The following is a 142,363-nucleotide window of genomic DNA, read 5'->3' as shown; positions in this document are numbered from 1 at the left end:
ATTCAAAATCTCCATACAATCTCTACGAGTAGTCCTTGCAAGGATAGCTGCAGTTCCCTTCACTGTACATTCAGGTGGCATGTAGCCCTTTTTGTTCACATTTCAGGTTCCATAAGTGAGTCCTTATTTGCCCCCAAAGCAATAACCATAGAGATGTATTGATTTGGAGACAGCTTCACAAATTGTTCCATTTTTTTTTTAGAGGCAAACGTCATATTAGACCCCCGTTTTGCTGACTCAGTCTCTGCTGCTGTGTCAGAAGTTCTTCCTAAGCACGTTTCCCGAAGCTGTCTCCATGCTTAGTACACATAGGGGATGATCCTGTACGGCACCCTCTTGCAGTATGTGTCCCAGGCCAGGCCGTACTTTGCCCTGCACTGCCTCTCGTCCCGATCCTCCCGGTGGATGAGCAGAATGGAGAAGTAGATTACGTAGAAGTACGGTACGATGTGTGAGAATCCTGAGGGGCAGAAAAAGACAACATATTTTAAGTTATTTTTAGTTGTTACGTCAAGGAAGAGAGGCCAGACATTAAAACAATATTTTGACAAAATATCTTTTGGCTTTGTAGAACATATGAAAAATCAATGCTATAGTACACAGAAAACTCCTCCAGCTAAATCAGGTTATCTCACTGACATGAACATTGCGAACATCTTTAGTGATGACATACTCGTTTTAAGTCACTCTCACATGGGATAAAATGGAAATCTAAAACTCACCGCAAGGCAAAGACCACGCCAAGGCCATTAGAATGTCACCAAGGTAGTTTGGATGGCGGACGAAGCCCCACCAGCCTGAAACCAACAGCCGTTTCCCTGTTGCCGTGGGGATGGTCTCCAAGTCTAGAAGAATTCACAGGACACATTTCCATTCTGTTCATAGTTACTCAAGGCATTGTAGTGCACGTTGTCATGAAAACATGAACACACATCACATGCATGGTGTGCCTGGAAGTGGAACACAAGAAAATAAATGGATTGATAGAAATTGGGAAAACAATTTGTAACTCACTGGCCACAGATGAATGGTTTGGGTCACGTCTGAACTGATTCTTTTGGGAATTTGATCGTCTAAAGATGTAATAGCCAAGCCCTGGTGTGGACAACACAAATGAGCAGTTAAGACACCTCATCTGTTCAACGTAATGTTCAATATTCATTTTATTATGTGTAATCTAAAAAACCTTCAAAATTTAGCTGAAAATGTAACTTTTTATTAAACCGCAAATATCTGTCTGTAATCAAAAGCAACGTTTAACAGTATTTAAAAAAAAATGCAAGACCAAATTCTTTTACAGTACCATTTAGTAGGATTATTCCAGCTGCTCCCAGTGGGCTCAATGTCTGTGGGTGTGCCACCAGGAAAATGGCCTGCAGCCCGTACGTGAAAGGCACCCAGGCCAAGTCCCCGAAGGCCAGCATGAAGCCAAAGCCATCATGCACTATGTCCATGGTTGTCAGGATGGCTTCCTGCAAGTGGCACAAGATAAGCAAAAAACGAGTACATTTTGGGAAAACTATTTTGGGTAACACAAGAGGGAGAACAAAATGTTGCTGTAGAAATGACAATGTACAGCAATTGCTCAATAGAAATAATTGAATAGATTTTATCCACATGATGAAAAACACCATAACTTGGAACAATATTAAATTAGAAATAGATAGTCCACAGTGTTGTGCTTACTATACAACAGCAGAAATAATACATGAATGTGTGAGGTGTTAAAGGCTACGTAACATAATGGATTAAAATAGAGATACTCCTCATTGAGATAGATCTCCTTACCTCGTTCCATAGAGCGTCAGTGACATAGAGCAGCTGGAAGCAGTTAACCAGTAGCATGGCAACCGATGGAGATCCCCTCAACTCCACCTCTTTCATCAGCATGCCTAGATTCAGAACCAGCTGCACACACACACAGACAGACACACACACAAAATCAATGGAGTCACCACATTTCTGGGTCAGGTCTGCCGTTACCACAGTTAGCCACTCAATCTTCATCGCACTGAGAAACACCTGCTCTGCAATACCAAGACATCTTGGAACTTGGTCATTTGAAGAAATCCAGGACCTTCTTACTAGGCCTCACATCAGTCTTTTTTTTATTTTTATAACCACCGCACATCAGAGGAAAACAATGTTTCCTGGCATAGTGAGCTAGTGACCCTGAGCTTATGCAAACAAGGCCGCCATACTTATCTCATCTTTATCATCATTACAAAACGGATCCAAATCCACTTATGTGTTATCTAACCTGCCGTAACAAACAGCGTATCTCTTCTCTATCAACTTGCCTGATTAATCACACACCCCTATAATTGGCGACACAACGGCAACACAATCATAAAAAATAACTATGTCTGAGTTGTTTTGCAAATATGAAACTAAACAGACTTAACTGCAGCTTGCCCTTGGAGTTTGAAACACATATTAATCATTCCAATATTTAACTGTGGAATTGGATTAGGAGTGGATTTCAATTTAAGTGGAAAATTTGAGTATTTTTATGACCTAGATATGATCTTGACCTAGCTATTCCGTTATATAATGGCACTATCCATTCAGAAATGGCAACCTGACAAACAAATCTGAGAATGCCATGTGTAGGAGCCATTTTATTCTCACCTATAGGTAGGTTTTAGCGTAGTTTTAGATTTAGCCACTTGGGGGAGCACTTCACTGTTATGGTAGCTCACTTAGTCACAGGTAGAAATACAGGTGCCCATGATTAGGGGCTAATGACGGCTTGGACTGGGGAACACACGGTTCTTACCGTTGCCGTGTGCCAGCCGAATGTGATATATCTATTTTAATACAGCACAGCACAACAGCACAGAGGTGATCTAGTTTTTATATTAAATTAAAGTTTTGCAATAAACGGGGAACAACCCCAAAGGGATTTTTTGGCTGGACATTCCAAGTTTGCTGCGCGTTGAGAACACCTGCAGTCCAGGCCTAGGCTTACAGGGTAGCCTCCACAAAGTAAGAACCATCCCCAATTTCAATGGAGTGGAACTGTTGAGAACAAAGGATTATCGACATAAAGGAAATAAACACTGGAAACAGGACAAACAAAGGATATTTTACTGAAAACGCTGTGGACATCAAGAGGATTCCAGCTATTGGAAAAGTTTGGATTATCCGCGCCTCCAACAAACTTGCACAGATTGGACGTGAGTAACCGTAATTGGAAAACGGCTTGCTTACCTGTGTGGTGCCCTGGGCATTGATGGACTGCCGTGAGTGAAATTCCTGTATGCTGTGCTGCTGAAATCTTAATCTGTTTTGTTACTGTTCAATGTGGACTTTTTACAAGGAAAAAAGACAACAAACAAAGAAAAACTTTGATTTAAGTGCTGTGCCGTGCTGCTGTTTTAAATACCCATGTGTGTCACCTCCACAAAGGGTCTTGAAGTTTAATTGGCTACACTGACTGTAGGCCTACTATCGATTGTTGCTGCATTATTTTTGAAGTGTGATTTTTATCCAGTGGTGCTTGTGCGCAACATGAGTGAAGAAAAAGAAAAGTCGGGCGAGGCTACGGCGCGCTCACAACAGAGTGTACCGACGGGCCCAAGCAATTCACTGAAGATGAAACAGAAAAACGTGTAAAGAAATTAACACCAAAAGGGTTTTTAATGGGTGTGTGACAACCTGCAAAAAAATCGTAAGTCAAAACTCACACATTGCTGGAAAAGCAAAACGAAGGATAAATGAGCTCTTGTCTGTAAAGGTGACAATTCATACAATCAGTGACATAAAGAAATATTTAAATGAATTTTCTGTTTTGTGCAAAGAGGTAATTGAAACCCAAAATACACTAATGGAGATGCCAATGCCAGAGCCTGAGTTTCAAACACAGCAAAAATGGCTTGTGGAAAAAACAAAGGAAATCAGTAAATTTGAAGATCATGTGCGCCTGTGGCTGGCTGGTGCTGTTTCTGAGGATCAGTCCCACCTTCCTAATGCCCATGAATTGCCTGAAGTAAATCCTGATGACAGCATTTCTAATGTCTCAAGTAAAAGGTTCAGACATAAAGGCCAATCATCTGTATGTTCAAAGTCTTCCAGTATTGCTTCTTTTTGTCTAAAGGCTAAAGCTGATAGGGCTGCTTTGTTAAAATCTGCTGCTGCTTTAAAGAAGATGCACGACATGGAAACAGAGGAAGAAGCTCTTCAAATGCAGAGTGCAAAGCTGAAAAGAAGGAAAGAACAGCTGGAAATGGAGACAAAATTGGAAGCTGCTACAGCTAAGTTGTCTGTCCTTGAAAATGAAGATGATGTTTATGAGGATGATGATGATGATGATGATGATGATGATGATGGGAATGGGGAGGATGCAATGAATGCTTATCTTCATGCAGAATTGAGGCGGTCTGACCATTCTGTCCCATCTAAATCTGTTTTGTTTAAGCAGGACAATGCAGTACCACCGGTTGTGCAGCCTAAAGACAACCATCTGCCTCAAGCCCATTCTTCTTCCGGGCCTAGTGACCCTTTTCCTCCAGTGTCACAGATACCATCAGGTAGACCTGGAGCATCAGTGAGCATCCATGGGCTGCAGAACACCAACCCTGCTCCAGTGCAACATCAGCTGTCCTCAACACACAGGAAGGCACCCCCTCTGACACAGGCAAGCCATGCTGTGTCCTCTGGTAGGCCTAAACCTCCACCTACTGTGTATGACCTTATGCAACGCCAGAATGACATCACGGCCCAGCTAGTTAAAAATCAAGCTTTAGCCTCTCTCTCCCACCTTAGAGTGATTGCTGAGTATGATGGAGACCCTTTGAAATATGCTGCATTCATAAGAGCATTTGAGCAAGCCATCGAAAAGAGGACTAATGACAAAGAAGAATGTCTTTATTACCTTGACCAATACACTAGAGGGCAGCCAAGAGAATTGGTTAGGAGCTGCTTTAACATGGCTCACGGGCAAGGCTACTATAGGGCTAAAAAATCTTTTAAAGGAACATTTTGGTAATGAAATGAGAATTGCTGCGGCGTATATTGACAAGGCGATGCAATGGCCAGTGATGAAAACTGACGATGTTACTGCCCTACAATCTTTTTCCATCTTTCTAAGAGACTGCTGTAATGTGATGGAGGATTTACAGCACCTGGAGGAGATGAACGTCCCGTCTAATCTTCGACTGATGATGACAAAGTTGCCATACAAGATGAGGGAAAAGTGGAGGACAAGCGCATGGGAACTCCAGGAGAGGCGTGGTTCCAGGGCTAGGTTCTCCGACTTTGTGATCTTCATCGAACGCCAGGTGAAGATTCTGTCTGACCCTCTCTTTGGAGACTTGCAGGGTACACCACCACCACCACCCTTTAAGTCCAAGGCTGGGCCACCAGGAAGCAGACATGTCACTGTTGCCGCAGTCGATGCTGTCCGACCGCCAAATCCATCAGCACCCCAACATCAACATGGAGGGCCATCTGCACAGATGTACCACTGTGAAACATGCTTTGTGTGTAAAGGTCAGCACTCAATAGTGAACTGCTCTGCTCTTGAGAAAATGACACATAGAGAAAAACTTGATGCTTTGAAAGAAAATAGACTCTGCTTCCGCTGCCTCATGCCAGGTCACATAAGTACCTTCTGTGATGGTCCTCTGGCCTGTGATATATGCAAGAAAAGCCATCCAACAGTGCTGCATGTTGAACCTAAAGCTCCAAATGTTTCCATCACTAATGCACTTGTGTCGTTGTAGACGTGTGGCCATACTGGGGCCGGGGAAGATGAGCAGATCATGTCCATTGTTCCTGTACAGGTGAAGTCTGGGAGTCGCGTGATCACACATAACGCTTTCCTTGACCCTGGGAGCTGAGCCTCTTTCTGTACTGAACATCTTTTGAGAGAGCTGAATGCTTCAGGTGCCAAAACAGACTTTCTTCTTCGCCCACTTGGCCAGGAAAAAGCAGTCACTTCTTTCTCAATCAATGGCCACCAAATTCCTAGTATGACAGGAGACGAATTTATGGATTTGCCTGAAGTTTTTACACAGAAAACAATGCCTGTGGGAAGAAGCAACTTTCTCACTGAAAAGGTGTTGAAGAAATGGCCATATCTGAAAGGCATCAACATTCCCAGTCTTGATGCAGGGGTGGAATTGCTCATAGGGACCAATGCCCCAAAGCTCATGGAACCATGGGAAATAATTAATAGTCAAGGTGAAGGACCTTGGGCATACAGGACCCTAGTGGGGTGGGTCGTGGGTGGTCTACTGAGAGGCAATGAAGGTAAAGGCAGGTGTGGTTCTCCTGCCCACACAGCCAATAGGATCTCAGTCTCTAAGCCACAGAAACTGGTAGTTGCAAAACCCAAGCCAATTGTCAAGAATGCCCATCACCATGAAAATCATAACTGTTCTGACTTACCTTTTAGAACTGCAGATGTGACCCTTGCAGGCAATCCTGTCCGAGCAGAGGAGATTCCAGGAAAGGAACTGCAGCCTGACCTCCATCCACAGGAATCAGTCTTCCAGACAGGCATGAATGTTTTAAAGAATACTGCTGATAACCCATGTCTATCTATTGTTACCAGTGAATCCACAAAGGTTGTACAGGGCGGAGTGACTGACGCAAAGCTGAACCGGCCAGAGGGGATGTCCAGAGTGAAGGAGGAAGAAGAGGGTCCTACTACCATCATGGCTCAGCCTCTGATCTCTGCGAACCCTGAAGTGGAAAGAGAACCACAGCCGAATGCGTTCATTCCTCACAACCCAATGCAGGCAACACAATTGTCTTTTAATTACTTTTCTGATTTTAAAGAATTAAAGATACGTTTTGAATTGAATGTCAGATTAAGAGACCTGGTTTTAAGTGTGTTACAGAAGAGAAAGTTCATTAACCCTCCTGAGCTGTGGAAAGAGAAATTAAAGGTTGGTGACCAAGAGGACCAGGCTGCGGCTGACCAGAAGGGACCAACACGAATGAGACCTGGAGGAAGTTTCCCATTGATGACGTCCCCGGAATGGATCCAGGCGCTACAGGAGGCTCGTGGCAGAAGGGACGGAGGGCAAGCATCTCAAGACGAGGGGACATGTGCATCCAGTCCAGTGAAGAGTAAGAACTGGCCAACCACCCAGTCATGCCTCTTCATAGAAGCTGAAGACCAAAGTCCCAAGACCCGAGATGACCAGACGACTACATGACCAGATGACGATGACCTGGCTGCATCAAGAAGATTTAGTATAAGAAATGTGTCACTTAAGATTAGCTCTGCACAAATGGCTCCTTAGTTTTAATTGGGTAATTATGGTTTAGTATTCACTCATAATTAGGGGCCGGGGTGTAGGAGCCATTTTATTCTCACCTATAGGTAGGTTTTAGCGTAGTTTTAGATTTAGCCACTTGGGGGAGCACTTCACTGTTATGGTAGCTCACTTAGTCACAGGTAGAAATACAGGTGCCCATGATTAGGGGCTAATGACGGCTTGGACTGGGGAACACACGGTTCTTACCGTTGCCGTGTGCCAGCCGAATGTGATATATCTATTTTAATACAGCACAGCACAACAGCACAGAGGTGATCTAGTTTTTATATTAAATTAAAGTTTTGCAATAAACGGGGAACAACCCCAAAGGGATTTTTTTGGCTGGACATTCCATGTTTGCTGCGCGTTGAGAACACCTGCAGTCCAGGCCGAGGCTTACAGGGTAGCCTCCACAATGTGTGCCGTCCAATTGATCGAACACCTCTAACTGAATTATAAAAATATCAATGGAGCCGCCCCACTGACATTATGCACAATTATTTGTCCGGTTCAGCTCATTTATACATTTATGGCCGACTGTTCTGTGCACAGACAAAGGTCGCTGTCGAGGCTGAGGTGCAGGGATGACCTCGCTGTACAAACAACTCACCCAGCCAATCAAGCCAGGCCTCAGCTCACAGAAGTACTTGAGGTCGAAGCCAGCAATGCGGGGGTTCAGCTCGCGTCCCATGAAGAAATCATACAGGGGATTGCCTGGATGGAAATGTAGAGACCATTGTATTGTACATCATGTATACTTGCATTCCGACGTAATTCAACCCAGTTCTTACAGACTGGTACTGATCGTCCCAGTTAGTAAGATTAATTGAATAGTTTCTGGTCTGTGTTATTATGATACATTATAGTAGTTCAGATACACCGCACTCTTCCGTGTGGTGCGTCTCCAGTTGAATAACTTAGAAGGTGAGAAAGTGGATCGCACTCGGGTTCTTATTTTCTTCTTTTTATTTTTTTATTTTTTACATAGCAGCAGTGCTACACTTCTGCTGCTATGTAAAATAAAAAGAAGAAAAGAAGAACCCGATTATGATACATTATCAAAGTATCACAAGTGTAATTACTGTGTAATATACATTTTACCAACTCTTTCCAACTTATTATAGAATATTATGTCACTCAAGTGTATATGTGGGCACATTTCTTTTGCTAATTATTACTTAATTCAAAACAATTGTGTCAGTTAAGACAATACAGGGAAATACATCTAACTTAACGTAACCAATATTTCTTCATTCACATTATCTTACCTGAGTTCCCACCCAATGCCAGCGCGTGAGCAGGTGCCCAGAAGGAGCGGATGTAGAGGTAGATGGCGAGGAGGTATGACAGTGCGATGGCGGCCACGGCCAGAGGGATGATGAGCTCAAAGAGAAACGCCAGCGGCATGCCCAACCACAGGCCCAGACCAACTAGAACTGCACTGCAGCACAGCGCAGAAAAACCTGCAAGGACATCACAATCGGGAAAAACATATGAGGCTAAGAAAAACACAGCAATAAGCAACTTAAGAGCTAAATGTAATTGCTGTGTCATACCATTAACAGGATACTTCAGCCTTGAACCATCTCTAAGCACTAACCCCTCAGATACCTGCCGAAACAAACAAGCAATACACCACACATCATCAGACCAATAGTCAGGTTTTATATAAAAGCAGTAGGCACACACAACCATTCCATTGCTTTACTTTAATACCCTAGTGGGCGGAGACAACAAAGGGAAATGTATGGAAAAAGTCAGCTGTTCTAAATGTCAGAACTCATTTTACTGTACCGTTCCAATAGGTAGAAGGTAGAGGAAGCTTTGCAGGAGCATCCAGCCGAGCACAATAGCCAGGGCCACAGGCTCCCAGAGGAAGGAGGCATGGGGCAGAGGAGGGGGCCACTGCAGCACACTGGCTGAGGGGGACCGACACACGCTCAGCAGGTAGAGCACAGTCAGGGGCAGGAAGACGGGGATACAGGTGGCACCTACAGGAGTGACCAAAGAGGTGAGAATTAAAGGTAGACAATTGAGGATGGAGTACACTCAGGAGAGACATCTCACTGTGTATCACAACTCTTGATGATTAAGGGTCTCTGTGTGTAGTCTCTGTTTTAGTCGTGCCCCCAGTCTCTAAATGGAATAGGCTACTCTTGCACATACAATGTAGCTGTTCACAGACATAATAGACACAGAGCAGCTGATTTTACGCTTCATTCTTACCAAGAACTCCACCGAATTCCCTCTCCGTCGTCCGGTGAGGTTTTTGTTTTCCTGAGCTCATGCTGATCGTCTGCAATATAGGACACCAGGTAACCCAAGCAGAGAGGAGCAGCCGTGTTACATACAAGTGATGAGGAAATGGGCAACGGAGAACTTTGACTCCCGGAGTTTACCTAACTTGATGTTATAACTATTATACAACCAATTGGCTAAATACCAGCGCCATCATTACAGACAATACAGAAATTAGACTGTAAATGTTACCATGGCATTTCTGGTGGACTACAACTATATTTATTTTAGGTAAACAGGACAACACAACCTGCCCCAGTGATGCGGCAGACGGGCTATGCCACTGCATTAAAGATAATTCATATTATCTAAGCATTTTGCATTATTCTGTAAAATGCATTGGTATGTGTACGGTTCAACACTGACAAAATTTTACAAAATATGATGTGCAATTAGCAACTTACCGTCTCCCCAAATACTACAACTGTAGTTGAACAACAATAAAGATGCGAAAGATTATGGGCGAGAGCGAGACAAGCGTGCGTCAAGGACCTCCCCAAACACTCCTCTTCTGAAGACTCGCGTCTAAACCAATGACATTAAAGTAAGGTTATCTGAAGAGAGTGGAGAGCGGATTAGCAGACCAATTGGTGCTTCACACTGGAAAAGGACCGTCCTTCAGTTCGGGAAGGCCAATGGCAGGCCAGTTCTATTTCCGTATGCGTCAACACACGCTATCGGGTATTGGTCGGTGGGAAGGTCTGTATTTCCATATTTATTTCATAATTTCTAACATTACAAACCTATATGCTTAACTTATGTTCCATTGATAAGGACCGTGCTTATTTTATTGAGACACGTCATGTTAGTTATGAATAACGCCGTCAGTCAACGGAATAAAATACTGCATTATGCGTTATTTTACGTTTTACGCATGTGAACCCAAGACTTATTCAAAGGCTACATTTGTTTTCTTTTCAGGAAAGGGTTATTTCAGTTTAACTAATGCGTCATGCAACATACCTTAACCTGCCAGGTCCTCATTTTGCTCGCAGTTTCACGTACAGCTGTCGTCCAAGACTACTTCCCCACCACACATATTGTTTGTAAACAAACAGCCAGATACTTGAAAAGGCAACACTCCAAAATTCCACCGACAATTCCGGCCCAGGACTTTTCAGTCTACAAATCCACTGTCTGTACCAGACTATATTCAAGCGTTCATGGCCTGAAATAAATATTTTCTGTTTAACACACACTCTGACACACCATCCTGGGGGCAGCGAAGACCACTAGGATGAGGAGCTATTCCTGAAGTCCACCACTCCCAACCACCCCAGGTTTAAAGTAGCACCTATAGGTAGCACTCAGGGAACTTGAGTAACAACCATGAGAGTGCCTGCATCTAATTAGAAATATTTAGAATAATAAAAAAGTATGAAAAAAATATATATTTCTTATTTGACTTATACCTTTTCTGTTCATGGATGGAGAGAGACCCTCTTGCATGACATGTTGGTTAAGTATAATAGACTGCCGATACATATCATCAGCCCTAGGCCATCTCATTCTTAACAAGAACTTCTTGCTCTTTAAGATATAGAAAAACAAAATGTTTGATTCATGTTACAGTGAAGAACACAAGAGTGAGTGACACATTATCAGTTTTATTTTATCCATCACATACATACATACATACATACATACATACATACATACATACATACATACACACATACATACATACATACATACATACATACAACAAATCAAGCCATCTTACACATTAATAGGAATCATAATAATGACCTGTACTTCATCTTCCTTCACAAGTAAAATGCTCAGTCACAAAGTTCATTCCAGTGGTCAGAGAGAAAATGGATGTAGCGTTTTTTACTCAGCAGCTGGTGAATTACAGTCTCTCAGTCGATTACCACACATCCATAAAGTTAAAACAGCTGCAGGCAGGTGAAGTCGGCATCTCAAGCAGACAACGATGACCAGCACACAGACAAGGTCCACCACGGCCCTTCCTCAGTTAACATCTCAGGCTGACAGAGATTGTATTAAACAAAGCCGAAAAAAAGTAAATAAAACCGACAGACAAGGGACAAACATTTCGGATCTAGCCCATCATCAGAAACGTTTGTCCCCTGTCTGTCGGTTTTATTTACTTTTTTCGGCTTTGTTTAATACAGTTTTTAATTCTGCATTCAGCTCCAGTGTGCGACTCCTTTCTTCCTTTTCATTATACTGCGCTTGGAATTACGCACCGAGCGATACGCTCAGGATAAGACATTTGCGCGGACGCCACCCCCCCATAACTATTCAGGCCGACAGAGAACCATGTCAGTGCAAGATTCCCGCTCCCGCACTTTATCTTGAAGCGACTTCTATAAGTGTTGTGAGTGACTGTTGGGGAATCAGAAAGTTGGTACACGCTGAGAACTGGAAAATACTTGTTTGTTTTTTTCTCTGTGAACGGTGACGACAACATAGATGTCAGAAAGTGCCTCGGGGTAACAAGTGGTCACCAGCAGTTCAGTACACAGACCAGTATACACTTTGGTTCTGAATGCTAACGGTGCGAGAATGGGCCCCAGCACTGCTCTAGTTGCTCTGAAAACAGCATGAGTGTGCAGGGTCATCGTTGCCTGGATTAAAGTCTGTCCTGACCTCTAGCCTCTCTCGCAGATGACCTCGATGACGCTCTGCTCCATGGGCGCGGGGTCCAGGCAGCGGTGGGCCGCGCTGCCCACAATCTCGTCCAGCAGGAAGTGCACCAGGTTCTCGTCCGAGACGAAGCGCCAGAGGTACATCTGCAGGTAGTGGCAGTCCACCTGGATCTGCTGCAGGCCGTAGCGGCCGAAGGTGCGCAGACGCACACACTCCAGGAAGGTCTTCAGGCTGATCTTGATGATGCCCGTCAGGACCGACACCTGAGCGAGGGGAAATCACAAGACATAAGGAAGGAAGCGCAACATTGACAGCAATTATTGCAATTAGCTGAAGAATTCAACTGTTGTATTGAAATGTACTGAAATGAAATTGAAATGTTTTAATGTTGTTTTTTTTCGACTCTTTCTCTAATCTTTAGCACATTGAATGACAATTATGTTTGATAATGTGCTATAAAAAATTAGAATCTCATGACACTACTACTACTGTAAGTTACAAGAGTGACGCTACCGCCAGTAATACACATGTCACTTTTCAAGATTCAAGATTCAAGATTAGTTTATTACGTCTTATTATAGGTTTGAAGCCTATAAAGAGTAAAAATTGTTGTGTTTTTCTTGTGTCCTCAAAAAGATTTAAAAAATAAAAATAAAAAAGAGGGGGCGGGGGGAAGTGCAAAGAAAGTGCCTTGTTGTCTTCAGCATGAATTCAGTAATCTTATTGCTTGGTGGAAGAAACTACTTTGGAGTCTGGTAGTATGAGATTTCAGGCTTCTGTACCGTTTCCCAGATGGTAACATAGTAAACAGTCCATGGTTGGGGTGACTAGGATCAGCCAAGATTTTCTTTGCCTTCCTGATGCTCCTTCCCTCAAATAGCTCCAGTATGGATGGTAAGTCACAGCCGCATATATTCTGAGCTGTACGCACAACCCTCTGTAGAGCTCTCCTGTTGGCTTGAGAGCAGTTCCCATACCATGCAGTAATGGTCCCCGTCAGAATGCTCTCGATGGTGCCTCTGTAAAACGACCTCAGGATCTTGGGTCTCATCCTAAACTTCCTCAATCGTCTGAGGTGGTACAGACGTTGCTGGCTTTTTTTAACAATGCGCTGTGTGTGACTGTCCCAGGTGAGGTCCTCTGAGATGGTAACGCCAAGGAATTTAAAGTCTCTCACCCTCTCCACTGTCTCACCGTTGATGTTAATGGTTTCAAACTGGTGTTCTTTCCTCCTGAAGTCGATTGTGTTCTTTGAAGTTCTTTGATGCACTTCAAGTTTTACGTTCTTTTATGCATTTAATTTGGTTAATCATGATGCAAGGTAATAATAATGTCTCTCCATAAACAAAGCAAGCTTGTTTACACTACATGATCCTGGGCTGTAGCCCTTTATCACGTTTCTCTTTACCTTATTGAACTCCACTGGACTGAAGATGTCGATCCTTTCAGAGAAAAGCTTGTGGATGTTACTCAAGAGGTTGGTGTCCATGGGAGCACTGGAAACACAAGAAGAACACAGTGTCAAACAGCTGACCACTCAAAGCAACTCGGAATTCAAATCCTTAGTGCTTTATCTGATTTGAGTTGCATCATGTCCACTACGTCAGAGTGGGTATGTCTGGGTCAGACGTCATTAAAAAAGGTAGTTCTAGTGTGATGCATACGATAAATACTCTTTAGTGCAGGGGGTTCCCAAACTTAACCCTGACTTGACCCCCCATATACCGTTAATACCTTCTTACATGGGTCGTGCAACATCATTTTTTCTAAGCATACAATACATACATACATACAATAATAACAACAGTAGTACCGTAGTAATGTTCAGAGATGCAGTATGCCGATTATAATAATTCAGTTCTTAACTAAAGGGAATATCGTTCATCTTATTTTTGGTTCATTTTGGTGTACTTAGTTATTCCAATTACTTATTGTTTTTTCCTGCCAACCTGCTGTGGCCCACCTAATATGCCCTGTGGCCCACCTAATACCCCCCGGTGGTCCCCAACTGCTTTAGTTTAGATCACCTTGGAGTGTAGCTGGGTGCGTAGCGGACTTGCTGTCTTGAGCTGCTGTAGACAGAGAAGGTCCTCTTACTGGAGTCGCTGCTGTGGGCTTTCCTCACCCCTTCTTCATAAAGAAGGCCCACCTAGAAAAAAAGAGACAAGCAACATATGTTTTATTTATACAGTAAAACTGGTAGGTCAAACACACATTCCACCTCTATGGAACAACACAATGTGACATGTCATAAAATAGAATAGGCAATTTAGGTGTGACCATTTGACTTTAAACGTTAAACGCTATTTACCTGGACGTCTATGGATGTGGTGTCTTCCACAACTCTCTTCATTACAGCTCGCACGTTCCTGGGCTCGATAGTGTTGACCCAGTCTCTGGTCTCCACACTCTTCCTCAACATCTGGGAGATGATCAATCCCTGGACCTGACACACGCACAGCACAACATTGACACAAGATTATTGAGCAGAGGCCATCTTAAAGACTGAAAAACAAAAATGTATTCTATTGCATTACAATGAATGTTTGTGACAGGATTCTTGTTTAATATAGTTAGTACTACATTTACAGAGAGTTTATTCTCACAATACCCAAAACGAGAAGACTTTTTCCATCATAAAGGTAAAGGATTGTTTCTCGGCCTTTTCAGTCTGCTGTGTGTATCGTTGAACAGTACAATACAAGACAATACAATTTGTATTTATTATTAGTATTTCATTAAGCTTTCATATAGCGCAGCATCACAACTATGAAGATGACTCAAAGTACCTCCAAAATACACATACATACTCATTTCCACATTCACACACCAGCTCTGGAGGCTGCTATACGGCGCAAATTGTCCAGGGTTCACGTGGGAAGTGCGCACACATACGCGCAGACACACACACGCAAACGTAATAAAAAAGATGACTGGAAGCAATGGTAATACCTTCACGTAGTGATTCAGAAGTTTCTGGGCTGCCTCTCTGGCTTCAGCACACAGAGCCGTCACTGCAGTCACAGGGGAGTGGTGCTGGAGGAGGAAGCATTAGCATTTCATCAATACTCAAAAACTCATTACTGAACAATATGAAATACACCTTAGCACAGGCTCTCAAAGTGGGCTCAGGGGGACCCCTGCGCCTTGTCAGGTGGTCTGTTAAAGTTTGCTTCAATGCAGCTACAGCATTAGATGTGTGACGGAAGTGTTCCTGCACAGTCCGTCCCCCTCTGGGACGCGAACCTGTCACCTCATCAACTACAATGGTCCGTAAATGGGACCAGTCCTCCAGTCCAGCGGCATCGACACTGTATGAGGTTTTTCGGGAAGGAGATTTACTAACGTTCCACGCTAACTCTGCTAGTTAACCTCCGTTATAGATGCACATTTCACAAAAAAACTTATGAGGCGGTATTATGAGGGGGTCCTTGGAAAATGTTATCCTCACATTTTATTAGGGGTTTGGAGAACCCCTGGCTTAGCAGATAAAATGCATCGTACATACGGCATGCATATTGTTGCATTCATATTGCAAAAATTGCTTTCATCTACGGTTTTCTAGTCTTAGCTTATCTCTCATTGACCGAGGACAGGAAATGAAAATTCATTGACGGAGAAATGGAAATGAAAAGTCAGGCTATCTCACCTGCACCAGGAATTGCTCGTCCGTCAGCGTGAGTATGTATGAGATGGTGGAGGTCTCGTAGTCCAGGCAGAGGCGCGAGAGCAGCAGGAGCAGGGCGGGCGGAGTGGAGCCTCCTCGCTCCCCAGTGCTCTCGCAGAACTGACGAGACGACTGGCACACAAACTTAATGAAGTTCACCACCAGGCTCTCACGCACGCCCTGACTGCAGAACTCCCCCTGAGACACACACACGCACACACAGACACACACACACACACAGACAGACACAAAATAATAACAGATTTAGTTACATTTGGCCGTCTATTTGTGTACATTTTTGTTTGGTAGTCCATTTGAGAAACATCAGATCTCCTATAAAACACTGAAAACTGAAATGTTTTCCATTCATCCAAGACAGCTTCATAAAAGTCATTTTATTAATGGCACTGCACTAAATTACTATTGGTATTATTTTTAGTACTTAGTATTTGTTGGGTATTGATGCCAAGGTCAGAAAACAACAAAAAAAAAGTCTTTAACTGATCATTCAACGAGATATTATAAGCCAGTTCCGTGCACTGCACTGACCTTGAAGTAAGGCTTGTTGGAGAAGGTGATGTCCTTGGCGGTGAACAGATGCACGGAGGCCAGCACCGTCTTGATCTGATTCAATATGGAGGCCGAGAACGAAGCCAGGAGGTCGGGCAGGTTAGGAGGGGCGTCCTTCCCACCGCCTCCCCCTCCACCACCACCACCACCACCACCAGCACCACCGGAGAGGCGCGGCGCGGCCAGGGCCTGCCTCACGTCGGTCAGGCTGTCCATGTAAAAGCTCTGCAGGGCCGAGAGGTACTGCTTGATCCTCTCCCGGGCCGCCCGCACCACTATCTCCGTGCCCTGGCTGGGCACCGCCGACCCGGGCAGCAGCTTGGACACGGCCTGCAGGCGCCGGTGGAAGCGGTCCAGGGCCCGCACCAGCAGCGAGTTGTCCCCGACACCCTTCTCCTCCTGCGGTATGATACGATATGATGATAACACTTGTAAGCAGGGCTATAAATTAACTTTTTTATCACCAGCCAAAATGTCTAGTAGATGCTAATTCTACTAGCCAAACTTACACTCACTAATGGGTCAAAGTGTCAAGAAAGTTGGTCTTTTCTACCAGCCAAACTGAAATGTCACCAGCATTTAGCCAGTTGGCTGGTGTTAATTTAGAGCCCTCCTTGTAAGGTCAGATTACACTGAATGTTTTGCATCCTGAGCAGACTCACATATGTACTGTACATGTAGACACATAGCACCCCAAACACCATTGGCCACATACAGTACAATAAATCCAAAGCTAAAGTCTCCTTTGGTAGACATGGAGCTCAAGGGCACAACTACACAGACAGACAAACTCAAAGCCACCACAATATTACAAACAACAGAGGACATAAAATGCTTGCAAATACTGTACCTGGATCCTCCTCTCCACCAGGGAGAAGTACCGAGCGGCCAGCGCGTCCACAAAGGCGTGCAGCTTCCTGCTGGCCATCTCGGGGATGTTCTTGGAGGCCAGCTCCCCCTCCTGCGGGCGGTTGGTGAAGAGCTCCTGGTACGAGGCGATGACCAGACAGAGGCTGCTGACAAACTCATTACAGCCCCGGTCTATGAACTCCAGGATGTCGCTCTTGGAGGCGGTGGAGAGGAAGGGGTTGGGGGACGCCGGCGGAGGCATCATGGAGGCGTCGCTGGGGGAGCCGGCCCCTGATGACACGGAGGAGGCTGCCTTCTTTACAGCCGCAGCGGCTGTGTCTGTTGTTGTTGTTGTTGTTGTTGTTGTTGGTCCTCCAGCAGGGGAGACGGGTGCGTCGCGCAGCTCTGCCTCCAGGCTCTGCAGGTCTGCCTCCAGGCGGGACTGGGCGTGGCTGAGGAACTTGTCGCAGAGCTCCTCCGCCGGCTCGTCCAGCTGCAGCAGCAGCTCCACGCACTCGGACAGGTCCTTCGCGTTGGAGCCGCCGTCCCTGAGAAATGAAACAAACGCATATTCTTTTTTTGTGATTGTCTTTTTATTATATTTTTTCAAAAATTATACATCAAAGAAGTAACAAAGAGGTACCTTATGGATAAGAGTACAAAAACAAACGCATATTTTTGAGAGGACACAAAAAGCGTAGAGGTCTCAGGAAACTGTGCGATCAATGTTACTCAGGTGCTCATCTGTACCGGGTGAAGGCAAAGTCCAAAAAGGGAGGAAAGAGCAATCTGAGCAATTTGAATCTAAAAAGTCTTTAATATAATATCTAATATAATATAATAATAACAAATCTGTTTAACAAAATCTTGTTTACAAATGCATGGGTCTACACGTTGCAGCCATATTGACCTTCATCAGGGCCCATTTTTATGCATTATAGAAAAAATCCCATAACATACGCTGTGATGTGAACTTCTCTGTGCGCGCACATAGAGAAAAATTGGGAAATGAAGGGTGGTAAGTTGAATTTAGGAATCTTTTGGTGTTGGGAGCTTCGTTCTCATCCACTCAGCAACACTGGTGTTTGCTCCACTTAGCACAGATTTTTCTTTTTTTTTAGGGGCTTTTATGCCTTTATTTGACAGGACAGTCGAAGATGGTGACAGGAAGCAAATGGGACAGAGAGGCAGGGGAGGATCGGGAAATGACCCCGGCCGGACTCGAACCGGGGTCCCCGTGGGTGGGCATGCAAGCCCAAATGTGGGGACTTAGCGCACTGCGCCACAGCGGCTCCCAGCACAGATTTTTTTTTTCATGTGCATAATAAACATGAAACATCATAAAATAAGACAAAAAAACCTGCGAGGGTAAGTATGAGATTATAGCTGGTCCTCAAATCATTTGGCACATACAGACATAAATGGTAAGGTGCATCAACGTTCCCAGTCACTGCGACCAGACACTGACCTGAACTTCTGGCGAAGCTGCTGTGCCAGCTGCTCCATGATGGTGTTGCAGTCGTCCTGGATGCCCCTGAAGGAGGGCATGTGGCTGTACTGCTGCAGCACGCAGCGCGCGCGCCGGTGGGAGCTGACCGCCTGGGCGTAGGCCTGCAGCTCCAGACACTTGTTCAGCCGGGCCGGCAGCTCGAAGAGGAACTGCAGCTTACGCAACAGCGTGTGGACCCCTGCGGCACAAAGGCAAGACATCAGGGATACTACAGCCTATACAGCAGTGTGTGGACAACTACCGCACAAATGCAAGGCATGAGTGATACTACAACCTATACAACAGTGTGTGGACCCCTGCGGCACAAAGGCAAGACATCAGGGATACTACAGCCTATACAGCAGTGTGTGGACACCTGTGTTATAAATGCAAGGCATCAGGGATACTTCAACTCAGGTCCCTAAATTAACTTTTTTCATCACCAGCTAAAATGGCTAGTAGATGACAATCTCAAACACACACTCACTAATGGGTCAAAGTGGCTATTTTTCTACCAGCCAAACTGACTTTTCACCAGCATTTGGCCGGTTGGCAGGTGCTAATTTAGAGCCCTGCTACAACCTATACAGCAGTGTGTGGACACCTACAAAGTCAAAGTCAAAGCTTTATTTAGCCTGATCCATCTGCCCATTTCTAGTTTCTGCAGTGAAATGAAACTGAGTAGAGGCACTAGGTGGAGGCACTCATGTACTAGTACATACCAAGGAAGTGACATTACGCAACTTGCATACAAGAGAAAGACATAAGGATGCTAGTATGTACTGGAGAAGCAAAGGATAGAGAGCAGCTTTTGAGAACAATAAAATGGTGCGATGCAGGATTGCTTCTAAAAACAAATGGCTCTCTGTTCTCCTACAATGTACAGCATCCCACCATATCCGACCCACACACAGGTGGTCATCAATTTGATAATCGTTGTTATGGGCATGGTGTGTCAAATGAAACTACCTGCAGTATATCACACAAATACAGCCGTCTCCAAAAGAGGGGGGTTAATTGTCACCAGCTAAGTTTTACCCATTTTTAGCCGGTTGGCTGGTGCCAATGTCAAGCCCTGGAGCAAATATGCAGCTAGTCACTTCATATTTTTGATTTGGTATTTACAAGGATAGCCCTTTGAGATGAACCTTCTCATTTCTGGGGGGGCGCTCTACCAGTTTACTTGATTGCATGTCAAGGCAATCCCCAGCTTGTTTACCAGAGAGCTTGGTGATCTGTGCGTGTTGGTCCTGCAGAGTCCCGCTGATCTTGGCGCTGAACTCGGTGATGGCCGACATGTTGGCCGAGAGGCAGTCCATCTCGTCCTCCATCTTCTTGAAATCATTCTTCATCTTCCGAATGGTGTCTATCAGGAGAGCAAAGGCATCGCATTATTACATAGTTATGGCATTAGGCATTACACGTCATGGGCAATCCATAGTTATGACACCAATCCCATACTTTGTCATTTGATTGCTATGGCAAGGTATGGGTTGGAGGTCATACTTCAAAAGTCTCAATAGGTACTCTAAGTGTAACGTATGTATACTGTCTATGTCTAATTGTCTATGTCCACACCTAGAATCTAGAGTCTATGACTGTCTGCATGGGAAAGTAAGAAACGTAATTTCAATTCTTTGTATGACCAGCGCATGTAAAGAAATTTACAATAAAACCGACTTGACTTGACTTGAAAAGTCCTGAAGCTCCAAATATTTGGGACCACCAGGACGATAAATAGATAGTGTTGCAAGACTTGGCTTTTGGTGTTTGGCTTGCGCTCTTCCAGCAGACATGTTCAGTTTGGGGCTCATATGGATCTCACTTGGGCCAGTTGGATTTCTGGTCTGCATGGGTTTACAATGGGCTCCCGTGCTGGGCCGTACATGGGCTAAACTAACTAAGCAAGGGGGTCAAAGACGTGCAAAATGGCATTGTCATTCAGTGTAACGGATGCCTTCTGCTGACTGTAACTGTAAAAAACATGACTCTTTTTATTTTATTTTTTTCCAGTGAATTCATGAAAGCCTCGGCTGTCATCCATTCACTTGAAACAATTTAGAAATCATGTTATTTTACTGTTACAGTCAGCAGAAGGTATCCGTTACACAGAATGACAATGCCATTTTGCCCATCTTTGACCCAAAGGCATTGTGTGGGCTCCAACTGGGCCGAACCAGAACAACAAATAGAGATACTATTGCACGCAGGGGCGGAGCACTGGTATTGGGACAGGGGGGGCGGGAGATGTGTCAGAGGCATTGGGACCACGAAATATCGTAGAATGGGGCCCCTAAAAGATGTTTGGCAATTGAAAGCCACTGGCAGGGGGCCCCCCCAAGTGGTGAGGCCGGGGGTTCCTGACCCCTATGCCCCCCCCCCTCTGCTCCGCCCCTGATTGCATGACGTGGGTCTTGGTGTTTGGTTTGGTTCTCTGCTACGGACTGACCTGTAGCTGAGATGAACTTGTTGTAGTTCTCATACACCAGGGTCTGCATGTCGCTGTCCAGGGAGCGGATCTGCTTTACCATGCAGCTCTCCTGGTCCATGAGCTCGCCAAGAGAACACTCTTTTCGGAGCTGAAAGGAGTATAGAACGGATAAAACAAAATGACTGCCCTGCAGCCTGCTGTGGGATGTGGTCACTCATCAGTATTGTGAAATAATTTTACTACTGAATGCACCATACTACATATGCACCTGAATAGAGACATGCGATTACAGGCATGTTAAATTATTCCACGAAATGTGCAAATGTTTACACTATTCTGTGTTGGTCATGTTATCTACCAGCAAACTGAACGTTTAGGAAATATGCACCAACAGCAAGTCAGCAGTAAAAGCTATGCTATGCTAATCAAAACAGAGAACCAGGAAGCTGTCTGAATAGCATTTAATTCATTCAATTTTGATCCAACAGCACTTCGTCAACGTAGAGACACAATGGAAACGAAAGTCACCTTGTTGAGATAAACCTCTGGATCGAAATGGGGCCCGTTTATGTCACAGGGATCCAGAGATTCGGGTTGGTTTGATGCTTTTCCTTCATCATTTAGCCCGTAGTACATCTTTAGCAATCCGTGCGCTTTGCGTTTACGCTGCGGCTCGGAGTCCGGTGGCGTAGTGGCAGTCGTAGTGTCATCGTTGGTCTCCATAATGATATTTTGTTTCAATGTAATGGCCTGTCAGGTTATTGAAGGAAAATTAACAACCCAGTTGGCCAACTCACAACATTAGCAGCCTGTATTTTTCATCGGACACGAAGACCACCTATGATTGGAGGAGCAAAATGACAAGTGAGGGTGGGACCAAAATCCGGAAATCGGATTTCAGATGACGAAGTCCTCCAAACTAAAAGCCCGTTTTGTCTGTGGTCATAAGGGCTGTGGTCATACCTCTGGTGCATCTCTGTAGGCCTATATAGATTCTTTAAGCCTTTTCTATAAGGGCTGTGATCTATCTCTAGTAGTATCTAGCTACTGTTATTGTCCTTGGTGCACACTGGGATAAAGAACCTGTACACATGGGTTTAACTGTCTGGATTTAATAAAGCAGTGATACTCTCTGTGGCTGTGCCTTTAGCTCAGTGTTTCTCAACCGGGGTGCCTCAGGCCCCCCTCAGGGTTGCCATGGAAACGTGGCTGATAAATAAATTATGTAATATATAATAAATATTTGTCTAAATTAATAAAGTATTGCTTAGTCAGTGAAATCTTTCATCTGCCATTTACGCACAATAAATTAAATGTCGGTCACCCCAGTAGGCTGCAACTTCGAACATAGGTTGTGTAACGTCTCTAAATGTGATACTTGCAAGCAGGGCTTGGCACTGGCACCAGCCAACCGGCCAAATGCTGGTAAAACTTGGCTGTGGCTGGTAGTAATTTCAGTGTCACTAGCCATTTTGTCAGGTAGCTTATTCTATGTTACATTATGACATAACAGAATAGCCTATATTCTGATATTTGCCCCTTGTGTATCAATTGTTTGTACTTAAGTTACTCAGTTTCTATTTGTTTGACTTATTTCCACGTAGAAAGCTGTGCACTCATCCTTTTGCTTTAGCACCTCATATTCTGAGGTTAGACGTACAGTATCATGATAAAAAAAAAAAATCAAATGTGTGGCTAGTAGAATAGCTGGATGGCTAGTGACTCCAGAAAACCACTAGCCACAGTGGCTGGCAAGCCAAAAAGTTAATGTCAAGCCCTGCTTGCAAGCCATTACAGAAATTGTAATCTTTCATTTTATAGTCAGGATGTTACATTAACTATTTCATTTCCTGTGCACTCTGTACTGTATCTGCAAGTCTTGTGTGCTATGATCATGCCCTCGATTGTAAGTCGCTTTGGATCAAAGTGTCCGCCAAATGTAATGTGATGTAATGCCACTACAGATTTGAAAATATTCATGAAGCATAGAAAAGTGAAAACAAAACCAAAAAAACCCTTTCTGATAAGTAACGTTAAATGATACAAATGTGAAACTTTTTTTTTTTTTTTTAAATGCAGTTAATGCTCTGGATGCCAACTGCAGATGCAACTTGCAGAGGTAGAACATTTTAAATCACTTCCAATAAATGACTTTATTTAAATTTCTGTTTAATGCATCAGAACCACATAATGGACATTATTATTTTTAAATAAACATTATACAAAATCTAGAATACATTATTAGGTAATACTTTGAAGTGTGAGACTGTTAGTACAAAATTAAAAAATGAATATGCTGCATATCAATGTATTTTGTTTTGTTTTTACAAACCTGACAGTCACTGGACTTCGATAGTGCACATTAATTATTGAATTCTATTGAGTCACAAGTGTATAAAACTAGAATATGATTGAATGAATGGAAACCGTACAAGGGAAAATGTATTAAAACGCAACACAACAACAGGCTTACGGTTCATCTGAACGGAGTTCATGGCATCAGCTGTAGTTAGTTAGGAACACAAAAGGCACTTTTTTTTTAAAAAGCATAGTCGAGTTGGGGGAGCTGTGTGGTTCCATAAAATCTCATTCAAATGTTGGCACATGCAAGTATGGCCAAGACCTGATATGATTGGATTGTTGTTCTGCAGGTAATATACAGTGTTGAAGAGGTACCACAAGAGAAGTGCAGTGTACGCGACGCCTTACATCCTTCTCAAGCCAAGTCGGAACAGTGACAAGGGGTTGAAGACATTACGGTGTGGGTGAGCGACGTGCATGCAAACCTACGAAACCTTTTTTTTCTCCTTTTGCTCCACTTAGAGGTCATGCAAAGACAAATGACAAGGTGGATTTTGGCGATTCATGCAGTTGTGGATGTAAAGATAACAAGAGTATGAGTGTTGCATCCTTCGGTTTGGAATAGGCTTAACAAAGACCTGTGCACCATGATTTTAACCTACAGTTAGCAGGAAGGAATACAGTACTTTTGACTGAGGTTTTGTTTTTTTTGTTCTACAAGAGCCATGATGACATTTAGAAAATGCAACACAGCCCATTTGAGTAACTGAATCATGATGTAGTAGGCCAAGGTCGGTATAGTTATAATGTAGACTTGCGCAAAGTCATTGTTTGCCATCTTGTATGGATATATAGAAAGATTACCATGATAAGAGGTCACCTGACTTGAGAGTGCAGCTTTAGGTAGGATGCAGCCAAGAACAGGAGGCACAGTTCACTTTGGTGCGGATGGGAGGAGGAGGTCAGAGAGGTGGAGGATAGAGATCCCGCACGCCTTGCGGCTCCATCTCTCTCTGATGTTGCATAATTCGGACTGTAACAAAACAGACGACTACATTCGTAGCGAAACGGCCATAAAAGGTCATTGTCGGTTCATTTTTGACAGCTGCTATAGAGGATATAGTATTTCAGGAAGGATGAAATCAGAGAGAGTAGGGAGAGAGAGGTTCCATTGGCCCATTGTTTCCTGGTTCTATTATGGCCCCCCTTAGGCAGACCTAGGCAGACCTAAGGACTGTTCTATCCATTGTAGGAGCATTATGACACGGCCCTTTAGGCAGACCGGAACCTGGTCGCGTTAGTTGCCCATAGAAGCCTATTATGTTGGCATATCTCTATACACTTAAAGAATCTCGGATGAAATGTCTACCGGGAAATAAGAATTATTTCACTCCACAGACAGTTGAATATCTGGCGAGTTGGACATCTGTGACTGCGATAAGTCACCCTCATCACGGATATGTTTTTCAGATGCAGTTTCACCCTGACTCATCGGCTTGTTCTGTTGAGCTGAGCTGACCTATGTAAGGCATAGTTACTTTATACAAGGATCCCTTTCAGGAAAAAAAAGTGGTGTCGTCGTGACCTACAATGAAGGAGTTAGCAGTTCAATCAATGTATGATAATTCCACGTCTTCTCCATTGAGAAGCAAACAAAAACAACGACAAGGACAGAACAAAACAAACAAACAAACAAAATATTGGTCCAGTTTAAATAGTCTTTCCAACTCCTTGTTCGTCCTCCTCTCCCCTTGGATGTTTGACGTGCAGCAGTTGTTTTGGTCGGATGGTGGCTGAGAGTGAGGCCCTCCTCCCCTGGTCCTCAGCCCTGTGGATGGTGGCTGAGTTTTGGGGGGGCCCCGGGGGGGCTCTCAGCCCTGCTCCAGACTGTCAGCTACCTGCACGGCGGCGTAGTCCTGAGGGGGGGCCTGCCGGGTGAAGAAGGAGGCAGCCCTTTTTGGTTTCAGACGCTTGATTTCTTTTCCTGAGGAGAGGAGGAGAGACGTCGTTAGGGGAGCTGAGCGAGGGATGCAAATTGAAATCAGTGGTAACACGTGAGCAACTGAATATCATTGAGGGCCATGAAAAGCTTTAAAATGCACTTAAAGAAATCTTTTATTAAATGTGTTCTATTGCGTTTCATAAAAGTAATATATGTGACCCTCTGATGAACACGGAAGTCAAAATGTGTCAGGTAAAGGAAGTAACTTTTTTATGTCCGAGTCAAATGAAAATGAATGATGGGAGTGAATATAAATTATCGTAGCTGCCATGGCGCCTAAACCTTGAAAGTCAGTTGCCTTCTATTGGAACCAAAACAATCAAAACAAAAAAAAGTCAAAATCTTGCAAAAAAAAAAGGTCTCACCGTCATCCACATAGCTGATGGTGTTGAGTGAATGCACGCGGCTGCACACCACGCTGCTCTGCCTGCGTAGCTTCCCTCTCCGGTTGCCTCTGGGCCGCTCCGTGGTGCCCGGCTGGCTAGTGGGCGCCTGGGTGGGCGACACCTCACCGTCCATACCTGTCGCCGCAGCTGCGACCGCTGCTGCTTCACCGGCCGAGCGCAGCTCCACACAGAACTCGATCAGGCCACTCATCAGCTCCGCCTAGTGGAGGGGAGGAGAACAATCCAGGAAGGAACATTAAACTAAGGCAGTGGTCCTTTTTTGTTTTTTTGTTTGTTTTTTTAATGCTACCCTTTACCTCATCACAACCCTGCAAATGCCCTCCTTAGAATTGAAAAATAAAATAAACTAAATGGCAATGACAACTACGCACTGCGCCCTCCCAGCTGTGTCCTTCTCAACGTCCCCCTAGGGCTCCCTAATGTCCCCTGGGCGGCCGTAGAGTCCCCGTTAGGGGTGTAAATCACAGTCTTCATGACGATACGATACAGTATCGATTTCCTAAATCGGGGATTCGATTTTTTTCGATACTTAAGAATTCCCCACGATACGATGCGATTCGGTTCGATTTAATTTTTCCCAATTACTTTTCCACTACCATTGTGTTATGGAGCTAGGGCATTGCACAGGGACGAGCGATTCGATTCTTTTCGATTCTTAAGAATGCCCCACGATACGATGCGATTCGGTTAAATCACCGACCGATACTTCCGATACATCGATACATTTCGATTTTATTCACATCCTAGTCCCTGTTGTATTACGTTCATTATGCCTTATTAAATCTACTCATTAGTTTCATCCTCAACGTCAGCAGATTTTAAAGCACGTCACACATCAACGTCCATGTGATGCTTTAATGAAGACGGAAATTACATCGTTGAAACATGTCAGGTAAAGAAAAAAAAACGTTAATTGCATATGGCAAAAGTGGTATCTCAATAAAAAAAACACGCACATCCAATGACTGGTTTCGGGTGCAGGTTCAAAAAAGTAAATCTATAAGTAATGAAGAAAAGCCGCACACCAATGATCTCCCATTTCAGCCATTTTTAATGTGTTAAATGCGTTTAATCGAAAAGTGGTATCTCAAGAATTAGACTTAACTAAAATGAACTGAATAATGAAAACCACTAAAATAATGAACTGATTATTTTCACAAAATGCTGAAATGTCCTTGAATTAAAGCCTTCGAGACCCCAGGGACATTTAGTACGCAATGAATCACTATCGTTAAGCCCAGCGTAGTTGACATGCAGCAGCTTGTGCGATTCAGATTCACAGTTATAAGGCTGCGAACAAATCATTAACATGAATGCATTAACGATAATGATGGCCAGTTGGATGTTCAAGGACGGTGGCTGACTTAACATGACTTAACATGACTAACATGCCTAATGTGTTATGACAACCGTATCTCACTCATTTCGTGAAGTATTCATGAAAAAAATAGATCAATTTTCGTGGTGCATTCACGTTATTGCCCGCCTTTCGTAAAGTCTTCACGAAAATAATAGATTAATTTTCACGCTGCCTATTCACTTGAATTGCCCGACTGTTGCCTAGCGACCCACTAGTTTGATGCCCTTTCGGTAGCCTACCGTCACATGGTAATCAAACATTTCAAACAAGCAATTTAGGGTTAGGTTTAGGGTCAAGGTTAGGGATAAGGTTAGGGTTAAGGTTAGGGTTAGGGGTAGGTTTAGGGTTAAGTAGGGTTAGGGTTTAGGTTTAGGTTTAGGGGACATAAGGCGTAAGTACCGAAAGGGCGTCAAATTAGTGAGTCCCGAGTGTATCAGCAGTGTTCTGTCAGCACCCCCTCCCTGCCCCTGCAGACGTTTGGATAACCATAGCAGCAGTGGGGCAATTCAAGTGAATAGGCAGCGTGAAAATTAATCTATTATTTTCGTGAAGACTTTACGAAAGGCGGGCAATAACGTGAATGCACCACGAAAATGTATATATTATTTTCGTGAAGACTTTATGAAAGGCGTGAGATAGGGCTCGTTATGATGTGCGCACGGAGACTCATGATGGCCGTGTTGGTTTACCTGCTTGGAGTAAATCTTCAGTAGTTTGTTGACAGCAGTGCCGGCCTCCTCCCCGTCGAACTCCAGCCAGAGGATGTGCGAGTCTCCCTCACCGTCGGGGTAGCTGTGGTCCCAGGACAGCTCATTAAAGCGCAGACCCAGGAGCACGTGCTGCAGGAGCAGAGGAAACGAGGGGAGGAGGGAGGGGTGCATGGGAAAGAAGAGTCATGAGGGAGTGATAAGTGAGGGAGGAAGAGAGGAGAGAGGGGAGGGGAGTGAAAGACAGATAAAAAGGGGAGAGGACGGGGGGGAGAAAGGTGGAGAGGAGGGAAGATAAAAGGAGGGAGAGAGGACGGGAGGAAAGGAGGGGGGCAGGAGCGAAGGAAGAGAGAAGTATAAAGTGGAGAAGAGAGCGGGTGGATGAGGGAGGGGGGGGGTGAGAGAGTGGTGGAGAGCGAACAAGTGAAATGAAGAGAGGGAAAGGAGGGGAGAGGAGAAATGGGGTGAGAGGAGTAGAAAGAGAAGGTAAAGGGTAAGAGAGTGGTGGAGAGCAAACGAGTGACATTGGGTGGGAAGGAGAGATGGGGGTAGAGAAGAGGGAGCACATCAGGAGAGAAGTGGAGAGAGAGAGGAGGAGGAGGTGAGAAGTGGAGAGAGAGAGGAGGAGGTGAGAGAGCGACCAGGGAGCAGAATTAATCATCTGGCTTTAAACCTTTAATCATGCCTCATGTTTATACATGACACACAACTGCAGCAAGATTCCATTCAGCACACGCATGTGATGTTGCATGAAAAAAGAACAGGAACAAGTGTGTGAAGTGTGTGTGTGTGCGCAAGTCTCTGGTCATGGAATGGAAGTGAAAGCGCTCACATCCTCTTTACAGCCACTTCAAGTTGAGACAAAGCGGAGAGAACGAGGGTGAGCGGGTGAAGCACAGGAGAAGAACCCAAGATGGCCAACACCAAGATGGCTGGTTTGAACAATCTAGTACAGTATGACTAAGCCTATTTTAGGAGCTTTTGTAATATGTTGGAGGAGTGCCTTGGACCTTTCATCTCTTTTTTTTTTTTTTTACAAGTTAAGAGCATCTTAACAAAACTTCAAGAATGACTGCAACTGTAGGCGAATCTTTGTTGACATATTTGTGCACACACGAGGGGGGGGACTAGAAAAGAGGCGTATCTTTGCAACACAAACATCAATTTTATATCGACAAATGTCGGCATAAATATACACTCTACAGCAGGGGTATTCACCAGCCAGTTTTTCTAATTCCTTCCAGTAAAGGGGCCGAACATAGAATCTGCAAAAATCGCAAGCACCACGGTGTCTGAGGTTATGGTGTGAAACAAGCGCATAGCTTTCCAGACAGAACAGATATTCGCTTCTCCATTTCTTAATAGCCTTATGATGGTCTATTTATCAGACTGTTTTGGATAAGATTTCACTCTCATGTGAATGCATAGGAAGGAAAATGATCCCCCACTTGAAGTGTTAGTGATTGCAAATTATGCACGGCCACAGATAGCAAACATATTTGTTTTTACTTTGTTCAGACCTTGTGGGGGGGCAGAACCTTAAACACGCACATCCGTCTCAAAAAGATTGGTTGCAGGACCAGCAAAAATACCATGAAAAACTGAAAGAAAAGTCTGCGACACTAAGCTCCAGTTGCTCTTTTTTTAAGTGAAGTTTCGGGCAGCATGCCCTTCATCAGACTAACGTCACATTAAAAAAAGAGCAACGGGAGCTTGGTGTCGCTGACTTTTCTTTCAGTTTTTCGGGGCAGAACCTTGCCATCCAAGGGCCCAGGGCCTCCATTTGAATAGCCCTGCTCTACAGGTAAAATGCACTGCTTCTTGCCACCCACACCATGATTGAATGTCATCTAAACAATGACATCACGAAAGATTCAACTACACCAGCGGTTCTCAACCTTTTTTTTTAACAAACTCTCCCTGGACCTCATCATAAGGCTCCCAACACCCCTTAGTATTAAAAAATGAAAAGGACCAATGCCCCTGAGCATTGGCAACTAAGCACCGCCCCCTCTCTGCACTCTCATAGCGCGTTCAGGCCGACTGAGAACCGTGCTGGACCCCGTTCCCGCACCTAATCGTGAACCGGCTGTCGTGTTCACGCCACAGATATTTGCGTTCGCGAACTGGAAAGTTGGTTCGCAATGCGAACCGCAAAAATGCGAACCGCTGCTTTTCTCCGCGAACCGTGATGACAGCGTGGCCGTCAGCAGGTTCATCCGGGTAACACAAGTCATGTGCCGAAAAAGTTCAGAGCCCGGTATGAACACGGGGGGTGCGCGGATAAGCACTTTAGTGCCGAACGTAACTGGTGCAGGCACCGGCTCCGGCTTCGTTCTGGTCGGCCTGAAAGCCCTATCAGTGCTGTAGAGCCCCCGCTGAGAAACATTAAACATCTATCTCTTGAGAATTCCCCAATAGATCCATTCAGATGAAGAAGAAGGCAGGGTGCTAGAAAGGGGAAAGTGGAGGAGAGGTACCTTTTCCTTGACATCCATGACATAGACTCCCTCCAGGCTGATGCCTACAGTGACGGCCTTGCGTCCGCTCCGGTGGAGGAGTCCCTGGGCAGGCTTATCGATCTCCGCCGAGAAGAACGCACATCTACACAAACACACAAGCACAAACATTTTACACTCTAGCTAGCACATATGAGGTCTTAAGATGCACAAAATGTTTTAACTAGGCCATGCATGCCAAGCACAATCCAACCCAAGATACGATAGACGTCAAGACCAATACTTCTGTTGTCAGGTGGAAATCAATGTTTACTGGCAAAATTAAAAAAAAAACAGCTTATTGGCCTGAGCAAGGCCACTTTCATCAATACCAAATACCTAAATAACTAAGTTGCTTTCATTGACCAGTCAGTCAGTAGTCACTTTGGATAACGTCGTCTAATCCAGCGGTTCTCAACCTTTCTTGAACAAACGCCCCATCATACCTCATCATAAGCCTCCCACACCCCCCTGACCCCCTGACCTCATCATAAGACTGCCAATGCCACCCCCCCTCCTAGTGTTAAAAACATAAATTAGGCTAATGCCCCACAATAGCAACTAAGCACTGCTACCTCTCAGCTGTCTCCTTCTCAACAACCACTCCAAGAGCTCCGGAAAGCCCCTGGGGGGGTTGTAGAGTCCCTGTTGTATTACGTTAATTAGATCTCCTTAAATCTACTCATTAGTTTCATCCTCAACATCAGCAGATTTTAAAGCTCGTCACACATCAACGTCCATGTGACCCTTTAATGAAGACGGAAATTACATTGCTGCAACATGTCAGGTAACGGGAAAAAAAAAAAGTTTGAATGTCTGAAAAGAAAGAAAAGTAAAGCCCCCGTTGAGAAACACTAGTCTGATAAGTGCAATGTACTCTGGTACCCGTAGTAAGGCAGTGTGTGGCAGGTGCTGAGGTACTGCCTCAGGTAGTGTGTGGCCTCCTGGCTGCCGCCGCCGCCGCTGCTGCTGGTGGTGTCCTGGCTGAGGCGCTGGTACTCCCTCACCAGACTCTGCTCCAGCTCGGCCTGCCGCGCACCCTTCCCCCGCAGCGTGGACAGGAAGCCGCCGCCCACCACCAGGTGGCCCGGCAGGAACCACGACAGCTTCTTCTCCCTGAGGGGGCAGAGGGGGGGTGGGGTGGGGTGGGGTGGGTTAGGACAGTGTTTCCCAACCTTTTTTGTCTTGCGTACCCCCTAAGCCTTTTTGTCATACCATGAGTACCCCCTCACTCATGCTCTATATCCCAAGGTGTCCCCAAGTACCCCCTGCAGTGTGCTTGCGTACCCCTAGTGGTACACGCACCCCTGGTTGGGAAACACTGGGTTAGGAGACGGAGGAGCAGCATGAGGAAAAGGAGTGTCAAAGGAAGGGAGTGTCCAGAATTCCAGGATTTTCTAGGCTAGTGTGAAGAATTCTACAATATTTTCTGAGCAAGCGTCAGAAGAATTCTACGATTCCCTGAGCTAGTGTCATGAATTCCAGAAATTGCAGGATTTTGTGAGGCGTCATCGAAAACTGCAGGATTTTCTGAGCTAAAACTGTGATCTGACTTGGATGGAATGATATCTATCAATACATAAATAAACACAAATGGAGCTGAGAGTTGGCCATGGCTAAAGTAAACAAGAAAATATAAACATTTCAGCCAAAGACCATAAAAAAGGGAAAAAGACATGCTGTTTTGTTTCTCTTACATCACAATTGTAACATCAAGTTTTGCAAACCTTGCGAAACCACCAGCTTGACTATAAGAAGACTGACCAAGAGTATCCAAATGCAAGGTGTCCAAAGAGTCTACTTGTAAGCAACTAGACTTCTTTGAGCTTGAATGTGTCAAGAATTATAGAGTGCTGCAGCCTCCAGCTAAACTATTCGGATAAGGTGGATGAACAAGACACTTCACAGAAAAAACAAGATGGTAATCTGTCCATTGCTGAAGTAAACAAGACAAATATAAACAATCTGCTGAACTAAGGACTTGCAATGCCTTAAAAAAGGAAAAACGGATCCGTTTGATCACTATTTCAATGTGACTGAAGTTTTGCCAACCAACAGTGTGACAATAAAAGGACCAATCAAAAAGTATCAGAAAGCAAGATGGCTGCCCACCTGACGGCTGCGAGGAGCTTCTGCTCGTCCAGTCCAGCTCCGAGCTCGATGGCACAGGACAGTGCCCCCAAGGCCAGCCAGTGCTCCGGGTCGCACGGGTAGCGGCCGTCCAGGATGTTCATGCGCGCCTCGTCATACAGGAGCCTCAACACCCCCTCGTCTTTGATCTGGTGGCACACACAGAAGATCATTGATCATTACGTCATATTTCACTTGGCTGATGCTTTCATCCAAAGAAACCGAGTTATTACCAGTGATGGATAATCCGTGTTCAATAGTTTAATTGAGTGCCACATATTCCAAATGACATGGTTTTCAGATTCAAAGTTCAAGTTTCAAAAAGCTTTCAAAAAAGTTTTAGAAATACCAAGGCACTCATCTTCTTTGTAATTAAACTGCCTTTATTTTGTTGGGCATAGCATGATTAAAATACTTCGACGCGTTTCGGCATGAAGCCTTCGTCAGGAAGCTTTTTCAAAAAGCTTTGTCGATTTACCCATCCAATTCAACTAGGTGATCATTCAACCAGGCAACCAACCCCTGGTTGTATTGGACATGTACATCCAGGTCATATGGAATATAAGGCACTGGATTGTAACTAGTGGCTCCAGGTTGCCCGTTGCTGGTTATTACAGGGAATTGGTTACAGTCCCTGGAACAGTGTGAGGTTGGGTGCCTTGGACATGCCATCTTCCTACTTGTAAGGGAAGGACTCGAACATACAACCCTCTGATTTACAAACAAGCTCCCAACCCACTAGGCCATATTCGGTGGCATTCTGCTGTGGAGCGGCAGCACCACAAAAACAACAGTAGGAATGTGCCGCGATGAAATGTGAATAAATATACACAAACACAATTACGTAACTTCTGACTCTCAGGGCTTGAGTATGTGTACAATGTAAATACATGGCCCGGAAAGTGCTTACGACGACACTGCCATGACAACGGCAATTCACAAAATGACGACAAGGAGAAATAACTTTCCCGCAGGATTACCTGAAGTTCTTTCAACTTGGGGTAGAAAACGTTTCTTCTGTACTGTAAACACGGCTCGTCTGTCAGGAGAGTGGAGGAGGAGAAGGCATCTTTTAAACACGGCATGCTAAATTAAACAGCAAAAAAAACCCCTAGAACACAAACACACACCCGTATAATACACAAAAATCCTTCCCAAACGCCACCGCCGCCTCCACAAACCTTGAGCGATGTCGTCTTCTGAAGCTTCAGTGAAGCGATACAGCAGGTCCTGCCACTGCCGGCACAGTTTATACGGCTGGTGCTTTGGTTTCAGCTGTAACTCTGAGAGGGGCAACAACAAAAGTTGGACAAAGTCACACTGCTGGTTAAGGATTTAAAAGACAGCGTTCGGCATCCAAACAACCCCATTACTAGTATTTAACATTACATTTGGCAGACACGTTTATCCAAAGCGACTTCCAATTGAAGACGGTAATCATTTGTCAGATATCGAGTGGTCTGCATACAGACAGCACAGGCGTCGTATAAATGCCGTTTTGAAAATATAGTTCGTGTGGAAGCCCATGGAATGACTGACAGCTGTCCTTCCTTCTACCGCCTTCTCAGAGATTTAATCCCTTTTGCTCATTCGCCCATCATGCACAGAGGCTTCTCAACTACTCCCACCTCCACCCCTTACTCCTCCATTTCACTAGTGGTCCCATCCCCTCTATACACACACTGAGGGTGCGAGCGGATCTCACTATCTCGGCTTAAACCATCCCAGGACTGAGGCCAGCTACCATGCCAAGCATACGTTTACTGTACACCAAGCACTAAATGGCCAACTAGTGAAATCATGATGTAGCAACGAAACGTCTAAAGACTTTTACAATGGCATCAGCTTCAGGGACTAGCTGATTTTAAAGTCTTGCTTCCCTTAACCTCTACTTCGTTCAATTTGTACACAGGTCTATCCACAGTGCAACTATGACCAAGGATAATAGTCATAATTCGTGGCAGATTTGCGATTGATTAATCGTCCAATCATACCTCAGAGGATAAAGTCAGTATGTGCCATCACAAGACTATTAAAAAGGCCACACAGTGCGGAACAGAGAGCAATGACTGGCTTTTGCTTACAGTGTCCTGAGCGCTACTTGATGCCCTTGGCAGACATTGAAAACAGACTCACAGAGAAGTCATTCTTCATATCACTAATCCTCAAAGCATCTCTAATCCTCACAAATACCCAAAAGGCAAACAGAGCCTTTTTTCAGTGGACCTCGCTGTCAGAAAGCTGAGGTCAGCACATATGCAGCTGTGCAGGAGAAGATAACCGCCCTTGGTCGAGAGTGTGGCAGAATGTAATCATTCCCAGAACAAGATAATTATGTAGAAAGAGATGCATGAATAAACAGTGCCAGCCAAGCATAACCAGCGCTTCTCGCAGAGCATTCGGTAGTCCAGGAAGTGGAGGCTTAGCCAGTATCAGGGACATGTGTCCATCATCATTGGAAAGACCATGCTGTCTACTTTCATATGAAATATTACACTAACGCGTCCCCTAATACATAGTTTGTACACTTGTAAAACAACTTTGGAGACTACATTCACAATACATGATCTTGTGTTTTCAGGGAACCTAGTCAATGTGGTGGCCTTTACTACAAAGTCAATGTTTCCTATGCACCAAGTAGCGTTGTATGGTGTGATAGACAAAAACAATTGGACAAGTGCAAGTATTAAGCCTGTACTCCCATTGACATGTAGGATGTTCATGGCTGTTGGTGCTTGGTTTTTATTTGGTGGTGCTGCACCACAGAATCATCTTAATATGGGAAACTCTGAAAGTGCTGAGGGGAAGTGCTGAGCCCTGGGAGCCCTCCAGTCCTTACCCAGCAGAGGCGAGCAGAGCCAGAAAGCGAAGGCATCGTGGGCCATGTCGGGGACGCTGAGGGCTTCTCGGACGCTGCGGCCCATTTCCTGCACGGTCACGCCGCCCACCCCCTCCACGCACAGGTGCACAGCACTGTCGGTCACCAAGTACACCAGCACATCTTGGGCTGGACGGAGAAATGCAGGGACAGCAAAAAGGGGAAAGTGATTTAGTGGAAAACCCCATTACAATTAAAAATATAGCATAAGCTTCAATAATACATGATGCACAGAGTACTTTCTAGCCTTTTAGGAGATTAAGGGATTTGTGACAAGATGGAAAGAAAATCAATATTATTTATTTGTTTATTTCTGCCAGAGAGACAGGCAGATTACATGGCTAGGGTATTGAAGCAGACTCTCCAAATTGAGGAACTATTATGCAACACACTGGTGCATTCACGTGGCGTACTGCCAGGCCGTGTCACACCAGTGACAGTTGCTGAGGAGGGAACAACATTGTTTTTGTTTGTACTAACCGCGAGTGACAGAGGAGGCAACACTACCCCTCTGCGAGTGAGAATGTTCCGATGACTCTGGGGGAAACTCGGAATCATCTCCCTCCATCTGGTAACGCTACAGCTGAAACATTGAAGGGAAATCAGGAAGAACAAGAGGCTTTCAGCAGTGACCCTGAAGGGTAGAACCAGACGGCGGGTGAAAACAAGGCGGACTACGTACATTTTGACGTTAGCTAGCTCTTTGGGGATGTCTGTCTAAAGAGTACCACCTTGCTTACACCACGTTACTCTTGCAGTATGCACATTGACAACCATCTGCCACTATTCATGTAGAGCCAGAACAATAATACTGTGTTGGGAACAAACTACCCAGCATCAGTATGTGACAGTTTTCCGAGGGTAGTTAGCTGACAGCAAGACCACCTTGCTATAAGCTAAATGCCAACGTCAAGCACAGGGAATTCAAATCAAGTAGTTGATGGCTTCCCTGAAAAGGTATTGCAACATAGTCAACAAACAGTCACGATGGTACTTACGGTACACTGATGCCAAAACCTATTTAGGGAAACATATTCACCTCTGATCATTTACTGGTAAGCTAGAGTAACCCTAGCTAAACGACAGATCAAAGTTAGCGCCCTAGCTCGGAAGTGTCATAAGTTGTGGTAGAATCCCATGGTCATCCACATCTTTCAATCGACTCCATAAACACAAAGAGTGAAGTTATTACCTGTCCGCGTTAAACTGAAAAGGCGGTAGCTTTGTTCAAAAGTCAGTCCAGAAATCAGAGTACCCTGGAAAACAACAGCAGCTGTGTTTGCCTCCTACTGGAAAACATTTGTGGTAAACGCACACACCAACGGAACACCACGCCCCGGAAGAAGACGCATGGAAAACCAAAACCCCCGAGGAAGACATGCAGTATTGGCGCCACCTGGTGGAATTTATTATGCACCACATGTCAAACGCCAGTAGCGAAAAGTGGCATGGGGTGAATAGGTCACTTATATAGCCTAGAACTATAGTAATCGTTTTCAGTGAATACAAGAAAGAATGAATAGCTATGATGCTATGCTACACTGTGAGGAACCCATGTCTACAGTAAGATTTGGTTGTCTCATTTTGCCCGTGACCACATATTTATTAGTTCATGTGAAGTACGAAAAATAGTTTGCTGCTTTTGAGCAATATTGTGCAAAGTGCAACAAAAAAAAGAGTCGGCATCCCCATTTGTCGCATGCAAAATTATTTATTTCATTAAAGTCAAAAACATTATGTGAACAGCATGTGCCCATACATACATTATTACAAAAAACACCTTCAGCATGTTTCATAGCTCACAGTAGTTAACAGGCTGTTATACTAATCAGCACACTCATACACTGACATTTCAAGTGAGTTTGATTAAGTCTGCGACTGAGTTCCTTTCTATGAGTCAGAAGAACCAATGACTGGTTAGTTAATCTGTTGAATTTCACCAACAGCTTTTTAAAATGCACACCCCTTCTGAATTTAACAATGAAACAATGGTGTGAGGCGAGTAGTGTTTCTTTCCTTGAGACACACAGCGATACACACAGTGTGTTTCAAGTTCTCTTACCTGCCGGATTGTAGGTAAGCAATGTTTTCCTGTTTTGGGGGTGGGAAGAAAAAAAGTGCAACACAGAAACATGCCAAACAAATGTCGATAGTTACATGTATAAACATGGAGTGCTTGTGGATTCCTGTCTGAAATGATAACAATTACCTTCAAAGTGAGAGCGTTTGACAAAAACAGCAGTAAATTACATAATCATTGATACAGTAACAGGTAAAATAGCCGACAAAAACTTAACTGTAAAAAAAGAAGACTACAACATAAAACTGCAAAAATGATGTTTCATCAAACCCCTGACAGTTGAATATTGCAAGTTATGACTTTTCCACACAGTTTGAACACAGGTTTGATTAGTTACGTTTTGAGAACATCTAGTTAACCTCAATATCACAAACTGAGGCCTTAAGTCAGCGGAGAGGTGATGAGAACACTCACCATGAATGAACGGCAGACATCTTATTTCACTGTTTGTTGGTTGTGTTTTCTTTAAACTGTGGACCACGGTATCAAATTCCTACACTATTACCATCGCCACATTAAATAACATGTTTTTCATTCTTTTACAAGAGAACTTTAAATGTATTAAGCGCATAGAGGAACAATGGAATGAGGAGCACCTATCCGTAAAAGAAAAGGCCTTAGGTTACAAATATAAGACACTGTGTCATAATAATAACATCACCAACAACCTTCACATCGCTCCTGTCAAAGCAGGTGTTATAACGCATGTTTTTAAGTGTAATCACAAATTCAAGTGCAAATAAATAGGGATGATCTTTTTCAGATAATGTCAGTAAGAGATACTTCAGTTTGGCTTCTTTTCATGAGAAAGTGTACCATGTGTGTTACCGTTGTGATCCTATTTGAATGTAAAGAGCGAAAGTGTGTGTGTGTCTCGTTCTCAGTTCTTTCCATCGTCTCATTATAAACCTCTAAAAGGGGACCCCTTTAGAGGTGGGGAAAGAATGTCTCTGTCTCGGTCCTTACCACGTGCACTTGAGCGCGGCCCCTTGCTTGTTTTGCATGAGTGCAAGAGTCCACGTTTCCTTCTTCAGCCCCCGGTTACGTTATAGGAAGGTACAGCAGTAAGGCTGGGGAGGGGGGCGACGGCGGTGGTGGCGTCGGCTCCGTCCTTAACAGCAGCCTCCGCCCGACTGCCGCACGGGGGTGCTCTCGATCTTCAGGTTGGGCTTGTCTCCGCCGCCGGCCGTGGCCCCGGGGCCCATGCGCTTCTTGATCTCCGCCGCCATGGTCATGAAGGCCTGCTCCACGTTGGTGGCGTTCTTGGCGCTCGTCTCCAGGAAGGGAATCGCCAGGCCGTCTGCAAACTCCTGCGAGAGAGAGAGGGGGAGAGAGAGAGAGAGAGACAGAGAGCGAGAGAGAGAGTGACAGAGAGCGAGAGAGAGAGAGAGAGAGAGAGAGAGAGAGAGAGAGAGAGAGAGAGAGAGAGAGACAGACAGACAGACAGACAGACAGACAGACAGACAGACAGAGAGAGACAGACAGAGAGAGAGAGAGAGTGACAGAGTGACAGAGAGACAGAGAGAGAGAGAGAGAGAGAGAGAGAGAGAGAGAGAGAGAAAGGCAGAATGCATTTGCATCAGACAAAGTCACGAAAAACGTAACTGAAAAGATATAACAGAAAAGGTCCACACACTGAGTCATCATGTGGCAAGATTACCACTGGCTGAAGCCTAATTTATGCTCGGTAGGCATGGCCTCTATGCACGGCAAATCTGCCTCTGCGTACAACCACAGCCCCCACGCAGAGGCTCTGCGCACGTCACTGCGCACGTCAAAAAAGATCTTATACGCAGAGCTAAAATGGCAAAACTCATTCGCAACAACATTTAAGTTACAGTGTGCTTGAGTTGTCAAAGAACCATAATTCGCCCTTAAGGGCTGGCAGGGGCAGGTACGTGGGTATGTTGACTGCGTGACTAAAAATAGTCACAGGTTGTGCTTTCCATCACGACACAGACCATTGGTGTAGGTTAAATCTTCCCCTCTCCGTAAATGGATAGGTAAATCTTACCCTTTTACCTAATTATTGGCATACTAGTATACACCAATGTTGAAGCACAAAAGCTTCACACATGCCATATTTAGATGTTGAATCTTGAGCCATCATTTGGAGATCTAAATCTGATAATCATTGGTTTCATAATTTCAACTTACCTTTGCAGTGGTGTAGTCAACCACCTTCTTGGTGGTCAGGTCACACTTGTTTCCTACGAGCAACTTGTTGACGTTCTCGTTGGCATAGCGGTCAATTTCTTGAAGCCACTGCTTGATGTTGTTGTAGGACTCCTACAGTCAAGACAGTTGAGACAGAGCAGGGGTTAACCATAGTTCTAGTGTTATTGAACACATTGTCCGCACATTCTCCTCAGATGTCTCCTGGACACTTGACATGAAGCAGAATGACCTACATTACATGTGGCAAACTATAGGCTTCTGTTTCTTTAAGAAAAAAAACGAGTCAAAGGTCACGAGCGATCCATCATTTTTTTTCCCACATGACACTCGATTTCTTAATCTGTCCTTGTCCCTATTTATGCCCATGATGTGTGACCGCTGGCCAGACCTGGTCGGTGACGTCGTAGACCACGATGATGCCGTGTGCCCCTCTGTAGTAGCTGGAGGTGATTGTGCGGAACCGCTCCTGACCAGCCGTGTCCCACTGAGGAGGGAAATATTCAACACAGCACGTCAGATACAGTGCTTTTCATTTTGTCATTAAAGGGACACTGTGCAGGAAATGGTCAAAAAAGGTACTGCAACTTTGATCTTTACATGAAAGTTTACTAAGTAATAAACAAATATTTCCTAGTATGGTCCAAGTAGAGTCGTTTTTGCAGCTAAAAATGGCTATTTTTTGAAATTCAAAATGGCGGACCATGGAGAGGATCCCCCTTTTCATGTATGAAAAGTGCAATTTTTCCAGTCATAATGAATACTTAAAATTTGATGGTGGTGGTACGTATTCTTGAGAAAGGTAACATTATTGAATGGGCAGCATGAATTTTGGAAATAAACAACTAAAATTCTCACACAGTGTCCCATTAACAACAAAACACCCAAAGAGAAAGCCCTTTTGAACCAGCCAAATGCACATTCAATGTACGTAAGGCTCAAAGACTTCTCCTTTTTTGGCTCAGACGTCAGGTGGCGCAACGGCATCTAATGACCATCAATTAATTAGTAATTGGTGGTTGATATGCTGCAATGAATATGCTTGTTAGATAGTCCACTAAAAAAAATCCCAATAGTGGCACTTGCTGTCGTTGTGCCAGCCTGACGTGTTCTACAGCTGAAACAGCACTGAACCATACAACAATTTATTTACAGGGTGGGTCAAAAATACAGAGAGCGTTTACATGCCCATGTCTCGTAAAAAAAAATGTTTAAGTATGTTTTGGGGGCTTTTTGGGTCTTTATTATGACAGGACAGGTTGAGAGGAAACAGGAAATGAAATGGAGAGAGACATGGTGTAGGGCTGAGAAATGACCCCGTCCGGACTCGAACCTCAGGTCCCCATGGGCATGCAAGCCCAAATATTTCTACTGAAGGCTGACGTAGCATTTAAAATGTGTCCGGTGTTTTCAGTAGTAAGCAGACTGAAATACTCACTATCTGCAGTTTGATGGTCTTCCCGTCCAGTTCAATGGTTCGGATCTTGAAGTCCACTCCAATTGTGCTTATGTAACTTTCTGTGTAGGTGTCATCCTGGAACAAGAACACACAAAAATCAGTATTACAGTATTCACATTCACAAATTCCCAGGCCAGCTTCTCCTGTCTTGTATGTCAGCGTAAGTCCACACATATGCCTGTTTATAGGCATTTATATCAAAACAGGTCTTTTGATTCAAGGTATACATAGCTACTGGTCCATGATATGGCCCACTGTTGTGTACATTGAAGTTCACCATCACCAGTCAACGAAATACTTACAGCAAACCGTAAAAGGAGACAGGACTTTCCGACTCCAGAATCGCCTATGAGAAGCAGCTTGAACAAATAATCACTGAGAAAGAGAAGACAAGAAAATACCCAGTTTACGTATGCCAAGTCAACGACGTTAATTAATCATGGGAGTCTCGGGTGGGTCAGTAACTCCTTTGTTTTGACAGACTAGCCTCCACCTATGAGGACGGATGCTGTCAGCTAGTTCTACAGCATCCCCATCACGAAACGGTTACCTGTTTCATTAGCTCAGGTACACAGTCGTGTATGGTCTTTCACAATATAATATTATCGCTGTATTGTGTTTTTTTCTTGAATATGTCAGCTGTCAACCTTATTGTTTAGCTCATTCGTTAGCTAAACACAACCAACTAAGCTAGCCACCAATACAATACGCAGACTAATTTGTAGTAGGCTAGCGTCACGTGATAATGTTCACAACTGCGACGTTACAATTAAAGGTTGTTACTTACTATTCAGGATTCATGGTGCAACGTTTAGTGGCCTAACTGCCCCTTTTACGTAGTCTTCTGTGTCACTGGATGGTCCTTTAGCGTTTTGGATGAGGACAAACCACAACTAGCTAATGCTAGCTGGGTAGCTAGCTACAAAAGTCAACAGCAAAACGCAAACTTCTTGGAGAAGCAAATAAATGGTGGCGCTTGAAAATATAAACAACGTAACGGGAGATAGCTCAGTATGTCCAATTCAAAAATTAGTTATTTGCTGGTCAATTGGGCCTTTACTCTTGTGCAAGGCTGCTGCCAGATAATAAACTTAGTTAAAGAGCTCTCCACTGATGGTTGCTTCTCAGCTGATGATGCGCAGAAACGGCAGTGACGCAGGGCGCAGACAGCCAAACAGCAGGTTCGATTTTTCTCTGGTCGCCTGCAACATTCATACCAAGCACTGGATAACTTCTTGTATTGTCATTTTTATATTTATTAAATCCAAACATTCTCTGTCACATTTCTTCTAAAAATGACACCAGTACCACACAACCAGATAAAAAGATACAAAGGTGAATGGCCTGCAACCTAAAACATAAATCATTATTCTGTGCTTGAACTATGTAGACACAAACTCCAGTTGGTTTGAGAAGAAAATGCATCAAGGGTATTTTCTTGATGTTTTAAAATAAATTTGACATTTAAAAAAGAAAAGAAAAAATGCACTGTGCAATTTCAAGGCAATGTTCTAAACCTACAGAACATGGATTAAAGTCTAGGCTACTGGACAAATGGCTTACTTGCAATAAAAGACTTAAGGGAATTCGTAAAAGATAAGAAATAAAATATTACATACAAAATAATTATTATAATTATATTTAGATGTAACAATAATGCCATGCCACAAATGTCTGTCACATACAATTTATATACTGTATGTGTCTTTGGTTCAACAAAGGTATGTGTCTTCAAATTAAAACAGAGAACTCAAGTCATTCCCATTTGATACCAAACAAAAATACACACACAAAAATGTTGGCCAGCCATGGAGAATACTTGCATTGTCAATGTCCACAATCCAGTGAGTACTAACGCGCACAAAACCAAAACTCCAAATTACAGTCAAATCTGTCTTCACGGAGTGCAAGGCGAGAAGTGAAGGGGATACAAACAGCTTTGGTTACACACTGAATGTCTTTAGGAGAGAGAATAACAGCAGCTTTTAAAGAATCAATGTCCTCTACAGGCGCCTTCCACATGCTGATGACATTCATCACAAAGCTTTCGCACAAATACTTTTGAGGTTGTGTCCATATATTCCTTTATGTATTTCAGGCACTTCATGGCATGTCCATAGACAAGGTATCGTAATCTCTCTGTTACCTATGCAGGCTTCAAGGCAATGCAATGTCATCATACTCAGCCCAACCCCTACCCACAATGTGTCCTGTAACATCTAATAGAAACATGAACTTGTGGTATCTGAGAAACAACCCACATTGTATTTCAGAATGATCAAACTTTCTTTTCAGTCTTTATAGGGAATTGTTGTGGGCTTTCGAAGATGTGAGAGATTATAGTCCACCAGGCATCCAAGGGATGATAACACAGAACTTTTTTCACATTCTGCTCTCCATAGTAGTCCCTTTATTGCAGCACACATTTGTCCTTGTTGTTGTATTTCTGTCGCCTCTGCTCCAGGCCTCGCTCCAAGCGCTCATCCTCCTCCACGGCCCTACACACAGAGAGAGACAGAGAGAGAGAGAGAGAGAGAGAGAGAGAGAGAGAGAGAGAGAGAGAGAGAGAGAGAGAGAGAGAGAGAGAGAGAGAGAAAGAAAGAGAGAGAGAGATATGGGTTGACCTCCAATAGTTGTTTAAGGTCTAAATGTGGAGTGTCCATGCACAGAACTGCTGAGCCTAAACTAAACCTTATCTGGTGTCAGCTGCTACCTGGCATTAAAGAATATCGACACATGGGCAATGCAGGGAGTTCTAAAGAATACTGAGGTCCATGAAATATTCTGAGAAATGGAATCAGTTCAACAATGCGATTAGTAAATATAACATTTACATAAAACATTTCCATAGAGGAGTATTGAAGCAAATACAGAGTTCCATTGCGCATGGGGTATAAAACTATAGTAATCTTCTACATGCAATCATAGCAATCTTCTCCATGTTGTCCTAGCCTGGCTCTTGCTAGACCCTTGTGAGTGCACACAAGGGTCTGGAGGATTTCGGATTTGCCAACAAAAAATGCAGTTGAAGCAATCAGGATTGCAGGATGTTCAAAGATGTGACGTAGTCAAAATTTAAACGAAGTGGAGAAGGGGAAAATAAGTGGTTTCTGCACCAATGGCTGTTCGCATGGACTCTCGCATTGATTCTGTAATTTCAACTGTATATTCGAATCTGTGAGTAGCAGCTCATTAAAAATGACAGACGAGTGTGTCCCCAATCACATTAGCCTGAGAACTCCCATACTGCCTTTAGTTCTACACAATCGTTTCGCTTGTGATTAGGTCTGGTGTTAACCAGGCAACAATCACATGGGGATTTTTAAAAATAAAACCACGTCTATGCCTTAGCTCAGTGTTTCCCAAACTTTTTCAGACCGAGGACCACTTTGTTCCCCCAGAAATGTTCAGGGACCACCTGTCAACTAAATTGACAGTTTACGGGTGCTAAATTGACACCGCAAATTTCAATGCAGATCACTTATTTTTTATTCACCTTTAGAAACCTCTCTTATTGTGGTGAAAATGAGACCTGAGCTATGTTTAGCTTTGCAATAATGTTACAAACGTAGCCTTCTGCTCGCTTGTCTTGGAAAAGCAGAAATCCCCTCGCGGACCACCTGAGCTCTGTGACGGACCACTAGTGGTCCCCGGACCACACTTTGAGAATCACTGCTTTAGCTCCACATAGATGTTTGTGGAGCAAGCCGGAAGCCATTCATCTGTTGAGTCAGGTTAATGCTGCCCACCCTACATCAGGGTTGCCAGATGAGGCTGATGATTTCCAGCCCAAAAAATGCTCAAAACCCGCCTAGAAGCACAAAAGCCCGCCCAATTGTATTGATTCCTATGGCAAAAATTGGGCGGGTTTTTCTGAGAAATGCCATTTTTACCCGCACACGGCCATCCTAAGCAGCCCAATTGGGCGGGAAACAGCCCAATCTGGCAACACTGCCCTACATCCGTTTCTATGTCTGCTCCGTGTCCCCTGTGGCCAAAGGGTTAAGGTTAGGTCTGGCCTCTGAGTTCCTTGAGATCAAGTTACTTATTTAGGAACTGAGCCTGTCCCTATCCGCGCGTGTGTGTGTGTGTGTGTGTGTGTGTGTGTGTGTGTGTGTGTGTGTGTGTGTGTGTGTGTGTGTGTGTGTGTGTGTGTGTGTGTGTGCAAGCATTCGTACATGTGTGTCTGTTACAGGCTAATAAGATCCCACAGTGCAGAAGGAGCCTTAGGGCTTCCGCACACCGGCTCTGACAAAGTGCTGAGCACTGCTGGGCAAAAGTTTGATTTCATTGTTTTCAATGGAACAACGCACACTGGCGCCGATGTCCACGGACATTCACCGATAGCAATTAGAGACGAGTTCTATTTTGTCGGCGCCGTCCATTGACTATCAAAGTGCGCCGCAGTGCTGTCGGAGCCAATGTGCAGCCGGCCTTACCCTCTCTCTTTAGCGTCCATGTCCCGTACGAGTTCGTCTCTCTGGTTCACCAGTGACACCAGCTCCTGTAGAAGCAGCTGCTCCCTGTGCTGCTGGGCCTGGGTCTTCTGCCAATCTGACATTTACAATCAAACCAATAGGTCAGTCAGTAGGTCAGTGGTGCGCACGTCCAAGACGCAGGTGCATGACAAAAGGCCAGAATACTGTAGAAACAAAGATGAATGTCCGCGCACTACTCCCGTGTTGTTTTTAAAAAAAATTTCAAGTGAGCGCTTTCGAGCTAGTCGCTCTTCATCAGACTTCTGATTGACTTCAGAAGTCTGATGAAGAGCGACTAGCTCGAAAGCGCTCACTTGAAAAAAAATGTAAAAGCAACACGGGAGCAGTGTGCGGACATTCATGTTTGTTTCTAAATTAAACCAATAGGCAATTTAACAAACACAACACATACATAACATAGCTACATACACTTACTGGAAATACATCCATACATATGCGTACGTAGGCCTATGCATACTGTACATACAATACACATGTATACATACATACATAAATACGGGATGCTGTAATAATCGTTGATAAGACCAAAGACCATAATACTAAACTACGGCATTACACAGAGTCTTCAGCAATACATTACTACTTGGTCCTTGCCCTTCTGATAACAGCATATTCATACCATGGGCCATGATTAAGGAAGGTGTACATGATGTGTACATACATACGTACATATGTACTGTACATACGTGTACATACAAACATACAGCATGCATACACACAAACACAAAGTTGTGTATTAGTCACAACCAGGGCTCTAAATTAACATCGGCCGGCCAAATGCTGGTGAAATTTCGGTTTGGCTGGATGAAAAAACAACTTACTAGCCACTCAGACCCATTAGTGAGTGCTAGGCTAGTAGGCCTACGATTAACATCTATCAACCATTTTGGCTGGTGATGAAAAAAGTTAAATGAGCCTCACCTTCCACAGCCATCATGGCTCTGAGTTCCCTGGTCAGCAGTTCAAACCGCCTCTCCAAATCCTGTTCCTCTTGCCTACAGAACACAGCAACCACAAAACAAAGCAATGGTGACACACACTACTTCCTTAAAACCTGTAGCAGTGCAGGAACTCATCCAATTTGCATTCAAGCAATGAAAAGTGGAGGGAAAAAGTGCGTTTTGACACGTACGTTTCACGTGTGTAAGTAAAATGTACTGTGTAAGTAAAATGAACAGGGTCAAGTAGTGGCATCGATACAGTATGTTTTGATTCAATGGTTAATTCAAACTTTTTCAAACGTTATTTGCTCTACAATATGCACCATGAAACACTCCTTTATGTGTGTGTGTGTGCGTGTGTGTGTGTGTGTGTGTGTGTGTGTGTGTGTGTGTGTGTGTGTGTGTGTGTCTTACAAGAGTTCCAGGTTGTCTTGTCTTCTGATCAGGGCGTTTTTCTTGTTTACAAGAATGAACCACTCCTGGATAAGTCTCTCTTCTTCGTCACGATCGCTACCTGAAAACAAAAATGAATACGCAAATTAATACATAAATAACTTACAACTTACAAAATGAATACGCAAATGAATACCTAAATAGATCAACTCAATAATTCAGTGCATACAGTACCCACATATAGGAGCTAACTGTCATATCCTTGGCATGGTAGTCAGAGCACACAGACGACTTTAGTGGCAGGTCACTCCATCACATACGCACACACACATGCGTACGTCCGCCTGCCCGCCCACACGCTCACGCCAGGGATGGAAATAAGCACCCGTCCACCTGCCAATGACGGGTACATTTCAGTGGTGACTGGTACATTTTTCAACCCACTAGTCACTTTGACTGGTAAAAACAGTGAGTGACTGGTAGATTTTGAAATCTACCTGCCACTGTGACTGGTGGGGAAAAAACTGAAGTTCCTCCCCTGACACACACTCTCTCTCTCTCTCTCTCTCTCTCTCTCTCTCTCTCTCTCTCTCACCTGTCTCCATCAGCCAGCGTAGCCTCCTCTCCACGATGGCAGCCCTGTTGTCGATGTGCCTCTGCTCACTCTCCAGGGCCCTCAGTTCACTCACCACGTACTGACTGGTGTCCTGGAGGCGCTGAACACAAGACATCACAACACACACATCAGTGTGGATACCAGCACAGCATACACACATCAATATGGATACCAGCACAACATGTACATGCAAGACAAGGTGTCTCATTATCTGCTGCTTCTTCCGGCCTCAGTCCGTCATCGCTGTCATCTCAATCTGATATATTTTTAGATTTTTATTTTGGTCTTTAGAACTTTATTGAGACAGTTTGAGAGGTGGACAGGAAGCGAATGGGGGGAGAGATGGAGAGGGGTCGGCAAAGGACTCGGGTCGGAAATCGAATCCGGGTCGGACGCATGGCAGACGGGTACCCTACCGTTTGACCGGTTGCTCTCATTTGCAAATAGGATATTTCAGGATATATTTCAGGATATTTTCAAGCCCATACCCTGCTCTCTCTGGGAAACGAGGGGCGACAAGACCGGAGGAAACCACCAGAGGAACACATTGAGAGGCAGCCAATGAAGTGTACAGTATACATAAAAAATATCAGAGAAACAGACAGCCCAAATTACAAAGGCAAATACAGTATGGAGCAGAGAGAGAGAGAGAGAGAAAGGGAATTATAACATACCAGAAGAAACACAAACATGGACAACAAGGGTGACAGGCATCGGTGGAGATGTGACATCCAGGCAGGATGACAGCCAGGTGACACACAGGTGACACACACAGGTGACAGTAGTTGGGAGGGAGAGGGAAAACACAAGAGAATGGGTGGATCAGCTCAATAGGAAGGGAAGGTATTGTGGAAAGTTTTCAATGTAAGAGAAAGAAGATGGGTAAAAAGCTGACCGGCGTCTCTTCATCCGCCTCTCTCCTGTCCTTGCTGTGCTCTGTGGAGTCTGTCGGGAAACACAATAGGAAGAAGTTTTTTTTTTAAATATTTTTGGGGGGCTTTTGTGCTTTATTTGTGACTGAGACAGGACAGTGACAGAGGGACAGGAAACGAGTGGAGACAGAGAGACGGGGAAGGACTGGCAAATGACCTAAGCCGGAATCAAACCGGGGTTGCCAGTGTAGTAAGCGAGTGCCCTATCGATAGGCCACTGTAGGGCCAGAAAGAAGTCATTTTGATACAAAAGTATAATACGTATACAACAGTATCCTCTCGTGGACTTTTGCAGAGCTGATTAAGTAATTGCAGGTAAACTAAACTAAAAATGGCTCACGTAAAATAATGCATTTATTAAAGAATCATACACAATAGCCTTTCACAAAATATGTAAAAACAAACTACTTCTGTGCATTTGCATTTGCAAAAACAAACAAAAAACTAAAAAAACATAAATATTGTGGGACGCCCTTAACGCCCCAAGATAATACTATGTGTTAACTTAATATGGTATAGATTAGGGCCCTAAAAAGGTTACTGTCAGGCCCTTGGGCGCTAGCCTATTTAGAGTCATTAATGCATTCAACTCCTACTTGTGACTACTTGCGAAAAGTAGAGAGTTGACTTCGCGAAAACATGAAAGCATTCAACAAGGCCAGCCGAACCGCGAGCTCTCAAATGCGGAAGTTACTATAATAATAATAATAATAATAATTGTATTTGTATAGCACTGTGTCATACAAGGCATGTAACTCAAAGTGCTTAACAAATGGGGAAAAAAAACATTGTTAGAGATAGATTTAAAAGGAGAGGTATAGAGGAGAGGCAGAAATAGCAGGAAGGCAGAGGAAGAAGAGATAGACAGAGATTGTAGAGTCATAAGGTCAACGTAGGTTAGGACCAGGATTCTTAGATGCGTAAGGTCCATAGTGGCTGGGCCTATCATAAATCATAGATAGTCACACAGAGATTGGGCGCTCAGGTGCGGCCCCTGGTGGCATCAGGGGTGAGGAAAAACTCCCTTTCGCTTGATTCATAGTTTGTAAGGGGGAAAAAAAAGCTCAGTGAGGTCAGTGAGGTCTGAGAAAAAAAAACCCTATAGGCCCTAACAAAATCGCTCTGGGTGCTACCCGGGGGAGTGTCTGTCCACGGCGGGTGAAGTCGGCGCGGTGTGTTTGTGGAGCAAACTGTGCCCAATCAAGCACGAGGGGAGCAGACAGACAACTGACTTAGTCGTAGTTGGGACGTCTGGTCGCATCGGCTAGGTGTGCACTCGCCTTTAGAATGCTCCTGAATTCCCCCCTGCCGGCCCGGCGCCCCTCACCCTGTGCAGTGCAGGCAGCTGCCTCAGCTCAGCTCTACGATGACTCACCTTTCCCAGCAGTGAAGCCATTTTTCCCCTCTCCAGTTGTCCCGTCTTTAGGAGCCTAAAAAGGGGCACAGTTACAGTACAGGGGGTCAGTAATGCAACCGCAACTATGTCCCCTTTTTTAATTCACTGGAGGCTTCAATATAAGGAGCCACCATAGTTAAAACACTGTCAGTGTAAAGTGAATACATACATGAGTTACGGTAACATGCATTTTCTTTTTTAAAGATTTTTTTGGGGGTCTTTTTCGACTTCATTTTGATAGGACAGTGTGAGAGGTGGACAGGAAGCGAATTGGGAGAGAGACGGGGAGAGGTCGTCAAAGGACCCGGGCCGAGAATTGAACCTGGGTCAGCCGCATGGCAGGTGAGTGCCCTGCCGGTTGGCCACGGCAGGGCCGTAACATGCATTTTCTAAAGCAAGAAAGCATCTCTGTGAATGTCTACCTCTCCTCCCTCTATGTTGTCTGTCTCATCCAGGCTGGACTCGCTCTTCATCCTACGCCGCTTCTTCATGAGGTCAGCGTCTCGCACGTGACCGAATCCCGACTTGGCAGCGGAGGCGTTTGGCCTCGGAGGGGCCACCGGCGTCTGGGCCTCCCCAGCCTTCTCACCCCCATCCCTACTACCACCCTTATCCTCCCTCGAGCTTAAGCGCTTAGTCCGTGGCGGAGCCACCAGGGCCGGCTTGGATGTCCCGTCGGTACCGTCGCCCGTCTCAACCGCCTTCCCGTTGGCGTCCGCTATGACCGCGCCGGCCTGAAGTCGCTCGGCGCAGAAGCGGGCCGTGGCGTCGGCGTCGTGCTCCTTGCCGCTCTCCGCCACGGTGTAGCTGGTCTGGCTGCTGTTCTTCTCGATCTGCAGGACGCTCAGCTCCTGGCCGGTGAAGTGGGCGCGGATCTGGCAGAGGTACGTCATGACGATCAGCCGGTCCGGAACGGCCTGGTGGACCATGTCCGAGGGTTCCAGAAGCCGGGCGATGCCGAGAGCGGCGAAGCCGTCGAAAGCCTGGATGAGGAGCAATGGGGATGTTAGTTTTCATGGTAGGCATTAAACACTAAATACACTGTATTTACTGTCATAAAGCTGTAGCACAACACTATTATTACCTGGTTCCCACACTGAGCAGCTTGGATACAAATGAAGAAACATAAAAGTTAAGTCTACTTTTGCTGCAATATTAGTGACATTTTCTTCAGCAATAATGATGACTTAACAGACCCCTACAGCGGACTGTAAAGAAATCTTGAGGAGAAGTTCTACACATGCAAAGGCAGGGAAAGACAGATTGTGCTTTACCTTCTTGTTGTTAGATTTGATCTCATAAGGGTCCAGCATTTCAAAGTTTCTGAAATATAAAACAACAGGGCAGAAGGGAGGGGAAATAATTTCAGTCATTTCAGTCCAAGTTGCAACACCATCAAACAGATGAATGAGCAGTGTCATTTAATATCAAATAAGCATTAAACTCACTGCTGCAGCTTGTGGCGGTGACGCTGCGGTTATTACGACGCCAGTCATAGAGCAGAGTCAACTTGGACAGGCCTTAATCTAAAATAATGTTTCTCAACGGGGGTGCTATAGCCCCCCAGAGGGTGTTGGGGAGCCCTAGGGGGGAGTTGAGAAGGCTGCAGCTGAGTGGGCGCGGGCTTTGTTCCCATTGGGGGGCATAAGTCTATTTCATTTTTAAAAAATTAAGGGGGGCATTGGCAGACTGATGATGAGGTCAAGGGGGTGTAAGGTCAAAAAAAGGTTGAGATCCACTGATCTGAAACTTACATTTTATCAGGGTGAAAGTGGTGGAGGATGGCACAGAAGGCCAGGCCGTTCCGCCACGAGGTGCTGAAGTTGGTGACCTTGACGCCCTTGTAGTCCTGGGTGACCTCCTGGCACCACTCCAGAAGGGACTTGCTGGAGTTCACCAAGCACGGGCTGGGCAATGGTGGAGGAATCTGACCAGAGAAAAAGGCACGTTAGTTTAAAATAATAATAAGGGAATTTCCATTGATGAAAACAAAGACATAAGAATTTAGCAGTGAGGGAAACATTATACAGTATGTAATTACAGAAGCTAACCAAATGTAACCAAAGCAAAGTTATCTTTATTTAGGTAGGGTTTTCATTGCAGTCACCGGAGAAATATAAGAATAGCTATTAGGTTCTTTACTAAAGGGCACTTCAGCCATAGTAGGATGAGGTAAGAGTGGGATTCAAACCTGCAACCCTCTGATTCAAAGTCCCTAACCATTAGGCCATGGCTGCCCCACAGAAGCCACAACAGCAAGAAGTGGAACTCGCACACCAATAGCCGATGCAATCATTTCTTCATTGCTTTGCATACATTAAAGTGACAAAAGTGCTACCCACACGTGCAAAACGTTTTCAGTCACCAGATCTTCCTCAGCGCAAACCTCAGTGCCACTCAGAAGCAAAATATCAACTGAAGACAATATCTATTTCACATATGTACTTAAAGTAACTCTGGGAACACACTGCCCACAGCTAAGTAATTGACTTTGTATATTAGACCAGGTGTGATAAGCAGCAAAAACGTCAAAGGAGTTGGATGCATCAAAAGAGTTTCGGTTAAAAATTCGATTAACAAGAACATAACAGCATGTGATAAGCTATGCCATGTTTGTTCTGTTTAGTCCAGTGGGATTCTTCAGCTTCTTTAACCCTTTTGCCACCTGCAGCCTGTTCGGGCTGTAATGGACTCACCTGCTGGGCAGAGGGTCCTGTGGTGATGCCCTCATCTGGAAGCACGACAGGCGGAGGGATGCCCTTCTTGCTGCGCCTGGGAGCCTCCTCGCTTGGCGGGGCAGCATCTGTGATGGCGGGAGTCGTATCCAGTGGAACCTGGCCATTGGTTTGTGGCTCAGCCACGGTGGGACTCGATGGTGCATCGGGGCCAGAGGCAACCTGTGGTTCAGGGGCTTCCTCTTTGATCACCTGCAGTGACCTGGGTGTGAAAAAGACAGGTGTGTGTGGTTAGCCACGCGATTCAGTATTCCCTTCAACTTCATGTATTTTGGTATTTATTGACAGACCACGAGCAGCTCCAAGCAGCACACACAGAGGGTATATTCCCCATTATTTTTAATTTCTGAATTAATACTGAATAACAGGTAGAGTAGAGTGCACAGAGTGGACAAAGATTAGAGAAGCCTTTTACAATTTTACCGGTATGTCACAGCTGTTACTGAATTTTGGTTGTTGGTCAATTTAATGCGTGCCACAGTTGGGGCAACACTGAAAGTGTTTCCATACTGTATTAGGTCATTTTTGCAAAGCCTCAAAGCAACAAACGCAAGCTTCCACACCATTCTAACACTTACAAGTCTTCCGCGATATTTGCAGCAACAGATTGACTTTCTTCCTGCTTCTCTAACTGATTTTCCTCTTCCCTCGCATCACCCACTTCAGCCCCTGACTCCTGCTCCTGCTTCTGCTTCTGCTCCTTGTCTCCCGACAAGCTCTCGCCGCTGGGACAAATCTGCACGTCTGGTTCAGAACTGGCTCTTGCCTCAGCGCCGCTGCTCATTTCTGAAGCGGCCATGGCAACAACAACATCTGCGGCCTGTTCTGAACCGAGGCCTGCTTCCGCTGTGATCTGAGGCGTTGGAGGTGGTGGAGGTGGAGTTATGTCACTGGGGGTTTTCTCCAGCGATGGCGGCTCTGGCACAGGCACCACAGCTATGGTGTTCAGCAGCAGATCTGGAGTCGAGAGAGAGGGCTCGAGGAGTTTGACTTCGGGTGGCTCCCTCTCAACTGTCACAAGCATTGTGCACTCATGCCCACCATCTTTGCTTGTCTCTTGACGAATAGTTGAATTCGACACAACTTCATCCTCTTTTCCCTCAGTGACTGTAGGTGTTGTGGGAGCAGGAGACGTGTCTGTCTCATCGTGGTCAGGCTGAGTATCCGGCTCTGGCGTCGGTGTGGGTGTCGGGCTCGGAGTGGGGGCGACGTCTGGGGCGATGTAAGCGAGACGCTTCCTGGTGCGGGCGCTGGGCTCCGGGGAGTCCTGCCCCATCTGAAGGATCTTGGCCAGCAGGACGCTCTCCTCCTCGGACAGCCTGGAGGGGGAGGTGAGCCTGGGGGAGGAGGAGGACGTGACCCTGGGGGAAGAGGCATCTCTAGAAGAGGTGTTGTCCCTACTAGCAGGTGCCTCCTCCTCTACTTCGCCTGTGGTGGGCTCGGATTCTGAGGACTGAGAGGGCGGGAGAGGCCAGGGCACGACCGAGCTCTTTGGAGGGGCATCGTTCCCTGACACAGCCTCCTCTTCCTTATCCTCTTCCTGCATGCCCTCTTGGAATGTGTGTTCTTCGTGGGCCTCTCGGGCTGTGACGAGCACGCTGGCCAAGGGCGTGGTTGCCATGGCGAGGATGGGGGATCGCCTGGCCTCTGCTTCTGTCTCCACTTGATTTACTGTTGCTGCTGCCTCGGATGTGCCGCTGCCCTTTTCACTGCTTTCTTTCTTAGTACCTTTAGTGGCTGCTTTAGTAGGCCGAATACCAGCTTCTGGCAAGATTTCTGTGTCTTGGTTTAAAGAGTCTGTTTTGCTGGGCTTTTTGCTACCCTGAGCTGGAGCTAGTTCCTCGGGTTCTTGAGCGGGCCTGCTAGCCTTTTCAGTTCTACTGCGCCCCTCCTCCTCCTGAAGAGGAACTGGAATTGGCGTTGTTTTTGCGTCATTCTGTTTATCCGCTTCAGATGAAACACTGACAGTGCTCTCTGGTTGTGACTGGGGCTTTTCTTTACTTGATATGTATGAGGAGTTTTGGGAGTTCTCTTCTGGCCTGACCGTTTTGATCTGGGAATCTGATCTGGCCATTTTCACCATTTGTGACCATTCCACATTCTGCTCAGGTGATGGTGGCTTTTGTTCTGATGAGGGGGCGGTGGGAATGGGGGAAACGGGTTCAAGTTGAGGTGCAGGGGGCTCAGGGCTTTCCTCTGGGCTGAGATGAGGAACAGAAACACGGGGATTAAACTGTGCAAAATTTTACCCAGAATTCAATGCACGTGCAGCTAATATTCAGCTAAAGCATCTTAACTCACACTCTCATGAAACATTCTTTGGTAATGTGTAAATGAAACGCACCTTTCCAAAGGACATGATAGTCATGCTGGAAAAGCTAAGGCACTAAAACATTTTTCAAAAGTCAACTAGAACAAGTTAGCAGGCTCAAGGTGACAATAAAAAGTCCTGGAAATTATGAAGATAAAATTATAAAACCATCTCCATTTTGTCAGCAAGAACAAGCTATTTACCGACAAAGCTTAATTATGATGACATTAAAAGCCAAACAATGCAAAGTATATTTTGTTGTCCAATCACATTATCTACATTTTCAAAAGTTCACAGACAGCAAACACAGCAAGCACAGTCACCAATGTGGTCATCCATGCAGAAATATGATGCAATGCATTTCAAATTATTGTCAAGATGCAATATAAAGGTTTAGAAGACATTGACAGAAGACATTTTATTTATTTCATGTACTTATTTTTAATAATCAAGTACTGCCCAATAATTGTTATGAATTTATTAGCTGTTACACATGTCTAAATGTTTACCAATCAGAAATAAATAAGAGGATGAGTACACATTTGTGTATGCCTTCAATGCCAATTAAACAATGTAAAAGAAATCCAAGCAGTGTTATGATCATGATCCATTCAGAGACACAGTCATTGTTGAGTCAGTGAACCATAGCCCGTCATGAGTGGATGCAGCGTCACGAGACTGATAATCACACAGCATCATTCCAAGGAGGGCGTTGTGTTTGCCGTGTGCTCTTACCCCCTATCCATGTACAAATCCAGCTCCCAAACTGTGCCAATGTCCTCTTGGCCTTCTGCAAACTCCACATCCTCTGTCCAGGTATCCAAGCTGTTGCTGGACGGGACACGTATAAGTTTGTCTTCCTTCTCTTTGCTTCTTCTGCTGCTGCCCATGGTATGTTTCTGGTAAGATGTTGTGTCTTTGACATCAGGGTCTGTTCCTGTCTGAGAGAGCCAAGATTCCGCCTTTGCAGAGCACGTATTGGACATTTCTGTGTCTCCTTTTGGCGTGGCAGCAGATGTCTTCTTCTCATCATCACTGAGTTCTCGACGATGCGAGCCCGTTTGGACTTTCTCTTCGTCTGAGGCAGCTTTTCGCAAGTTTTCCGCTAGCATCAGGGAGGGACGTCCAACAGTTGAAACTAGCTTGGTCTTCTGGGCACTTCGCTCCTTGACTACAGATGGCAGCACATCTGGAGGTTCTAGCCATTCATCTTCAGACAGTGCCTCCAGAGCATCACAGAACTCCTCTGGTGGGAGTAGGTCTAGCTCTGTGCTCTCGTGAATGCTTGACCCAGAGAGACTGACGCGGTCAGGCTCAGAGGGGACCTGCTGGAGTATGGAGGTCACCGTCTCATAACTAAGGCCGAAGGAGGGGACATTGAAAGGGAAACACAGAATCAAGGAGCTAATACTGATAACAGGCAGGTCACTATCCTAGATCTTGCAATATCTCAAGATACCTTATAAGTACCTTAGAAGTATTTTGTGTGTTGTCTCATTTCAAAACTATGTGTGAATGTTTTACTTTAGGGCGTTAATTGACGTAAAATACTATTTTTTAGAACTACGTATGTCTCGGCTTTCATCAGTAAATTTAACAATAATCGATAATTCATCAGTTTGAATGGTTGATGTCGGCACGCATGCAGGATTATTATCGTTGAAGACCACGGTGAAAGACTGTAGCTAGCTTCCATATCCAATCAGCCCATATCAGCCTTTTTTGAAGGGGGTAGTTTGTAGCCATGCTTTAGCAGTCATACACAGGCAGGATTCACAGTCAAGGCTCTTACCCTTTATAGAGGACGCCCACAAGGGTGCTCATGAAACTGGGGGGCAACGGAGACACATCATCTTCCCTGGCTGGGAAGTACAAGTCCTCTGATGAACCCATGTAGTTTGGCACTTCTGTGTCCAGCCCCCCTCCCATAAACTCTCCATAACTGCTTCTTCGATGGCTAGTCTCATCATTGGGTTCAAAATTAGCTTTTAAGTCTTCGGATGGAAGACCTTGCTCAGACAAGGTTTTATTGGGTTTGTCTGTGGATTCTGGCAACAGTTTGTCGACTGACAGTTCAAAGTATGAAGTTGTCTGACTAGGGCTTGGTAGAGCACTGCTAGATGGAACTTCGCTGATGTATGAAGTGGTCTGACTATTACTTGGTAGAGCACTGCTAGATGGAACTTCACTTGTCACAGGGGCTTTGGGTATATGTTTGTCTAATTCATCCAAAGGTGTTGAGATAGGACAAGACTTCTTTCTTGTCTTCATGTGATGTTCTTTGTCTTGTTCAGATGTGCTGCCATAGACACGGATAGGGAAAAAAATAAATGCAATGGCCATAGTGGACCAAAGCTTTCTGTGCATAACTCCTCAGTAAATCAAGCCATTGCACTCTTAAACTGCATCTGGTCATAAATGGTTTACAAGTCATAAGTTTGATACTGATGTACTGAAATTGTCGTTAGCAGCACGCAGTTAGCCACTCAGTTTCTCAATGGAAAAAGCTCAAAAATAAACACAGTGGTGTCCAGGTGATGATCCTGGGGTCCGTTTCTCGATTCTTGTCGTTGCTAACCGTCTTAAGACCGTCTTAAGACCGTCTTACCATTCCCTTGGATTTAGTGGTGAGCGTCGCTGTCGAGAGAGAGTTGAGTCGCTCGTACGAAGGACTTTGCTAACGATGATAGCAAAGACCCTTTCGAGAAACGGACCCCTGATCAGTATGTCACTCCATGCCATGCGATGAGGAGGTATGTCCCCTCTCCTACTCACCCCCCTCCGGCAACACTGGTATCAGAAACAATGGTAGGCTCCAGTAAGCCTGCTCCTTTCACTTCTTTGGAGCTTTCCGTGACTGTGTCTTCTAAAGCTGCCCAAAAATTAACCTCCGCCTCAATGGGAGCTTCCTCTATGTGAAGGGGCTTGAGGTCCTCAAACTCTGGCTCACTATCATCTGCTTCAACTGTATGAGGCAAATTACCACTTGCGGGTAATAGAGTACCAAATGGCAGCTTTGCTGTTTTGGGACTAGCTTTGGGAGTAAGCCGTTGTGACCCAGTAGATGGCTGATCAGATACTGGGGATATGAGATTCAGTGAACCAGACTTTGAGGGTTTGATGTCTTTCAGGTCACTGTCAACCTTTGCTGTCTTAGAACTAGCTTTGGGAGTAAGCGGTTGTGACACTGTAGATGGCTGATCAGATACTGGGGATATGAGCTTCAGTGAACCAGACTTTGGGGGTTTGATGTCTTTCAGGTCACTCTCAACCTTTGCTGTTTTAGGACTGGCTTTGGGAATAAGCCGTTGGGGCCCAGGCCCAGCAGAGGGTTGGGTATCAGATGTTGAGGATGTGATCTTCAGTGGAGCAGACTTTGAGGGTTTGAAGTCTTTCAAGTCGCTGTCAACTTTGTCCACTTCTTCCTTGAGGCCAGGCTTTTGGACAGGCTTGGATTTGATCGGTCTAAGTGGTAACAAATACATGAACAACACTGTGGTGAGAGCTGACGCACTTACCATTTTTGACATGGAACGTGTTTGTTGAAGTGTTCCAATGTTCCAATGCCAACAAGAAATCGTGACTCATTGCTCATTACGTAAGTTAATTACAGCACTCCAGGCAGGTACACAAAGCTCCATATTTTAGTGAAAACGGTAATTATGTTCCCAGAAAAAAAGACTGACAGACAAACTTTCCCAATCTTCCAAAACATTTTCCATGACACAAAATTAACACAGGCAAAACTGCAAAAACACAGCAAACATCACCTGTCCTAGTACATTCTTACCTTGTTTCTATGGATTCCAGTTCTGCCAGAGTCGAGGCCCCATCCACCCTCTCCTCTTTATCAACAACAGGCTGCACCTCAGGAACAGTCTCCCTAATTATCGATGCTGGCACAGAGTCCTTACTCTTCACTTCCAGCGCAGCCCAAAGAGGCCGTTCAGCACAGACCGCCTCATGTTTAGGGGCTAGCATGTCCAAATTGACTGCTTTTGGTTTGCCTTTCACTGAGTGTTTAGTGCTGACCTCACTCGGAGCTGGCTCTGTTTGCTGTTGTTTCTCTGGCATTGATTCTGTGGCCAGGGCTGGAATTCCCTGGAGTTTGGGTAAATTGCCAGCATCTGTGTCTCTCGTTTTGGGTTGAGTGGGCTTTTCAGTTTGGACTGCCAGTTCTGGCAGCTCTGGACTTTTTTGGGGCTTTTCCATACTTTTTCTAGCACCCTGTTTGCTTTGCACTGGAAGGGGTTTAACTGCTGCAGTCTTTTCTTTTGCGCTGTGCATGTGACAAGGACATGGGCAATTTGAAAGGACAGAAGAAGTGTATTAGCACACGTGCATCTACCCCAGAAATATATAGAACATGATATTCTTGTGGAACACATAAAGAAGAAATGCAACGTGAAATGTGATATGACGATAAATATTTTTCAGCCAATACATTTTTAGTATATAAAAAGTCAGCACACTTGATTCTACAGTACTAAAGAATCCCAATTTTTTAATCAATCTTTGACTTACCCTTTGTCAGTCACATTAACGACTGCCTTCTTCTGTTCCTCATCTTTCTTCTCCAGGCGTCCTGCCATCATGTCCAGTGTGCGGCTGTTGTCATTTGCATTTATGTGTTCGGCCACTTTTGCGTCAAACTGGGCCATGGGGAACTGAGCAAAGTGCTGGGGTCTGTGATCACTGTCTTTCTTAGGGAGTTTTCCATCGCCATCACGAGATATTTCTTCAACCCAAGGTGGCCGTGTTTCTTTTGAGATGTTTTGAGCTGTATCCTTCTGGTGGGGAGATGCTACCATAGGCACAGGAATGCTAGGCTCCTCTGTGGCGGAAAACGACGAGAGGCTTTTCATCTTTTCCTTATCCTCATCTGATCTGTTGAGATCAGGACACGTGTCTACTCTCTCAGGGATCGATTTATCTACTTTCATTCCCACAGAAATTCCAAACTGGTTGATATCGTCCTTAGTACTCTGTGACACTAATGGTAGTCCAGTCTGAACAGGGCTCTCTTTTACTTCATGATCAGCTGTCTTAAGGTCTGGTTCATGCTCAGCCAGTGGCGGCTTTTCTGCAACGAAGGGTGATTTCTGTGGGGATGATACTTTTTTCTCAGTTTCGACTGGTTTGCTTGGCTTTTCTGCAACAAAGAACGATTTCTGTGGTGGTGATGATGACACTTTCTTTTTGTCAGTGTCAATAGGTTTACTTGGTATGTCTATGATCGGCTCTTTGAAATCATCTTCTTCCTCCGCCAATGGTGGCTTTTCTGCCACAAAGACATCAGCGTGGCTTGGGACGGTCATGGGGGCCTTCTGAGACAGGGACGCGGTGGTGGTGGTGGCTGGGGGGGTCACAGTTGGTGCCGGCTCAGGGGATGAGAAAGGCCAAGGCGCTGGGGGGACGTCAGGCGGGATCGTTTTGGGTGACTGGACCTCAGCTGCCGGACAACCTCCCTGCCCAAGGCTGAGACACAAACATACTTGAGGTCAGAGTTCAACGTTTGAGGAAGACATGTGGGCGGGCGGTTGTGATCGGTTGTGGACAGGCAGGCAGGCAGGCAGACGGACAGGCAGGTGTTAGGAAGTGGGGAAAGCTTGTCAGTAGAAGCAAATGGCGGGTGACTCCATGCCAAAATAAGAGCCGTGGCTACAGTAGGCCAGAGTTAGTGATGTGAAAATAGTGCTCGGTGAGGAACAGCTGCAACAAGCGCAGTGAGTTGGAGGGATTAAGGAGCGGTGGTCACAGTGTGTTAGAGCAGTGGTTCCCAACCTTTTTCTTCAGGGACCCATATTTTTACCATTGTAAGCTATGGTGACCCAATCCCGCGAGCGGCCGCACGAGAGGGATATTTATTCAACATGGGCTATATATGGTATTAAAATGAAACCCCTTAAACTCAAGAGAGCTTCGCGACCCACTGTGGATCTTTGGCGACCCATAGATTGGGTCCCGACCCATAGGTTGGGAACCACTGTGTTAGAGGAGCAGGGCTACAGAACCACCAGTCTCACTGGTCAGCAGCACAGCCTTATTTAGTGCTTTTATACGACCCTAAAGCTTTGGTGTGCAGCCTGTTAGTCTCATGCACTCTTCTCGTCTTAATCATTTGTATACGTTATGGTCTGGCAGCTCAAATTGAATTAAATTGAATTAAATTGAATTAAAGTGGACATGTCGTCCCTCTGCAGCATGCAACATGTCACATGACCATTGTTTTTTTGTGTGTGAGCAGCACACATTTACACACACTACCACTAAAGTAAATCTTGAGACATGCTATTATCGTTCGCATGTCTTGCAAGTAACATTCATTTAAAAAACTGAAAAATAAAAGACGTGCATATAGCCACGCATGCACAGACGCGCACACTCACACGCACACACACACACACACACACACGCACGCACGCGCGCGCACACACACACACACACACACACACACACACACACAAGGCCAGGCTTCACTTACCCTTTGGTTGTGTCTATGGTGACATGTGTGGTGCTCGTGCTGGTGAAGGACGGCGGCGAGGGGGTCTGGTTGGCAGTGTCGATGCTGCCGATGGCACGGGAGGCTCGAGGAGACTCATCTCCATGTCTCAGTGTCAAAGGACCCTGGGCTCCAGAACTCTTGAAGTCTGTACATACAATCACATAGAATACAGAAAGGATCAAGATAAGACAAGTAGAAAGACTACAATGCAGCAGTGAGTGTGAAGAATATTTATGAATTAATATAATATATTAATGTGAATCCACTTTACATCATTTTACATAAAATCTCACAACCTTCCACTTTGTAACAAGCACAGGCTTACACACAATCACCCATTTACTTAACGCTTCAAACTCACCTGTAGTTGGTGAAGCTGGTTGTTCCTCTTCTGTTAATGTGCCCAGTTCCCTGTGCATGTCTGAAAGTAAAGAACATGAGAGATCACTTAAGACTTGTAGTCAAAATCAAGACCAGAGGGTGACGCGAGACCAAGACACCACAAAACCAGATAGCGCAGCACTATGGCTCTCCGTAATGTCATAGCAATGTTGTTATGATGTAGTTAAGCATTTTCAGCTTTGAATAGGGTCGCCGGCGACCCCAGCTGCAGTAAGAGGCTACTGATGAATTAGTAAAACAAAACAAAAAACGCTTATAATAAGTGCATGGCGGTTAATACGAAAATCCCATTCCCTTTCATGGAAACTGTGATAAAACACACAGAGCAGGATCAAGATTACTCCAAGATCAAGACCTGGTAGAGACACAAGACCAAGACATCACCAAGACAACACCAGTCAAGACTGTGACAAGCTTGAGACCAACAAAAGATAGTGTTAAAACTTGTAGAGAGTTACTTGTGCACAATCCCTGGTGCTGAACAAAAACTATTTTAGTGAATCTGAGGAAGACAGAGAGGTCGAAACGTCATTGCCATTGAATGAATGTATAAAAAGAAGAAAAAATAACTTAAAGAAGAAAAAAATCCAAAGGAGTGTTAAAACTTGCCTCAAGACCCAGGCTGTTCTCAAGACACCCAAGCCTAGACCACTCCATAAGCACTGGATGTCAGGCATAGCAGCACTGCTGTTGTTTCAAGCTGATATACCTGATATACAGCATAACCACTTCCTCCAGTAAATTAGATGTGCAAATCTGATACAAATGACTGTGAATTGGTAAAAAGGCAGTATTTTACCAACAAAGCTGTTCTCTGTAGGGTACAGTCTATGGGTGCAGTGCTGTCACACCCTGAGACTATAATTATCTTTGGAGATGGAGCTCAAATTTAGCCTGATTCATGTTGCAAATTTGAGAATGTACGGCTTTGTTGCTCCATTGCAATGTAACGCCACGTGTATTGTTAAACAGGCGGGAACAATTGGCTGAGGTCATTCAGGATGAAAGGGAGTTTTGCATTAATGAGTCAGGAGAGGTCAAGAGCCTTATCAACCACCTCCACCCTACAGTATTCATTCCCATGGGCAAGGTGGTTACTCGGCAACCAGCACGAGCAATATCAACTGGATTAATGGGCAATTAATAATTAATTTATAAACAGTTAAACAGCAACACAGGCATGGCCTAAAGCATACAGTAGGTCATCTAGGCCAGGCACTGTTGTGGAGAATGCCATTGGGAATGAATTGTGTTACTGTTTATTTTATGTATTCATGGTGGATTTCTGATCTGTTGACAAAATAGTTTGCCGACCTCCCCTGACATGCAAAACAAGGGTATTTTTGAGAAGGTGAAGATAATGATTGTTATTTATTGCTATACAGCTGTACCATGGTTAACCATGCTTTGTGTGAAGGAACAGTCGCCTTTCAGATATGACTCAATGCTGAATATTAGGATTAGAAGACTGTAATCTTATAATTTTGCAATCCAGACACCACAAACACGACCACACACAGAGACTGCTGTTATTTGCAGCAGTACAACTACAGATTACTCCAACTACTACTACCACTGAAAATCATCATGAACAACAACAACAACAACAACAACAACAACAACAACAACAACAACAACAACAACCTTCACAAAGGCTACAGCAGCAGCAAGAACAAATTATGCATTAATCAAATGTATACTGTATTCCGTGCAAAACAAACAAACAAACAAACAAACAAAAACGAGCACGACTGACAACCAGTTATGAAGACTTTGGAGATGAATTACCTGACAGGGCATGACTGGACTGTGAAGGGGAGATGGCAAAAGTAGCAGTAGCAGCAGTAACATAGGCAGAAGCAGAAGCAGAGGCAGTAGCAGACACAGGCTTAGAGCTAAGCGCAGCTGAAGCAGAGAGAGACAGGTCTGGAGCTGGAGCAGCAGAGGTGGAGACAGGGGCAGATGGGATGGCAGATATGGGGAAATAGGTATAGGACAAAACAGAGGGGGCGGCAGGCACACGGCTATGGAGGGCAGCGGAGGGGAGGGTGGATCCACCGGTGAGGTCTGGCAAGGGGGACATAGCGCACGGCTCAGGGGAGGACGGGAGAGGAGGGGAGAGAGAGAGAAAAGAGGAGGCAGGGGAGGTGGGAGGGGAGGGCGAGGAGGAGGAGCAAGAAGGGTCGCACAGGGCCTCCAGGTTGGGGCTGGTGAGGAGCGGGATGGGCGCTATGGAGTTGTGGGCAGGCGGGCAGAAGAAGGAAGGGGAGAGGCCAGAGGTGGAGGGAGGAGGGATGGAGGAGGAGGAGGAGGAGTCATTGCTCATCTTCCTCTGGGTTGGCTTGACGAGCGCTGAAGAGGGAGCGATGAGGATGAGGATGAGGATGAGAAGGGTGCATGGAAGACAGATAAACAAACAGATGACAGACAGACAGACAGATGACAGACCGACAGAGTAGAGGACAGAGGTAAAGAGACAGAGATGACTTAGATCGGTTGTAATGGGTTGGTATGATGTAGAAGATTATTGCATTACACATATTAAAGGGTACTGCATAGGTGCAACAATGCAGTTCCCTGATTTTTTCCTTCAGCAAATGCTTGATTAGTCCATATGAAAGCTAAATTAACATGATCAAATATACTTTGCTAAAAATGTATATTTAGAGGAAATTTTATGAATTAGGGGAACTAAATTTGTAATTTTTGAGTTACAAAGGACATTCAGAAACATTCTACCCACTACAACGTCTGACCCGATTACATAATGAAAAGCCAACTTTGTTGGTTGTTTTCACTGTGACATACAGAGCAAATATTGCAGTGCACTTAGACAATCAATTTTACATGTAATACTCTTCTCTAGTTGGTGCTATTGTGTACTAAGTGTTGAATTAACACTGCAAAATTTGTATGCGTGTGTATGTGCTATATTGAAGTTGCTGTTCGAATCCATACATCCATCCACATCTGAGTGCATACCTGGCTCCGGGTTGGTGGCCAGGATCTTCAAGAGCGTGGGGGCTTTTTCGGAGAGGGTGGTCAGGGGGATTCTGCGCTCAGAGAGGGAGCCCGAGGAGGGGGGAGTAGGAGGAGCAGGGGAGGGGGAGGAGGGGCGCTGAGGCTGAAGGTTCTGGGTCACTATCTTGGGCTGGAAGATGTTGGAGCGAGCTGGCGTACGAGTAGATACGATGGGAAGGAAAGGCGAGGAACAAGAGGGCAAAACAGAGAGAAAGAAGAGCAGGAGGAAAATGAAGGTAAAAACGTAAAAGTAGTAGAAGTTGTGGAAAGTAAGTAAGACATAACTCATAAAAGGTTACATTTCATGCACCAAAAGTGTGGTAGGCCAATTAAACACGAGACAGATAGAAGAAACACATGTGTAACTCATTTCCCCCATTTTACCTTTAGAGGCGGCAGCAGTAGGAAGCGAGGGAGGAGGTTGAGACAGTGGAAGAGAGGAAGAGGATTTAGATTTAGATTTGGATTTGGTGGCAGACGTGCCAGAGGAGGACACTGGTCTGATCTGGGGATAGTCAAGGGCCACCACAGCCGCGGCCCCGGCCGGTGCCTCGGAGTCTGCAGGGCCTGGCATCCGAGGGAAAGAGGGAGGCACTGAGAGCCAAAAGAGGAGAGAAGGAAAGCAGAGTGAGGGAGTGACCAAGCCAGAGGAGAGTTTCTCAAAAGAGAAGTTGTTAGCCTGTTAGCAACTTCGGTAGTTGCCAATGAGAAAATGCATTGAAAACAACAAAGTAGCTAATGTAGTAAGCAACTTTGGTATTGAGAAATTCACCCCAGAGGAGAGGTACAGTGCACAGTGACAGGCTGTTGACCAAGTAAACTAAACTGCTAATCTTACTAGCCCAACACACACTCACTAATGGGTCAACGGGGGTAGTAAGTCTTTTCTACCAGCCAAACTGAAATTTCACCTGCATTGGGCTAGTTGGCTGGTGCTGATTTAGAGCCCTGTTGTTGACTTATTTTAGATCGGCTCACCTCTGTCATAAGGACGAACACCATTTGCCTACTGACTATGCCTGCATACGGTACAGTGTGTAACGCTTATAAGTTGTTCATTGTCAAATTTTCTTCATGAACATTTGCCATCATGATCACATCAATTTCAAGTATTGTAATTGGTCTACATGAAGGCAGGTTCAAAGTCTGTGCACGTGCCATCTTGAACCATGTTGCGTAATCACTGATAACCACTGATCTGTACGTATCGTTTTTCACTTTGATATCATAGCGGCGAAATGAATCATATTGTCACTTCTTAGAACCTGGCAAGGTTGAACACAGGAAGGAAAGGGACGGGTCCTTTTATCGTCCTGTCACTTACACCCATGCCCTATGAGAGGGTAGCTACCGTTACAAGAGGAGGACAGGAACATTGGGCCAACCTCCATAGTCACCCTGCACCATACACAGTTCAGAATTTGTTTTCGTTTTTTTCGGTTGCTACGACCTCAAACTCAGAACACGTATGAGTAACATATTTTTACAGGTTATCTTTGTCTAGAAGTCTATCTGCCTGTCACCTAGGATAATTCATGCCCTATCAGAGAGTAGCTACCTTTGCCAGGGGAGGACTGGAAGATTTTGGGCAGTGCCGGGGGCTGTGCCTGTGCCCCAGTGGCAGCTGTGGTGGAGCGGGGGAGGTCAGGGGAGGGGCGCGGCGCGGACTGCGTTGGGGGCTGGAGAGGGCGCGGAGGTCTGAAACCGGCACCGGCACCGGCACCGGCACCGGCACGGGCGGCTGAGATGGCACGCGGGGATGGAGGGGTGGGCAGCGGAGGGCGGGGTGGCATGTCAGGGTTAGTAGTCGACTTGCCAGAGAGACGGAAAGGGCCTGCAACATGGCTGACCTTCCCTTTCTCACTGGCTGGAATATGGAGGGAAAAAAGAGGCAGGTACACAAGAGAGAGAGAGAGGAAGAGATACAGAGAGAGAGAGAGAGAGAGAGAGAGAGAGAGAGAGAGAGAGGAAGAGATACAGAGAGAGAGAGAGAGAGAGAGAGAGAGAGAGAGAGAGAGAGAGAGAGAGAGAGAGAGAGAGAGAGAGAGAGAGAGATGGAAATAATGGTATGAAGTAGATGGAATGGCAAGAAATAACAGCATGCATAAACATGAAGGAGGAAATGAGGAGTTGAACTAAAAATAGTGATTTAAATGGACAGACTAAAGGGGTGTTTATGTGAGAAAATTACATGGATGAGAAGAGGAGGTGATAGAGGAAGTTGTTGGGGGGTGGGGTGTTATGGTATCAGGTGTGATCATTTACAATTATGTAATATGGTGTTTTCTTCTTCTCAAAGGACTTGTGTCCACTCCAACCTCTCTGCATCTGACTCCGATATCATGTTATGGTGACGGCACCCATTTACACAACACGAATATACATGTATGTGCATGGCTTTTGAACGACAAAGAAGTCATATACTGTAGTATAATTATTCATGTATTTTGCATATAACATCTTGATTTGTATTAACATCGATATCAGTTGACCTTGAAATGTGTGTACGCATTATGTCATAACATGACACAGAGATCTTTCCATGACATGCCAGAGAAACGTTAATGCAACACAACGGCTTTGTGTGTCAGACAAGACAAGACAAAGCGAATACCTATTGGCAGAGGCTTGACAAAGGCAGACTTCTTTTCTTGACTGTGCACGGGGCACCCAGATAGACGACGTGCTGGAGGAGGAGGAGGAGGCAGCAAAGGTGCGCAGGAAACGGGACAGAGTGAAGGAACACCAGGCATGGAAAGGAAACGAGGGAAAAGACAGGAGCGATCAAGGGCAAGGAAAGAAAGGAAAAATAGAAAATAAAGCAGAAATGTCTGTAATATATCAGAATGTGTGCAAACCAAGGTCCTCTCGAGCAATCTTGTACCTGCAACCTCGCAGCATGGCAGACAGACGTGCTACCAAGCAAGCTAAATGCAGAGCTTCTGGCTAACCCAGTAGTGGTTTTGTCTCTGGTGGGGACGTTTGCTAATGTTCCAAGTCAAGCTGTACTAGCTGACATCCATATTCGTATGTTAGTGTGTGTGTGTGTGTGTGTGTGTGTGTGTGTGTGTGTGTGTGTGTGTGTGTGTGTGTGTGTGTGTGTGTGTGTGTGTGTGTGTGTGTGTGTGTGTGTGTGTGTGTGTGTGTGTGTGTGTGTAACAGCAGTTCTCTGTGCTGTAGCTACCTGCGCTGCCGATGGTAGCTCCTGTGCTGGACCTCCTGTCTTCCTCCTCATCGCTCTCGTTGAAGTCGTCCAGGTTGCCGATGTCCGAGGGCTTCACGCTCATCAGACTGGCCAGGCTCTGCATGTCGTCATCTCTGGAGAGGAATTAGATAAGCCATAAGTCTGTGATCAGTGTTGTAATTATGTGTCTATAGAACAAATGAGAAAACACACATCCACTTCAACCATCAACACTACAACCAACTTCAACACCTATGGGTGCTATATTTAGGTAAGTGGTATAGTCTACTTTTTTGAAGTGGGTATACTGTATATATTTATGCTATTCTAAATAATGGATCAATCAATTTTAAGTGGGTATACTGAAGCCCCTAAAATGTAGAAGTGGGTATACTCTGCGTTCTACATAGACTACTATTTAGGTAAGTGGGTGGTACTCACGTGGCCTTGCCCTCGCGGAGGAAGACGCAGGAGAGCGAGAGCTTCAGCGTGGCCTCCACCACCTTCACTGACAGAGGCTTCAGCTTCAGCGTCAGGTCCGTCTGCGTGGGGGTGGGGCTGGCAAACTTCTTCATGTTGATGTCCGCCGAGGCCAGCACCTTGCGGTGGCCCTTCGACTCCTGCCAGGAACAAAAAAGGTTCACGCAGGGTCACAGAAAGGTCATGATGTCATCTGATATAGAGTGGTTAGGGGTGGCAATCCAGCAAAGATTGAAATGAATGTATCGCTTAGCTACCAACACAAAGATGGAGACGAATTATTATCCTGAATAATCCTGAATGATGACACTGAGGTGCTGAATAAATAAGTAAATGCTTATTTAAATGTTATTAGCAACTGATACAGTATACTGGGTAACACTTTACATGATGCCGGTGTCATAAGCATGTCATTACAGTGTCATAACAGTGTCATGGCACAGTTATGCATGTGTCATAAACATTATGTCCATGTCATAAACATTTTATGACTGTTTGCCTTAAGTGACATGCGGTTATGCCAAGGTTGTCTTTGCCATAACCGAATGTCACTTAAGGCCAACAGTCATAATATGTTTATGACATGGACATAATGTTTATGACTCATCTATGACTGTCTTATGACACTGTTACGACACTGTAATGACATGCCTATGACACCGGCATCAAGTAAAGTGTTAACGTATATTGTTAAAAAGTGACGTTATACACTTAGTAAAAAAAATAAGAATGCTTTACTGAACTGATGATATGACTGTTTTACTCACATTCTCAAGGACAAAAGTCCAGTCTTTATCTTCATATTCATCTGAATGAGGGTCCTGAAGAAACACGTACATTAAAATTAAGGTCAGCATTACTCGGAGCACGCGCAAAACAATTGCCTCATACAATGACAACAACACCAAACAACACCACAGTCATCCCATGTGAAGAGCGTTTACCTTGAAGAGTGTGACGGTGATGTCCACGTTCTCGGGCACAGGCCAGACCACCATGCCTCTGTACGGGTTCTTGATGCCCGGCTGCCACCCATGAAGCTGTCAGGACAATGATAGGGGTCAGACAATACGTACTAAATTTATTGGGAGCAACGTTTCGATCGTTAGATCTTCTTAAGATCTAACGATCGAAACGTTGCTCCCAATAAATTAAGTCTTTTGCAAGCAGTGTGCAGATCCTTTCCCGCTCCTACATGTGACAGTTTTTTGATCTGGCACCTGCTGATGCTTTTTTGCTGGATGTGCGCACTTTCCACTACACTCAGACGATACGTACAACAATATCCATGAAAGTATTCATGAGTGTGCCAGTGAGTTTAGCTGTGTATCATTTTATTGTTGGTGTCTTTTAGTGTAGTCTAGTAGTGTGTTGTGGTATTGGAGGTGGAGGTATTTAGAGAGTAGAGTAGAGTAGTAGAATATAATTAAGTAATCTCAAATGAAGGTGTCCAGTAGCATACATACATAAATAAATGCAGAAAAAACACAGACATTACACACATCATTGCACATACAGTATATTCACCATACAGAACACGCTTAGTCAGAGCTCTCTCTCTCTCTCTCTCTCTCTCTCTCTCTCTCTCTCTCTCTCTCTCACACACACACACACACACACACAGCTGTGGCTGTGATGAGAAGAATAAGAGTGGTTCATCACATGTGCCACGGCTGAGTGGTGCATAGCAGAGAGCAGCCAAAAGTCCATAACTAGAGACAAGTGGTGTCAGAGAGTGCCTGATGCTATTGTGAACAAGAAGGACTTGAATTATGGGAGTTGTAGGACTGTGTAGGACTGTGTTTGGCTAGCCTGATTATCATCGACTTTCAAATCTCTTCGAGACTTGGTCTGACCAAGAGCATAACAATTAACGTTTCCCAAACGGTATGGTTGACCCACCTCCCTTAGTTTGCTAATCATTGTTTGCAGCTCCCTGACAAAGTGGGAGGAGTTCCCGTTTTTTCGGGTGCTGCTCAGAATCGTGTTTGTATTGTTCTTGGCCTGACCACTGAAGGTGTGGCGTCACTAGGAGGGCACAGCCTGGCTAGTGTTGGACTGTGCAAGCTGATAATTCTTCAGGCACACAAAGAATGAATGAATGAATGAATGAATGAATGAATGAATGAATGAATGAATGGATGGATGAATGAATGAATGGATGGATGAATGAATGAATGAATGAATGAATGAATGAATGAATGAATGAATGGATGGATGGATGAATGAATGAATGAGTACCTTGGAGCACATGCGTCGATTCCTCCTGGTCCATACCACTCTCAGCTTGTCTGGCTGCCTGAGGGTGAGAAATACAAACATGTCAACAAAAAGTAAATCAGATAAACAAATGCTGACATATTCTGTCTACCTTGAATATGATGTTACGCCCAAAATGAATGTACAGTAAAGACCTATCCTTGAGGGGTAAGACTTTAGGGTTTATATGTTAGCCATTAATGTAAGCCTAACTTTTAAGTGTCTTTTAAAGCGTGTTAAGGTACATTTCTGTATTAAAAAATGTTTTGTTTGCTGTTGCCAGTAAGACATTTGTTTTTGATACAATCATAGCAAGGACCTAGTAAGCCTTTGATTTTGCTTAACACATGTCTTGTAAGTCACTTACACAGGCAGTTATTAGGCATGTATTACTGGCTACTATGTGAACCCTGAAGTGCTACTTGCTCCTGCATCTCTTCCTACAGCACATGTGACTTCAGCAGTGGTGTGGTGGTCAGTGAAGTGGTGTCCATGACTGCAGTATGAAAATGCATGATCCCTAACCCTGTGTACAAAAACACTTCCCTTTGGTGTGGAGCAGCCTGACAGTCATTTGGCTGCATGTTAGAGAGATATTCAAATGAGTCCCAGCAGCAGGGATAGAGTTCTCATACTGTGTGTGTGTGTGTGTGTGTGTGTGTGTGTGTGTGTGTGTGTGTGTGTGTGTGTGTGTGTGTGTGTGTGTGTGTGTGTGTGTGTGTGTGTGTGTGTGTGTGTGTGTGTGTGTGTGCATGGATGCGTGTGTGTGTTTATATGTGACACTTATATGTGTGTGTGTGTGTGTGTGTGTGTGTGTGTGTGTGTGTGTGTGTGTGTGTGTGTGTGTGTGTGTGTGTGTGTGTGTGTGTGTGTGTGTGCGCGCGCGCGTGTGTGTTTGCTGCTGTAAATGCAGTCAGGGAAGAATGATGACTACCTGGCTGGCTCTCATGCAAAGCAGTGATGTAATCACTGGCTATGATGCTTTAAATTTACCATTAATAACATGACACCGCCCATCCCCAACAGCAAAGCACCCAGAGACGTAGAAGTAGAAGTTTATACACCAGATATTGCACTGTAACTAATGAGGTATGTATACTGTGGGTTTTTTTTTAATAAATGTCAGACAGGCACTTTTGATCCATCTACATAAGATTCATATAAGAATAAAAATTTAACCACAATACTGTAAGAGTACTTCTACTTTTACTCAAAGCAGTGTCCCTGTGCACAACCACTGTCCAGGTGGTAATGTGCAGTTAAAGTAATCAAAGTGAAGGATGGATAAATCACAGCACACTGGTCTTCTTTGCTGGTAGTTTATTAGGTGAACAACTCGTTTCATTGTTGCTTCATCAGGTTCAACGTGTCGTTCACCTAATAATCTACCAGTTAAGAAGACCAGTGTGCGGTGCTTAACTTCTACTTTTACTTGATACACCTCTGAAAGCACCAGACAAAAGAAAAGAGGGCTAGCATTGTCCTCAGACACAGGAGTAAGGTAAGCCAGCTTCTTAATTACATGCTATAAGAATGCAGCAGCAAAGAAAGGCTGACTCCGAAATGACCAAATAAAATGGTAACAGAAAAAGACAGTGGTGAAGAAATAAAAAAGCTAGCGCTTGCAAAGTAGGCCTAAGTTATTTGTTCAACACTGGAACATAACGAGGAGGTATTCTTGCACACAGATGTACAGTTTCTAGTCTCACATGTGAAATAGAAAGTCACTTAGTCACAAGTCACAAGTAAAAAATAAACAGAAAAAGCCTGCACGCTGAGAAAGTGACAAGAGTTTTCTGTCAGAAACAAAAACGGGGCGGGACGTAATCAGTTTTGGATTTCTATTACTGTTTTGAACACGGCTCATCCTACTAGAGTGTGGTAATATGTTGTCATTGTGTACAGTATACAAGTAGCCTAATTGCTAAGGACATGACATGTAGACATGGCCCCAAATATGGGGCAAAAATGACTGACACACAAATAAAGCATTCTCTCATTGTAAACCCTGAAAATGGCTAACCCAAAACATTGCACAATTTTCAACTTCAACTTAAGTTGCTGATGCACAATTGCATTGACCAGATTATGTAAGCGATGGATGTTCTTTCTGAGAGGAACCACATAGGAACTTCCATGCTCATATGACTACATAGTAGGCCTATGAAGTAACAGTCCTAAATGAAATAGAAGTGAGAGGAAGAGGGAGGGACAGAGAGAGGGTGAGAAGAGAAAGGGGAGAGAGAGAGAGAGAGAGAGAGAGAGAGAGAGAGAGAGAGAGAGAGAGAGAGAGAGAGAGAGAGAGAGAGAGAGAGAGAGAGAGAGAGAGAGAGAGAGATTGCCACACTTCCACCCACAGTAACATCATGACAGGTTAGTTTAGCCAAAGTGTTTGAATGACAGTGGTTTAGCTTTGCAAATAATCTGTGTCGAGGAGATATCTTTCAGGATACTGGAGTCAGGCCTTCACTTAAGAAAAGCAAACAGGCTGACAGAAAAAACACATGATCAGGTGTGATGACAAGATATTAGCCCACACAATACAAAATGATTGGCCAACTACAACTAGCCTGGTTCAGCTTATTTTTAGAATTGTCTAAAGACATTTTGAGAGAGTAAAGACGGAAAGCTGAACATGTGTAGCCTATCCTCTGACCATTTCCTTGACCATGATATTATACTGTATGCTAAGCTTTCTGTGGGTCTGATTTCTGACACCCAACCCAATTCCTTGCAACACTCCAGTATTTAACTCCATATGCAATCATCACATGCTGCAGGTCTGTCCGAATTGTAAACCGGAAGAAGTCCTTTAACAACATGGCATGTTGACACCCTAACAATCATGCTATTCTTGGTCAGCCTTGTTTTCCACATTTCTTGAGGACACAATGAGGCCTTTCCACCCAGCAGAGCTCACATCTAACCAGGGCTGTGTGTACCTACAGCAGGGTCAACCCTTCATCTCAGATGCCTGCTTAAGAATGGCAGGAAACGGAGGCAAAACCACGTGACTGTGCCTTGCTTTGCTGCTTGAGGGTGTGGGTCTTCACGCACAAGCACACACAGACACACAGACACAGACACAGACACAGAAAAACACACACACACACACACACACACACACACACACACACACACACACACACACACACACACACACACACACACACACACACACACACACACACACACACACACACACACACACACACACACACACACACATACAACACACTGCCTACAGGCCAATGGCTCCAACAAAGTTAGCTTAACATAGTTATAGCTCAGCTCCACTATACTTACTGTCTACTGTCTTTGTGAAATTAAATTAACAGGTACACACATACAGTACAGTACACAGACAGACATTATTTTTCCTATGGTTGAGTAATGTCTCCAATGACAACAGCAACGTGTCTGTGTTGTTGTGCCAGGATGACCCACATGTAAACATAACCTGCCCCACTTCCACAGACACACACAAAACAATGGGGCCCTGCTTTGCTCTGTACTAACTTACTTGTACTTGCTCTTAAACATAAATGCCATACTGGACCCACATGCCTAACGGGACAGGTTTTCAATACTTTTAACCACTCCGAAGAAAAGGAATCAAGTTCATCACTGGTCCCTATCAGTCTGTGTTTGAAGTTGAAAGAAGTTGCTGTCTGATGTGTGTGACTAGTTATGACTGTGCCATGTCCTCTACATCAGGAAATCCCAAGGGTTAACCCTTTGCACAGAGCCCATGTTATAACCTTCAGTGTTTCCCCCAGAATTTTTGTTAGTCAAGGTGGTGGGGCGTTAAAGGAATATATTTTTTTGGCTAAGCAACTTAAGAAATGACATTCACAACATCTTTTCAGGGGACCTAGTCAAGGTGGTAGGTGTTTCTTTTTTGTGGCCGCCTTAGCAATAAAGTGCTGGGGGAAACCCTGACCTTACTGTCACCAAAATTGTAATGAGCAAGTCTTAATGATCTGTTACATACGGCTCTCGGTAATGTCATAGCAATGTTGTTGATGTTGATGTAGTTGAGTCTTTTCAGCTATGATGAACGGGACCGAGGGATGGTTTACACATGCTACCACTGAACTGTTTTAATATTCATATAAGAACTAACAGTCTGTTTTACCTAAATCAATCAGTTTGGCTAAAAGGTTCTGTTATTTTATTTCCAATGACTGATGCACACTATCCACTTTAATTTCATAACAACACTAAAACAGGAGAGTGCTGCCTCCTTTTCCTGGCCAGTCTTTCTTGAGGCTGTCCGTGCATTGAATCTAACAGCGGGAATGCCAGGCAGGCAGCCACATCAGTATGTGTGACACACCCCCTTAAACACACACTGTAACTCCGTCTTCTTGGATGGACACCGCTTGAGGTAACGAAACGCTATTTGTGTCCATGGGACATATGACATGGCAGAGTTCGTTGCAGGAAATAACCAAGGCAACAGTCAGTCACTGGGGTGGCTGGCTGGCTGCTAAACACAGGCCCCAGAGCCGCGCGGAGAGTATCCGCCGTGCGTACCAGGCCTGTCTCGGGTTGCAGGCTGCTAATAGCAGCAGTACGGACGGGCGGGTGGACGCAGAGGAAAGGGCACGTGGGGTGGACAAAGATGCCTGGGTGAAGCTTGATTAAGTTGAGGTTTTTCCGATTAAGACTGAAGTGAGTGACTTGGCAGGGGGAAAAAAACATTTGGATATCACAGACAGGCACAGACTAACAGTTTCCGCACACTTCAAGCTCAATTTAAATAGAAGGAGACACAGACAGGGTGCCACTGGGAAACCCAGGCAGTGAAGTCATGGAGCGGATTGGTCTGCTTACTAGCCTACGCACATAAACGGTCTGCTCTGTCATGCTTCAGCTGTTGTTAGTCATGAGCACAACCCATTTGATATAGTGACAGTTACAAAGAACCATGTTTACTGACTCTGAGTCTGATGAGTACTGGTGTTTACCAGATGTATTGATTCATCTAATTCAAACTGTCTGAACTGTTTAAACTCAATGCATAGTCTAACATCTGTAATGTCATATTGACCTGGATTTCTTCAGGTGTTTTAATATTACAAGACAGATGTTGTGAAACAACAGTCTGGAAAAAAAAAACCTGTTGCGACATAACACATGGGCGTAAATGAACTGCTTGAGATCCCTCTCAATTACTAGGTCCATGCCTTGGCCCCAACAATACTCCCCTTCCATACTCAACAGCAATTATGAACTGTGGGGGAAACAAAACATTGGTACAAACAGCTCAACAAGTCAATCCCACGTCATATCCTAGGAAACCCCACATAGCTCCAACTAATTTAATAAATGGAACACATCCACTGGACTTGTCTTGGCAGAGAGGAACTAATGTGCCTATCCTGTAAACAACATGGTAGCTCATTAAACCAAAGACAGGGCCTACAATTGGCCCACTGTCATGTGGTGGGTAAGGCCATAGATTTCACATAATTGCATTAAATCCAGCCTTTATCTTTAGGCCCCTTGGAGAATTACTGACTGGTCTCGAGGAATTTGCCGTCACCTCTTTCATTGGACAGTCTACTGTCCCACTGTCTGACTTCATGCTCCTTGACAACGTAATCAGAGATTTCATCAATAAAGTCACTCTCACTTTGACCTCTGACCTGATAGAACCCAACAGAGATTACAGGCTACTGCAACTGTCTGTGTGCAATAATTCCAACGAGTTAATTAATTTCATGGGTAATTCGTTCAATGTATCTGGTTGTGTATTTTTAGAGAGAACAACAGACTAGGAGAGAGATGACACGGAAGTGCGATGTTCATGGGCTAGTGAGCACTGAATGCAGACTAACGGGCTACTGCCAACTGCCTCCTGTCAAAAGCTAGGTGGGTCCGGAAAAAAACGGTCCTCATCACAGTGGTCCAGCCAGCGGAATGAAATGTCCAATCATGTCCCGTCACTCTACTTGATGATGCCCCGCAATGTCGATGTGAATTGTGGTTCGAAGTTCAAGGAACTCTTAGAGAAACTTAGGAAGTTGCATAGCAAACGAGGAAATTGTGCGTGCTAGCTTTGTATTGAGACAGAACGTGCATTTTGTTTACTTACCATTTTTTGGTACACTCCAAGACAAGTTCTTGGTAAGAAGCGACAAACTGAAACTTTGTGGCTTTTTTGCCATGCCGTTGTAATCTTTTCCACACAGATGTCATCGCTTATTTACAAAGGGAGATTGAACTGTCTGAATCATACACGTTCTTCTTGTTGACTGCGATGCAATGTGAACACCAACAACGCCTGTCAGAAAAAGGGGTTCTGTGGATGTTCAGACACGTCTTGTGAAGTCGCTCATTGAATACGTCCTTGGTGAAATGTGCCGTTTAATAAACTGCAAGCAGTTATGTTCCACAAAACTGTTGCCATCGCCATCAAGTATCTGACGGGGCCATGTACGGAAACTGACGTTCGAAAGAAGAGGAACCGAATCTGCTTCAACGTGCGTCCCTTTAATGATTCCAGAAGTATCCGAAAATCAACAAATCCTCAACACCGAGTATGAATAGAGTTCAACCGGGATCCAGAAAATAAATATTCCCATGCGGCGTGAAAAACTTAATTCAGAGACTGTTGGGATCCAATCATTTTAACTGAATAAACGAGCGCTCGTTCTGTAGACTACAAATGCAACTGCGCCGCAAGTCATTATTTCCTACGTGCGCGAGCAGTTCTGGATGAGAAGTGTATTACAACAGGGGGAGAGGCATTCGAAACGTCAGTGATGAGACACTAGCCTGCCCTGCGCTGAGGGCTTGTTCGTTCCTTGCATTGACGGGCCTGCCCTCTAGTTCCTACCACCTCCGAACGCATTTGGTACACTTCCGAACAACTCCGAACGAGGTCCGAACAAAGTGCTAACTGGTCCTAATCAACTGCGAACGTATGCGAACCATTTCGAACGAGTTTCGAACAGATGGGGCAAAGCGGCCAATCAAATGCCACGACGTCGTGACGCCGAGCAACCAATCACCAAGTGAGCTCGCCTTCCCAAACACTGTACACATGGCGGCTGTTTTGAATTAGCGACTCTGTCAATGACATAAGGCAAACATCGGCTATATATACACGCAGGGTTGTTGGTTGGTTCCAACATCGGTGGTAAGTTGTGTTTTATCATTATAATCATTAGTGTACGTTCTCATTCCGACTATTTGTTGACTCTGTCGTGAGAATTTAACAGGCAGAGTTATCGCTAACCTATGTTAGCCATGAATGGAGCTGTCATGTAAACAAATGCTGATAATAAACTACCGGTATCCTTTATGTTAGTTACATGTAGGCCTATCCCCTTTACGTTAGTGTGATCGGAATAGTACAGTAACATCGTGATTACGTTATTCTTACTGTTCAAAATGCTGGACGAAAGTAAAATCAAACAGATCATATGTCACGAAGGGCATTAGAAGTTGCGACTCGAAAGCAAACAAAACGTGTCACAGTTTTCACACAGAACTTATCTGTAGTGCCCAATGATACAGTAAGTAGTGCCTGATTAATTCTGAAGTAAAACGATATGATGAAGCAGACATTTTGATGGTTGGGCATATTGTGGGCAATTAGTGGCTTGATTTGACATATTAGCTTAGGATACAGTTCTGCTGTAGCATGTGTCCATCTTTTGGTGTAACTGTGCTGGATCTAATTTCAAATATGAGGAAAGCAGGAAAATCCACCACTTATTGCCATGGCCTCTGCCTTAGGTATGCTCGGGCACTTTCAACAGTAAGCTTATAATGGAAGGAGTGCCATTTTGATGCCAGTCCACTTCAGGGTTTTGTGTGCAATAAGTTTAGTGTTATCTGTTATGAGTTATTAGTGCCTGCCTATATTTTTGTTTTCTGTTTTTCTCCAGTCCACTAATACAAATACACTATCTCTTGCTGATCATGGCAATGACGCATCACAAGGGATGCAGGGGTCACAGGCTGAGAGAGAGAGAACATCTAGCTTTCAACCGTGATGTTGTGGAGGCATGGCCACTTCTGACCATCTCTCTGACCACACTGGAGACAATACCTGCTATTTCCTAAGCGCTGAAGCCCACGCCGCCTTTGCAGCTCAGGTAAGCAACACCAACACAATCCCAGGCACCAGTTCTACTTGTAAATAGTTTGGGATGGTAGTAATGACCTATGCCGGATCTACATTTAACTTAACAATTGCCTAACATACCTGGATGGTTTAGTGCCAACAACCTTCAGTGTGCCAAGTTGTGATGCAACCCTGAAAGTGAATTTAGAAATGTATACCACCCCGATTTCTCACCAAACAGTATTAAATAACAGCAGTAAACCACTTGGGAGCTCTGTAAAGTATGAGCTAGCTCTCTCTCTCTCTCTCTCTCTCTCTCTCTCTCTCTCTCTCTCTCTCTCTCTCTCTCTCTCTCAGCCCACTCCATCTCAGCAGTTCGCTCAATCTCTTCAGGCGTGAGTGGCAGGGGTGAGCCTCCTCGGAAACGGCAAGTCAACGATGACTACCATTACACTTGTGCACAGTGTGGCCCGGCGAAAAACAACACAACAGGCCACACTCAACTGATGGGCCGTTGGTACTGTCCTGGTACTGTACTGTCCAGTCCTGCCTCGGGACTCTGTTATAGAATAGTCAGTCCATGCAACTGCCTTGTTCTGTAAATTGGGTGAGGATATTGGATAGTGGGATAGGTGGACAGTGTGATATTAAATGATACACTATATCATTTCTGTGTAAGTATAAAGCACACTACACCTAATATGATAATAATTACACGATTATACATTCATTTACATTTTTGGTGCTGTTTTCACGCAACTCTTATGGTGTAAGTAACACAGCCATCCGTTGGGTGGAAGATCCAGGTGCAAATCCTGGCAAGAGTGTCATACAATGCAGCATAAAAATAATAATAAAGCACACTACACCTAATATAATAATAATTACACGATTATACATTCATTTACATTTTTGGTGCTGTTTTCACGCAACTCTTATGGTGTAAGTAACACAGCCATCCGTTGGGTGGAAGATCCAGGTGCAAATCCTGGCAAGAGTGTCATACAATGCAGCACAAAAATGTATATATTTATTTATATATTTTTTAAAAGGACATACAGTTGAAAACTTCAGTAGAAGGACGTATAAGCTCTCATATTAGTCTGTATGTAAACAGAAAATAAATTCTCTCTTTTCCTCTCTTTTCTCTCTTTCCCCCTTTTCCCCCTCTCTTCCCCTTCTTTCCCCCACCGAGGCAGTCCATTATGCCCCATCTTGCATTCGAAACGTCAGTGATGAGACAGCCTGCCCTGCGCTGAGGGCTTGTTCGTTCCTTGCATTGACGGGCCTGCCCTCTAGTTCCTACCACCTCCGAACGCATTTGGTACACTTCCGAACAACTCCGAACGAGGTCCGAACAAAGTGCTAACTGGTCCTAATCAAATGCGAACGAATGCGAACCATTTCGAACGAGTTTCGAACAGATGGGGCAAAGCGGCCAATCAAATGCCACGACGTCGTGACGCCGAGCAACCAATCACCAAGTGAGCTCGCCTTCCCAAACACTGTACACATGGCGGCTGTTTTGAATTAGCGACTCTGTCAATGACATAAGGCAAACATCGGCTATATATACACGCAGGGTTGTTGGTTGGTTCCAACATCGGTGGTAAGTTGTGTTTTATCATTATAATCATTAGTGTACGTTCTCATTCCGACTATTTGTTGACTCTGTCGTGAGAATTTAACAGGCAGAGTTATCGCTAACCTATGTTAGCCATGAATGGAGCTGTCATGTAAACAAATGCTGATAATAAACTACCGGTATCCTTTATGTTAGTTACATGTAGGCCTATCCCCTTTACGTTAGTGTGATCGGAATAGTACAGTAACATCGTGATTACGTTATTCTTACTGTTCAAAATGCTGGACGAAAGTAAAATCAAACAGATCATATGTCACGAAGGGCATTAGAAGTTGCGACTCGAAAGCAAACAAAACGTGTCACAGTTTTCACACAGAACTTATCTGTAGTGCCCAATGATACAGTAAGTAGTGCCTGATTAATTCTGAAGTAAAACGATATGATGAAGCAGACATTTTGATGGTTGGGCATATTGTGGGCAATTAGTGGCTTGATTTGACATAGTAGCTTAGGCTACAGTTCTGCTGTAGCATGTGTCCATCTTTTGGTGTAACTGTGCTGGATCTAATTTCAAATATGACGAAAGCAGGAAAATCCACCACTTATTGCCATGGCCTCTGCCTTAGGTATGCTCGGGCACTTTCAACAGTAAGCTTATAATGGAAGGAGTGCCATTTTGATGCCAGTCCACTTCAGGGTTTTGTGTGCAATAAGTTTAGTGTTATCTGTTATGAGTTATTAGTGCCTGCCTATATTTTTGTTTTCTGTTTTTCTCCAGTCCACTAATACAAATACACTATCTCTTGCTGATCATGGCAATGACGCATCACAAGGGATGCAGGGGTCACAGGCTGAGAGAGAGAGAACATCTAGCTTTCAACCGTGATGTTGTGGAGGCATGGCCACTTCTGACCATCTCTCTGACCACACTGGAGACAATACCTGCTATTTCCTAAGCGCTGAAGCCCACGCCGCCTTTGCAGCTCAGGTAAGCAACACCAACACAATCCCAGGCACCAGTTCTACTTGTAAATAGTTTGGGATGGTAGTAATGACCTATGCCGGATCTACATTTAACTTAACAATTGCCTAACATACCTGGATGGTTTAGTGCCAACAACCTTCAGTGTGCCAAGTTGTGATGCAACCCTGAAAGTGAATTTAGAAATGTATACCACCCCGATTTCTCACCAAACAGTATTAAATAACAGCAGTAAACCACTTGGGAGCTCTGTAAAGTATGAGCTCTCTCTCTCTCTCTCTCTCTCTCTCTCTCTCTCTCTCTCTCTCTCTCTCTCTCTCTCTCTCTCTCTCTCTCAGCCCACTCCATCTCAGCAGTTCGCTCAATCTCTTCAGGCGTGAGTGGCAGGGGTGAGCCTCCTCGGAAACGGCAAGTCAACGATGACTACCATTACACTTGTGCACAGTGTGGCCCGGCGAAAAACAACACAACAGGCCACACTCAACTGATGGGCCGTTGGTACTGTCCTGGTACTGTACTGTCCAGTCCTGCCTCGGGACTCTGTTATAGAATAGTCAGTCCATGCAACTGCCTTGTTCTGTAAATTGGGTGAGGATATTGGATAGTGGGATAGGTGGACAGTGTGATATTAAATGATACACTATATCATTTCTGTGTAAGTATAAAGCACACTACACCTAATATGATAATAATTACACGATTATACATTCATTTACATTTTTGGTGCTGTTTTCACACAACTCTTATGGTGTAAGTAACACAGCCATCCGTTGGGTGGAAGATCCAGGTGCAAATCCTGGCAAGAGTGTCATACAATGCAGCATAAAAATAATAATAAAGCACACTACACCTAATATAATAATAATTACACGATTATACATTCATTTACATTTTTGGTGCTGTTTTCACGCAACTCTTATGGTGTAAGTAACACAGCCATCCGTTGGGTGGAAGATCCAGGTGCAAATCCTGGCAAGAGTGTCATACAATGCAGCACAAAAATGTATATATTTATTTATTTATTTTTTACAAAGAAAATAGAGCTGAACACTTGAGTAGAAGGACGTATAATCTCTCATATTAGTCTGTATGTAAACAGGAAATAAATTCTCTCTTTTCCTCTTTTTTTCTCTCTTTCCCCCTTTTCCCCCTCTCTTCCCCTTCTTTCCCCCACCGAGGCAGTCCATTATGCCCCATCTTTGGCCGCACTATCTATGCATGCAGGCTAGACTTTGAATTGGGTTCGTAGTCCTACAGTGCATGAGTCCTACTTATCTCTCACTGTAGATAGACTGTAGAATGGTTCAACGCAGATAAAGGAAGCAATGCTATGTAACAATAATAACAAGGCCTAAAAGCAATAATTGCCTACCATATGACTACTATTATGCACACAGCAATAATAACATTCTATAATTATAGGATAATAACATAATTTTACTGGTATATTATTATAATGTAGGCAATATGTATTATTATTATTATTATTATTATTATTATTATTATTGTTATTATTATTATTATTATTACTTGTAAGGCATGTACTAAGCAAACGCTAAGGACTACTAGGTCCCTACTAAGGTTAAATTGGTAATAAATCCCTTATTGTGCATGAACAAGACATTTGCGAATACATGCCTAACAAATGTTTGATTTTGCTTTGAACATGCCTTAAAAGTTAACTATACAGGGACATTGTATGCATTAGTGCTAATAGATGTATCCCTAAAATAAAGTGTTACCTTATTATTATTATTGTTATTATTATTATTATTATTATTATTATGCATTGCGTATTATAATGTAGGCTATTATTATTGCTATTGATATTATTACATGAGATGCAGTTTTTAAAAAAATGTCCATTGAAAACCAATTCCTTTTACAAAGGCTATACTGTACTCTGCTACTGCTTTTAGAAGTCTATTCTGGCTCAACTACAGTAGCATGCACCTTTCAGTTCACGTCAATTCTGGCTGAATTATCATTGTGGTGCAAGATCTCAGAATCCCCACGGATGGCATTCAAGTTAATTCTTGTCTGCTGCACCACACCCTGCTCGTTGACGTGAGTCAGCTGATGTGTGTTAGCAGTGTGCCACATTGTTAGCGGTCCACCCTCAGGTGTCTGAGTGAGGAGGCCCAGACGAGACAACATGCATCAGTAACACCATGCACTCAGAACTTACTCATTCATTCCTCACACATCATTGTGTAGCTTTTATACACAGCTAAGTGAATATATTATAGTATTGCAAACAGGTAATGTGTAAATGGGTTGTGTGATTGATTTGTGCAATGTTTATAGGCCTATTGTGTGTGTATTGTTGGGCACCACCAAACTGAGTGAGGCCCAGACGAGAGAACATACATCACCAACTCATCACTAACACCACTCAGACAGTAGGCCTACTCATTCTCCATATATCACTGTTTAATTTTTATTGACAGCTAAGTGAATATACTGTATGTTCAGATAATGTGTAAATGAGTGGGGTGTTTGATTTGTGTAATGTCTAGACCTACTGTGTGTTGGCTATGCTGCTACTGGGCATCTTCATTGCCTTCCCAATCGATTAAGTATTTCTACTCTGCCAACTGTTTCAATAAAAAAGGTCAACAAATGATATCTCAAAACAGAAGAAAATATCCTCTAGTGTGGCACAGCCTGCTTGCCTGGTAGCCCATTACAATGAGGTCCAGAGAAAGGGAGTGGGGGATTTTTTTTTCTGGCGACATTGAGATTATTTTTAGGATGGGAAGAGGAAAGGGACAGACAGAAGCAGCTGAGCCAGGGGGGGTATATATTTGGGAGAGGACTGTCGGCCAGTGGAGGGGGGCGGGGTATATTTGGGATAGGGGTACTGGCTGGTTGGGGGGTTGTTGGGGGTGGAGGGTCGTAGGGAGTGGAGGGCAACAAACTCACGATCTGGGCCGTGACCTACAATCTGGGCCAGGGGCAGGGCTGCTGGCAACTTTGGCTGGGCCCAGGACAAAATCATCTGAAAGGGCCCCCCATCCAATACATTCAATGTACTGAGCACCCAATTATGGGCCCCCCATCTCCCTGGGCCCAGGACAACTGAGCCCTTTGTCCCCCCCTTGTCGGCTTCCCTGGCCAGGGGTGTGTTGCTTTTAGTGTCACACATGTCAGTGTTGATGTGATAGCTGGAGTTCTGTTTGTACTCCAATTACTATTGTCTTCAACTACTTCCCATTTCCTTGAGGTTTGCACAACACTTTCACTGGATTTCACAATGTTTTTTTACAGTTTTTGTTTAACAAATCAAACACACAAGACTTTTATAAGCCTACTGGAAATGTATTCATCATTACATGTTTCACAGTGCACCATTCACACCATCTGGTTCCTTCGTTCTGTTACTGTGAAGGAATACAAGTGAACTTGTGGTTTTGTGCACGATTTGAGAAAGAGTTTACAGACCCAGCCCTACTCCCACTGTGTGTGTGTGTGTGTGTGTGTGTGTGTGTGTGTGTGTGTGTGTGTGTGTGTGTGTGTGTGTGTGTGTGTGTGTGTGTGTGTGTGTGTGTGTGTGTGTGTGTGTGTGTGTGTGTGTGTGTGTGCGCGTGTGTGTGTGTGTGTGCGTGTGTGTGTGTGAGTAAGTGTACATCCCCATGTGTGTTTTGAGCAATACACCGGATGTGTAAATCATGACAGGGCCTGTAAGGCTCCCTGACTCATTAGAGGCACCGCAGCTCAGTCTTGTTGGTTGGCACCGCAGCTCAGTCTTATTGGTTGGCACAGCGTAATGAAAGGCACCGCAGCTCAGTCTTGTTGGTTGGCACAGCGTAATGTCTCAGGAAGCCTGAGATGACTTTATTGTGTATCAAAGATTTGAAATCCTCAGAAAATGTTCTGGAAAGCAATTGCCCTTATTGACCCATTTACTTCTGCTAGTATAAGGTGGTATGGCAAAATCACATTCATTCATTTTCATAAAGTAATAATGTATATGCTGCCATATGTATTCCATTTCTTAAGTGACATATTCAATTTAAAGGGACACTGTGTGGGATTTTTAATTGTATATTTCCAGAATCTATGCTACCCACTAATGTTACCTTTTTCATGAATACCAAACCATCAAATTCGAAGTGTTCATTATGACTGGAAAAATTGCACGTTTCATACATGAAAAGGGGGATCTTCTCCATGGTCCGCCATTTTGAATTTCCAGAAATAGCTGTAAAACTGACTGTACTTGGGCCATACTAGAAAATATTAGTTTATTTCTTAGTAAACTTTCATGAAAAGATCAACTTTGGCAACAGGCAGCCAGCCTAGTTTCCATGAGTAGCATAGTTGCAGTACCTTTTTTGACCATTTCCTGCACAGTGTCCCTTTAACGACATGGCAATATGTCCCAGCCGTGGCTTGGTCGGCTGGGCACTGGACTGCTATGCGGGCGAGCCGGGTTCCATTCCTGACCTCCCCCATCCCTCTCTCCCACTCATTTCCTGTCCCACTCTTCACTGTCCTGATAAAATAAAGTCAGAAAAAAAAAGACAAAGCGAAATATGAAGTTTGTGGAATAGATTACAAGAGTGTTATGAGACCAAGCATGACAAGCTGAAATAGTAGTCAACTCAATGTGTAAACCACCAACATAATGTCCTTACAGCCATTGCATCTATTTTTAGGGCTATGAGACAGTCATGAAAGAATTTCACACAACTATTCCTAAGTCTTCCCAACATGGACAGAGCTGAACTCTGTGGCTGTAGACTTAATGGGGGTGTGATTTTATCCAAGATAAATAGCAATGACAAACAGAAAAGGGACTTTCAGCAGGCATGCGCCGCTACTCTGGCATACAGGGCATATTCCTGGTGGGCGGACAGTTTGCCGCGGAGCAATGCCACTATACAGCATGCTGCAATTACCCGGGCTGGACTGGCCCTCTGGCATAGCGGGCATTGCCCGGTGGGCATTTTTTTTCCAAAAACATTTCTGAAAATCGGGGCCCACGAGGGTGCGGGGCCCATCGGTGAGTCAGTTCTGCGCCACTCATTTTGAGGGGCCCCTTTAACCCCTTAAGACACGGCATTATAATTTAGCTGTTACCAGGATGGCAATGACCAAGTCGTAATGTATTACTAAAGGCCCCGTACACCGTCATAGTAGTGTAGTACTATAGTAGTTAACTTTCAATGTCTATTACAGAGTGCCACAGGAGTTACGGCGTGCATTAAGGGGCTACGCCAAAGTGCCCGGGCTCTATTTCCCCCCTTGATCAGCCCTGGCAATTACTGTATACGACGGTGTACGTAGAAATACAGTACCACACAGTTATTTTCTGAGAACCCCCGAGACCCATGTTACCTGCCCCCCTCTCTTATCTGTGGCCCCTCATTTCCACCTAAGTGGCAGCCCCCCCAGTGTGTGCTGGCCTGGGAGCATTGTGTTGGCGCTGTCTGGACGAGGCTGGGTTGGTTCCTGTGCACATCCCGGCTTCCTGTCAGCCAAGAGTTCCCCACTTCCTGTTTTGCCCCTTCTGACTCGAACGTCCTCACCTGACAATAACAAGTGTGTGCAGAGAGCAAACAGGACAAGAAATGAAATAGCTCTGCTGACCTCTGTCTTGCATTTCCGCCTGGCGTTCACTACTTAAGAAACAATCCTACATAAATAACATTAAATTACTCTATGACACTTTTGGCACAAACTGACTTAAAATCATGATCCAGATAAACAGAGGAACATGTGCTGAATAGTGCATAACAAGGTCAGTGCAGTTAAGGTAGAGGTCAGTGTTGATTATCAGTTAGTTTGTTGTGATAAGTCTTATAGATCTTATTCACTGGTGAGAGGGATAGTGTTTCCACGGTTAACAGACAACAGTGGAGAAGAGTGTCAGTAGAGGTCACTTTAGGAGAGGGCACGAGCAGACTGTTTAAATTTGAGCATCCCAGAATCCTGGAAGGGACATGAGTCTTTATTTATGTAATTATATGGGGCTTTTTATGCCTTTTAATTGGACAGGACAGTGTGACAGGAAATGAGTGGGAGGGTGGCGGGGAAACAGTCAAAATATCGAACTTGTGTCCCTGGATGTATGGTACGGCACTTAAGCTAATTGAGCCATGGCGCACCCGACATGAGTCTTTATTATAGACATTTTCCAATTCATCACTTTCCCCTCTATTTCTCCCCTCACTTCTCTCTGTGTCTCTCCCTCTCTTCTGTTGGTAACCTCCAAAAGATGAATAACGCTGATAGGTCCAACCTGACACCAGCACCATTGACTGTTTGATGCATTCCAATTACACTCAGACCTCAGGATGTTCTTATGGGCATTCTGTTGTGTCTTGCTGTAAAAGCCATCACTCACTTTGCTTTGTGGGATACTCACACCAGCATCTATTTTTATCCTCAAGCCAGGCCGGGGGATTCACAATCTGGGGGCGTAGCGAACAGGTGTCCTGCGACAGACCTTAGTCCCACATCACTACAGGCCAAGGGCTTTGTCATGGGACCTTCCAATAAGTCTGATTGCATTAAGGAGAGGTAATGATGAACAGCACACCCCCATGAGCTCCCTTTAATCCAATTTATTAAAGTGTGACGTTTTTTGGGAACCACACAGTAAACAGTGCTGTGTTAATTCAACATTTAGAGTCAATTTAAAGGGACACTGTGTAAGACTTTTAGTTGTTTATTTCGTTAATTCATGCTACCCATTCACTAATTAGTTACCTTTTTCATGAATACTTATCCACACCATCAAATTCTAAGTATTCATTATGACTGCTCCACCCCCTCATCCTCACCACCATATCTGCGACTGAACATTCCACCTGCACTACTACATCTGTGACTGAACTTTCAACCTGCACTAACTCAAAACATACACATGCACACACACACACACACACACACACACATACACACACACACACACACACACACACACACACACACACACACACACATACACACAAGCACACTGCACTTTCTGCACTAAACCCAAACATACACACACTGACACACAACTCATACTCACACACATACACACACACACACACACACACACATACACAGGTACACAGACACACACACAGACGCACACCGCACTTTCTACCTGCACTAAACACACACACACACACACACACACACGCACACAAAACACATACAAACACACACACACACACACACATACTGCTGCTGGTGTATTTAATAAACCTTTTTTAAATTATTTATTTTCTTCAAATGCTACTACTACTATGTCAGAACGCTATAAAGGACTTTTAGAAAAAGCACAACAAAATACCTCCTCTTAATGTATGTTCTCTACAAGTCTTCTGTTGTCCAGTCTTGCACTTTAAATGTCTGTATGAGCAATGTCTACGTCCATACTGTCTATGTCCATGTATGAGTACTGTCTATGTCTATACTGTCTATGCCCTTACCTAGATTAGTCTATGTCTGCATGGGAGAGCAAGAAACGCAATTTCAAATTCTTTGTATGACCAGTGCATGTAAAGAAATTGACAATAAACTTGACTTGACTTGACTTGACGACTGGAAAAATTGCACTTTTCATACATGAAAAGGGGGATCTTCTCCATAGTCCGCCATTTAGGATTTCCAAAAATAGCCATTTTTAGCTGCAAAAATGACTCTACTTGGACCATACTGGAAAATATTTGTTTATTACTTGGAAACCTTTCATGTTAAGATCAAATTTGGCAATAGGCAGCTCAGTTTCAATGAGCAGCATAGTTGCAATAACTTTTTTGACCATTTCCTGCACAGTGTACCTTTAAAGGAATATGCCACTATTTTGGGGCTTAATACAGTTAAAATCATTGGCTGGGGTTTATAAAGGTGGTAAAGTGTCTTATTTTTCATGTTAAGCGTTGTCTTGCTTCAAGACAAGTTAAAAGAGGGAGTATGACTCTAAGCTAGTGAAAGTCAATGGATCCGTGTAGCACGCTACATGCTACACGGATCCATTGACTTTCACTAGCTTATCGACATGCTCCTAGTTTTAACATGTCTTAAAGCAAGACAACGGCGTACATGAAAAATAAGACACTTTACCACCTTTATAAACCTTGGCCAACGATTTTAACTGTATTAAGCCCCAAAATAGTGACATACCCCTTTAATACGTAAGCATGAATGAATGAATGTATTTCGTCAGAGTACTCTGTGTTGAAATAACACTGCCTTCTTTTACTGTGAGCAGCCCTTCCTGAAGGTGGGATGTGTAGGACCACCACAGCCCTCCGTCAGTCTTGTAGCCCGATATCTCACACTTTAATAAAATGGATTAACAAGATCTCATCAGGGCGCTGTTCATTTTCACATCTACACATCTATTAACGTCTGGGGTGATGCTGCACCGATTTAAACTTGGATGTGCGTGCCACTTGGACTGTGTGATTTCATTCAAGTAGCCTAAACAATGAAAAAACTGTGTGGTACAGTGGCTTAGTTCCCATTCACACACACACACACACACACACACACACACACACACACACACACACACACACACACACACACACACACACACACACACAGCCCGGCGTCTCCTCTCCCCCACCCCACTGGGGTAGAGTGAGAGCACACAGCATTGCCTAATAAGACCATGAGAAGACGGGATGGCTTGTTTATACTGGCAAAATCCGTGAGGGGGTGAGACATCACACAGCAGCCATGAGCCCATGCTCTCAACCGAGTGTGAGTTGAATAAGAGGCCACTGCTGGAAAAACTTACACTTGTGCCACTGAAAAATTCTGCCCTTTGGCCCAAGACCTTGTGGAAGTCTGAAATGATATGAAATGATTCTAGGGACGGGCATTGGAAATTAGCCTATGGCTACAAATGCTATGATACTTATCTGTTAGGTTGTTGTACAGCCTACATGATGTGTATTTGTCCCTACTCAAATAAACCATAACTGAACTGAACTGATAAATGTTACCTATGTCATCAAGTGAATGTAGGGATTTTTAAAAGTTTCAAAATTTCTATGATTCTAAATTTGGCCTGCAGATTAACCTGTTAAGACACACCGTTATACATTTGCTGTTACCAGAATGGCAATGACCAACTCGTAGTGCATTACTAAAGGCCCTGTGTTATATCATAGTAGTGTAGTACTAGTTAACTTTCAATGACTAGTACAGCTTTCAACTGGTGGAACTGTGTGCATCATGGTGCTACTTTGACAGATTATCAGATGTCTGATTTATATCTGATTCACCCATGCAAATCAAATGCCCTGTATGGTCAAACGGCCAATATGGTCCTCATGAACTTCAGGAGTTTTCACAAACAAAAGTTTTCCCATGGCCACAAACTAAACTGAAGATATGTAGAATTACTGCCATCTAATGGCTCAAGCAAATCTGCTCGTGCTGTGACTAATTAAGTCAGTTGCTTAAGAGAGAAGTCAAAATTTCAAAGTAAATAAAACAAATTGTGTTACGAGTTCACCACTACACGCCTCTGTGTGTACACAAGTTTAGGAACTAACCCCAACACTTTATTTTTTATATATAAAAGACAAAGCAATGCAAAATGGTTGTATTTTGATAAGTATACAAAGAGGTCACAAAGAGTTGTAAATACATTCTTTCATTTATAGGGTGCTAATCAAACATAGATAAAGCATGATTAAAATATATTATATTACAGCTATTTTGTTCTACTGTACACATATGCAGGTCAGCGCAACATGCATCCAAACAAATTCAAAGATGCCAGAGCCAAAGTGAAGTTGGGATCCCCTTTCCTCTCCTCACCATTGTTTTCCTTTTCCTGCGTTTCTCGCTCATCCGGTGTTTCACACAGTTCCACAGGAGGCCCGCATGCCGGCTAGATTTCCTATTTTGGCACTTTTTAAATAAAATATGAGGAGCCTGTTTAAAGGGTTACCTTCTCATAAGTAACTGCAACTACATCACACTTACATAAGGCCAATGATATCAGTCTAAAGCACATACATAGCAGCATTTTGTTCAGAGAGGGAAAGCGAATTTGATATGGATGCAAAAATGGCAGGAAGATTGACAAATTAACAAACTCTCTCAGTTTTCTCTGCAGTACACACTGCACTATAAGTGAAGTGAATGCAATGTTTTGGACTGAAAAAAAAAAAACCTGAACACTGAAAAAAAAACACTGCACTGTAATCCAGACATAAAAACATTGCAATCTGGCAAAAGAAACCCTGCAGTGTTGCGTAGTGAGGTTTCCATTTCCTGAAAAAGGGGATTCATATGGGGATGTGGAAGGAGTCTTTTATCCACTGGTCTCGGGAGTTCTGGGTGGGCTGAGGCAGAGAGGAGCGGGGTGCATCCTGACTCTCTCCTCTTCCACCTCCTTCAGTCTCCTCTTCCTCCTCCTCTTCCTCGTCTTCAGAGTAGCCGTTCTCAGTGGTAAAGGAGCTCTCAGACAGCAGGGAGGAGGAGATGTCTTGGAAGGCGCCTTTGTATTCCTGAATGGACTCGTACAGGGACCAGAGCTGGCAGAGTAAAGACATGTCCAACTGCCTCAAGCCCACCTGTAGAGGAATAAAACAACATATGATATAAATCCCATTGTGTTTATCACAATACACAATTATTAGCCTACAGATGCTGCCCGAGTGTGAAAATGGCATGCCACAATTTCCACTATGCATGGTTATTACTGTTAAAATGTGATATGCAGAAAACACTACTGGATGGATATGGTGAATATTGATATGACAATTTCTGACATTTGCACAATTAAGCAAATTATACACAAACTGAATTTGCATGCAGACACATTGAATTTACATGCAGATGTTGTCGACAAAGCCTAACAGTGTGTAGCCTACAGTGCCAATCTACCCGAGTTCACCCTGTTCTAATACAGTATTTGTTGGAGTTTCCCAACTTACCATCTCTTTGCGCAGCATCGCCAGCGCTCCATCCAGGCTGGCTGGTTTGCTTCGCCCGAGAGAGTCGCTCACCCGGGACTTGCTGATGTCTGCCTGGATGCGTGTCCTCTTGCTGTACACCTTCTCGATGTCCCGCCAGGAGCCGCCGCTCGAGTTGAGGATGCCGCTCAGGCCTTTGGGCAGCGGAGGCAAGCCCTCAATCGAACAGACGCTCCCCGCGGCCGGACACTCCGTTGGACTGGGCTGCTGGAATCCGTTCATTGTCCAGGATGTGTTCCGTGACTATTCTTAAGACAGTGCAGACATTTAGCAATTGCATTACAGTGAGCATATTGGTCAATTTATGACTGACTACTGTGTTACAAATCCTGAAGTATCGCAAAACAATGTAGCGAGTTGCGAGTGGTCAGTTCGACGAGGTCAACTACATCAGCAGCCTTTACTGCGGCAACAAACGTTACAGCAACTGCTACAATGTGTCAACACAACGACACCGTATTTCATAAATCTGCTACAAAGACGGTATAGGATATTCTGTTCATTATCTTTGTAAATGTCCAATTGCGCAATACGATGTTTGACCAAACATAGCGGCTCTTACCTACCTTTGTGTTTCAAGTGTTTTGTTTATAAGCCAGTCTTCATCCCGTTATTGCTATGACCAGCCACATTTAACCCAAACTCTTCCTGCCCAATGCAGATGGAAGTTAACAGTGACCTACTTAGCGAATCTAGCGGAAATTAAGTTCCGTCCAGTAATTTGGCACACTGTGGTACAGGAGAGTTTTGGCTTTGTTTTCCAACGTATTCTTTTGTCTCAACCTTCAAACCTCGCCCACTGTGCTACTCCCGCCTTGGAAGGAGTAGCACTATGGAGCCTCACGGTGACGCTGTTTCACAAGTTACCATATCCATATCCATCCACCATACCACAAGGGATCTGCCGCAAAGTGTGTGGGAGCTAGAAAGAATGACTGAAGAAGACATGTAATTGTAAAATAAACAATATGGAGAATATTCCATATGACAACATGACAACAAAGCATTAGAACAAAATACATATTTATTTCCAAACACCCAGAAAAACACACACAATAAATACTTCTACAATCAAAAGCTTCTGGAGTATTGCCTGAAGTTGTTCAACAGTAACTATGGTGCTGAAGCAAGTCATACCTCAAATCTCTACAGCATATAACATTTAATGTGCATACACATTTACTGATCATGAACACAGAACATATCATTCACGCTTTCAGGTGCCACAAGGAAATGGGTTGACTACGAAGTTTATATTTGTTGTATCAATGATTATGTGCCATGGACCCTCTAGTTCCATGTAGTTTCTTTTGGGGACCTTTGAGACTGTCCTTAGTCCATAATATAATATGTAAACTGATTGACTAAATGGGATGCGATGATGAAATAAATTAATTCACTCTTAAGTTTAAGTTTAAGTGTCATGTCAAGCCAACACAAATGTTCATGAAGGTTGGAGCAGGCTTCAGCCAAACAGATTTCTCTCTTAATTTAGGGTAGGGTCTACTGACCAAAATAATGTTTAACTGAAAAATCAGATCACACCATGCATCATCTTTTTCATTTTTACTACACAGACGCGTTTCGGTGCTCTGCTTTCCTTAGTGCGTCACAAAAAAAAAGAAAAGTTAAAAAACCATGGTGCGACCTTTCCATCTTATTTGTCAAACCCACAAAAACCACATTCAGGACAGTGCGACAATTCCCGCCGTTTTGGGTTTCATCCGGGATGCCCCGGCGCTGTCCACGGTGAGCTCGTCCACGATGACGCTCTCCTCCCTCCACCCCACGTGCCAGAGCTTGCCACACCAGCGCAGGGTGTTCTCGTCCCAGTTCTCCGGGAGCAAGAGCATTACGTAGCCGGCCGCGATGATACCTGCCGCAGCTATCCTCACTTTGCTTAACTGGGTCACCGAGGAGGTCACCAAAATGTCCAGCGCTGTGGAGAGGGAACAATCTGTTTAGTTGTGTTTGACAACAACCATCATTCATCAGGACTGTACTGGGACCAGAAAGAGCCATTTTTGCACAGCCTCCTCTAAATTGTGGGCCAGACTCTTAAGAAAATACAAAAAACATAATAGCATAGCCCCTGAGGACTGTTGACCCACTGGGAAATGCCCCATATGCCAGATTACCTAGCCAGGCTGTGCCCTCCTAGTGACGCAACACTTTCAGCGTTGCAACTAGTCAGGTCAAGAGCAATGTAATGTACTTTCTGAGTTCCCGAAAATACGGGAACTCCTCCCACTTTGTTGGTAAGCAAACAACCATAAGCAAACCAAGGGAGGCGGGTCAACCATGCCGTTTGGGAAATGTTAATTGTTATGCTCTTGGTCAGACCAAGTCTTGAAGAGATTTGAACGTCGATGACAATCAGGCTAAGATTATCAGTCCAGGCCTGATCATGCATTTGACAGGTGTGTTGGTCTTTTAACATTAAAATGCTTTTTAAATTCATCTTTAAAAACAAACAATGTGTCTGTGAGATGGTTGACGGTATACAGTACATCTAAAATAGTGATGTGTCGGTCGCGAACGAAACGGCTCTAAGAACCGGCTCTTTGAAGTGAACGACAGGAACCGGCTCTGCAATGGGAGCCATTTTAGACTTTTTTTGGGGAGCCATTTTTGTTTTGTTTGTTTGTTTTCTCCTTCTCTCCCCCTCCCTCTTATTGTGTTTATCCTCTAAAAGTGCCAGTGGTTACAGCGCAGGTGTTACAGACACACTCACAGCGATCAGAAATACATAGTATGTATTAAAACCTTTTTAATTTACTTTGTATTTGGGTATGTTGGGTCATTATTTAAAGACTGATTATAGTAAACGTGTTATTCATAAAGGCTTTTACACAGCATGCACTGCCCAAAGTGCTTCACAATGTCAATAATGAAACAAAATGTTGTAAAATAAAATTAAAACTATTAATTTATTAATAATGTAAACATATATATAGGGAGCCGTTTGGGAGCCGAAAGAGCCGGCTCTCCATAGTAAGAAGAGCCAATAGAACCGCATCTCAAAGAAGAGCCAAAAATCCCATCACTAATCTAAAAAGGTTCCCTACCTGTGCTTGCTGGGATGCTGAGTAGGACTCCAAGGGAGATGAGGCAAGAGTACGTCAGCGCCACCCCAAGGTTTACCAACACGTTGAAAGCTAACCCAGGCCAGGAAGAAAATAAGAGAAGAACACAAGGTAACACTTTATTTTAGGGATACATCTATTAGCACCATTGTTAATGCCTGCATAAGTAACTTGTAAGGCAATGTACTAAGCAAATGCTACGGCCTACTAGGTCCTTACTAAGGTTAAATTGGTAATAAATCCCTTTTTGTGCATGGACAAGACATTTGTGAATACAAGCCTAACACATGTTTAATTGTGCTTAGTACATGCCTTACAAGTTACTTATATAGGGACATTGTATGTATTAATGCAAATAGATGTATCCATAAAATAAAGTGTTACCGAACACAAATAAGGAGACAACACAATACAGTCAGAAACAGCAGACATTCACCCACATTGTCGTTGTAAACAAACTAACACATTCCCGGGCAAGCCCACTAGGTCCAACTGAACTGAACTGCTTGCTTCAGTGAAATCAACTGTGGTATGAGAATAGGCATGCTAAGGAACTTTCCCTTCTCGAACCAGTTTGTCTGCTTCTAGAACCCTCTTCTATGCAGTTTGACGTGATATGGGTTACAGAACCACAAGCAGAGGTGTCAAATGTAAGAGTGAAAGTAAAAGTAAATTCATGGTATCAGTAAGTACAACACTGGGACATTATGTTACATAGCTGTTCGATTACTCCATTGTACCTGATAAGGTAAGCTGTGTAGTGAATGAAAAACACTGAAACCCTAACAAGAGCCCATCACAAACTTGACCCAACCAGCGCAGAGTCAGCTGATTGTAAGGAAGGAAACTATGATTTTTTACTTTTACTTTTGACACCTCTCACCACAAGTGAAGAAAATCTGCTCTCAGGAATACTGTGGAAAAAAAACAAAACAGAGTGAGACATGGTTACCCATCAGCAGTGAGGCCATGATGCAGAGTGTCCTCCAGGGCATGGCCTGAGACTGGGGCCAGTACTCCACGTGGGTGAGGTAGAGCAGCACACACACCCAGGAGTGCAGCACGCAGCTGAACAGCCCCACGCACGACAGCAGCACGCTCGCCGGACCCGGACGAAAATCCCCCACACGCTTCCTGAACAACACCTGCATGGCGGGGAACGTTAATGGGATCCCAGGTGAAAAAGTGGTTCAATTTAGTACAATAAAAGCATGACTGTACTTAACATGTTAAAAGTGCACTCGTGCCTTTTGTGCTAAGAAAAAGTATGTTTACAATATGCTTATTTAAAGTGTACTTAAAATTAGATGTAATTAAGTTGCTCTCAAAGAAAGTACACTTAGCGAACCATACTTAAAGTGGACTTCGAAGATGTTTGGCTAAAGTGTATTTAGAGGAATATACTAATAGTGTTCTAATAGTGAACTTACTTAAAGTGTATTTTTTAATAACATATTGCAATTGTACTTTTTTAAAGTGCAATATGATTACACTTCACCCAAATGTCTTCGAAGTGTGATTTTCTATAGTGCGCTTTAAAGTAAATCGCTTTAACATATTGCAAGTACACTTTTTCTAAGTGCACCATGATTGTACTTCACCCAAATATCTTCAAAGTGTGCTCACACAAAGTGCATTTACCCATCATGCACCATCATACATATCCCATCATGCACTGCACTTCTTGGAGCTAAATTTCTCAAACAGAAAGCCATTTATCTTGAAGGAATATTTTTGGTTTGCATGAAAATATTACTCATTGTTATATTCTGTGTTTATTGTAGGGGTTTTTAAAATTTAAAGTGGTACACAAAAAATGACCATGTTCCCACCGTCATTATGATGGTCACGTATATGTTCTGGTATATATAGGCTCACACTTCCCACAGTGTCATGGTGGGAGGTAAGTTGGAACTAGTTGTTCAAACAAAGAATAGAGTGTCACCATTAATCATCAATTCAAGTGATCAATTGCAGGAAGGAGGAACAAGATTGAAATAAAGTGAAATGTGTATCTGAAATCTCTGTAACAATGCAATGATTGTAAATGTCAGTCGTGCTAGGCATGCATACTGTAACACTACTGTGACTGTGGATGTGCTCTGAGGACCAGCATGGATTGTAGTATTACATTTATATCATGTCATGTACTTGGGACTGTACTGTAAATATACTTCAAGCATACCTGTTATATAGTTACAATACTTAATATGATATACTTTTTACAGACTTAAAATGTTCCAATCTAGTCCAAAGAAGCATGAAGTTAATATACTTTTATTGAACTTCTAGTAACAATAAAATGTTATAGAAGTGTACTCAAGCACACTCTTAATGCCATACGAATGCATGAAAAGCGTGTTTGGAGCATACTTTCAAAAGTATGCTTGTAGTGCACTTAAAGTTGTCCAAAAGCGGTGCCAATTTAGCATCCTCAGTGTGCTGCAAGTGTGCTGACGTACTGCTTTAGTAGTGCTTCAGCGCACTAATAGTGCAATGAAGCGCACTTTAAGTCAAAAAAAGTACACTTTAAGTATATGGGTTTTTCACCTGGGATCTCATTCACATCGAAACCCAACAAAGTCATAGGCTATGTCTCAAATCATGCACTTGTGTCAGTGCACTGACAGTCAGTGCATAGTGCACACAGTGCACTGAGGTCTTTAGTGCATAGTGTCGTGGAAAAAATTGAGCACTATGCACTGTGCCCTCGCTGGAAGTGATGGCTGAGCATGGCATTAGCTCGCCAAAATATGAGTTGGCTACTGTTTACAATGCACAGCATCTGGTGCTTGTATTTCCATTTCCTTCACACCAAAGGACAACAATCACACATACAATACTTTGGCTGGCATGAAAAGGTTGGTGTCCCATCAACATTACTTACAGAATTAGGAGACTGTTGTCCAAACTCTTCTACTGAACTGAATGCCACATTTCCTCTGTGTCATTGTCAACATGGCCGCCGTTTAGTGCGTGCAGTGTCCATCATTCAAGCACTGCATTTTTCCGCCATTGTTAGGGGATCATCCTGGCACTTTCAGTGCACTGGCTCAACTGAAATTTTCAGCGTGAGCACCCTAAGCACTGAAAAACAGTGCCCGAAGTGCACAAGTGCGGCATTTGAGACACGGCCAGTGATATCTGAGATTTAGAATTGACTTTTAAAGGGACACTGTGTGATATTTTTAGTTGCTTATTTCCAGAATTCATGCTGCCCATTTACTGTTACCTTTTTCATGAATACTTACCACCACCATCAAATTCTAAAATTGCACTTTTCATACATGAACTCCATGGTCCGCCATTTTGAATTTCCAAAAATAGCTATTTTTAGCTGCAAAGATGACTGTACTTGGACCATACTAGAAAATATTTGCTTATTACTTAGTAAACTTTCATGAAAAGATCAAATTTGGCAATAGGCAGCTCAGTTTCAATGAGCAGCATAGTTGCAGTACCTTTTTTGACCATTTCCTGCACAGTGTACCTTTACAGTAACAACCCCAAGTACATAACAAACTTTTGGTATGTACAACTCAACAATACAATCAATTAATTTCATCTCTACCATCAAAGTGGAAGCAAAAAATTAAAACGAGCAGTAACGGTAATTTAGTGTGTAGACCAAATATAAAGCAGAACAAATGGCTAAATCAAACAAAAATAAACAAGGAAATATATAAATTCTACCTCCATACAGATAAATTGGTTGAGCTCCCAAGTAAGATTTTTGATAGCTGGGAAAAAATGATGGATTCTCCTCTCTTATGGAAGGAAATCTTCAAAAATTTGTATGAAACATCATTAGATATAAAAATACGTTTTTTTCAATATAAATTAATTTTTAAATACTTAAACACCAAGAAAATGCTTCATATTTGGGGTATAGAAACAAATCCATTGTGTCGCTTCTGTTTAGAAGAAGAGGAAACTGTAGAACACTTATTTTGGTATTGTCCTTTAACTGTTACGCTTTGGACTGAAATAGAATGTTGGCTGTTAAACTACAACATCAGTCTATGCTTGGATCTCCCTACAGTGCTCCTGGGCGATGTGGCAAATGAAAGCCAGACAATACAAAATATAATTATTTTGTTGGGTAAAGTATTTATACATAAAACGATAAATTATAAAAAGTTGAAATTAAGAGTCTTTAAAAATTATGTTAGATATTATTGTAAAATAGAGTGTATAATGGCTTGTGAATCATGTATGCAGATAGGTGGTCTAATATAAAACATGGAGAAGGATGGCTTTAGGTACCTTCATTTTTCCTTCTTCTTTCTTCCTTTCTTCTTTTTTCCCTTTTTGTTTAGTTCAGAAATGTTTAAGATATAGAAATATCAGCGCAAAAGTAAGATATAATTCCTTTCTGGGATGGGGGTGGGGGTTGGGGGAGGGGGGGTAGTGTTGTTTAATTAATATATATATTTTGAAGCGTTGGGGGACACACAGATTGGTTTTGTATTTGTTTTTTCCTGTCTTTCCTTTTTTCTGTAACCTTTTATTATCCTTTATTGTATATTACATTCTGTTGTTGTTAAAAGGAAAACTTAATACATTAATTTGTTAAAAGAGAAATTAAAATAAATAAATGAATAAATTTAAAAAAAAAAAAAAAAAAAGGAAGACAATATAGGTCCCCCATAAGGGGGGTTGGTGGTTTGGGATAAAAAAAATAAAAATAGAAAAAAAAAAAAAAAAAAAAACTTTTTCTTTCTTTTCCCCTTGAATGGGTGAGAATTTCTGAAGTTCTGCAGTTAGTTCAGTCTAATTCACACAGTATAGTAATGATGATCAGTAGTTGTGTTGTGTTCAAGTCAAACGTCTTCAGGTGCTGTACTCCTGAACACAATGAGAACCTCAAGCACAAATGACTCACATAAAGTCAACCCTAAGCAGACAAGGTCTGTTTCAGAGTAATTTGTACAGTATGTTCTATACAGAAAGAATGGCTATCTGCTTTTGATTCAGTGTGTGTGAGTCCTTGCTGCTGAGACTTTAATGACAAAGCAGATGGCCAACATTTCGTTAAACAGGATACAGAGGAGTGTGGGGGTAGGCCTACACAGAATGTCTGACATCTCAAGGATGAGACTTAACTACCCACACTCTCAAGTACTAGCACTTGTTGTGTAAGCATCTCCCTCCTTGTGTGTGTGTGTAATAAGTGTGTGTGTGAGTGAGTGAGTGAGTGAGTGAGAGAGAGAGAGAGAGAGAGAGAGAGAGAGAGAGAGAGAGAGAGAGAGAGAGAGAGAGTGTAAGACAGAGGGAGAGAGAGAGTGTGTGTGTAAGAAAGAGAGAGCGCGAGAGTGTATGTATGTGTGTGTGTGTGTGTGCATGTGTATGTGCGCGTGTGTGTGTAGTGTACTGAAGAAAGGAGGCAGGCTGACCTTGTACAAGGCAGACGTGGAGGCAGAGCCCACTCCAAGAGCCACACCAGTGATGGAGTCACTATGGAAACCGTCAGCGTACGCCATCATGACAATCCCCGTAATGGACAGAATAGCTGCCACAATCTGCAGCGCATGACACACACCGGTCAGGTCACATGACAATGACACTGAGGACCGACCGACGGACGTTAATGTCTTTTATAACTTAATTTAACATTAGTTTAATGCAAAGAAATATTGTGTTACGTATAATCACATAATCTTGAAATACGAGCACACAGCCCATACAAAGTAGTGGTACATTACAAACAGCAGTGCATTTGAGTACCTGATGACATGACTTCATCTGTAAATCCCACATTATGAGCTGCATATCTGCATATCTAACACACATGATCACTTGACAACTTGGAGTTGCATGTAAAACTAGAAAAGCAATCAAATGCACAGTCCCTAGTGCAAAATTTGAATGGCACACAATTCTCACAATAACTTTTCAAAGTTTTAAAAATTACTCACTGATTAAGAGTGTCCATACACCTCCACTGGACAACATCATTTAATTAAGCTACAGAGTTGCAAAGCTACATTACACCTAGGTGACATTATTACACTTAGCTGACGCTTTTATCCATAGCCACCTACAGTTATTTACAGTTTCATTACATTCAGTACATTTCAGTTGCAACCAAGATATGACACATAATAGCACCTACCTGCAACATGCATTGCCATTAATTGACGTCAGTGTTATAGCAGCTAAAAATGGTGGCGATATGACTTGAGTACTGTGTGTGAACCCCAGACAATCAGTGCCTTGGCAGCCTCCAGGCCTGTATGTCTATGTGAAGAGCTCTTTTCCAAAATGAGATATATCCATTTTATAGAATGTTGGGAAATTGACATTTTTGTATTGGGCATTCCATTGAATTGCCTTACAAAATGCATTTTATAGAGGTTTAAAAAGCTTGTTCTCAAAACATTTGAATGGCAAGAATTCACATATAGATGATAGGACTACTTATCAGTCAATTCCAATATTAAAATGTAAAAAGTAAAAAATGGTGGATATAGCGTTTTGGAAAAGAGCTCTTCATGTGTATGTGCATGTGTATTTGAAAGCACTTTTGATATGGTGCGATATAAATACATGTTGTTGTAGTGTTGATAGAGCTTGAAAGTGACGTCACTTCCCCCGATTTCATGGGACCTCAACAGCGTTTTTAGCCGAAAATCGTAGCATGTAATCCAATGGTGGTATTAAAATGATATTGTGATCCCCTTTGAGTTGTGCCACGAGCTCCATACATGTTATTTCTGATATTTTTGTTTAATTTTTCGTACGAACCCCCAAACTTTTTAGAAAGCTGTGTTTCTTCACATTTTTCATGCAGACGGCCTCGGAACAAAACATTGATACTTTTGCATGAATAATCTTTATCTAGCCTCTTAAACAGCATATGTGTAGCCCAGCGCATATAATGACTGAGATCAGAAGATATTTACTCGCTACCATGTTGTTAGATGGTCAGCTTAGGTCCCGTGAAATGCGGAACTAAGGGGCGGGACTTTCAAGCTCTATATCTCCGAGGTGGTCGGTGCTCACCCGTACTCCCATGACGCGGTCCTTGTGTATGTGTATATGTATTTGAAAGCACTTTTGATATTGGTGCCATATAAATACATGTTGTTGTCAGGGCTCTAAATTAACTTTTTTCAACACCAGCCAAAATGGCTTGTAGATGTTAAAATACCAGCCAAACACAGACATACACTAATGGGTAAAAGACTTTAAGTGGCTAGTAAGTTGGGCTTTTCTACAAGCCAAATTGAAATTTCACTAGCATTTGGCTCAGGGGTTGAACTTATTTTTTTTCCCTCACCAGTCACTGTGGCAGGTACATTTTAAAATCTACCAGTCACTAGCCATTTTTACCAGTAAAAGTGACTGGTGGGTTGAAAAATTTACTAGTCACCACGGAAATTTACCCGTCATTGGCAGGTGGACGGGTGCTTATTTCCATCCCTGATTTGGCTGGTTGGGTGGTGCTAATTTAGAGGCCTGGTTGTTGTATTGTTGATATGTACGAGGTGCTCGGTGCTCGGTGCTCACCCGTACTCCCATGAAGCGGTCCTTGAGGCCGATCCAGGAGAGCAGGAAGATGAAGGCCTGGCTGCAGCAGAGCACGGCGCTGGTGTCGCTGGTGGAGATGCGGTGGAGGGCCAGCAGGTACAGGTAGCCAGACAGGCTCCACAGCACCGAGAAGGGGGCCGCACCCTTCAGCAGCACCCGCACCGACACGCCCCCATCCCACAGGAAACTGCTGCACTGCCTGGTGGAGAGGGAGTAGAGTAGAGACATTTTGATATTGACCCCAAATGGAAACAAAGGTGTCCAACAGCAGATACATATAACAGATCTTAAACAACATGCAACATCCATCCAACTTTCAGCAGGACCCGCACCGTCACGCACCACCACCCCCACCCCCCAACGCAGGACGCTGCTGAACTGCCTGGTGGAGAAAGAAGACTTTACTGATCCAAAAGGGAGTTAAAGTAAGGTGCACTACTCCTAGGCCAATATAACACACTTTTGAAAAATCCTTCCCCCAAATTTTGATGCACCCTTCAGGAGGGTTATATGGCGCTATTCCGACATGCCGCTATTCCGACATTGATGTCTATTGTCGGAATATCGGCACGTTTTCCATCGACCGTTGCCATTCCGACATGCAGCTATTTCGACATTGATGCAATATGCTTTTGTTGCATTGTCTTCATTTTTTTAAAAAGGCCTATTTTAAACCATTCTGAGAATGCTGCCACTCAAACTGTGAAGCCCTTTCATTATCTGGACAGCCGACATTTCCCTTCATATTCATTTAAGGCTGTTAAATCTAAAAAGGAGCTGTCCACACGTGTGGTGCTGAAATCAGCGACGTAAGACACTTTCCCACGATACTGCTTTGAAGGGATAAACTTTGTAGCCTACATGCCAAGTTACCCAATCAAATTATCTCACAACAATGTTACCAAAAACATGCAGCGACATGATGGAGCACACCACCCTTGTCTTTTTTTTTGTTCCAGAGCGAAGAGACACTTATACAAATTTGCTGTTCACAGAATGGCAATGACCAAGTCGTAGTGCTTTACTAAAGGCCCTGTGTCAGGTCAGTAATGTAATACTTCATAACTATTCAATGGCTATTACAGCGTTCCACAGGTGGTAGGCATGAATTATGGGGCCACAGTGCACTTTCCAGCAGCAGATACACACAACAAACACTGAACAAATCCAACATCCAAATTTTGCTGCACCCTTCAGCAGTATCCGCACCATCGTGCTCCCTTGTCTGCAAGAGTATAGAGAGTAGAAAAATACTGAAAATTGACCCCAATATTGATACCCGTAGCACACGCTGAACAAATCCAACATCCAAATGTTGCAGCACCCTTCAGCAGCATACACACTAAGGATAGACCGATATACACTGTATACATTACAGGTAGCCTAATTGTAAATTGAGGGGAAAAACAAGCAGTGCACAGAAAAAGCACAAAAGTGATCATATAGCCTACATTACACTTGCTACATCTTTACTAAAACATATTGGTCATTGGGCCATCTATACCTAAGCTGGTGTATTTAGGATGTCCAGCTCCTTTCTGGTATCGGTATCGGGCCGATATTTGCATTTTTAAGCGTATTGGTATCGGCCGATACGCGTGTGGTTTTGTCCGATACACAATATTTATTATTTTATGTCATTCAGGTTTTTTTTAAAGACACTTTAAGACACTTTGTTTTTTTATTACTTGATTGTTAGAGTGGGTGTTTAAATGTTACAAGTTCTACCTCAATTTGATAATGTTAAAGGAATATTTGTTTTTAACTTGAGACCTGAAATATTTGTAATTATTTTTTTAACCTTTTTTTAACCTGATATCGGAAATCGGGCATCGGCCAAGGGTGATGAAAATAAAATCTGTATTGCATCGGCCATTAAAAAACCTGTATCGGTCGACCCCAAATACACACTGTATGCTTCCCTTCCCCAGGACACTGCTGCACTGTGGGGAGTCTCTGAACACATGTAAAAGCCCTAGAGAAGGCCTGTTAAGACTTTTTAGGACAGCTTAGCTTCATAACAACACTAACTCTAATCACCTGTATTAACCTGCATTTCCCTGTATTTTGTAGATTTTCATCAAAATGTCTGCTAAATGTAATCTCATAATGTGAAGAAGGGTGGGTTTTTTCCAGATGCCCTTTCCTTAGATGTCAACCTCAGCTTTAACAATTATTAAAACAGTTGGAGGCCAATCAATGCTGGGACTCAAGGCACAGCAGGGGTGATACATTTCTACAAGTGAGTATTAGTGCATTAGCTAAATAAATGTTGCTTCCTGCAGAGCTAAGAAGATTGAACACACCAATCAGCTTACCTCAGGGAGGTACCGTACGTGCCATTTTGTTTTTAATTACACAGACTTTCAGTTTAGGAAACCTAATTTTGCTCATACATCTTCAGCGGACTGCCATGACTCAAAATGTGATTAGTAGTACATTACTTATAACATGTTCCAAGTTAGACGTGTTAATTACTTAACAATGAATGTGTTTTATCTTTCTTATTAGCTTGTTACATTACACTCAGCTGACATTTTCAGCCAAAGAAATCTACAGTTACTGGGTAGCAGGGCTTTGGTCTACAGTCCATGGAGAAAAGTAACATTTGATATCTTGCTCAAAGGACTGTAACCTGCTGCCTTCTGATTCCAACTCCCTAACCATTGCACCATAGCTGCACTAATAAACTTCACATAGCACGGTTGCCTACAGTACGGTTAGGCTCTGTCTACCTGAAAGCCCACCACACAACTTTTGCCACAGCGACACAGTACTCAACACTGCACACAACAAAAGTGCATGTATGACTCACCTGGGCAAGCGGGCAGCCACAGATGGTGCTCCAAGGGAGCAGTGCGGCAGGACAGTACCATGTGCAGGCTACCTCAAGGGGAAAGCACTGGTTGAGATTACTCTCCCTCACTAACCTGGCGGCTCCAGAATCAAACTGGCAACCCTTGGGCTACAAGCCTACCCCAGTGTTTCTCAACAGGGGTGCCGGGGCACCCTGGGGTGCTGCGGGGCCCCCTTAGGAGTGCCGCGGAAATGTGGCCGATAAATAAATAATGTAATATAATACATATTTGTCTAAATTGATCCTTTACGCACAATAATTGAGCCATTTACGCACAATAAAGTAAATATAGGTCGCCCCAGTCAGCTGCAACTTCGAACGTAGGTCATTTGACGTCTCCAAATGTGTTACTTTTCTAAGCTTGTGTGGTATCGGTTGCAATTGAAAGGGTGCCTCGGCCTAAAAAAGGTTGAGAAACACTGGTATACCCTATACCATGCCCTGTCCTACCTGAAGCAGGCGCTGGGCCACTGCCTCTGCTCGGCCCAGGACAGGGCCACGCAGCCCTCCAGCACCACGCCCCAGGTCAGCCTCCTCAGCCTTTTTCAGTGTGTACCCTATACCATGCCCTGCCCTACCTGAAGCAGGCGCTGGGCCACTGCCTCTGCTCGGCCCCCAGCAGGTGTCCCAGGTAGTAGATGGGGAAGAGCAGCAGGTTCCAGACGCTGCAGAACCAGGTGATGAAGTACGGGGCGTGCAGCGCGGCCAGGGTCTGCTTGGCGCTGTGGGTGGCTCCGGCCCAGGACAGGGCCACGCAGCCCCCCAGCACCACGCCCCAGGTCAGCCGCCTCATGGCCCGCAGGGGGCATCTGGAGCAGCAGTCTCTGGCTCCCCCTCCGGCCTCGCTGTCCTCGTCCTCCTCGTCCTTGACGCTGCTCTCCCCGTCCGGCGAGTCCGACAGCTGCTCCAACCGGGATCGACCATTGTCACCTGCAGTGTTGGGAGGTAATGCATTACAAAAGTAATTAATTACTATAATGCATTATTTTTTTACTGTAATGCAGTAATGTATGGCATTACAGGGCAAAAATCTGTAATATTTACCTAGTTACAATGCAAAATAACCTAAGTTACAAATGCATTACAATGACTTGGATTTTAGTGGTATTCAGTGTGGTGGGTCAGGAAGAAGCTATTCCTGAGCCTGGTAGTTTTTAGTCTGCATGCTGCCAAAAACGCCTCCTAGGTTGGAGATGAAAAAGTCATGACTCATGAGCGTGATTTACACTGTAATAAATGGCCAGATCCATATTTAGGCCTACAGTTCTTTTGGCAAAAGTAACTAAAGTAATGCAAAAGTAGTGTAATGCCTTACATTTTAAATATAGTAATATTGTAGTGTAAGGGATTATTTTGAAAAGACAGTAACATGTAATCAGTAATGCATTACAGTTTTGAGTAACTTTCCCAACACTGGTCACCTGCAGGTAATCACACACCAAGCTGTATGTGCTGCATCTGATCATGGTGAAAAACGTAGGTGGATAAAAAAACTGAATTGCCTTCTTCTGGGGTTGAAAACCTTGACTTGTTGTAGCACTAGACCCACACTGACAGCAAACAAATTTCACTGCCTTTCTCAACTCGATTCAGTGTGGGTCTCTAGTACAGAGTTTTACAGGGTTTCAAGAGGGACATTTTGTTTCTTTATTCAGTAATAGTCCTGGTGCATCAATAAGGTGGACAGTCTAATATAGGAGGATCACTGCAGCAACACATCGTATAAATTACAGGTAGCCTAATTGTAAATTGAGAGGAAAAAAACAAGCAGTGCACAGAAAAAGCACAAAAGTGATCATATACATTACATTACACTTGCTACATCTTTACTGTAACATATTGGTCATTGGGTCATCTATACCTAAGCTGGTGTATTTAGGATGTCCAGCTCCTTTCTGGTGACTGATGATGAGCAACAAATAAACAGGCGTGGTAAGAACATAAGAAAACCATATCAGTCTGACCACAAGAAACCAAACAACAAAACCACCAGATAAAGCATATCAAAACATCAGATGAATGTGTACTCACCCCGGGCTGAGGGAAGCTGAAGGGTAATGGGACCTGGTTCAGGTGAAGGGGAGACCTTGGCCGACAGCCTGTGCATAGTCCTGCGGCTTGGCGGACACTCCCTTTGTTTGGGGATTGAATGGGTAAAGCTGTGATTTGGGCGAGCATCACCTTCTCGAGTGATAAGCTGATTAAAAGTGAGAGGATCTACCCAAATGGATATTACCCTTGCGGTAACATAGCTTGGAGATTATGTCACTTGAGTGAAAGGACAGTATTAAAACGATGAAAAATTAGTGAACATATAATCGGGTGAAGGATAGTTTTATTGACAGAGTTATAGATTTTTTTTCTATTTTAGTTTAAGTTAAATCTGTAGGCTACGTTTTGGGCACAATTCCTTTTGGGTAGCCTAATGTGAGCGTGCTCTTGCCAAACAGATCAGCCCACTTCAGACAATTGGTCGTCTGCGTCATCCTTCACAGAAACTATTCAGATTTGTGATTTCAAATAGACAGAACAAATGACAACAAGCATGATGCCCATCTGAAATATATTGCAAAAGAAACGTACCTCACTGTCAGAACATCGAGGCTTGAGGTTCTGGCTACAGCCATGACAAACATGTCCCAAACACAAAAACGTCGTTCATACAATTCATATGCCCAGTTTTAGACTTCGAGTTATAATATTGTGTTGAAACATTCGAAAATGGCAGGGTTTTTCAGGAGCGCGCGCTATCGCATGCAAATTGCACACGCTAGTCGGGATTCCCAATTTACTTCAACAAGCGCAACGCTCTTCACGTTACCAGGGTGACAGCCTTTCATTAGCATTTCTTTGTTTTTTGTCCAGGAACGTCTCTGCTACAATATACAGTTTGTTCCATGAACCTAGTCGCACGGTAGACCTATAGAAACTTTCAAAAAATGTTTAAATAAGATATTCATCCTCTTGTGCGTAAAACGGTGGATAGGCTAGACTGCACGACATTTCAGAAGATATTTTTTCTGTTCAGCAAAGAGTTAATCAATATTTATTTCAGCAGTGACCAAATGTGCTTTAAGATCCAGGAGGGTACTTCGCATGGCTTCGTTGACTAGTCAAAATAAAGTTTCCAAACGGCAGGTGAACCTTTGTGGTTCATCAAGTCCCAGTTATAGGCACCAGTAGCATGTGACCGGTATGGGACCAGTAGCCATGTGTGTAGGCCTACATGTGACCACTGTGACTAATTGACTGACTCTTGGGGGTAGAGTCTAGGGGCCCTACCTAATTGCACATCCCATTCTGGATAGAGGCTTGAATTAATGAATGAATGAATGAATTGCCTGGAAATTGACCACTCTCTGCAATATCCATCTATATTACACTCTATAACACTTTATAATTTATGATTTTTTTTACAGTTTGTGAGCCATAATATGTTTCCATTACTTCCCAGTGCAATTGTACTTATAGTTAGGCTGCTTATAATCTTAGCATTTTAATGTTATATCATAGCATTGTATTATTATTATTATATAATTAGGCCTATGTATAGGCATATTATATTAGAATTATATTGGATTTGTGCTGTCCTTTAAGGTTGTGTTGATGGTGGAATTATGTGAGATCTGTGGTTATGATGTCAATCCAACCTTTTTCTTTACTTACTCACAGTTTAACTTTCATAGAAGTTCAAGGTCAGTATCAGGCTGTGGGAGCCGCCTGAGTCTCTTAAATTCCACCATGCCGTATACCCAAGGACTTCTGAGGAACTCTGTGAAACTCTGAAGAGTTTGGGCCTAAAGTCATCACAGGAACCAGGGCCGCTGACAGCTTTAAAGGACCAGTTCAGTCAATTTCAACATGCAGTTGTAATGCCCACACTACCCTGGACTTGTTGTCAGTTTTTTTTTTCTTCTTCAGCCTTTTCCGAGATCTTGGTCATTGTAATGGGGGCAACGCTTTGTTTACATTTCAAAAAAACATTTGTATGTATTCCCAAAAACATCCGCAAGGTTATACAACATCGGCAGACAGCAAACAGTGGTACCATTTGGGAAAATATTTGAAGTAGGCCTGTGTTAATTATATATTTTTAAAATGTAAACAAACGCTGCCCCCATTAGAATAGCTCATAACTTGGAAAGGGCTTAGCCGAAAAATGTGACATCACCGGGTACTGACAAGTCAAGGGAAGCGTGAGCAATACAACAGCATATTGAATTGACTGAACTGGTCCTTTAACTAGGCCCAGGAAAAAGTCATCTGAAAGAGCTCCACCCAATACATTCAAGGTAATGAGGACCCACCCAACTAAATCCTGCATTCAACCTGCATTCGGCATTCAATCTGTTACCTGCTTTTCTGATTAAACCTAATTTGTGTTTTAAATTCTGTCCTTCACTTGGTTCCAAAGTTGTGGTCAACTGAATTTATCAATGATTTGAAATGGAAATAATCACAGTACAATGTAATCTAAATGCATTAGAGTGCTGAATGTTTTGTCAATCAGGGTATGAGTCTTGAATAAAAAGTGTGAAGCTGACAATGGTTAGTACATTTTATTAAAACTTTGCATTGTTACTATACACATAATGATCTGGACAACACTGATATGCCTACTCAAGGAAAGAAAAGTTGTAAAGGATGTTGCAGTACATAATACAGGAAATCAAATCATACAATCTCATCAAAGAGGGGTTCCCAAACATTTGCATACAAGTGTTTTTGCATATTTACAGCCAGGTGGGTGACATTGTTTATACAGGAGGTGACGAAACAATGAAATTATATTTGTAATTTGATCACATTTGAAAATTAAATGATTTTAAACAATGCATAATTGAAGAAAGGAAATCTGCACACTGTTACTGCTCACCGATTTATTGAACACAACGTTTGAAAACGTAAATATCTGACTGCTACAAGACTGTCACGTAACTTTTTGTAAGTCTTAGTGAAAGCATGCGTACCAGTCTTACCTGTTGTGCATCGCTATTTCTGTTTTGTATTTCCTCCAGTTTCTTAACCTTCTCCTCATCTTCCATCTCCTTCATCTTTTCAATGAGAAAGTCAAGATGAATAAGAAGGCACATAGAATCTTTTTTCAGTGCAATGTCTTCCAGTTTGAGAATACAGTCGTAGGACTCCTCTAGCAAATCCTTCATTTGAACTTTTGACTCATTTATTTCTTTTTCAAGGTTTTTGGCGATGTTCTCTTGTTTCCCATATTTTTTTCTTAAATCGACAGAATTCTTTCGGACCAAACGCTTTTTGGGCTTGTAGAACCATTTCTCCTTCACATGATCAGAGACAGGGCACTTTCCTCTACACACAGTGCACCTGCCATCCTTCATGACGCCGCACCTGGAGAGGTCTTTCACCCACCAGCAGCCTGGATAGTGGCAGTTCTCCTCACAGGTGGTGCAGCACATTGCTTTCTTGGTTAAAAGGCCTACAAACCATGGCAGGTCAATTGGAGCCTTGTCCATGAATGTCTCTTCAACTGGAAAGGTAAAGTTTTCATTGTTCTTGATTCTATTTTTATTTTCCTCCAAAGCCTTTTGAATCTGCTGAAGCTCATTCTGCTTCCCTTCTTCCATCTCAATGTCATTTTTTAGCTTGGAGACATGGGCTTCCAGACCTTTTCGTTCTCGCAGTACGTCTTCTGTCATCCTCACTTGTGTTTCATCTGAGTCGTACAGAAACTTTAAAAAGAGCTCCATGTTGTGGTATCCCAAGTCCCATGCACTCCAATGAAGGGCTTCACATCCTTTCTCGTAGGCCTCTGATTGACGGTTATTGAACATGAAATAAACCGGATTCCCACTTTTACTATCTTTGGCATAAGGAACTGCAGCTTTGTCAAGGGAAGCAATTACATTATCAACAGACATACCATCTGAGTGTGTTATAAGTGGCACTATGCTTTTTCCTATGTCTTGGCCAAAAAGGGACATAATGGCACTTAAGACATATGTTTGATGGTCTGTGAGGTGATTCTGACCTGCTTTTACCACTAGACCAACAGCAGTGATCTCATGAACTCCGTCTTCTGATCTGAATAAACCCAACAATGACTCAGCAACCTCTAGATCAAACTCAATCCCACCAGTGCTTCCATAACCTGGAGTGTCTATAATTTGTAGTGACAAGGAACTTGCTTTCACAAAAACATCATAAACTGTGACCACTGCTGTTTGAGATTCAGTTTGTGACTTCTTGTTGTCTTCTGTGATCTCAAACCAAACTCTATCTTTAGGCTCCACCCCCAACATGTAGTTGACCATGGTGTTGAGGAGAGTTGTTTTCCCTGCTCCTGTTTCTCCAACTAGAAGGATGGTTTTGATTATACTTTTAGAGTCTTTTGCTCCAAACGTCCGTCTCCTAATGTTCCCATCTTCACTGATGCTGCTCTTCTTTGTTGGTAGTTGATAGCAGTTTAAAGAGCCCCTTCTAATTAGGTGCTCCTCTACAGCCAGTGTTTCTTTGGGGAAAGGGTCTCTGGGGGGAAAAACAACTTTTACTGAGTGGTAAAGCATTCTTAGTAACGAAACATCTCAAATAGTCTGAAAAGTGATGGCTGCAGCTGCAGAAAATCACTCCCCTACCACTCGAGAACGTGGTAGTACCACTCTGTTTTTTAAAAGTTGCTGCATTACTGATAGGCCTATAAATTATGGTGTGGAAGTCACACTTGGTGAAAACTGTAAGGAATAACATTTGACACATTTGTTATTTTAGGCTAGACCTTAAAATTATTTGCTATACTTACTTCAGAAAAGGAAATTTCTGATGATGCAGTGCCAGCTTGTCTTCCCCTAAAGTAAATATATAGATATTAACAAACATGGCCTGTATTGATGAAGCCAACAAATCTTAAAATGTTCTTTTCCTTGAGTTGCACAGGTGCCATATCAAAGGGGAGGGAAAAGTTCAGGGGTGCATTTCTGAACAGTGCCACCAGACATCTTCTAGTAGAGTAAGATAATTCAAGCTCCGCCCACGCAATGCAAAGGAGTGTGCTCAAGTTTGGTCTCCTAAGGGGGTGTTGTCCCCTCCTTCTTCTTCTTTTTCTGTTGCATTTGGTGATGGCTTGCATAAGATGTACTCTACCGTCATCTACAGCGCCAAGGGAACTCCATTCATTCTCAACCTAAAGTCGCCAAAGGTCTCCTAACCGAAGGTCTCCTTAAGGGGCATTCACCTGACATCACAGGGATCCAGGAAACGCACAGGCTTGACGTATCTTACTCTACTAGAATAGGCCTATGTTTGGTGCCTAGTTTCACATTGGCAACCTACTGTAGTTGCTGAGTGGTTAGCAGTGATGCGTTTGAGAAACATGGTCCAGACTTAAAGCAATGGTTCAGAGTAGATTCACCCTAATGCCATTTGAACCGTGACATCCATCCAGTAGTCCACCTGAAGTGTTTAGCTTGGGCGAATATTGGCAGAGTTACCAAGTTATTATATGGTTATTCCAAATAGCTTGGCACAACCAGAAGCACGGATGGATCCTGGTAGTATCTCCAAACTTACCCCACAAAAATCACGTCATGACACCAAACTTCTACTGTACAAATATGGTCTATACTCACAAAACCAAGCATCTGGAAGTTTGTAAATAGTCCAGGAATTTATTATTATCAACACAAGCCGAATAGCTTCTCTGCCGCTAAAGCAGAAGTTGGCAATCTCTGATATTGGCTAACACATGCACACACACAGCTAAAGAAGAGACTGCCATCAAATTGGCAGCATGTTAGACAAAGGCCTCTTGAATTGAACTTGAATTTGAATTGCATTGTCTTTCTGCAATGTCACGCCAGATTTCAGTAACACCACAGCTACTGATGTGGGCATGCAAAAATATTCCCAAGAGAACACCAAAAACGCTGGAACACTGCAGTAGCAGACACTGTAGCCTACAACCACTGTGTGTTGCAGTGTTTCTGTTAATGCCATCTGCAAAATAATTCCTTTAGCTAACAAAAAAAATGGAAGACATGATGATGAAGTATAGGCTATTAAACAAACTAGTAGTCAACACATACCTGTCATAGTGGATGATCCATATTCTTTCTTTGCCATGTTCTGTAAATAAAAGTACAGCGTGTACAGTATAATGAAAGTACAGTATTACTTGTTAAGATGTAATTCAATATTATCAGTGTATCCATAAGATTTTACCAGGTCTGTTATTTCATGTCCAACGTGTTGTAGAGCACATATTGAGCACACTGGAGTCTGGTCCGTTTTGCAAAACAGCTCAAATGGTGGGTGGTGCTGCAGACACAGTCCCTGCCCCAGGTCTTCAGTGGCCTCCACTAGCTGATGCTTCTGCAGTGCTGGAAGTATGTAGTGCATCTTCACATGTTCTTCACAGAACGAGGCCATGCAGGTGACACAGGACTTAAAAGCCCTCTCTGGGCAGACTTTGCAGAGCACACCTCTGGATTTTTCCATGGGGATACTATGGACAAGAGTTATCTTGCAATGAGAAAAAAAAATATAGCAATACTGTATATTCTCCTCTGCAATACCTGCATCTCTTATTTACTACATATGAACATGATTATACAGTTAAAACTTTCCATTGACCAGGAAAACAAGACAAAAAGTGTACTGTCCATGTCAAAATTAATCATGTTTCAAGAATGAGTGCAGTGGCAACTAATAACATTTGCTCCATGACTGAATTACCTACTGTAATCTCTTTCAACTAACCTTTCTGCAGCCACATTCTTATTCATTCTTCTTTTGACTGCAGCGTCACTGCGCTTATCCCCATGGCCCCCATGTGGTTCCTCCACTGGGCCTCTGCTGCTGTCTCCATGGTCACTCATACTGATGTAATGTAGTGAACCTTGTGTGATATATCACCTGGGTAGAGATAATACAGACATGTACAGTATATACATGTGTTAGGTGGTTGCATGTGGAAATAAACAGCACACTAACACATCCACACCACACGGTAGCGCCACCTAACTTTTGAGGTTCTGGGCCTTAAAGAGCCACTTGGGGGAGCCACCTGCAGAGAGAGTCACCTGTGGAAGAGATGGTGATTTGAGAGACTCTGGTCTTGCATGCTGGGCCTTGAGGCTGGCATTGGAGCTAGCCTGCTCAAAGTTTAGAGACTGGCTGTGTGCGTGTGAACTATTATTCCTTGTGTGGATATCCTTCAGATTTTATATATTTGTCAGTGGAGTGCTCAGGACAGAGCTGGCAATCGAAGAAGACATGTGCTTGTGATAGTCCCTGGGGTTGATACGCTTAGAAGACCCCTGTACTGCATCCATACATTAGTATCACACATGCATACTGCCACGTCAAAATGCATAGGCCTACACCTTAGAGCTACAGATGTTGGGGTATTTAGAATCTTTATAACAACATGTAACATGAAAAACATGACTTGTGCTTAAGGAAAATGTCATTCATTCAAACATCTTAGTTGCAATTGACATGATCTATTACTATGATCTTTCACTGATGTACCTTTTATAGAGGGGCTAACTCACACGATATGGTGCAAACCTGTGCTCCCATTAGAAAGTTATGGTGCAAACAAACGTCATCTATCTTTTTGTGTATCCTTTACTCAGCAGTATAGGTTGTGGGTTTAATTGGAGATGGGTTTGAGGATTTGAAGAGTTCACTGTCTGATTGCATCATGCACAACATGACACCACAGGTGCAAGAGGGTCACAAAAAAATCAAGATGATAAAATAACCTACCACAATCATAATGAAAACAAAATTATTTGGAATGAAAGGTAAAATAAGCAACCAAGAAAATGGCACAAGTGTTACTCTAATCTACTCTAACTCTTATCAAAGCAAATATCCAGCAGCTACAAGCAATGACAGAATGTAGCCATAATGCACAGAGCTGTAATAGTCAGTGAAAAGTTAACTACCATACAATATTATAACATAACACAGGGCCTTTAGTAACACACTTTGACTTGGTCATTGCAGTTTTGGTAACTAAAAAATTATAACACTGCTTAACGGTTAAACCCTATAGCTCATGGTAAACTACCTGACAAACTGTCTGATAATTAGGCTACCACTCACACATCAGCCTATTGGCATAGCATGCTGTAAAGTTACTATAGTTTTAGGGGGGTGCTGTGGCGCAGCGCGCTAAGCCTCCCACATTCGGGCTTGCATGCCCACCCTCGGGGACCCTGGTTCGAGTCCGGCCGAGGTCATTTCCCGATCCTCCCCTGTCTCCCTGCCCCATTCGCTTCCTGTCACCATCTTCAACTGTCCTGTCAAATAAAGGCATGAAAGACCCTAAAAAATATATTTAAAAAAAGTTACTATAGTTTGTTACGATGACAGCTGATAGTTTATAGAAAAATATCTAGTTTAAAGGAAAAAAAACCCTCTTTTCAGCTGTATGAGTAATTTTAACTTACTGTAATGAAGACATGGTTCTTCTCTGCCTTTTAGTTTGTTTGCTCCACTTGCTCACTGATACATTTTCATTCTCAGGTAAACTGAAGAGAATGGGTTTCAGCCTCTATGTTTAGGTCGGTCAGGTCTTCCCATGAAAAGAATTTAAAACAGCGTCAGTATCTGAGTGACTTGTCGCCCACACATTTTATTACATACAGCACGTTTCCAAAGTCCACAAGAGGTAGTAAAAGGCATTTCGCCAACAGACAGATTCTCTTTGAGGTTCAGCGTTGTTCATTTCTCATACTGATGTTCAATATCATTTTAAATTTAACCTTGGCATGGGGTATGCCAATGCTAAGTTTTATCCTTTTTTTCACTAATTTTGCCATTTTATGCCCATTGTCTGTATTCTGTAAGAATGATGCAGAATGGCTACATCAACATGTGTGTACAGTATAGGCCAAAAGACACAGATCATATTATATCAGGGTACAAACAGTTCTTTATAAATTTATGTTGAACTTATGAGGAATTCATTGCAACCCAGAGAGTTTGCAAATTACGTTTCTAGCCCCTGTTCTCTTCAAGGATATTTTTCTTTCACACACTAAATCTGTGTGCAAAAATGTTGCTTTTTGAGCAATATGTTATGTGATAAAAATGTGATCAATTGAAAAGATTAATCACAAAGCCGCTGATTAATTAAAGTATTATTTTATCAAGTCCCACCAATACGCTTTAAAACTGCTTTAAAGATATAGGCTAAATAATTCAGGCCATACTCAAGGATTCAAGGATTCAAGGATATATATTTGTCATGTACATAGAGACACTTTCGTGTCACTTGTAATTAAATGCATGGCCGGTGCAAAACAAGTGTGCAGAAGAAGGGTGAAGAAGAAATAAAATAAAAATAAAAATAAAAAGTAAAAAGGTGTGTGTGTGTTCAATCAAAGTAATTAGGAGGAATTCAGTAAGCAAATGGCATGAGGAAAAAAGCTCAGTCACCTTCCAGATCTCAGTTTTTTAAATAGTCCATATCCTGGGTGTGACTGGTCTTTGAGAATGTTATGGACCCTAGATATACACTCTCTTTGTGTATATGTCTTTCACGGCAGGCAGAGGTTGACGAATACAGCGCTCAGCAGAGCGCACTATCCTTTGTAGTTCTTTCTGTTCACGCACTGTGGCGTTTCCATACCAGGTGATGATGGACCCTGTTAAGATGCTCTCCACTGCTGAGGAGTAAAAGGCTTTTAGGATGGGTGTGGAAACTTTGAACTTTTTCAACAGGCGCAAAACGTATAGTCTCGGCCTGGATTTCTTTATGATATGGTGTGTGTGTTGTTTGTCCATGTTAAGTCATTTGTGATGTGAACACCAAGGTATTTAAAGCACTCTACCCTCTCAACAGTTTTTTTACAGATGGAAAGTGGAGTGTAGTTTCCCCTCTTTTTCCGAAAGTCCACCACCATTTCCTTAGTCTTGCTTACGTTTAGTGCCAAGTTGTTGTGCTGGCACCATTGTGAGATGTTAGAAACTTCATTTAAGTATGCCTGTTCATCGTTATTATAGATCAGTCCCACCACTACAGTGTCATCAGCAAACTTGATGATGAATTCTGACTGCTGCTGGCTCTGCAGTCATGGGTGTAAATGTTGTAGAGTAGGGAGCTTAACACACAACCTTGAGGTGAGCCAGTGCTGATGGTGAGGGTGTTAGATGTTGTGCCACCCACTCTAACAACCTGCGTGCGGCTTGTAAGAAAGTTTAACACCCAGTTGCATAGAGGTAAGTCTAGCCCCAGTGACTTCATCTTCCTGACAAGAGTGAGGGGAATTATGGTGTTGAATGCTGAACTATTGAACAACATTCTCACATAATTACCCTTTCCTCTGTCTAGATCAGTGTTTCCTGTTGTATTATGAAGTAACTGATAGGATAGTCGTTACTGCCCCCTGGAGGTTAGTAGAATGTTACTGTACTGGGAACCGAACACGAACCGAACCGAACCGAACACGCTTGAGTAAAGCTCCGAGTCAACCTATTTAATGTGTAGTCTCCTTCTGTTCCACTTACCACTATTCTACATCAAGTAACATAACATGGTGACAGAAGTGGGTCGGCGAAGAACTGTGTCAATCCGGTCGACTCTGAAAGGAAAACGCAGTTTGTGAAGCAGTGCGGGAGCGGCGTGCGAGCTAGAAGAGCTAACCTGAGGGGAACCAACTAGCTAGCGGTGGAAGAGAGGAGCGAGCATGGAGCGGCTACAGATCCCCCCGCCACCGAAATTCGATGTCACGAAGCCAGAGGAATGGCCAAAGTGGAGGAAAAGGTTTGAAAGATACAGGCTAGCATCACGGCTCGATGAACAGCCGCAGGAGAAGCAGGTAAACACCTTGATTTATACTATGGGAGAGGACATCGAGGATGTCATAACGTCCCTAGCTCTAACAGAGGAAGAGGAGGAAGATTTTGATGTGGTAATCGACCGACTCGAACGACACTTCGTAGTGAGAAGGAATGTGATATTCGAGCGTGCAAAGTTCAACCAAAGACAACAAGAAAGCGGCGAGACAGTAGATAGTTTTATCACTGCACTTTACTGTTTGGCAGAACATTGTGGCTATGGCGCCTTACACGACGAGATGATACGAGACAGACTCGTTGTGGGGCTACGTGACAAAAAGCTATCAGAGCAACTTCAGATTGACGCTGAGCTAACGCTAGAAAGAGCAATGACGCGGGCTCGTCAAAGCGAGCTTGTAAAAAAACAAGAGCTCATGAAAGCGAACTTCAAAGCTGAAACTGGTGCAAACATAGACAGTCTCCAATTCCACCAGAAATCATACCCGTCAAACCAGGACAGACCGCGCATGCAGTTTAAGAACAGATTCATTCCTCAAAAGCAACAGTTTGCAACTGAGAGCAATGCGTGCTACCGATGCGGCAGAACACCTGCCCATAGCAAACAACAATGCCCGGCCCGTGATGAAAAATGCAACAACTGTCACAAGAGAGGGCACTTCGCAAGGGTGTGCAAGGGCAGAGCAGTGAGTGAAATAGAAACAGTGCCTGACGATGCAGAATATGAAGGGGCCACAGCATATCTGGGCTTAGTCAATTCAGATAACTCAGAAAATGAATGGATAACAGAAGTAAAGATCAACGAGCATAGCGTACAGCTGAAAATAGACACTGGAGCAGATGTCACAGTTATCCCAGAAGCAGAGTATACAGCACACAAAGCCTTTCCACCATTACAGAGGGCTGACAAGGTGTTATATGGGGCAGGTATGAACCGTCTCTCAGTTGAGGGGAAATTCAATGCCAAACTGACAGGTAGCCGCCAGAACAACAGTAGCCTGCAAGATGTGCATGTTGTGTCTGGATTGAAGTCAGGATTACTGGGCCGCACAGCAAGTGTAGCACTGGGACTTGTAGCCAGAATTGACGCCACTTTCTGCCCAAAAACGGTTATTGAACAGTTCCCACAGTTGTTCAGCGGCCTGGGAAGAATGGAGGGGGAATACAAAATTGAGCTCAAACCAGATGCAAAGCCATACTCCCTCTCAACACCGAGACGCATACCACTACCACTCATGCCCAAAGTCAAAAAAGAGTTGAAACGCATGGAAGACCTAGGGGTCATTTCCCGAGTCGAACAGCCTACTGACTGGTGTGCAGGTATGGTTCCAGTCCCGAAGGCGAACAACGAGGTCCGCATATGTGCAGACCTGACGAGGCTGAACCAGTCTGTGCAGAGAGAAAAACACATGCTACCCTCGATGGAACACACCTTAGAGGGAGCCAAGGTCTTTTCAAAGATGGATGCCAATTCTGGATTTTGGCAGATCTCCCTCTCCGAAGACTCAAGGCTGCTGACCACGTTTATTACACCGTTCGGGCGGTACTGTTATAACCATCTGTGTTTTGGCATTTCATCCGCACCAGAACACTTTCAGCGCAGGATGTCCTTCATGCTTGAGGGCTTGGAGGGTGTGGTATGTCAGATGGATGACGTACTTGTGTATGGAGAGACACAGGAAAGCCATGATGACCGCCTGTTGAAGGTGCTGAAAAGACTTGAGGAAAATGGAGTCACATTGAAGGCAGAAAAATGTGAGTTCTCCAGAGACTCAGTGAAATTCCTAGGCCAAATCATTGACTCTGAGGGGGTTCGAGCAGACCCAAACAAAGTTAAAGCTGTGACTGCCATGTAGGAGCCAAGAGACGTCAGCGGCGTGAGACGTTTCCTTGGCATGGTAAATCACCTTGGGAAGTACATACCACAGTTAGCAGCGAAGACACAGCCACTGAGAGATCTTCTGAGGGAGAGAAATGCCTGGACATGGGGACACGCCCAGCAGCGGGCTTTTGACAGCATTAAAAGTGAGCTGAGCACCACACCCGTTATGGCACTGTACAACACACAGGCACATACAGTTGTGTCTGCAGATTCATCCTCGTATGCTCTGGGAGCAGTCCTACTACAGCAGCAGGAGGATGACACACTAAAGCCAGTGGCGTACGCTTCTCGCGCCCTAAGCGACACAGAAAGAAGATATGCCCAGATTGAAAAGGAGGCGCTAGCCACAACATGGGCTTGCGAACGCTTCTCCGACTTCCTGGTAGGCATAGACTTCCATATTGAAACCGATCACAAGCCACTTGTTCCCCTGCTAGGGTCAAAAGACTTAAATGAACTACCGCCAAGAATACGAAGACTACGCATGAGACTTATGCGATACAGGTACACAATCTCGCATGTGCCTGGGAAAGACATGGCCACGGCAGACGTCCTGTCGAGAGCACCTCAGAAAGATATGAAAAACTTGAGACAGAGTTGAACCTATACGTCAACATGGTGATGGATAGCTTGCCTGCCACAGAGAAAAGGCTGCAGGAAATAAAAGAGCATCAAGACAGAGACGAAATACTGAGACAGGTAAAGAAATACTGTCTAGAAGGGTGGCCTGACAAGTTTACTCTGGATGGGAGTTGCCACCAGTATGCACCCTTTGCAGGAGAATTGACTGTGGAAAAAGGCCTGCTAATCAGAAACAGTAGACTGGTCATACGCAAAACACTGCAATCTGAGATGCTGGAGAAAATGCATGTGGGCCATCTCGGCATCGTGAAGTGTCGCGAGAGAGCTAAACAAGCCGTCTGGTGGCCAGGACTAAGCACTCAGCTCAAGAACCTAGTGGAGAAGTGCGACATCTGCACACGAGAGAGAAGCCACCACAAAGAGCCACTGATTCCCTCTGACTTCCCACAGATCTGTTTGAGTGGAATAACCATCAGTACCTCCTAGTGGTTGACTACTTCTCCCGTTATGTGGAAGTGGCTAAACTGTCTGCTACAACATCGGCAGCAATCATTAACCACCTCAAATCAATCTTCTCCCGTCACGGAATTCCTTCTACCTTAAGAAGCGACAACGGGCCACAGTATTCCTCTGACCTTTTCAGCCAGTTTGCAAAAGAATGGACATTTGAACACATAACATCAAGCCCCAGGTTTCCCCAAAGCAACGGCGAAGCCGAGCGCGCAGTCAGAACAGTCAAAAGACTGCTACAGAAAGAGCCAGACCCCTACCTGGCCCTTATGGCCTATCGAGCGACCCCCCTCTCCAATGGGCACAGCCCAGCTGAACTACTCATGGGAAGACGCATCCGAACGACTCTCCCTACCATGCCATCCTCACTTCAACCGGAGTGGACTGACCTGGGTCGGCTGAGACGGGATGAGGAAGAAAACAAAAGAAAACAACAACTGAACTACAACAGACGACACAATACTTACCCTCTGCCTCACCTCCGCCCAGGAGATCATGTCTGGGTGTCGGACACTAAAGAGAGAGGAACAGTGTTGAAACCAGCTCACACACCAAGATCTTACCTGATCGAAACCCCTAGCGGGGTGCTCCGCCGAAATCGATACCATCTCACAAATACACCTGTGGCTCCAGGGGCATCAGGAAACTCGACTGACACCCCACCAGGGCCGACTGTAGCAGAGCCACCGGCAGCTGTTCCTAGGTCCGCTGGACCTACTGCTGGGCAGCCTGGTAGCCCTGAGCCAAGAAGATACCCAGCGAGAGAAAGAACAGTGCCCGAGTACCTGAAGGACTTTGTTACTGGTTAGCAGGTACTCCGTGGCTGTCTGAGTGGCACAAGGGGCAGAATAAACCCCTCACTCAGCTGAAGGATGGGCAGTCTACCCCACCTTCTTAGGAGAAAATGCAAAAAAAAAAAAAAAAGAAAGAAAAAAGAAAAAGAGAGAGAGATTTAAATGTGTTACGAATGCATGTTTAAGTGTTCATGTTATAGTGTTAACCATTGTTAAGGTGTTATTGCTACTGGAAACCTGAGTTACCCATAAGAACAGACAGGAATGCTTTTAGTAGAAATAGCATGATTGTAGCCATCCTTTGAACAGTTACAGTTTATATAGACAACTTTGCATACAAATAAAGATGTTAATTTCAGAACTTAAAAAGGGGGATGTTGTGTTATGAAGTAACTGATAGGATAGTCGTTACTGCTCCCTGGAGGTTAGTAGAATGTTCACCTGTACTGAGAACCGAACACGCTTGAGTAAAGCTCCGAGTCAACCTATTTAATGTGTAGTCTCCTTCTGTTCCACTTACCACTAGTCTACATCAAGTAACATAACATTTCCCAACCACTGTGCCGCGTCAGGTGTGCCGTGGAAAATTCTTGCTTTCAAAAAAGAAAAAAGAAAAAAAAGAATTCATTATTATCAGCAAATAGCAAGTGCGTGAACTCGAGTCAATACAAAGAGAGTTACATTTCATTTGGATTTAGGACTACCGGTAGGCCCTACTTGTACGTGGGATGCAACGGCACCGATTCCATTGTGCTTGGTAGGCCAATGTACCGGTAAACGAAACACCCTTAACAAAACAAGAGTGCAGGCTATTTAGTTGGCCTGCGTAAGCAAACAGAGAACCAAGCAACATTTATGAGGGAAGGTAAACGAGAGAACCTTAAAAGCTAGCTACCACGTAGCTGAACTTGTAGCTAAATCAAAAAAGTCACAAAGTGGCAGATACGCTATTATCTGCCTGCAAAGCCATTGTAAATGAGATGCTTGGACCTGAAGCGGTTAAAGAAATAGCATACCTGCCGACCATTACGCATTTTGTGTAGCAGATACGGATTTTGACATCAAACTACGGCGCTGTCACTTCAAAATACGCGAAAAACCAATAACAAAGTGTGTTCATGGGCCCTTATAAATTGCTCTGTAGACTTGCAACCAGACAGAGCCGTGGCTCTGCTTGCAATTGTCTCGCGCTGGCCTTTCCATTGGCCAGCAACGTGTGGGGGGGAATATTGACCAATCAGAGCGCTAGTCTAGAGGTCTTCATTTGTTGTGCTGCGCTCCTCTCGAGTGAGTCGAGGCATCAGCTGCCGATAGAAAGTTTGCTTCGAAGTCACACAAGCAGAGAGACTGGGTAATATGTAAGGGTTAACGTTCGGCGAGAAGGTCGCTACCGTGGAATAGCAGCACGACAGAGAGAATCTTTAGACCCCGACGCGGAGCGGAGGGGTCTTGTTCTCTCTGAAGTGCTGCTATTCCACAAAGCGACCGACTCGCCGAACGTTAACCCGCTTATTATATGGATATACTTAAATGATTCACACATGGCGGGGACATTTCTTTATTTAATGTTAAGTTTATTATAATGTTTCATGTCAAAAGATTGTTGCTGCGCAAAACAAAACAGTGCCGTTGTGGAACACCGCTAGGCAACAGGTAGCCTAGACAACAGGTGTTGTCTATCACAGCAGCTGATTAGAGTGACAAAAGACCGGAGCCCCTGGGGAGTGATATGAAACATTTGCTTTAGCAGTGAAAAGTCTTGTTGCCAATAAGGGCGTTCTTGACGGCGTCTTTTCGACGAGGTTGAAAATTTGCTAGGCAGCGAGCATGCTCAGTGTGTCCGCGTGAAGCATCCTGGTTAAGGGCGGGTTATGCTTCCTACTTGTGCCACAGAGTGAGCTTGTCGCAGCCATGATGCAGTTAATTTTGGTTTATGCCCTGTTTTGAAGCACGGTCTGCGCGATGTCATTCCACGCTCAAACTGCCTTCAATACAAAGAGTAACCTAGACGTGTCGGTTGTTTTTTTTCGCTTCACAGACTCGACGACAATGAAAATGAAACATTACATCTTTATATCACGTGCACTGGCAGCCACCGTGGTAGTTTGGAACAAAGAAGTGGCTCATTTGTCGAGGACGAAGCGGAATGTTTCCTCGACCTCGGAACCACTGTTCAACTGTCCAAATAACGTCAGCGTGGTAACTTGCAAGCGCAAGTGTTGTCTTTGGTTCGTGTAAATAAATCAAACGACAAAGCACGGGCAACTTATTTAATGAAGAGCTCACAGTCCGTAGACCGACGAAGGTTAGAACAAGGAAGTAGCTTGTTCTCGACTCGAGGACAGAGCAGGCTGGTCGAGAGGACCAATCAGAGACCTATTTTCGCCCTTCACGCCGTCGCTCCCTGCGTCGAGACACAATTTTGGGGAGGTGCCCCAGAGTACCTGCGTGATGGGGGGGGCCTCACTCCGTTAATTGCGCGGCTCACTGCATCACGACGCAGGGACGCTGATCTCGAGGCATAAACCACCCTTTAGAATTTGCCGTTCACGACGCAGTTGAAGGGAGTGACCTCTGCGCGGCAGTCGTGTCACATGGCGTTGAACCATCGCGGGAACAAAAGTTTTGTCAAGCAGCCACGCAGTAACAAAAACCTACTGCGCTGGGCAGAAGACCTCCTCCATGATGTGAGGAATCTGCCGTGATTGGTGTTCATAGCTCATGTGATTCATGTGTGTGTAGTTGAACGTGCTTCATTTTCTACATGCTGAAATGCATTTCATGCTCAAATGCAGCATCCATATGTATGGTCGCACAACCCACTTACAACAGTAAAAATGAGAAACAAACCACCCTGTCGTCAGATGCTCCATCTTCGCCACGTTAGGAGTGTATGCCGTAGGTTACAAAACCAGTACTATTGCCTGCTCGACGGTTAGAGTAGTGGTTGCGTGCCTGACTTCCATTCGTGAGGTCCCCGGATCGAAACACAGGAAGTCTTAGTTGCTGATGGTTAATGTGGAAACAGACCCTTTGCAAGTGACTTATTTTGTCTTTTATGTATGAAAGTGCACGAAACAGAGTGGCCTTTGTGGTTGGCGCGCCATGGTAAAGCTACATATTGAACACCTCGGTAGGGCTGTCCCTAACGATTATTTTTCTCCCGATTATTCTATCAACTATTTTTTTCGAATAGTCGCGATTATTATTTAATTTTTTTGGAAGGCAAAAACTGTGATATGCCACTTAATTTTGACCTGAAAAATAATAGACAAATAAAGCAGAGTGCACCTAGGGCCTATTAGGACAATGATTTCTAAAAAAGGGGACATTTTATAAATTAGTCACAGACTAATAAATACAGGCCTAATATATCTATTTGTTTCAGTTCAAATCACTTATTCACTTAGCGTAAATGCAAAACAATGAGTATAGTATGACATTGGCGCATGGAGAAACTATAGGCCTAGGCCTACATTTCAGCCACTTATATTTTGACAAACAAGGCTACATAAGATTTTACCTATGACATGTGTATATATAATAGTAGTACATTGTCATTTATATTTTAAAAATACAGTACAGTGAATCATTTATGTTTACAACACAGTTTCATTCGTCCCTCATGCAGGGGTCTATGTAATGAAAAAAATAATAAAACAAAATAGGAGCAGAGATAAGAATTTAAGAGCACTGTGAAATTGTTAACGCATAAAAAGGGTCTAAGAGGGTAGGCTATGCCTTTTCCCCCACACAGGCGTACAGTTTTTCAAAATTCCTCCCATTAAAAGGGCTGAACAACATATTACACATGTATGTCTATATTCGCATTCATTATTTCTATATGCAGCCCGATGTCTCCTCTGCTGTGTCAATGAAGGCCTGCCACCTAACTCATTAAAACTGTCCCTTCTCTGAAGGTTTTTTATATCGCTCCCAAACCCAAGTTAACTACTACAACTTGACTAGACTTGTGATCCCTGTCTTTCAAGCACTTGTGGTTTTCTCTATAGGATGCATTTACTCCAGGAGGAAAATGCTAAGGAAATCGTAATTCAAATCATTTTTAACAAAAACGGAAATCCTTTAAAAAAGAAAAAAAAGTTAAAAAAAATAATATATATATATATATTTTTTTTTTTTCCCGCAAATCACGCAATCGACGGTATGTTGAACACGCCGACTTATTTACGCAATCGACGTAATCGATTACGTCGAATAGTCGGGACAGCCCTACACCTGGGTTCAATCCTCGCAGGATGGGTTGGCGCTGTTAAGTCATTTTAAAACGGTCCTATCTGAATGACGACTTTGGTCCCAAAACACAAAATGAATAGCCTAAAGTGAGTACTAATTAACTGAATTATTACATGGAAGTGAAGCCAAATCATCACAAATTTAACTAAGACTTGTACCATGATTCACTGAGTGGTAACCTGTATCTCTACCACAAGACCACCCGATTTCTCTCCGAGACGCAGAGAGAGTCTCGGATTTCACAAGCATGTGCCGACGATGGTAAGCGCGTCATGGAATTAGCGCCATGATTATTTAATTCCACGAGAGGGCGCCCTGGTACACCCGCTGTCAAAATAGGTAGATCCACCCACAGACCTATAGATCCACCTTCTTTGCCGCTGTTGAAATCTCGTCGTCCTGATGTGTCCAGCTTGGTTGCAACGCAGGTATCCCCTCCTTTTTATGACCAAGCAAATCACGTTTTGATCAAATCTTTTGCTGCGTGATTGCAAACGGGCCTATTGACAGCGGTCTGTTATAGACCAACTCGTCCTTTTTCTCAAATATCAGACGTGCGAACGTTGGGGAGCCCCATTGAAATGAATGGAGCATTCGACCGATGACGTCACACCATATAATAAACTCATAATCTCTGACACAAGTGTCCTCCTCCTGTCATCATAATGTTATCCATTTTGGTACTGTCGCTGCAGTTTTACAAGTGAGCACCGTCAAAAAAAGGTAAATGGGCTTTGAGAAAGGTAGCCTGTATGGGAACAGTGAATTGCGTCCAGTTGCTAAATCCTTAAACTTACGAAAATAAATAAAGGCCGAGGTCTGCCGTAATGGTTCACTCAATGTTTCGCCGTATTTGACGGCAATATGTTGTTGCTCGTTTTGATATTGGACTGAAACGAGATTACTTCCGAATGAGAAAATGTGTCGATGACCGCGCTATAAATTACCAGATTAGCAGCAAACTAAATTCGGTTTCCCTTTTTGTCGGGTCATTTTAGCGATAGGGGCCTAGTTCTAATAGTCTAGTCATTATAGGGGGTCCACGCGCACCCCTCGTAATTGTTGTTGACACCCATTTTTTTAGATTCCTTACTATGCCTAGTTAGCAATAAAAGATGTTAACATTGCTGCAAATTGTCCATGACTGCTTTTCAGAGGTCATCTTGGAATAGCCATTTGTTCAATTAGGCTATGACATTTGACTATTCACATAACTTTTGAACCAGACATGGTACGTGGTAAGACAAATGAGACCACTTTGCCACATAATTCCAGCATGGGGAATTGATTGGAATGGTCATTAGGTTCATTGAAACATGTTGAGATTACTTTGTAGAACAAAGATGACTAAAATATATCAAATATTCTACACAATCGGACAGGACTTTTGTAAGTTTTGAAAAATAGAGCAAAGATGACAGTAATTGCAAGCATTTATGACTAAATACCGAAACGGTGTAGCCTACTTCACTTTTTACCCTTTTGTAAAACTGCCGACGTGGTGACTACACAGCATAGCCTCTGCTTTGAAGGGCAGTAGACTTTTACTGGTGGTTTGGTAACAATGTTTTTAAACCACTGTCCCGTGACAGATCATGAGGAAAGATCATTGACAGATCATGTGCTCTGGAAAAATGACATTTTAAATTGGTGGTTTTGGCTTGAGATTTTTTTCTTTGAAAATTGATTGATTGAAAATTGATGGCTCAGAAATATCTTGAACTTCTTGCTTAGAATGTTCTCTGAGGGAAGCAATACAAGTTGAATGGTTAGCAGCAAATGTGCCACTGTGTGTGAAGCAACTGTTGAATTACTTCATACTTAATTATGTTTGATTTTCAGCATTTTCAAGTGTGTTGCTTAAAACTGTTCAACTGTTTTCATACCATAGAGGAATATCAGCATGAGTGACGCTGGAGACAGCAGCAGAGGCCCAGTGGAGGAACCACATGGGGGGCATGGAGATGAAAGTGGTGATACTGCAATTAAAGTAAGACAATGGACACAGTGGAAGCTAGACCATTTTAAGCATTCAGAGAAGGCAAGGTTGACAGAATAAGCTCAGTTAAGGAATTGTCTAAATGTTCAAGCATCAAAGGGTATGTTGTAGCTATACGATGGCAACTAGTGGCTAGCATGTGTTGAGGAATGTTGAGGAATTCCTGCATCCTCATGGACCATCTCCATCCTTCACATATTCCGATAGACATGCTGTCATGTGATATTACTATGGTATTACCATATTATTACTAGGTGATTTGAATGATGCCATATTTTTGAGTCCCATTATCTCTGAAATGAATAAAGAACCAAACACCAGCATTTCAGGTGTTGTTCATGACATTGCAAGTAACTGGCCTTTTAAAAAATATAAGTTTTTTTGATATTCAATTTTTAATTTTTCAATTTATGATAATTCATATTCTGAGGGTTGTTGTATTCCATGATGTTTGTGTAATTTGTAGAGCCAGAAAAGAGCTTTCAAATAACACCACAGACATCTTTTTGTGACTTACACTGACTGATATAATCAAGGCTGAATGCATAGTGTCCTACCCTCATATGTAAACCTTCGCTAGTCTGTTTCTCCCTTAATATTACAGATTCACACAACTCCAGTTCTGGGGTGCTACCTTGCTGCTAAACAGGCACAGCAAGTTGAAATCTGTGTCGGTCGGGTCCCAAAGTGTCTGATTTCATATGAAGTGACCCAAATGTGTATTCTGAATGTGTTCGTCATCGTTTTCAGCAAGCCTGTCGTTGTCATGAGGACCTGATCTTTTCACTGAAAACATGCTGTATGGTTGCAACTTTAAAAAAATCGCGTTGCGATGTCATCTGGCCGGGGCCTTATAGGAGTGGTGATTATCGGAGGGGAGACCGTGTGCTGACCGACTCTATATGATAATAGCAGAAGGAAATGGTAGTAGTATATCTGAGTTCATGAACAGTCTGTCAACTAGAATGTGTGTAAATTCAAAGATGCATGTGTCTTTGTTTTCACCCTGGTTGTCTTTGGCCCCGGCCAGATGACATCGCAACGTGTTGGTTTTTTTTTTAAACAAGTTGCAACCGAGTTGCAACCATACAGCATTTTTTCAGTGAAAAGATCAGGTCAGGACAACGACAGGCTTGCTGAAAACGATGACGAACACATTCAGAATACACATTTCTTAAAGGAGAATTCCGGCCAGTTTGGATTAATATCCCATCTTGGGTGGACCGAGGGAAAGGGATGAAAGGCAAAACCGCGAGAAATTTTCATGCCTGCTGCGCAAAGTTGTTCAATTGCGCTGTTTTCGGTTAAAACCTGGCCCTTCGGGCACGTATTTGACCTGTTTTAAAGCTCCTAGCGTGCATTAAAACCCTTTGGCCGCAGTGTGTGGGTCCATAGAAGTCGATCTAGTGGTTCACAGTTCCATTAGGTAGCACAGGTACGATACAACAGGAGTTTTCAAAAGTGGCGCACCTACCTCTTTCAGCTTCCGCCTTCCAACTACGTCCGCAAAATGGTTCGCCAAAGTGATACTTCATAGTAATCCATTTTATTTTTGTCCACCAAAGACGAGCCACAAGAAACATATTCACACGTTTTCATGTCCTGAGTTGTTATTGTCTCGCAGATTCACTTCTCTGTCACTGAACGCAGTTTAGTGACGTCACGGTGTCACATGACTCCTGGAAGGAACGCCATTCGCTCATCCAGTTATTATACATAAGCGAGAAAGAGAGGCGCTGTCGTAATATACTGTTTGATATTTTGAGATGGATCCTCCGTTGGGGTAGTTCAATTGAAGAGTTTGGTGGCCATGGTTATCTTTTTCGAACCAGAATATTTGTTACAGATAAAGAATTATTCCTTCCAGGAGTCATGTGACACCGTGACGTCACTAAACTGCGTTCAGTGACAGAGAAGTGAATCTGCGAGACAATAACAACTCAGGACATGAAAACGTGTGAATATGTTTCTTGTGGCTCGTCTTTGGTGGACAAAAATAAAATGGATTACTATGAAGTATCACTTTGGCGAACCATTTTGCGGACGTAGTTGGAAGGCGGAAGCTGAAAGAGGTAGGTGCGCCACTTTTGAAAACTCCTGTTGTATCGTACCTATGCTACCTAATGGAAATGTGAACCACTAGATCGACTTGTATGGACCCACACACCACGGCCAAAGCGTTCAAAAGGGTTTTAATGCACGCTAGGAGCTTTAAAACAGGTCAAATACGTGCCCGAAGGGCCAGGTTTTAACCGAAAACAGCGCAATTGAACAACTTTGCGCAGCAGGCATGAAAATTTCTCGCGGTTTTGCCTTTCATCCCTTTCCCTCGGTCCACCCAAGATGGGATATTAATCCAAACTGGCCGGCATTCTCCTTTAATGTGAAGTTGTTGAGAACAAAGTATTCGCTAATGGCCGTGATCGCCCATAGTCTTATCAGGCTAAAAACCTGTCACGCAGGGTAGTACGTTATTTTTATTGAATACAGCCTGCAGGTTTTGTATGGGACGTTACACCAGTCTCAGACAGTGCCAGCAAGTTTCAATTTTTTTGAACAGACACAGCATATTTTGTTTTAGATCTACAGACACCTCCTCTTAATGTATGTTCTCTACAAGTCTTCTGTTGTCCAGTCTTGCACTTTAAATGTCTGTATGAGCAATGTCTACGTCCATACTGTCTATGTCCATGTATGAGTACTGTCTATGTCTATACTGTCTATGTCCTTACCTAGATTAGTCTATGTCTGCATGGGAGAGCAAGAAACGCAATTTCAAATTCTTTGTATGACCAGTGCATGTAAAGAAATTGACAATAAACTTGACTTGACTTGACTTGACTTGAGACAATGACAGGGCTTGTTAAAAAGCTTTTTATTACTAAAAACGGTACATTTCTAGCCTCTCCCATTCCGAAGTTATGTCTAAAGCGACGGATAGTTTAACCAAAAAATAGCGTCATTCACCCCTTTATAAAAAGCGAAAGATGGTTTTGTTATGCACTTTACTCTCCGCAAGCGCGTAAATATAGCAGGTTCAGAATATCAGAATGTGCAAGCTGCATAATTGCACATTACGAGATGCCACAGAGACAAGTTAGATAAAACAACAGCCTGTTTTGAGACATGCTGCTTAGCACCATGCTTCGTGAAAAAGTTGCTGCCCTAACAAGAATAAGCACGCATGCTGCAGCCTCTGGAATATTTTGAAAGACATTAGAACAATTGGGCAATGTAACCTTGTACTTCTTGCTCAAGGTGAGCAATTCAGCTGTGAGAGTATTCCAAAATTCTTAGTGATATGCTGTATGTACAGGATTTTAATATGCACCTTTCTGAATACCAGGCCTACTCCTTAATCTAGCATTCAAAAAAAATATTTCCAACCAGCCTTGCAGTTACCATGTATTTTAGCACAACATTGGAAGTCAAATGTTGAATGCTGAAATCATTACGGTAGAATGTTGTTTATAGATTTTACATACTTGTATCCTCATAATGCAAATTCATGTGCTGTTGCGAAAACTTGTTGAGTGGAGTAATTCATAGGGTAATGCTCTGGCTGGGTTTGTCTACTGCAGCAGGGCGATTTGTAGTACCTGACTGTTGGGACCTGTCTGCTTCTCAAGTATCCAGGCCATAAAATGCCTATTTTTGTTTAAGTCCAAATTCTGTCACAACTATTGAAATTATTTCACAATTGAAAGTTTCTCTTTCCCTATTGTTTAATATTTTGAAGTTAATTTGCAGCTTCAAAATCTGAACAAGAGATTAACAGATTTAAGGATTCTCCAAAAGGGTCCCCAAACGTTCTCCTATGTAAAGTTAAATCTGGGAATAGGCCTACTTGACATTAACTGTAGATCTAGATATATTCATGAAAAAGCACACTTTGGCATAAATATTACGTTATGATAATTTATTATGGCAGCACATTTTTTTATTACAAACACCTATTAAATATGATATCTAGGTATAGGCCCTATTCCACAAAAAAAATGTTTTCCTGACTCGTCAGCATATTTATCTTCTCTCTACAAAAAAAAGAAAAAAATGTCCTTGGGGAAAAAAATGATTAAAGCACCGTCAAATTGCAAGCAGGTCATGAGACACATTTTATGGTTTAATTGTAATCTTTACCTCGATGAACCTCTACTGCCATTTTTTTTGCAGAATAGAATTTTTACTATTAGTGTTTTTCAAGCATGCTGACCAAATATGTACTCGTAGCTGTAGTTGAAATGATGAGAGTTCTCATATTTCTAATTCTCATTAACTCTGGCGAGAGTAGCCTATATTGTGGATGACAAGAGGTTTTGTAGATTAGTCATGTCTCTGCAGATTGTAAATGGTTCACCTTTGGAACATCGTGGCACAATAACACACACGCGCACACCCACACGCACGCAGACACACTGCATGCATTGAGTTCTTCTAGTGTTATTTTATTGTTTTGGACTTCTGAACCCTGGGCTGTATGCAATAAAATGTTCTAGAGTTTACCAGATCTGTAATTCAGTTTGACAGAGAGGAAAGCCATATGACAAGACAAAAGTAAGAAGGAAGCTTTATGGTAAGTAAACAGAATCATAGTGTTGCATTAGTTAAAAGATATAGAAAAAAATACATCCGAATCTGTTGCAGAAAATGTTGCGTTTCTGTCGCATGAAAGATCATATACACAGAAGAGAAGTATTGTGCATTGTCTGCTTGGTGTTTCTATGCTTTCAATATGAAAGGTTTTCTTTCTTTCTATCTTTCTCTCTTGTTTTTAAAGGCATTACTCATACCGATTTAGCTGACTTGTCGTTTTGAAACACCGTTTTTGGACAGCCTCATTTGTGATGGTATGTGGATAATCCCTAGAGCCCAACTGAATATGTGATTACTGTCTGTCCTGACTTTGCAGCCTTAAAGTTTTTCTCATGGAAAGGGCTTTAACCTCATCTCGGCAAATGGAGCTTAACTTTGCTTTCCCAGGGTTTTGTAATACAAACAATTACAGTAGGCTATATAAAATAACCAACACAAGTGTCATTATTGTTGGATTCCTCAAAGATGTTAATTGCCTCAACTCAACTACCCAAGTGAGATCCCATAGCAAATAGACAATGGGGTGACCACTCTCCTGGTCTGCTTTCTACCACAAAGTGGGGGCTACATGCAACACATAGCTGTGTGTGATTCACTTATACTAAGTAACTATAGTCTTTTAATGATTGCTTACTACTAAAATAAAATGTAGATTAGCATGTTATTATCGGTAGACTACATGAGGTGATTCCATTTTGGAGGCCTCAAATGTTCAAGATGGCAGTAAGTAGCCTACTAAGCAGAGCTTTGAGGGTTTCAAGGTTACCTCTGGCAATCAGGAGTGCATGTATAGACTTTGTTGCCTGAAGCAACGAGTGGAAGCAAATATGGTGTTTCTCTCTGTAGGAGAACCTTGCTTTAATTCACAAATGTTAGGTAACCTAGGCTAGCAATTGCAAGTCCTCCGTTTAATGTCAGTTACATAGAAGAATTTGACAAAATACTCCTGACTTGACTCTAAGTATTTTAAAGGCAGACATGACACAGAGATATAGGCTACAATTCTGAGACCCGCATGGTTGATCACCTTGTATGAAATTACCACGTGCAGGGCTTGGTCAAATTAGAGGTGGGTAAACTATGAATTTTTTGATCAGACAGACCGTGACGCGACACAGCAAAAAGCAACGCAAGGTGTCGCGAATCTGTATGGCTGTCCTGGCCATATTCCATATCAGTTAAAGTCATATTAAATCAATGACAGTCAACAAATGTGTTTTGTAGTTTGTAGTTTATTACATTTCAAACTTCAACAGTAAAGAAAAGTATGTATAGAGTAAGAACTATCTACAGTAGATATGGTGTGTGTGTGTGTGTGTGTGTGTGTGTGTGTGTGTGTGTGTGTGTGTGTGTGTGTGTGTGTGTGTGTGTGTGTGTCTCTGTTTCTTCTCTTACTCCTCTCGCACTACCTGTTTCTTCACCTCCTATTTCATCTTTCTCTGTTTCCTCATTCTCTGTTGATCCTCTTTCATGTCCTCCTCTTTCCTCTTCTATCTCTATCTGATCTCCTTACCTGGTGTTTCTCCTCTCCCTGTGATCTCTGCCTCATTGCCTGTACCATCACTGCCTGACAAAAGTAGAATTTAAGAGTTGTGGGGCTGAGAACACCAGTTAAGCAGCCTGCCAATTACACTGACAACATAAGTTAAAGGATCACTCATGTAGGCTATAACTACCTATGTCAGCATAAATAGCCTATAGGCCTACAGCATGTTTTTTGTTATATTGTTTTATATTTAGAAAACATAAGATTGCTATTTTTGTTTTACAGGTGCCAATTCAATGGCTGTTTAAAAAATCAAATTATATATAAGCCTAGCCATCATATAAATCGTATTTTTGCGGTAGGCCTATTTAGAATGACAATTGACCTTTTATTTCATTTGCTATTCTCATTTCACGGTCTCGTGCTGTAAAATTATTGTTGGCATTGCTAGCTTTCATGATGTAGAATGACTAGCGATGGGTGACGAGTGCAATACAAGGATAACATGACTACGCATTAGCTAATCCGAAAGCTCGTTCTGTCAGTAGGCTCGGTCGCAACCACCCAGTAAAAGATTTGATCAAAACGTGATTTGCTTGGTCTTAAAAAGGAGGGGATAACTGCGTCGCAACCAAGCTGGACACATCAGGACGACGAGATTTCAACAGCGGCAAAGAAGGTGGATCTATAGGTCTGTGGGTGGATCTACCTTTTTTGACAGCGGGTGTACCAGGGCGCCCTCTCGTGGAATTAAATCATCATGACTCTAATGCCATGACGCGCTTACCAACGTCGGCACATGCTTGTAAAATCCGAGACTCTCTCTGCCTCTCGAAGAGAAATCGGATGGTCTTGAGGTAGAGATACAGGTTACCACTCGGTGAATCATGGTACAACTCTTAGTTAAATTTGTGATGATTTGGCTTCACTTCCATGTAATAATTCAGTTAATTAGTGCTCACTTTAGGCTATTCATTTTGTGTTTTGGGACCAAAGTCGTCATTCAGATAGGACCGTTTTAAAATTACTTAACAGCGCCAACCCATCCTGCGAGGATTGAACCCATGTGTTCAATATGTAGCTTTACCATGGCGCGCCAACCACAAATGCCACTCTGTTCTGTGCACTTTCATACATAAAGGACAAGATAATTCACTCGCAACGAGTCTGTTTCCACATTAACCATCAGCAACTAAAGACTTCCTGTGTTTCGGTGCAGTTTCGAACCGGGGACCTCATGAATGGAAGTCAGGCGCGCAACCACTACTCTAACCGTCGAGCAGGCGGCCCGCGGAATAGTACTGCTTTTGTAACCTACGGCATACACTCCTAACGTGGCGAAGATGGAGCATCTGACAACAGGGTGGTTTGTTTCTTTTTTTTTACTGTTGTGTGCGACCATACATATGGATGATACCACTCTGAGTATGCTGCATTTGAGTATGAAATGCATTTTAGCATGTAGAAAATGAAGCATGTTCAACTACACACATATGAATCACATGAGCTATGAACACCAATCACGGCAGATTCCTCACATCAAGGAGGAGGTCTTCTGCCCAGCGCAGTAGGTTTTTGTTACTGCGTGGCTGCTTGACAAAACTTTTGTTCCCACGATGGTTCAACGTCATGTGTCACGACTGCCAAGCAGAGTCCACTCCCTTCAACTGCGTCGTGAACGGCAATTCTAACCAGGATGCTTCACGCGGACACAGTGAGCATGCTCGCTGCCTAGCAAATTTTCAACCTCGTCAAAAAAACGCCATCATGAACGCCCTTAAAGGGGTATGCCACTATTTTGGGGCTTAATACAGTTAAAATCGTTGGGCAGGGTTTATAAAGGTGGTGAAGTGTCTTATTTTTCATGTTAAGCGTTGTCTTGCTTTAAGATAAGTTAAAAGAGGGAATATGTCGCTAAGCTAGTGAAAGTCAATGTATCCATGTAACATGCTACAAGGCTACACGGATACATTGACTTTCACTAGCTTAGCGACATATTCCCTCTTTTAACTTGTCTTAAAGCAAGACAACGCTTAACATGAAAAATAAGACACTTTACCACCTTTATAAACCCCAGCCAACGATTTTAACTGTAATAAGCCCCAAAATAGTGGCATACCCCTTTAAGTATGTTCAACAATATTTTTTAAATGACACCAAATTTATTTTGGATTATTCCAACGGCAGATCACAAGGCGCAGGGAACTTTGACGTGCGTAATTGCCATTAAGAGCTGCGTAAACGCTATTTAGAGGTGGGTAAACGCTATTTATAGGTGGGTAAACGCTATTTCCTAAATTCCAGAGGTGTGTAAACTGCGTTTACGTGCGTTTACCCTCCACTACAGCCCTGACCACGTGGTAGAGAAGTGTAGATATTCAGTAACTAAAAGGGGGAGAGAGCGATATAGCCTAATTTATCGGTTACTTACACAACAGTGAGGAAGACATCACGGTAACATAATTTCTGCGGAGAGAAAATGTAGTTGCTGTAACTGTGATCATGTATTATATAGGCACCTTGTTCTCTCTACACAGATGTGATATCATGCTGGATTCTGATTTCATATCCATGGATATCATATCCTCACATGTAATCACTGAGGTGCATCAGTATGAGTGACCATGGAGACAGCAGCAGAGGCCCAGTGGAGGAACCACATGGGGGCCATGGGGATAAGCGCAGTGACGCTGCAGTCAAAAGAAGAATGAATAAGAATGTGGCTGCAGAAAGGTTAGTTGAAAGAGATTACAGTAGGTAATTCAGTCATGGAGCAAATGTTATTAGTTGCCACTGCACTCATTCTTGAAACATGATTAATTTTGACATGGACAGTACACTTTTTGTCTTGTTTTCCTGGTCAATGGAAAGTTTTAACTGTATAATCATGTTCATATGTAGTAAATAAGAGATGCAGGTATTGCAGAGGAGAATATACAGTATTGCTATATTTTTTTTTCTCATTGCAAGATAACTCTTGTCTATAGTGTCCCCATGAAAAACTCCAGAGGTGTGCTTTGCAAAGTCTGCCCAGAGAGGGCTTTGAAGTCCTGTGTCACCTGCATGGCCTCCTTCTGTAAAGAACATGTGAAGATGCACTACATACTTCCAGCACTGCAGAAGCATGAGCTAGTGGAGGCCACTGAAAACCTGAAGCAGAAGGTGTGTCAGCAGCACCACCTACCATTTGAGCTGTTTTGCAAGACGGACCAGAGGTAAGTTGGAAGAATACATGAATATGTATTGTTAGAGTTTAATTGTTTTTACAGTATATAGGCTACCTTTTGTATGCCTGAAACTGTCATCCAAATGTTGGTATTGAATTAACTAAAGACAAAATGAAGCGGGCATCTCAAATGCATAAAACCTGAACAGTGGGGAAAGATACGCAGTAGGAAACACACAAGTTGAGTAATGTCACCCACTTCACTTACCAATCGCAACATTGAAACCTGCTCATTTGATCATGGTCAAACGTTGAACCTCGACCACATTGATAAAAACCCTCTGAGGCCCCCTCAATCGAGCATTCAATTAAATCTCGTTTTTACAGTAATATCACGATTAAGTAATTAATTTGATCCATTTGATTGCTAAAACCAGGCTGTTTCCAACAGAAGTCATGATGACAGGTCATCGGGTTTTAGTGAAATGTCCAAGCGACACTCTCCTCAGATGGAAGGGGAGCTTCAAAGCACAAGGTAGGCTATACATACATATGGATGGGGGACTGTGAAGATAAACATTCATCCAGGTCATGTTTAGCCTGGTTTTAATTGGAGTAGTTGAGTTTTTCTCCCCAAAACATTTTAGTACTGCAGAAGTGTAAGCGTATAGAAAGCAAGCTAGACTATGAATGCTGTTCATTTCTTGAGTAAAATAATTGTCATGATTAGGGCCGCTGACAGCTTTGGCTGGGCCCAGGACAAAGTCACCTGAAAGTTGCAATGGGCAACATAGTTGCAATACCTACTCTGGCTGCTTCCCATACAGCAGTTATGAAGAGAGGTCTTCTCCAGTGCCCAGTGTGATGTCAATGAAAAGTGATTGGTCCAGACGACTCCCTCCTCTGTTTGCAGGGGAGCATCAAAGCACAAGGTACATATTAGTGAACCATTTATTGGAATGTATCTGAAATGTAATATCCGTCCATACTACTGCATTTTGATATAACATGGACGAAAAGGTGAGAATATACAGTGTGTAAATTAAACAAGTACACATAGTGTTGTATACATACATGTTGCAAAGCAAATGACTTCTGTGTGAAGTGAAAAGTTCAGAGAGAATTTAGATGTACTAAGTAAGAATATCAAAGAACAAGTTACTTGTTGATGAAGTTGAAATATGAATTTGCTTATTTTACTATACCTATGTTAAGCCACATCTTTGTATAATTGGATGAGTCATATCATTTCAAAAGCACAGAAAGATCATAATTGTTTTGAAGCCAGGAAATGAATGCTCACTTGTCCATAGTGTCTCCATGGAAGAATCCAAGGGTGTGTCTTGCTCAACATGCCCACAGAAGGCATTCAAGTCCTGCATCACCTGTCTGGCCTCGTTCTGTAAAGAACATATGAAACTGCACTTCTCAACTCCAGCGCTGCAGAGACATCGGGTGGTGGAGCCCATGGAAGACTTAGGCCAGATGCTGTGTCAGGAGCACAACAGACAGTTTGAGTTGTTTTGCAAGACTGACCAGACTCTAGTGTGTTCGATATGTGTTGCAAAACAACACTCTGGACATGACATAACAGACCTGGAGGAGCCTCTGAGATCCCCTTTTCAAACGTGCGTACAGCATATATTATCATTAGCAGCTAATGTGAACATCATTCCGTGAATCCAGTTTTACTTCAGATACTTCGGATAACTCCAGACAATTTCAACATGCAGTTGCAATGCTCACACTACCCTGGACTTGTCAGTACCTGATATTGCTTTTCCTTTTCTTCAGCCTTTTCCGAGATCCTGGTCAGTGTAATGTGTGCAGGTGTTTGTTTATATATATTTTTTTTAAATATTGATTTATTCCCAAGAACATCCAAAAGGTTATGTAACATCAGCAAACAGCGATAGCTTTTGGGAAAATATTTGGAGTAGGCCTAAGATTTTTTTTAAATGTAAATGATATGTAAATGTTTAAATCTGCTCCCATTAGAATAGCTCATATCTCGGAAAGGGCTGAGCCGAAAAATGCGGCATCAATGGATACTGACAAGTGAAGGGTAGTGTGAGCATTACAACTGCAGGTTGAAATTGGCTGGAGTTATCCTTTAAATTGGGTCGATCTCCGACAGGAATACAATAGTTTAAAACACTTACATTTGCCAGAGAAAACTGGCACAATTTATGTACAGTATTCCCAGGCCTTTCAAATAATTGATTACATGAGATTAATGTGTGACGTGATTAAAGGTATATATTGCCACAAGAGCTAGTAACGTGTGAGATCAAACATGCAGTTCCTGTTAATGTGAAATAGCATGAAAAGCTGAGTTTAACCATGTTTTTACAATCCAGTTTTGTTCATCTTTTTAGACGTTCTTTCCCAAGAGATCAACTGACTGTACAACGTCATCTGATTAAAAAGGGTCCACCTGATAGTTACCGGCTTCCAACAGAGAAGACCAACATTGGTGGAGACGAAGATGTCAGAAGATTGACATTTGGCAAAAGAAATTTGAGTAAACCTCTGCACACCATTCTTCTAGTTGGCGTAACAGGCATAGGGAAAACAACATTAATCAATGCTATGGTCAACTATATGTTTGGGGTCAAGTCTAGGGATGAAGTCTGGTTTCAGATCACAGAGGAAGAGAAAAGGAAGTCTCAGGTAGAATCCCAAACAACAAAGATCACTGTTTATGATGTATTTGTGGAAACAAGTTCTCTATCTCTCAGAATAATTGACAGACCAGGTTATGGATCTGCTGATGCGGCTGACCGCAATGTTGCAGAAAAATTGCTAGTTTTGTTCAGATCTGAAGACGGAGTTCATGAAATCAATGCTGTAGGTCTGGTAGTTAAGTCAGATCAAAATCACCTCACAGATTTTCAGCATTACACTTTTGATGCCATTCTCTCCCTGTTTGGGAAAGATCTAGAGAAGAACATAGTGGTGTTCGTCACTCATTCAGATGGAATGTCTGCCGGCAATGCCATTGCTGCCATCAAAGAATTAAAGGTTTCTGGACACGGCCATTTGAAACCACATCATTTCCTTTTCAACAACATACAGTCAAAGAGCTATGAGAAGGAAAATAGAGTTCCTTACCAGAGGGCATGGGATTTAGGATATAGGAGCATGGAAAAGCTTTTGGCATTCTTGCATGATAGTAGTGAAAAACCGTTAAAGATGACCGAAGATGTACTTGACGAGCGCCAAAAACTAGAAGCCCGTGTCCACAATCTACAAGATGGCATTAAGATGAAAGATCTGAAAGAAGATGAACTTCAGAAAACTCTAACCGTCCTGGAGGAAAATAAAAATTAAGTTGGAAAATAGTAAAGATGTCACTTATGAGGTTAATCAACCTTGCAAAGAGAAGATCCCAATCCCATCATCCTGGTGGTGGTTAACAAAAGAAGCAACATGCTGCACCACCTGTGAGGAGAACTGCCATTATCCAGGGTGCTGGTGGGTGAAAGACCTCTCTTGGTGCAGCGTCATGAAAGATGGCAGGTGCACTGTGTGCACAAGGAGGTGCTCTGTGTCTACACATGTGAAGGAGAAGTTTATCTACAGGCCTAGCACCAGAAAGGTTGAGAAGAATACTGCCGATTTGAGAAAACAGTATGGAGAACAGGTGGATATGGTCAAAGCCCTGAAAAAAGAAATAAAGGAATCAGAAAATAATCAGAAGGATTTATTAGAAGAAGCATACAGTTGTATTGTGAAGCTGGAAGAGATTGCGCTAAATACAGATTCAATGTCCACCCTTTACCATCTTGAGTTTCTAATTAAACAGCTTAAAGAGATGGGAGATGAGGACAAAGCTAAGAAACTGCAGGAAGTAGAAAAAAGAAATAAGAATGTACTTCGAAGCCCACTGGTTCGCATGCATTCAGCACGACTCAAAAACACGTCACCTAAATAACACGATAAGATGACATTGTATAATGCCCATCAAATATAAAATATAAATTATCATTGTAAATCTTAGAATCTCTACTCTCAGAATCTCTGATCAACTCAATATGCCTACTTGCGGCCTGGCTGGTCACATTTCTGGAAGATGAAGAAGTATTTGTAATTTCAGATATAATCATTCCTGCCTCTTGTGTATTCTTTCTTGCTTAGCTTATTGTTTCCATCTTAGGGGTGAAGGAAGTGTCTCACACATAAGTTTGATGCCTGCCTGATACGACAATCCTTGGATGATTTGTCATATGTGAAACATTTTGTAAATTGTCTTTTTTACATTAAAATTGTGCATTTGTAGGCCTTTTGCTTACTCAAGATCAACCCATCTTTCTCATCATCTATTATAACGGCATTTAAGACTTAGGAGAATGTCAATATTAATTCTGTCCACCGGATGTTATT

At 43.4% G+C, this 142,363-nt stretch overlaps 9 protein-coding genes across 22 annotated transcripts; 1 reads left to right on the top strand and 8 right to left on the bottom strand.

Annotated features, from left to right (window-relative positions):
- Positions 1-177: 177 nt before the first annotated feature.
- tm7sf2 (transmembrane 7 superfamily member 2) lies at positions 178-10,585 on the bottom strand. 2 transcript variants are annotated; one of them, XM_063202809.1, is made up of 12 exons: positions 10,533-10,585; positions 9,974-10,094; positions 9,498-9,567; positions 9,066-9,262; positions 8,828-8,882; positions 8,540-8,734; positions 7,882-7,985; positions 1,789-1,908; positions 1,304-1,472; positions 1,015-1,095; positions 723-845; positions 178-460 (listed from the first exon to the last, which is right to left on the bottom strand). In XM_063202809.1, exons 3-12 carry the CDS (start codon positions 9,556-9,558, stop codon positions 300-302), a joined length of 1,266 nt encoding a protein of 421 aa, XP_063058879.1. In that variant the 5' UTR covers positions 9,559-9,567; positions 9,974-10,094; positions 10,533-10,585; the 3' UTR covers positions 178-299. The 2 variants fall into 2 exon arrangements, with proteins under 2 accessions (XP_063058879.1, XP_063058878.1); XM_063202808.1 differs by lacking the exons at positions 9,974-10,094; positions 10,533-10,585 and having other exon boundaries at positions 9,498-9,586.
- A 571-nt stretch (positions 10,586-11,156) lies between these two features.
- On the bottom strand, positions 11,157-22,045 carry vps51 (VPS51 subunit of GARP complex). The gene is made up of 12 exons (XM_063202827.1): positions 21,720-22,045; positions 21,210-21,339; positions 19,980-20,126; positions 18,740-18,959; positions 17,273-17,819; positions 16,402-16,821; positions 15,835-16,050; positions 15,138-15,221; positions 14,497-14,631; positions 14,213-14,334; positions 13,594-13,681; positions 11,157-12,448 (listed from the first exon to the last, which is right to left on the bottom strand). Exons 1-12 carry the CDS (start codon positions 21,912-21,914, stop codon positions 12,188-12,190), a joined length of 2,565 nt encoding a protein of 854 aa, XP_063058897.1. The 5' UTR covers positions 21,915-22,045; the 3' UTR covers positions 11,157-12,187.
- Positions 22,046-25,196: 3,151 nt separating this feature from the next.
- frmd8 (FERM domain containing 8) lies at positions 25,197-37,081 on the bottom strand. 2 transcript variants are annotated; one of them, XM_063202804.1, is made up of 11 exons: positions 36,667-37,081; positions 35,955-36,057; positions 35,436-35,603; positions 33,778-33,879; positions 33,577-33,635; positions 32,579-32,745; positions 31,352-31,582; positions 30,449-30,572; positions 27,951-28,100; positions 25,860-26,100; positions 25,197-25,476 (listed from the first exon to the last, which is right to left on the bottom strand). In XM_063202804.1, the coding sequence occupies exons 2-11, from the start codon at positions 36,040-36,042 to the stop codon at positions 25,364-25,366; spliced, it is 1,443 nt and encodes a 480-aa protein (XP_063058874.1). In that variant the 5' UTR covers positions 36,043-36,057; positions 36,667-37,081; the 3' UTR covers positions 25,197-25,363. The 2 variants fall into 2 exon arrangements, with proteins under 2 accessions (XP_063058874.1, XP_063058875.1); XM_063202805.1 differs by lacking the exon at positions 36,667-37,081 and adding an exon at positions 36,473-36,659.
- An 84-nt stretch (positions 37,082-37,165) lies between these two features.
- rab1bb (RAB1B, member RAS oncogene family b) lies at positions 37,166-42,075 on the bottom strand. Its single transcript, XM_063202817.1, has 6 exons — positions 41,976-42,075; positions 41,491-41,563; positions 41,168-41,263; positions 40,121-40,216; positions 39,712-39,843; positions 37,166-38,864 (listed from the first exon to the last, which is right to left on the bottom strand). Exons 1-6 carry the CDS (start codon positions 41,987-41,989, stop codon positions 38,667-38,669), a joined length of 609 nt encoding a protein of 202 aa, XP_063058887.1. The 5' UTR covers positions 41,990-42,075; the 3' UTR covers positions 37,166-38,666.
- A 1,435-nt stretch (positions 42,076-43,510) lies between these two features.
- ehbp1l1b (EH domain binding protein 1-like 1b) lies at positions 43,511-77,578 on the bottom strand. Of its 11 annotated transcripts, none has more exons than XM_063202783.1 (30): positions 76,966-77,578; positions 70,845-70,902; positions 69,548-69,643; positions 69,371-69,424; positions 68,565-68,743; positions 68,124-68,257; positions 67,554-67,625; positions 66,498-66,806; positions 65,324-65,533; positions 64,901-65,089; positions 63,707-64,270; positions 61,878-61,937; positions 61,496-61,661; positions 59,536-60,489; positions 58,802-59,290; positions 57,787-58,476; positions 56,804-57,310; positions 55,747-56,367; positions 53,279-54,901; positions 52,662-52,902; positions 51,720-51,892; positions 51,240-51,288; positions 50,388-50,948; positions 49,945-49,999; positions 48,533-48,582; positions 47,617-47,737; positions 47,043-47,142; positions 46,609-46,682; positions 45,628-45,742; positions 43,511-43,686 (listed from the first exon to the last, which is right to left on the bottom strand). In XM_063202783.1, the coding sequence occupies exons 1-30, from the start codon at positions 77,067-77,069 to the stop codon at positions 43,599-43,601; spliced, it is 8,706 nt and encodes a 2,901-aa protein (XP_063058853.1). In that variant the 5' UTR covers positions 77,070-77,578; the 3' UTR covers positions 43,511-43,598. The 11 variants fall into 11 exon arrangements, with proteins under 11 accessions (XP_063058853.1, XP_063058854.1, XP_063058859.1 ...); XM_063202784.1 differs by having other exon boundaries at positions 47,617-47,728; XM_063202789.1 differs by lacking the exon at positions 57,787-58,476.
- Positions 77,579-91,718: 14,140 nt separating this feature from the next.
- On the bottom strand, positions 91,719-93,267 carry fam89b (family with sequence similarity 89 member B). 2 transcript variants are annotated; one of them, XM_063202818.1, is made up of 3 exons: positions 93,019-93,267; positions 92,414-92,700; positions 91,719-92,050 (listed from the first exon to the last, which is right to left on the bottom strand). In XM_063202818.1, exons 2-3 carry the CDS (start codon positions 92,672-92,674, stop codon positions 91,763-91,765), a joined length of 549 nt encoding a protein of 182 aa, XP_063058888.1. In that variant the 5' UTR covers positions 92,675-92,700; positions 93,019-93,267; the 3' UTR covers positions 91,719-91,762. The 2 variants fall into 2 exon arrangements, with proteins under 2 accessions (XP_063058888.1, XP_063058889.1); XM_063202819.1 differs by having other exon boundaries at positions 92,414-92,695.
- A 222-nt stretch (positions 93,268-93,489) lies between these two features.
- LOC134453332 (solute carrier family 35 member F4) lies at positions 93,490-107,566 on the bottom strand. Its single transcript, XM_063204210.1, has 7 exons — positions 107,548-107,566; positions 106,507-106,858; positions 103,051-103,270; positions 100,935-101,060; positions 96,491-96,683; positions 95,521-95,610; positions 93,490-94,391 (listed from the first exon to the last, which is right to left on the bottom strand). Exons 1-7 carry the CDS (start codon positions 107,564-107,566, stop codon positions 94,138-94,140), a joined length of 1,254 nt encoding a protein of 417 aa, XP_063060280.1. The 3' UTR covers positions 93,490-94,137.
- Positions 107,567-110,486: 2,920 nt separating this feature from the next.
- On the bottom strand, positions 110,487-114,774 carry LOC134453330 (uncharacterized). Its single transcript, XM_063204209.1, has 3 exons — positions 114,656-114,774; positions 114,168-114,401; positions 110,487-112,429 (listed from the first exon to the last, which is right to left on the bottom strand). The coding sequence occupies exons 1-3, from the start codon at positions 114,772-114,774 to the stop codon at positions 110,848-110,850; spliced, it is 1,935 nt and encodes a 644-aa protein (XP_063060279.1). The 3' UTR covers positions 110,487-110,847.
- Positions 114,775-137,425: 22,651 nt separating this feature from the next.
- Positions 137,426-141,310, top strand: LOC134453329 (uncharacterized). The gene is made up of 3 exons (XM_063204208.1): positions 137,426-137,544; positions 137,820-138,026; positions 140,356-141,310. The coding sequence occupies exons 1-3, from the start codon at positions 137,426-137,428 to the stop codon at positions 141,308-141,310; spliced, it is 1,281 nt and encodes a 426-aa protein (XP_063060278.1).
- Positions 141,311-142,363: the final 1,053 nt, after the last annotated feature.

The sequence above is a fragment of the Engraulis encrasicolus genome, chromosome 7, assembly GCF_034702125.1.
Source record: "Engraulis encrasicolus isolate BLACKSEA-1 chromosome 7, IST_EnEncr_1.0, whole genome shotgun sequence".
Classification (NCBI taxonomy): Eukaryota; Metazoa; Chordata; class Actinopteri; order Clupeiformes; family Engraulidae; genus Engraulis; species Engraulis encrasicolus.
Note: the sequence above shows the minus strand (reverse complement) of the source record. Positions and strands in the feature narration are given on the sequence as shown.

Coding starts and splice junctions, on each gene's coding strand:
- LOC134453329 (XM_063204208.1), top strand. CDS start 137,426: ATGAGTGACCATGGAGACAGCAGCAGAGGCCCAGTGGAGGAACCACAT. Junction 137,545..137,819: donor AAGAATGTGGCTGCAGAAAG/GTTAGTTGAAAG, acceptor GAAAAACTCCAG/AGGTGTGCTTTGCAAAGTCT. Junction 138,027..140,355: donor TTTTGCAAGACGGACCAGAG/GTAAGTTGGAAG, acceptor TCATCTTTTTAG/ACGTTCTTTCCCAAGAGATC.
- fam89b (XM_063202818.1), bottom strand. CDS start 92,674: ATGAACGGATTCCAGCAGCCCAGTCCAACGGAGTGTCCGGCCGCGGGG. Junction 92,051..92,413: donor CGATGCTGCGCAAAGAGATG/GTAAGTTGGGAA, acceptor ATTCCTCTACAG/GTGGGCTTGAGGCAGTTGGA.
- LOC134453330 (XM_063204209.1), bottom strand. CDS start 114,774: ATGAGTGACCATGGAGACAGCAGCAGAGGCCCAGTGGAGGAACCACAT. Junction 114,402..114,655: donor AAGAATGTGGCTGCAGAAAG/GTTAGTTGAAAG, acceptor TCTTGTCCATAG/TATCCCCATGGAAAAATCCA. Junction 112,430..114,167: donor AAAACGGACCAGACTCCAGT/GTGCTCAATATG, acceptor TTTTCCCCCCAG/AGACCCTTTCCCCAAAGAAA.
- frmd8 (XM_063202804.1), bottom strand. CDS start 36,042: ATGGAGGGAGATGATTCCGAGTTTCCCCCAGAGTCATCGGAACATTCT. Junction 35,604..35,954: donor TGCCTCCTCTGTCACTCGCG/GTTAGTACAAAC, acceptor TTCTCCGTCCAG/CCCAAGATGTGCTGGTGTAC. Junction 28,101..30,448: donor TCATGGATGTCAAGGAAAAG/GTACCTCTCCTC, acceptor CTGCTCCTGCAG/CACGTGCTCCTGGGTCTGCG.
- ehbp1l1b (XM_063202783.1), bottom strand. CDS start 77,069: ATGACATCTGTGTGGAAAAGATTACAACGGCATGGCAAAAAAGCCACA. Junction 70,903..76,965: donor TTGGAGTGTACCAAAAAATG/GTAAGTAAACAA, acceptor TCTCACCCTCAG/GCAGCCAGACAAGCTGAGAG. Junction 67,626..68,123: donor AGCTACCATCGGCAGCGCAG/GTAGCTACAGCA, acceptor CTCCTCCTCCAG/CACGTCGTCTATCTGGGTGC.
- tm7sf2 (XM_063202809.1), bottom strand. CDS start 9,558: ATGAGCTCAGGAAAACAAAAACCTCACCGGACGACGGAGAGGGAATTC. Junction 9,263..9,497: donor GGAATTCGGTGGAGTTCTTG/GTAAGAATGAAG, acceptor TCACTCCTGTAG/GTGCCACCTGTATCCCCGTC. Junction 846..1,014: donor AAACCATTCATCTGTGGCCA/GTGAGTTACAAA, acceptor GAATTCTTCTAG/ACTTGGAGACCATCCCCACG.
- vps51 (XM_063202827.1), bottom strand. CDS start 21,914: ATGGAGACCAACGATGACACTACGACTGCCACTACGCCACCGGACTCC. Junction 20,127..21,209: donor CAAGTTCATCTCAGCTACAG/GTCAGTCCGTAG, acceptor CTCTCCTGATAG/ACACCATTCGGAAGATGAAG. Junction 14,632..15,137: donor TTCTGAATCACTACGTGAAG/GTATTACCATTG, acceptor TGCGTGTGTCAG/GTCCAGGGATTGATCATCTC.
- rab1bb (XM_063202817.1), bottom strand. Junction 41,264..41,490: donor GTCTCCTTTTACGGTTTGCT/GTAAGTATTTCG, acceptor TTCTTGTTCCAG/GATGACACCTACACAGAAAG. Junction 39,844..40,120: donor TCTACGACGTCACCGACCAG/GTCTGGCCAGCG, acceptor TCTTGACTGTAG/GAGTCCTACAACAACATCAA.
- LOC134453332 (XM_063204210.1), bottom strand. Junction 96,684..100,934: donor CCACGTCTGCCTTGTACAAG/GTCAGCCTGCCT, acceptor CCCGCCATGCAG/GTGTTGTTCAGGAAGCGTGT. Junction 94,392..95,520: donor CAGCATCCCAGCAAGCACAG/GTAGGGAACCTT, acceptor CCCTCTCCACAG/CGCTGGACATTTTGGTGACC.